The sequence below is a fragment of the Achroia grisella genome, unplaced genomic scaffold (genome assembly GCF_030625045.1).
Source record: "Achroia grisella isolate CSIRO2021 unplaced genomic scaffold, CSIRO_AGI_Agris_v1 utg3654, whole genome shotgun sequence".
Taxonomy (NCBI): domain Eukaryota; kingdom Metazoa; phylum Arthropoda; class Insecta; order Lepidoptera; family Pyralidae; genus Achroia; species Achroia grisella.
The window spans coordinates 145,073-250,651 of NW_026712822.1; the positions used below are offsets into that span (position 1 = coordinate 145,073).

General features: G+C 38.7%; 8 protein-coding genes across 8 annotated transcripts; 3 read left to right on the forward strand and 5 right to left on the reverse strand.

The window, feature by feature from the left end:
• Positions 1 to 20,318: 20,318 nt before the first annotated feature.
• Positions 20,319 to 22,026, reverse strand: LOC131844024 (uncharacterized). Its single transcript, XM_059192809.1, has 2 exons — positions 21,546 to 22,026; positions 20,319 to 20,624 (listed from the first exon to the last, which is right to left on the reverse strand). Exons 1-2 carry the CDS (start codon positions 21,831 to 21,833, stop codon positions 20,376 to 20,378), a joined length of 537 nt encoding a protein of 178 aa, XP_059048792.1. The 5' UTR covers positions 21,834 to 22,026; the 3' UTR covers positions 20,319 to 20,375.
• A 333-nt stretch (positions 22,027 to 22,359) lies between these two features.
• LOC131844023 (uroporphyrinogen-III synthase-like) lies at positions 22,360 to 23,460 on the forward strand. Its single transcript, XM_059192808.1, has 2 exons — positions 22,360 to 22,518; positions 22,619 to 23,460. Exon 2 carries the CDS (start codon positions 22,703 to 22,705, stop codon positions 23,447 to 23,449), a length of 747 nt encoding a protein of 248 aa, XP_059048791.1. The 5' UTR covers positions 22,360 to 22,518; positions 22,619 to 22,702; the 3' UTR covers positions 23,450 to 23,460.
• Positions 23,461 to 25,119: 1,659 nt separating this feature from the next.
• On the reverse strand, positions 25,120 to 30,476 carry LOC131844025 (uncharacterized). The gene is made up of 4 exons (XM_059192810.1): positions 30,345 to 30,476; positions 28,160 to 28,336; positions 27,594 to 27,695; positions 25,120 to 26,759 (listed from the first exon to the last, which is right to left on the reverse strand). The coding sequence occupies exons 1-4, from the start codon at positions 30,474 to 30,476 to the stop codon at positions 26,661 to 26,663; spliced, it is 510 nt and encodes a 169-aa protein (XP_059048793.1). The 3' UTR covers positions 25,120 to 26,660.
• A 3,664-nt stretch (positions 30,477 to 34,140) lies between these two features.
• On the reverse strand, positions 34,141 to 42,980 carry LOC131844020 (uncharacterized). Its single transcript, XM_059192805.1, has 5 exons — positions 42,832 to 42,980; positions 42,579 to 42,749; positions 36,550 to 36,777; positions 35,175 to 35,495; positions 34,141 to 34,356 (listed from the first exon to the last, which is right to left on the reverse strand). Exons 2-5 carry the CDS (start codon positions 42,699 to 42,701, stop codon positions 34,141 to 34,143), a joined length of 888 nt encoding a protein of 295 aa, XP_059048788.1. The 5' UTR covers positions 42,702 to 42,749; positions 42,832 to 42,980.
• A 1,080-nt stretch (positions 42,981 to 44,060) lies between these two features.
• On the reverse strand, positions 44,061 to 56,286 carry LOC131844028 (tudor domain-containing protein 5-like). Its single transcript, XM_059192812.1, has 11 exons — positions 56,122 to 56,286; positions 55,830 to 56,026; positions 54,808 to 54,914; positions 53,835 to 54,193; positions 53,493 to 53,604; positions 52,589 to 52,853; positions 51,462 to 51,652; positions 50,405 to 50,546; positions 49,224 to 49,445; positions 48,460 to 48,573; positions 44,061 to 45,315 (listed from the first exon to the last, which is right to left on the reverse strand). The coding sequence occupies exons 2-11, from the start codon at positions 56,016 to 56,018 to the stop codon at positions 44,722 to 44,724; spliced, it is 2,295 nt and encodes a 764-aa protein (XP_059048795.1). The 5' UTR covers positions 56,019 to 56,026; positions 56,122 to 56,286; the 3' UTR covers positions 44,061 to 44,721.
• A 413-nt stretch (positions 56,287 to 56,699) lies between these two features.
• Positions 56,700 to 57,906, forward strand: LOC131844022 (NADH dehydrogenase [ubiquinone] iron-sulfur protein 3, mitochondrial). The gene has a single exon (XM_059192807.1). The coding sequence runs from the start codon at positions 56,807 to 56,809 to the stop codon at positions 57,605 to 57,607; it is 801 nt and encodes a 266-aa protein (XP_059048790.1). The 5' UTR covers positions 56,700 to 56,806; the 3' UTR covers positions 57,608 to 57,906.
• A 1,449-nt stretch (positions 57,907 to 59,355) lies between these two features.
• Positions 59,356 to 70,379, reverse strand: LOC131844029 (splicing factor Cactin). The gene is made up of 12 exons (XM_059192813.1): positions 70,356 to 70,379; positions 69,888 to 70,244; positions 68,564 to 68,801; positions 67,748 to 67,922; positions 66,806 to 66,939; positions 65,592 to 65,744; positions 63,806 to 63,929; positions 63,200 to 63,329; positions 61,546 to 61,834; positions 61,144 to 61,322; positions 60,609 to 60,753; positions 59,356 to 59,581 (listed from the first exon to the last, which is right to left on the reverse strand). Coding segments are annotated over exons 1-12 (2,115 nt in total). The 5' UTR covers positions 70,358 to 70,379; the 3' UTR covers positions 59,356 to 59,392.
• Positions 70,380 to 70,802: 423 nt separating this feature from the next.
• LOC131844035 (inhibitor of nuclear factor kappa-B kinase subunit epsilon) lies at positions 70,803 to 95,648 on the forward strand. The gene is made up of 7 exons (XM_059192820.1): positions 70,803 to 71,602; positions 72,170 to 72,397; positions 91,389 to 91,524; positions 92,534 to 92,685; positions 94,186 to 94,757; positions 95,195 to 95,336; positions 95,421 to 95,648. Exons 1-7 carry the CDS (start codon positions 70,856 to 70,858, stop codon positions 95,646 to 95,648), a joined length of 2,205 nt encoding a protein of 734 aa, XP_059048803.1. The 5' UTR covers positions 70,803 to 70,855.
• The last annotated feature ends 9,931 nt before the right edge of the window (positions 95,649 to 105,579 follow it).

Sequence of the window (105,579 nt, forward strand, 5' to 3'; positions counted from 1 at the left end):
GAAGGATTTGGACTATTGTTATCACAGTGATTATATCAGGACTATTCAAATCTGATATCATAATGTAAAAAATAACTACTTAAGTCAGTTACATTACATAACGCCATCTAGTCTCTAAAGAGCGTACTATGTGTACTGGATTTTACTTTATGTTTTTAACACTAAACTTTACTACAGTTAGAAATTTATAAAAAAAACAATACCAGGTTAGTATGGTTGGTCTACCCAAAACCGAAAAATATGGCAAGAGGTCTACGACACAAAAAAATTTGGGAACCTCTGGTGTACATACAAAGCCCCACGGTGAGCAGAGCTTGTGTTATGGGCACTGGACAACTGATATAAATGCTTATATATTTTTTCTAAATAAATAATTTACATAGAAAACACCCAGACTGATAGAAACAATCATACTTGTGAATACAAAATGTTTGTACCGTGCGAGGAATCGAACCTGCGACCATCGAAAGTAAAGCGGTGTTTTAAACCGCTAGACCACAGAGGCTGTTAAATATAAGCCGAGTTACTAATTCATTTCGAAACACAAGTACATTTCCTAACTTGGTCCATTCGAGGATTTGAAGCCAAACAACATGCCCAACCACGGGCGGGGCGGCCGCGAAAATATCTTCCGTACAATAAAGTTTCAAGGTTCATTGTCGCGTACTCATGAAACTTTTAATTTGAACGGGTCCATTATAAGAGCCCCAACAATGAGGGCGCATTGTGAACTGCCTTGAAGCCGCACAAACAAAAAGTGAACATAAATTTTTACATTACCGTCAAGTTTCCACCTACTCGTGTAGCTGCCACAAATTTTATTCGCATTATAAACGCGAAAGATTGTGAGTATAGATGAATGTTTGTCTTTCACGCAAAAACTACTGAACAGATTTTGATGAAACTTTACTATAATATAGCTTATATATCAGAATAACATATAGGTTAGAAATTTTGCGGGCACAGCTTGTATAGATATACCAGCTGTCCCGGCAAACGTTGTTTTGTCATATAAATTAATAACACTATATAAAATAGGGGTTGGTGATAGAAGGGTGCAAATTTAGGGTTGTATGTATTTTTAATGACACAATAAAAAAATATAAATAAAAAATTTTGCCCTTGTCACTTAGGGGTATGAAAAATAGATAGTAGCCGATTCTCAGACCTACTGAATATGCATATAAAATTTCATAAAAATCGATCAAGCCGTTTGGGAGGAGTATGGTAACTAACATTGTGACACGAGAATTTTATATATAAGACTAGCTGTCCCGGAAAACGTTGTTTTGCCTTAAAATAAAAAAAAAATTAGGGATGGACTACCCCTAACATTTAGGGGGATAAAAAATATATATTGGCCGATTCTCAGACCTACTCAATACGCTCACAAAATTTCATGAGAATCGGTCAAGCCGTCTCGGAGGAGTATGGGAACGAAAACGGTGACACGAGAATTTTATATATAAGATTATTATATCGGTCAATTTTTTTTATGGACTAGTGCATATCAGATTTGAAGCATAATATATTGGCCACCTGACTTTCTTGTAATGTATATGCATGTAACCTCAATGGTTTATAATATTTTGACGTCGATCGTCACTCTACTTCTTGTATTACAATTTTACAATGTCTACCAATACGTTTTCTTTAATAATATTTTTCTCCAATAGACTTAACACCTAAACCTTAGAAATTTATGTCATTATCACAAACATATAAACATATCCGCCGTGGGATATATGTTATACCTATGGTATAACAAAGGTTGAGAAATTATATAGCTATATATAATCTAAATCAAATCAAATCAAAATATCTTTATTCTTATGTCTATTACACTATTATGATATGTCAAATCTACAAATAGTTTCCAAATTCAAATTCAGAATATCTTCATTCATGTAGGTCTATTACAGACTCTTATGATATGTCAAATCTACCGTCAGTTCGAAATGATCTCGAGATGAGAGGAACTGACAAGAAACTCAGCTCGTATTTTTTTTTAATGTTGTACATATTTACAATAATACTATTTCATTTAAATTCAAATTTGGGAGAATAGAGTGACCACCAGCATATGCTATATAAAAAAAAAACAAAAAATCTAATCAGTGTTCGCAACCTGAACAGACCAGTCCCCACAAGCAGCACCCGTTCACGAGTATGACGCATGAGCCAGCCATCATTGCACTCTACCATATTAGAGGAAGCACATCGACCCGGCCCACCACGCCGCCACAAGTTTGAACTTTATAGCGAGCATGACCGTTTCCGGTTACTCCACTACGTCAATTATATTATTTACAGCATAAACTGTACTACTAATAGTTTGGAGTACTTTAGAGCTGGGAACTGATGAGAAATTCAGCTCTTACTCTTTTCAAATGAGTTCAATAGTTCAATATTTTGCAATTGTACAAGACAATTACAAAAATACAGAATCATTTTCTTTTTCACTTTTGTTGTATTTTCTCTACCTAAAGGTTGTCTGGAAGAGATTGGCTTCTTGCAATAAGACCGCCTTTTGTACTTCCATATCTCTTTTTTGTATAATTCTTATTCATTCATTCTATTGCTGGATTAAGAGTTTATAAATAAAATATAAACAAATTCTATTGCATTTATATCAAAATGAAATAATTTAATCATTAGCTGTAAGGCGAATTTACCTTAGATATTATTAATGTTATTAATTTACATTCAAGGTAAACTGCCTTCAGCGTAACTATTTGCTGAGGGGCACAGAGCAATAACACAATATTGTAAGGTAATTAGAGAGTCGAGTGTGCTGTATTAGCTAATTAAAACAGAGGAGAGTATCACTACGTACAATCCGTAACATGATCCTATATTTTGTACTGAAATAACTTCATGACAACCATCTGAAATGGGGTCGATAGAAACTGTTGTCCATCGTATTGGACGCAATATTTGACATGCCCATATTTTGTGTTTTTTTTACGATTCGAATGCTGTAATACGTCGATGCAGCTTTACTTGATTTTTGTTCCTTTTTCAAATTACACTACACATATTATCGGGAAGTTTCAGAAATGGTATGTCGATGCAGCAGTACTTGTTTTTTATTCCTTTTTCAAATTACCATTATCGGGAAGTTTCAAAAATTATACGTCGATGCAGCTGTACTTGTTTTTTATTCCTTTTTCAAATTACCATTATCGGGAAGTTTCAGAAATGATACGTCGATGCAGCAGTACTTGATTTTATTCCTTTTTCAAAGTACACCCCGAATATTACTGGGAAGTTTCAGATGTGATAAGTCTATGCAGCAGTACTTGTTTTTATTCCTTTTTCAAAATCGACTCCACATATTATTGGGAAGTTTTAGAAATGGTATGTCGATGCAGCAGTACCAGTTTTTTATTCCTTTTTCAAATTACCATTTTCGGGAAGTTTCAGAAATTTCATACAAACTTTCATCCCCTATTTTATCCCCTTAGGGGTGGAATTTATAAAAATCCTTTCTTAGGGGATGCCTACGTCATAGTAGCTTTCAGCATGCAAAGTCTCAGCCCAATCGGTTTAAAAGTGTCAAAGTTTCATACAAACTTTCATCCCCTATTTTATGACCTTGGGGGTAGAATTAATCAAAATCCTTTCATAGCGGAAGCCTACGTCATAACATCTACCTGCATGCCAAATTTCAGTCCGATCCGTCCAGTGGTTTGGACTGTGCGTTGATAGATCACTACGTCTGTCACCTTTGAGTTATATATATTTAGATTTATATATAAAACAACAATAGATTGAAAATAATACAGTAACGATAGTCAGTTTGGGAGGGATCTCCCACCGCGCGCTGTCAACACCCAAATCACCAGAACATCACAACAACGCCACGTGACAACGGCCACGGTAACGTGACTGTCAGTGTACCATTGTGTATGTTAGGGAAACTACTCTGCTACCAAACTGTTAGGGAATTTACTCTCTGTATATATATAGGGGGAATTATGTGTGGAAGCGTCTGTCTAAATACCTGCCTGCTTCTGCGGATTTCTTGGGCTTCAGGGTCCCGAAGATATCTTCGCTAGCTTTCCAGTTTCACAGTAGGTTTAACACAGTTCTAATTTATTTTAATTCACAATACAATGCGCGCGCGTCTTGGCCGCCGTAAAGTCAGGTCAGTACTGAGTAAGGGAGGGGAAGGGAAGCCGCGGGAACACAAACTAACGGACTCTAATATAAGAATCTGTGGTTACGATGATACAGGGTATATTTTGAACAGTGTACATTTGTTATATCAGGTTGTTCGGAAAGTAATTTCGTTTTTTCCTGGCAGAGGATTTAATTATATTTTTTTTTGCACTCAGTTCATACTTAAGCCGTATAGTTTTTATATGGTTTGAGAGTTCATATAGCAAGGCTTGTGTGTGAAAAATATCAATTAATTCAACGTAGTGTTTGGTTGGTGCCCTTTTAAATATGGAGAGCGATAAGCAGCATTTTCGACATATCATACTGTTTTACTGCAGAAAGTGCAAAAATGCTGTTCAAGGCAGAAAGAAATTAAGCAATGTGTATGAAGAAGGTGTGTTAACAGTACGCCTGTACCAGAATTGGTTCGCCAATTTTCGATTCGGCAATTTAGATGTCGAAGATGCAGCACGCTCGGGAAGGCCGGTTGAAGCTGATAATGTCGCGATACACCGAACCGGTGAATAACAACACATAATAACATCCCAGGCCTTTCAATTTCTTCCGAATTCTTGTGTGCCCAAGGGCCCCAGCCTAGTTTAAGATGGCGGTGCATGTACAGAATTGACCTCTCTACAGATTTATTATAAGTATAGATATCACTTATCTGATAAAATATTGTTTTATATTAAACTGCAGGAAGTTTTAATTGACTTTATTTTTTATACAATAGAAACGTAGACAAATAAAAATTCCATCCGTTATATAGATATAAACAACACAGAATATCTTCATTAAATTAGGTAAAAATAAATAATTAATAGAGCATATTAAAAATAATAAATTTAAAAATCATGTTATTCATAAAATTACTACACGTATAGAAAATATTGTACCTAAGGTCCGTAATTATTACGGATCAAGAACTAGAAAATATTTATTTCCAAAATATTGTAATATGTTACCAAAAACATAAGATTATTAGATAATGTATCCAAAAAATTATTTAAAAAGAAATCATTAAACTTCTTTGTATCCAAATATTAGCGCATATTGTGTGGCATAAGATACCTGATTGTACAGTAATGTGTTTATGTGAATGTATGTGTGTGTATATATAGATTAGAAATAAGTATTAAGTTAAGCGCTTTTGCTGCAGACAAACTGCTGAGCAGTTTTGTGGCTCAATGTTTATATTTTATTCTGTATAAATTACACAAATTTATACAGAATAAAATATAAACCAATAAAACACATTTTAATAATAAATTTAAAAAAAAGGTTATTTCGTGACGCCTTTCAGAAACTTTTTAACATAAAGTTGTGTCTGAGTAACATAAGGTTTTCCTATGAAGGTGTTTATATTAAAAGAAAAGCACACGAATAACATCATCGAAATTTGGTTGCCTGTAAGATATTGTTTTATGCAATGAGGCCGCCTTTTTATATATAGGGGACAAACGAGCTTGCGGCTCACCTGATGGTAAGTAAGATGGCCGCAAACCGCAACCTTTTTAAGAAGGAATAAGCTAATTTTTTTAAGGTTTTTAAGTATTAAAGTTTCAGCTGATAATATCTAAATTTATTTTATATCTAAATTAAAAATAATTTCAAATAATATTAACTCTATATTGCGTCACAATTATATTACTTTGATTGCATTATCCTAAAAGCAATTACTTGTATTTCACTCAAGTTCTAAACTGAGATTTCAATTATATTTATGAAGCACTGGAAGACACTCGTCTGTGCTGTTATATTGCGATAGAGATCTTAGATTTTTTTATATAATTCTAATTATATTGTAGTAATATGGTATTAGTAATCTACCCGCTGATGTCCTGCAGTTCCCAAAATAGAAAATTATTAAAAAAAATTGTTTTCAAAGAAACAAACTTTCGAATATTCAGAACATATAATTATGTAATACTAGCTGTGCCCGCGGCTACTTTCGTGTAGAATAGTGACCTTAACCGAATAAAGAAAATACATATATATATTTTTTTTTAATTTATTCTTTATTGCACTTAAAAATTGTACAATTTGGTGAGCTTAATGCCATATGGAAAATAAACAACCTAAAAAAATCCAAATAAAAAGATATCATCGTTCTAGATTCTTAAAAATGATGAATTTCCATACAAACTTTCATTCCCTATTTTATTTTACCCCTTAAGGATAAAATTTGTCATATTTATTTATCAAATTTCAAGTTACTATTTAAAAAAAAGCCGATATTTTCAAAGAACCTTTCTGCTCCCCTTTCAACCCTTTAAGCAATTTTTTTGCTTAAATATCCTTTATCAGGTTCTAGACTACCTGTGTACAAAATTTCATATAAATCGGATCAGTAGTTTTGGCGTAAAAGAGCAACAAACAGATAGAGTTACATTCGCATTTATAATCGCATTATTACTAAACATGATCTCAGACAAGTGATAATGCTTGACTGGTGAGTGTGCGCAGTGAAATCAAATTGTATAAAAAAATACTGTATTCCGGTCAAAATCGACGGACCTAACTCGACGCAATATACAAAGTCGCAAATGTCCCCCATATCAATAATAATAGGGAATATCTCTCCAAGAAATGATACTTCAAAGATACCGTAACATTACGGATGAAATGGAACTCTATCGTGGAGACGTAGTGTTGATACTCGGGTAGGAATATCTGTTTTTACATTTCAAGGAAATGGCAGGTCTCTAGGGGCATTTCGCGTTCATCGCACTGTAATACTTTACAGTCTGTACACACGAGAAACTTTTCAGTTGACAGGATATATTTTTTGATAACATATTAAATATATTTATTGACTATGGTACTCTTCTGGTTGCTTAATAATTAATCTTAATCTGTAAATCATATTTACTGAGCAAAGCCTATTACTCACTAAACGATTACTTGAATGACGAGCGGGATCATGCACTGGATTTTCATTTAATGTTAGACATAGACACCTATATCAATATACATTGTAAATAAACTGGCTTTAAAAAAAAAAGTAATTCAATTGAGTTTCTTGCCAGTTCTTCTCAATTGGATCTATATACCGAACTAGACGGTAGGGAAAAAATTATAATATAAAAAACTTGACATTCATAAGTGGCTAAAATGCCACTTATGACACATGAATAAATGATTTGTGAATTTCAAATTGAATTTCAATAATAATAAATTATTAATTACATTTTGAACTGATTCGGCTTGATGATATGTATTATGATATGTGATCCTGTATCGTCGCCAGCATGGATTCTGCAAATGAAAGTTATTTTTGTTTATTTTCAAAACCAACAGCGAATTATAAATAACTAGCTTTTTTCCGCGCCTTCCCTCGCGTTAATTTAGGGGTGGAATTTATCAAAATCCTTTCTTAGGGGATGCCTACGTCATAGTAGCTTTATACATGTAAAGTCTCAGCCCGATCGGTTTAAAATTGACAAAGTTCCATACAAACTTTCATCCCCTATTTTATCCCCTTGGGGGTAGAATTAATCAAAATTCTTTCTTAGCGGATCCCTACGTCATAACATCTACCTGCATGCCAAATTTCAGCCCGATCCGTCTAGTGGTTTGGGCTGCGCGTTGATAGATCACTACGTCAGTCACCTTTGAGTTATATATATATATATATATATTAAGATAACTAATATTATGTTCTTAAATTTAAAGCTAATTAAGGGTTTTCGCACTATAACTACACTAAAGGTTCAGAATATTTAAAAAAAAAATATTAGTTAAAGTATTAACATATTATTGTTGTATGTATCCACAAGTCTAGTTAATACAATACTAGCTGTACCCGCGACTTCTTCCGCGTGGAGTATAACTTTATTTTTCTAAAATAATGGTAGTCTAAGTTACTACTACTCCGTATTACATCAGCTACCTGCCAAAAAAAGTCTCGTCAAAAATGGTCCAGCCATTTCAGAGATTAGCCGGATCAAACAGACAGACAGACAGACAAAAATTGTAAAAAAAATATATTTTGGTGTATGTACCGTATTTCTATTCACATGCATGTAGTAAAAGACGGTTATTTCTTAAACTATTACTATAATTATTTCTTAAACTTCTAACTACTCTATAGTCGCATATAAAAAAATGTAGCTGCTCTGTAGTTGAGTATATAGTCTGAATGACCTTGGTATTACCGACAACTATTAAAGTCAACTAAAAGTCGCTCGTGTGCACGTTTTCAGCGACAATCGCTACAACGAAGAGGCGACGCGTCACCGTGCGACGCGTGCTCCACCAGCCGGGTGGCCGGGTGCTCCCTATCCCTCACTGAGACGCACATTACTCTCTGTGAATGCACGACGAGGTAGTTACCCGCCCCAGGACAGCTCTGGCGCTGTTAAATTGCTATCTGGTTAAACTATATACGGGTTAACTATATGAGAAATATCGTTAATGAAAGAAGAGAGCTTGTTTTAAATGTAAAATATAATTATTCAAAATCTCTATGTAATTGTCCGTATTTTTCCTTGTCGTATCTCCTTTGTCAATTGTCTCGTCAGTCCTTGTCACGTCTTATCACAGGCCAGCAAGCAGTCCTGTCAAGGAGGCCGTAACACCATACAAATAAATAATATTGGAGTGTCTGTTTGTAATATTGAAATAAACGTTTTTTACTACATGCATATGAATATAAATACGGCACATAAACCAAAATAACATTTTTTACAATTTTTGTCCGTCTGTCTGTTTGTTCCGGCTAATCTCTGAAATGGAAAAACGGTTTATTCGATAGAAAAAACATCTTTTTGTGGTACTTGAGGATGTTGAAGCCTGTTGTTTGAAATATTGAAATAATAGTTTTTGACTACGAGCATATGAATATAAATACGGTACATATACTAAAATTTATTTTTTTACAATTTTTGTCTGTCTGTCTGTCTGTTTGTTCCGGCTAATCTCTGAAATGGCTGGATCGATTTTAACGGGACTTTTTGCCAGGTTGATGTAATAAGGAGTAACTTAGGCTACTTTTATTTTAGAAAAATAAAGATAAATTCCACGCGGACGAAGTCGCGAGTGCAGCTAGTCAACAACATGGTATAAAACAAAGTCGCTGTCGCTGTCTGTCCGTCCCTATGTATGGTTATATCTTTAAAACTACGCAACGGATTTTTAAGCGGTTTTAATAGATAGAGTGATTCAAGAGGAAGGTTTATATATATATATATATATATATATATATATAATACATATATATGTGTGTGAAGCCGGGCCAAGTACCTAGTAAATAAATAAATTAATGAGTGTGTATAAACATGATCAGTAATCTGCAGCAGTTTTTTTCTCTTCTTACATTCGTGGTGGAGAATAATCAATGGTTATCCACTGGTTAATTGATGGTCTGCTCCATATACGATGGATACTGTGGACCATTATCCATTAATATCAAATTAGGCTGTATCTGACACGACAAGTGCCCTCTGGGACGCAGGGTTGCCAACAGTACCTAGTATTTTATGATTTCTGTACGCGATCCGAATTATTCTCGTTAAATTTGTTCGAGATTTTGACATATGAAAATTTCATTCATTCATTCATAATTAAAGAGCTACTTCTTCGTTTCTTACTTTATCATTCCAGCTAATTCTTTCCTTCATGGAAATTTATGAACAAATTTTTAATTACACACAATTTTTTGTGTGTATATAATTTAATCGTAAACTAGCTACTCGCCCCGGCTTCGCGCGGGTGTACATGTATTATATATATTAACGTTTCTCGTGAAACACTCTGTCTATTAGAAAAACCGCTTAAAATCCGTTGCGTAGTTTTAAACATTTAAGCATACATAGGGACAGACAGCGACAGCAACTTTGTTTTATATATGTATGTACTATGTAATAATCTAATATATATAACTCATATACAGCCCAAACTACTGGACGGATCGGGCCGAAATTTGGCATGCAGGTAGATGTTATGACGTAGGCATTCGCTAAGAAAGGATTTTGATTAATTCTACCCCCAAGGGGATAAAATAGGGGATGAAAGTATGTATGAAGCTTTGTCAATTTTAAACCGATCGGGTTGAGACTTTGCATGCATAAAGCTACTTTGACGTAGGCATCCCCTAAGAATGAATTTTGATAAATTAACGCGAACAAAGCCGCGGGCAAAAGCTAGTAAAACAATAAAACGTAATTATTGAATAGGTTATTTTGATGAAGATATAAGATAATCTCGTATCAACTCAGTTTCACACGGCTGAAGTTATTTTAGGGATCTCTAATTATACTGAAATTAAAATAGAGCCTATGCTTTACCGATAACTATAGTTTTATATAAATTTGTTGTATATATATTAGGTGTGTGCACAGCCTTAATTACGTAAGATCGTTGCCCCTCCGCCCCTACACCATCTTCAAAAATATTACTACCTACGAGATAAAAGTCAACACGAGGTTACCTTCAGCCGCTGTGTACGAGAACAAAAAGTTATAAGGTTGGCAACCCTGGGTACACGCGCTCTTGTAGGTATCAAGTCAAGTCGAATTACTCAACTCCAACTACAGCGAGCGATAATGCTTTAAGTTTCCTCAAGGATACTTGAGAGACTCCTGAAAGTACCCCGAGTCACTCTCAGTCTGAAACAATTACGTTCTAGTCAGCACTGTGACGAAATACCATTATCATCATATTTAAGCGTTCCACTACTCAAATTATTGCGTGGAGTTTAAATTTTCTAACATAAGAGCTGAAATTGTACTGCAACTTAATAATGAATGAATAAAAGGAGTGATAGAAGATCGTGGAAGGTGGCGGGAGCTCCACCGACAAGAGCACAGCTCTTAAATTATGAATAATACTAAACTACTCGATGGATTTATATTCATCATCTGCTTCTTCCTTATCCCATTTATTTGGGGTCGGCGTAATATGTTTTTCTCTTCCATTCATCTTTGTTCGCAGTCATCTCTGTTCGCAGTCATTCCGTTATTTACTCCCTTTCTCACCATATCATCTTTCACACAGTCCATCCATCTCTTTTTCGGTCTTCCTCTACCCTTATAACCATCCACATTCATATGTAACACCGTCCTTAGGATATGATCTTCATTCCTACGCATTACATGCCCATACCACGATAGACGATTACTCTTTAACCTCTCTGACATCGGTGCCACTTTCATACTTCCCCTGATGTATTCATTCTTTATCTTGGCTATCCTCGTTACACCACACATCCATCGATGGATTTATATTATTTTGTTTAATTCCGCTACAATTAACATGTGTGAGACTACGAATATTCTGTGTGGAAATCTGACCAGCGCTACGACCTTCTCCAGTGGCGATCAAATTCCGACCGTTATTGAGTCTACACCCATATCGCGACACGTGTTTCGCCTCTGAACGAGGCATCATCAGGCGTTAATTAGAGTTCGGGTACAGCTCGGAAGCCTAGTGTTGACTCATCGGCGACCAAACCGCGACTATAAAAATATAATACTAAACTGAAAGATCATCATCGCAACCCGAAAGACGTCCACTGCTGGACATAGGCCTCCCAAAGATCTCCACGACGATCGGTCCTGCGCTACTCGCATCCAATGCCTTCCAGCGATCTTGACCAGATCGTCGGTCCACCTTGCTGGAGGCCTTCCCACGTTGCGTCTTCTGGTCGTGGTCGCCACTCGAGGACTTTATTGCCCCAACGCCCATCTATTCTACGAGCTATGTGCCTTGCCCATTGCCACTTCAGTGTCACAATTATTAGGGCTATGTCGGTCACTCTGGTTCTTCTGCGGATCTCCTAATTTCTGATTCGATCATGCAGAGAAACTCCGAGCATAGCCCTCTCCATTGCCCTCTGAGTGACTCTGAGCTTGTTCATGAGGTCCATAGTTAGCGACCAAACTGAAAGATATGGTGAAAATAATATCTCAGGACAATTCACACAGCGCCATCTAGTCCCAAACTAAGCAGAGCGTGTATACTAGACAACTGAAACTATATATACATAGATTTTTTAGTAGGTGTCGTATATTGCGAGGTAATAACGTATTATTACAACGTCGTAACGTTGTCGGTTGAGACTATGTATATTACAGACTAGTTGTTCCCGCGACTTCGTCCGCGTGGAATTTAACTTTATTTTTCTGAAATAAAAATAGCCTAAGTTACTCCTTATTACATCAGCTACCTGCCAGAAAGAGACCAGCCATTTCAGAGATTAGCCGGAACAAACAGACCGACAGACAGACAGACTGACAAAAATGATAAAAAATGTTATTTTGGTATATGTACCGTATATATATTCATATGCATGTAGTAAAAAACGGGTATTTCAATATTACACAGACACTCCAACTTTATTTACATGTATAGATGAGGGAATGTAATGTGGGCTCTATTCTCCATGAGTCGAGCGCAGTGATGGCTGGCTCATCCGTCATACTCGTGAACGGGTGCTGCTTGTAGGGACTGGTCTGCTCTAATCACTATGACTGATTTCCATTTATTAATTGTTTAACCAGTTGTTGTGTATTAAATATTTTTCTATTTGATTATTTAATTGAATTAGTGCTAATCGGTAGTTTGTATTCACACACTTAAACTTAAATTGTAAAGTAAGAATAAAATTATTTAACAGAGCAACACACAACTTGCTCGTTCTTCTTGTGATGAGACAGCTTTCCGAATGAGCGGTAGATTAAAAAAATGTGATAACTATTTAAAAGTGCTTCAATATAAGTTTATTTGAATAAATGATTTTCTATTCTATTCTATTCCGAACTGACTGTAGATTTGACATATCATAAGAGTCTGTAATAGACCTACATGAATTTTGATTGATTTGTTTTGACTAGCTGACCAGGCAAATTTTATTTTGCCATATAAATTAATATCAATATCGAAACATTCACCTTTCTTTGTAGCTGTGACGTGGTCGAGTGGAATGAGTAGTCATGCTCACTAAAATGTCCAGACATGTGGCGGCGTGGTGGGCCGGGTCATTGGGAAAATATGGTCGAGCGCAGTGATGGCTGGCTCATCCGTCATACTCGTGAACGAGTGCTGCATGTAGGGACTGGTCTGCTCTTATCAGTACGACTGATTTAATCTTATAGTGTTTTTATATTTGAGCCTAAATAGATTAGTGCTGGTTGGTAGTTTGTATTCACACGTTTCGACTTGTAAAATGTGAACTTACAAGGATTGTTTAAAAGAGCAATACACAAGTTTCTTGCTTATTCTTCTTGTGATGAGACAGCTTTTCGAATAAGCGGTTAAATTAAAAAAATGTTGACTATTCAAAAGTGCTTAAATTAAGTTTATTTGAATAGTCATAACAATTTGTTTTTTATCTACCACTCGTTCGGAAAGCTGTCTCATCACAAGAAGAACGAGCAAGAAACTTGTGTGTTGCTCTTTTAAATAATCCTTGTAAGTTTACATTTACAAGTCGAAACGTGTGAATACAAACTACCAACAAGCACTAATTTTTTTTTTTGGGTCAAATATAATCATGCAATAAGATTAAATCAGTCGTAGTGATAAGAGCAGACCAGTCCCTACAAGCAGCACTCGTTCACGAGTATGACGGATGAACCAGCCATCACTGCGCTCGACCATATTTTAGGGAGCCCATTGACCCGGCCCACCACGCCGCCACATGTCTGGACATTTTAGTGAGCATGACTACTCATTCCACACGACCACGTCACAGCTACAAAAATTACTATATGGTAGTTACAGTATTCGCACTTTACATAAGGATGCATGCGGCAATCAATACAAAAGCGGCTACGCTATCATATATCAAGAAAGCAGTATGAAAATTAAAATTATAACGTTGTCCGCAAATAAACTTATTCTTGCTATATATTGCTATCATCTATAAATTCATCTATCTTATAATAGGCTTTTTTACATAACATTTGTTTAATATAAGATTTGAATTGCCTCTCTGTAAGATTTAGCGTAGACTCTGGCAGTTTATTATAGAATCTTACGCAATTACCATAAAATGAATTACTAACTTTGTGTAGACGGCATCTATTCTATTCTATTCTTAGTTCACAAATTCGTGAGAGCAGCACAAGCGGCCCACGTGCTACCTTCGCGTGGCGTCAAACTCAATAACGACAGCTATCAGTTCCCGCCGGTAACGAAGGTAAGCCGATAGCGCGGGACACTTTTTCAATTCTCATACCGATAAGATCCACATCTGAGGGCCTCGTGGGCCGGGGAAGATAGGGGGGCACCTAAATCATAGTCCCACTGCGCGACCCTTTCCCTCTAATTTATATTCCGGGGTCCCCACTTGCCAGCTGCCGCGTAGGTACCTACGTGCGTCTTTTAACATTCATAATCCACTTTGACCTGTTACGTTTAATCAAACCTATATCCTATAGTATATATCGTAACGACCTCGGTGGTCTAGTGGTCTAGCACACCGCTTTACGATGGTCGCGGGTTCGATTCCTCGCACGGCACAAACATTTGTATTCATTAGTATGATTGTTTGTATCGGTCAGGGTGTTTTCTATATATAATGTGTAGGTATGTATTTACAAAAAAAAATGTCTATGTATATGTATCAGTTGTCTAGTACGCATAACACAAGCTTTAGCTAGCTTAACTTGGGTCTAGATGGCGCTGTGTGAGTTGTCCTGAGATTATTATTATTATCATTACTATAATTTCATTTCTTATTTATATTAGTGCACCGCAAACAATCATTCTCTGCGCCACCCATGGTTGCCTGGTAGATAACGTCGCAAGGTATTAAGTCCGCTATATGTACACATTGTTTTTATGTACATTAAAGTTAAATAAATAAATATATTGTTACATAGTATAAAGCAAAGTCGCTGTCGCTGGACACTGACTTTGTTTTATAGATTTAAGCATACATAGGGACAGATAGCTCTGTCCCTATGCTTAAATCTTTAAAACTACGCAACGGATTTTGAAGCGGTTTTTTTAATAGAAAGAGATTCTAAAGGAAAGTTTATATATATAATACATGTAACCCTTGCGAGTAGAATAGAATATATCTTTATTGCTAACTGTGTGGGTACATTTTTTTGTGGTATAACACTATATATAGTTATGTATCAACAGTTTCACCCTATCGGGCATGCAACAATTTACAACGAAAAGCTAGTAGGCATATAAAGTTTCATCAAAATCGTCAAGCCATTTCTGAGAAGCATGGTAACTAACATTGTGACACAATTTTATATATAACATAGATGTGTAGATAAACAGGGTGTTTCACTTTATATATAAGATAGATGATATACATCTATAAACAGGGTGTTTCACTAAGCACCCTGCAAGAGCCCGGGGCGCCGGGGGTACTGGGTGGCTCCTCTGTAAAGGGTTTCCTCCGTGCGGATATCCCTTCATTTGTCCTCGTTTCCAATGTAATTATAAAGATCCAACCAAATGATTGCGTATTTTAGTACATTATTGTCACGTACTGCAATTTATATTTCTGACAAATAAATCGCTTGATTGATTTATAATGAGGATTACAGAATTAATATTTGTACGCTGGAAACAGCAGAATATGATGAAACATATATAGTATATAATTACCACATGTACATGCCGTATTCTGACAAATAAATATATTATTATTATTATATGAAACTAACTGTACCCGCGACGTCGTCCGCGTGGAATTTAACTTTATTTTTCTAAAATAAAAGTAGCCTAAGTTACTCCTTATTACATCAGCTACCTGCCAAAAAAGGTCGCGTCAAAATTGGCCCAGCCATTTCAGAGATTAGCCGGAACAAACAGACTGACAGACAGATAGACAAAAATTGAAAAAAAATATAATTTGGTGTATGTACCATATTTATATTCATTTGCATGTAACAGAAAACGGTTATATCAATATTACAAAAACACACTCCAAATTTATTTATATGTATCGATGAAATGAAATGAAATGATATTTATTCGGTAGATGTTAAAAAAATTAAAACACACATTAAAGAAACAAAACAAAAACTCAAAACTTTGCAACAATTACAAAAATAAAACAGTGCTCAGCATAATGCTGCAGCGGCTGGAGCGCTGCAACGCTGTTTTTCAGCACAAAACCTGGGGTAGTGTATTACTATATAATACTATTGTATAACTATACTTTGTTTTCTCTATACTTACCAATCTATACATATAAATAAAATTGGAGCGTCTGTTTGTAATATTGAAATAGCCCTTTTTTACTACATGCATATGAATATAAATACAGTACATACACCAAATTAACATTTTTTACAAATTCGTTAACTTTATTTTTCTAAAATAAAACTAGCCTAAGTTACACCTTATTACATCAGCTACCTGCCAATAAAAGTCCCGTCAAAATCGGTCCATCCATTTCAGAGATTATCTGGAACAAACAGACAGACAAAAATTGTAAAAAATGTTATTTTATTATATGTACCGTATTTATATTCATATGCAAGTAGTAAAAAACGCTTATTTCAATATTACAAACAGACACTCCAATTTTATTTATATGTATATATTTAGGTTTCCTAACTATATAATATAATTATATCTCGCCTCTACTCTAGTTCAATGACATGAAAATTATTCAACCATACCGACTTAATAGGCAGGTAGTGGAAAGTTGGTTCATTACTAGTGACATTAGGTTTATGGTTACGCGCTCAAACTTTGTAATGAGCAGCCCTCCGTCCTCCAGCAGCCGAGAATGTTGGATCCAATCTCTTTATCTATTTACCAAACATGATAAAATACAGGCCCTTCCCCTCTGGGCACACTGGGCACGTGCCCAGGGCCCGGCGATGGATTGGGGCCCCCAAGCCCTTCGTTTTGACACAGATCTGTGCCCGCAAAACCGTGACTTCTTTTTAACCAATTTAGTCATTATTTAAACGAAATAAGATCGAAACGCATTTGAAAAAGTACAGCTGGCGCGCGCATACCGCCTCTTCACTTTCGGTCGCTGCGACAGACGACAGACATTCGAAAGGCTAGTCTAGTCTAGTCCCTACTCCATTAAATAAAAGAGAATAGAATAGGATAGGACAGGACAGGATAGGATAGGACAGAACAGAATAGAACAGAACAGAATAGAATAGAATAGAATTTGTTAACTCGTTTTATACAGTAATGACATAAGAAATACAAGAATAATTTACACATTAAAAAAACAGAGTCAATGTGGACCACAACTCAGCTTAATGCTGGAAACATAAGTTTCCAGCGCTGTTTTCAGTTGTGCCCACAGTACGGACTACTACGGACGCACATACATATGTATATTACAATAAAAAAATACGTATACGTAAACTTTATAAAACAGATATTATACAATAAAAAAAATAATAATATCTAAGAGAAAAAGTATATAAATAATAAAAAGGAAAATTATAATAATCGTAAAACATTATATACGTAACTAGTTTTTGCCCGCGGCTTCGCTCGCATTAAATTAGCCCCTTAGGGGTGGAATTTATCAAAATCCTTTCTTAGGGGATGCCTACATCATAGTAGCTTTATGCATGCAAAGTCTCAGCCCGATCGGTTTAATATTGACATAGTTTCATACAAACTTTCATCCCCTATTTTATCCCCATGTGGGTAGAATTAATCGAAATCCTATCTTAGCGGATGCCTACGTCATAACATCTACCTGCATGCCAAATCTCAGTCCGATCCGTCCAGTGGTTTGGGCTGTGCGTTGATAGATCACTATGTCAGCCACCTTTGAGTTATATATATTTAGATAGCCCTCAAATAAAAAAAAATAAAACTGTAAATGAAGAAAAGAAAAAATAAACAATAATAAAAAAAAATACCCACAGTGATGGGTACGGTGCATTTTACGTATTCTAATAACGGTATCGTAATATTAAAATAAAAATATCCATAACACTTGCTCTCTGGTACCAGCACATAGTTTGAGTCAAGGAAAATGTGTGTCATTACCAAACGAACAGTCCACGGAATAGTCTTAACAAATGCTTACCGATGTCTAACAAGATCTTGGACCCCTCAACACATAACAATTTTTTAAAAATATTTTTGCCTAGTGTTCAAAATCTACCCTATACCATCGTAAGCACAGATTATTATATTAGAGCCCGTTAGTTTTCTGTTCCCGCGTCTTTCATTCCCCTCCATTAACTAGTAACAAACTGACTGTACGGCGGCCATGACGCGCGCGCGCATTGTATTGTGAATTAAAATAAATTAGAACTGTAAAACCTACTGTGAAAGTGTGTGAAAGCTAGCGAAGATATCTTCGAGACCCTGAAGCCCAAGAAATCCGCAGAACCATACAGGTACGTGACCTACCGTTTTCCCTAACATTTTGGTAGCAGAGAGTAGTTTCCCAAACAACTAGTTCGTTTTGAAGGTAGACGTGTTAAAAAAACTAATTTGTTTAATTTAACAAAATAGTGCTTTATTACAATGGTCATAGGGGCCCCATTACCCTAATGTGACCAGGGCCTCTAATAGGTGAAAGACGGGCCTGATCAAATCAACTGAGAACCATAATTGAAAGAGGGAACTACAGGGCGCTGCCGGCGAATACAAACAGCTTCATTACGGGGATCATATTGTTGAAAGGCAGCGGATAACGGGCGAGCTGATGTTTATGCGAGTCAACTGGGACGTGAGCGATGAGGTAACCCGATCTATTGATATTGTATTGGTTATGAATGAATGAACGAAACTGTATGATATGAATGTATGGGACACAGCTACCTAGATACATCAAAATAATAATTGCATTTAATAATGTCTAGTAAGACAAATCCAATATTGTCTACTAAGCACTGCCGTGTCTAAACTGTGTCACCCCACCTTACATTTTCCTATTGTTATTTAGTATATAAGATCATTATTTCTATGTACATATTGTCAGTTTATTACCATCTGTAATATACATCGTCTCGACCAACACTTAGATAATTTCAACAAACTTAAAAACTGTACAAGTACAAACTTACGCTTACGTATAAAAATAAGCTAATTGTACCTAAATGCCGTCTACACAAAGTAATTCATTCTATGGTAATTGAGTAAGATTTTATAATAAACTGCCAGAATCTACTCTAGATCTTACAGAGAGGCATTCAAATTTTCTATTAAACAAATGTTATGTAAAAAAAGCCTATTATAGGATAGATGAATTTATAGATAACAGCAATATCTAGCAAGAATAAGTTTGTTTGCGGATAACGTTATAATTTATTAAGAAAAGATTTTGATTAATTCTACCCCTAAGGGGATAAATTAACGCGAGCGAAACCGCGGGCAAAAGCTAGTACTATATAATTCTCTTATAATAATGACCCACTGCGCCATCTAGTCCCGCGGTAAGCAAACCTTATGTTATAGTTACTAGACAACTGGTATAAATACTCAATTTTATAATATACAAACACCCAGACCGATTTAAATGCATACAGCTTTACCTCCGACGGTCGCTGGTTCGAGTCCTCGCGCGGTACAAACATTTGTATTCATGAGTATGATTGTTTGTATCGGTCTGTTTTTTATGTATAACATGTATGTATAATTACAAAAAAATATCTAAGTATTTATATCAGTTGTCTAGTATCCCTAACGCAACGCATTATTATATAGTGGGATATATGTATATATGTATATTATTATTTGTTTTATTTTTTGCCTTTTCAACTCACTGGGATAGGGGGCAAGGGGTTATCAATCCACATTGGATTGATAACCCCATTGCTAGCAATGTACCATGTCAGGTCGACCTCCACGCGGTTCCCCCTGGAAACCATCGTGTTAAATTCCTAGTGAATTTGTAACGATGGGCTAACTGACCTGACCTCATGCTCATCTTATCATCCTCCACTGGTGCCCCGCCAGCGTAAACCGTTAGGGCAGGTGGGTGCACCATTCCATTATCATCAAAAAAAACACTGGGATATAATATTCGTCTTCATGGGCTTGTCTTTATCCCATTATTTGGGGCTCTCTATAGGTCGTCATATCTGAGCATACTCTCCTTTTATTCATATCATCTTTCACACAATCCATCTTTTATTAGGGCGTCCTCTTCTTCTCCATCCATCCACGTTCATATTATACACTTTCCTTACAACATAATCCTCGATCACTGGGATATAATATTAAAGATACTAAAAACAATGCTATATAAGTATATTCAACAATCAAACACGAATCAGAAATATTAAATATAATACAGCTCGTCACAGCGCTGGCTGCTCGACCGTAGGGCTCCTTAAAAAAAGGTCATCCTCGAACTCCTTATCGAAGAAGCAGTTGGAGGGGGGACCTGTGTGCGCGGCCAAGCAGCGGTGCTTCCGCAGGAGTAAGTACATGAGTAGGTTGTACTCCGCGGTGGCGTTCTGGACCATCTTCAGAGTCGCTTCCAGCTGTTCGTGGCGGGCGTCCCACTCGCGGAGACGCTCCACGCTCGCAAACAAGTACTGGTTCAACTGCTTGATAGACAGATACATCTTTTATTTGCATTTAAGAGCACACACAGAAGGCACAGAAATATAAAGAACAAAAATCTCCAGATTTTGCCAAACTGAAGAGGAAACGCCACTACACAACTTATATGGTTGTAACCCACTCATGCATAAACGATATATCTTCTTTGGAAAGTTTACACTCTTTCATGAGGAGATAAAAACCATCGCTCTTAAGAATATCCTTGAATTCTTGTCCCTGACGGGTCTAGGTAGCGAACTCTAAAAAAGGGTGAGCACAGTAGATTCGTAGGTCGCAGTGCTACAGGTCCAAGCACCTAACAATGGCCTAAACAACCCAATAAATATATACATTATACATATATATATATATATATATATGTATAAAGAAACTGTAACAAGTATTTATTTTTACTCGTGACCGAGTGCTGCTTGTAGGACTGGTCTGCTCTGATAACATGGCTGATTTATTTTGTAACTAAACTCACTATTAATTTATTAATATCAACTTTGCTATTCGGCTTTTACACAATTCTAAAAAAAATAATTCCGAACAACACTAAAGAACACGCAAGTTTCTTGCTGGTTCTACTTGTGACTATGCGTTCCGGTATGAGCGGTAGAATAGTAAAAATATGACTATTCAAAAGTATTTAAATTAAGTTTATTTGAATAAATATTATTTATATTTCCAAGTAGAAATTATATTATCTTCATATTATATTATATTATATTAGTATGTTACTCTAGCAAAAGTTTTGAGGTTCATATATCTTTTATGTTAAAAAACAGTTACTGTGTAAACATAAAAAGGTTTTTACAGTACCTTCATCATATAATATAATTTTAATGTAGGTACTCATAATTCACAAGATTCATATACGTTAATAAATAACAGTTACAATGACGGAAATTATAAATCACCTTGACTATTCTTCTTTCCATTATTTTCCTTTGAATCCATTCGCATATATACGTAAGGAAGGCTGACATCAATAGTACGAGTGTAAAAAATATGTCTAGAGGGGGAAAATGAGTGAATGCAAGGTCGAACCAAGCGTTTGTTGGCGGGGAAACAGTGGGAGTCTGTGGTGTTTCGAATTCCTCCTCGGACTTGGAGTACAAGTCTGGTACGTAATACTGCGCTGGTAGAAAAAGCAGTGCCACCAGCGCTGTCACGATAAGCCCGCTTGAACATGTGCTCAACGGCATCGGGAGCCACAAACATCGACTCCCGCTTCACATCGCCAGTAAATTATGTCAAGTAAGGTAGATTCTGTATCGAACTTAAACTGGTTAGTTTTCTTTTGGAATCTTATCGAAATATGTAAATGTGAACTTTATCAAAATAAATTTATTTAATAAATACTTGACAGAGTAAACGTCGGATTTTTTTCTTCTAGATTTAAAAGCTATTGTCACTACCAAAACTTGCATTTTACTCTGTTTTTATACGTTGCATCCAGCGCCTTAAATTCTTATAAAGAAGCTAGGACTGACATTTGCACCACATATTGTCATTCAGTTTGTCGTCTCATCGTAAGTCAGTCCTTTGAAACTGACAAGATAATAAAATACAGAAATGATACCAAAGACAACGGCTGTATGGGCTTAGACTGTTTGCCTTTCCATTAAGGATAAATAAAACAAAAAAAAACTGACAAGATAAGTCAGATAAAACTGTCAACTTCAACAAGTTGTCATTGGAAAAAAACTTTATTCTAATTTCTAATAAACTTTCAATTCTTCATAATTTCTTTTCCTTAACATTATTTAAATATTTTTATATATTAAATACTTAGCTTTCTTAGTTTTTGTTACATTATTAATTTCATTTAAGACTAACTTCAGTTGTTTTACTTTTAATTGTGTCAATTGTCTATTCTGTAAACATCATGTAAGTGCTAAAGTGTTATGCATGGAAATTACCTGTTTAATCGAATGTGTTGACTCGTGAACGTCCAGCGTTTTACAATAATAACATCCTCCTTCCTCAGGGTCAACTAGCTCGCCGTTGAAATAAAGAATAAGGATTTGTTGAGTAGCTATCAGTAGGCCTACGGTTACGCATCGACATTAACATGAAGAAAGTTGTTTTATTCAAAAGTGCATCAGAAGATTACGAAAGAGCTTTCACTGAGAACAACTACCAAGTGGTGTTTGTGGAACCCTTACGATTCTCGTTCATAAACCTTGACGCTCTCAAAGATAAACTTGCACTTAACGAGTACGAGGGCCTAATACTGACCAGCCCTCGCGCCATAGACGCCGTGTCCAAATGTTGGGATCCCTCCAAGTTTGTAACATGGAATATGAAAAAAGTCTACACAGTAGGCCCTGTGAGCAGTCAAAAAATAACTCTTTCACTAGGCCTGGAACCGCTGGGAAGCACTGCAGGTAATGCCGAAAACCTAGCCAAATTAATCAGTAACGAGAATACAAAGACTTCAAAATTTTTATTTCCATGTGGCAACCTGAGATCGGAGACCCTTCCCAACATGTTGCAGATGCAGGAGATTACAATAGATTCCGTGACGGTGTATGAAACCAAGGAGAACGAGAGTCTTAAAGAAGATTTGATAGCACTGAACGAGGGGGACCAGGACCCGTGCTGCATGGTGTTCTTCAGCCCGTCGGGGTGCGAGTACATTCATCGTCAGCTGCAGACCTTCAACAACAAGCTCTCTACATTGCCACACTTTGCTATCGGCAACACAACAGCACACAAAATTGAAAATCTGGGCTTAGAAATAGCCGGTGTCGCAGCCAAACCTGTCCCAGAGAGTGTTGTGGAATCTGTTAACTCTTATTTCACACCCCACCAATAAATTTAATTAGAATTGAGTCTTGGTTTAGTTAATTGCAATGTGTACAAAAAAAGTGAAAATATAAATGTTAAATGTGATATCAACAAAATATACTGGTGTTGGTATTTGTCTCTAGCTAAACATAGGTATAACATTAGGCAAAATAATATGTAATATACCAAAATTTATAAGAATTTTGATAGGCAATATTACTGTGATAAATTTCTGTTGCATTTGTGATAAATTGTAGTAAAATTTAAAAATCTGTAACCAATGTATAGTATATATTGTTATAGAGGTGATGCCTGTAATTTTATACATAAAAGTTCAAAAATTAGTGTATGTGTACCAGGGATGTTATGGATATGAAATTTTAGATACGGATAGGTTTCGGATATAATAATGATTTTTATACCAGATATGGATATAAAATTATTTCAGATTATCCGTTAGATCCGGATAACATATATTAATTTTTTAAGAAATTTCAAAAGTAAAATACAAATAGCTAATAAAATTACTTACTATTACATAATGTGTCTCAATTAGGCTCCACCCCTATCCAGTATTATCCGAAACTTTTATTTCGGATTCGGTTACGGTTACTGATATTTTTTTTATATCGGATATCCGATAGTTTCGGTTACGGTTACGGAGCTTCTTAACATCCCTATGTACCTATAAGTTCATAGGTACACAGGGATGTTAAGGAGTTCATAACATAGGGATGTTAATGTGTTTAATAAATCTTTCGAATCATGTGTATAAGGGTAATAAAAATTTAAAACAGGCATACTGCTTGTACACAGGGAGTAATAGTTAAATTACAATAAAATATAGTTAACACATATTACTAATCATAGTATATATATATATACTTCAATCCTTGTCCCTGCGACTGTAGCGAACTTTAAAAAAGGGCGAGCACAATAGATCTTTGTAGGTCGCAGTGCTACAGGTGCTACAAACATCTGATAATGGCCCAAGCAACCCAATAAAAAAACATCATAGTGAAGAAATTGTCACTGTTTTTATTAACTTTTCTGTAATTTTTCATTCTCATTGATCAAACTTAAGTACAATTAGAATTTTATAAATACAAATATTGTTCAACATTGTGACTGAGGATGATGTGGCAGCCAATATTATTTAAGTAGTGTTAGTCAACTAACCTTGTCATTACAAATGTTTAATTAGTTCTAGATATAGATGTTTGGTGCTGGTTATAGATAACTTTTTATTATATACAACTCTGAATATAGGCATTGTACATTGTTAAATCTGAAATCACAATTATATATTTTGTTATCTAGATAAATAAAATAGCATAATTTATGGTCATAAAATAGATATAGTAACACTTAAAAAATTACTATTTTAAAATTAGTGTATTACCCACTATTTCGTTTTCATGTCTTCAATTTCTTTATTATCCAGAATATATTGTTCATTAAATAGATAAATTTAAATTTTCAAAATTAAAGCTAACATTGCCTCCTTTTATATAAGTCAATTAAATTAACCACGACGTCTTAATCATTATCTAAATACTTTTATAATGACATATAATACTTGTGTATATTTTTGTTAAAACTTTAAAGGAAAAAAAAAATTAATTAAATTTAAAACTTTCAATGCTTTACAAGACAAGCATATATGTACATTTTGCATAGTGCCATTATTCTATACCCCCCCCCCCCCCCCAACCGCGTGGTAACGGAAATCAACCCGTGTAGTGTCATATAAGTACAGCTATTTCTGTATACCTCAGCTCCATAAACCAAGTCCAGTGATTATCATTTATTTTTAACAATTCACTTAAAAGAGAAATAAATTACCCAAGCCATTGTTTAAAAAAAAATACTGTATACCCATGACCTGTATTGTTTTATTGTATGTAAATAAAAGGTAAATATATGTACATAGTATATAAAGATATAATTATTTTTATACTTTGATTTCGCAATAAACTATATTTTGTTTTAGCATTTTGTTTCATTGATTCTATTATTTTCCTGCGCAGAGTAGAAGTAGTTATTCTGCTAATTATGTGCTGGCAGATCTCCTAAACATCAAGACCAAATCAAACCCCCCCAGAGGTGAAGGTTGGGGCATCTACTCCGGGGCAACAACCCCCGGGTGGCTAGATCATAGCCCCTAGGGCATCTATACATAAGAAAAACTACGTAAACCTTACTACGCGTTGTGCCTTGCGTGGGGACCGATTATTTTTTTATTTTGTTTTTATTCCTCTTTTGATTGTTTTTTTTAAGTATCTTATATTATCTAAAAATAACTAAATTAATTATTATATATTCTTTATTGCACTTAAATACATTTTATAAGTATATTAATTAGAACTAACGTTAACAAAGGAGGACTTATCTCTAAAAGAGATCTCTTCCAGTCAACCCAATACAGCGTGGCATAGGAAGTGTTGAGTGGGTCAAATTGTGCAAATAATAATTATGTACATTATGTATTAATATTATAATTATTTCATTCATTCATAATTTAAGAGCTGCGCTCTTGTCGGTGCAACTCTTGCCACTTTCCGCCATCTTCCATCATGCTCTTTAATTCTTGATATGACACGACTCTCATTTTCTTCTTAATTCGTTTGATGTAGCTGTGCCTTGGTCTTCCCCTCCCCCTCTTTCCCTCTATTTTCCCCTCAATAATAATTTTCATAAAATCATCGTGCCGTATTAAGTATCCCAACATTTTTCCTCGTCGATTTTCTATTGTGTTCAATATTTGCCTTTTTTCTTTTACCCTGTGTAGTACTTCTTCGTTTCTTACTTTATTATAATTATAACATGAGGTAGGTATTTTGTTTAAATAAGTAAGTTAGGCACTAATGAACCCATTACTAGCAATGTACCATATCAGGTTGACCTCCACGCGGTTCCCCCTGGAAACCATCGTGTTAAATTCCTGGTGAATTTGTCACGATGGGCTAACTGACCTGACTTCATGCTCATATTATCACCCTCCACTGGTGCCCCGCCAGCGTAAACCGTTAGCGCAGGCGGATGCACCATTCCATTATCACATACAAAAAAAAAACATAACAATTAAGCTAGACAAAAACATGATACTAAAATAATGATGTATACAAATGTCCAAGAATGCAGTCGAGCAACTAAATTACTAAATAATTGTCTATGATTTACACTAAACGTAACGCCGCCCGTCACGCGTCATGCTCGCGGACGTCAGCCCGCGGCGGCTAGCGCCGGGACTGCAACCCGTGCTGGCGGCTCGACACTGCGCCGTACGTGACTGCTGCGCTGCCCACCAGCATGCTGGCGCTCACAATGGTCAGCGGCTATATAAAAAATTAACACCTGTATCTACCAAGGGCTGATCCAGCTTTGGCGCCAGGAGAGGGTCACATAGTCGTGGTCAAGTCAAGAACTTATAACTTAATTCTGATAACAATAGATACAAGTAAAAAGTTGGTACTTTAATAATGTACAAAGTTATTATATTAAATTAATTAAATATTGAAGGTAAGTAGTTACTTAAAATCTGTATGGTGTCAAAATATATAAATGAAATCATTATGTTCAATTAGTGGTCCACCTAAGTCCTGGAACCAGCTCAGGGAGGTCATGACCCCCATGACCCCCCTGGATCCGCCGTTGGTATCTACACAAAGACAAACTTGAGTTTTGTAACTTGGTCATGAACACGCAGTCCAAAGCACGAGCTATTATAACCCTGCGGCACTTATTCCATAGGAATTTTTTTTATGACCGTCCTCTGAGTGTAAATAAACAACGTGGTCACTTACTCAATTTAGATCAAACAGATAAAAAAGTTTATTGAGGCTTTTTTCTTGGAAAAGCTGTTCAGTTTCCTGAGTGTTCTGCATGCTTGTGTATTAATGAGCATGATTGTTTGTGTTCATCTGTGTTTTTACAAAAATAAATGTATTTATTTATTCCATGAGCTGTCTATCAAGCTCTGCTTAGCTTGGGACGAGATAGGACCGTATGAATTGCCCTGAACGATTACTTATTTCTATAGCTACCAAACTAGGGCTATACTATACTATATATATATATATATGTTGATACAATTTATAAAATACACTACGCCAGTGACAGGCTTTCCGAAATAACAGTGTTAAATTCAACATCAGTAATTACAAACTCACTCCGTGCATGTAGTCGACGGGCCGGGTCAGCTCGCACGTCGTCAAGCTCATTATGGCAGACACCAGTAACAGCACGCCGAGCACAGTCGATAATATTATATCCTGGAAACACACACTCATATACAACAGCCTCGGTGGCATAGTGGTTTAGCATACCGCTTTACGGGTTCGATTTCTCGCACGGTACAAACATTTGTATTTATGAATATGATTGTTTGTATCGGTCTGGATATTTTCTATATAGAATATGTATTTATTTACAAAAAAATGTATCCCATGTATTTATATCAGTTGTCTAGTACCCATAACACTAGCTCTGCTTACCGTGGTACTAAATGGCGCTGTGTTAATTGTCCAGGGCTATTTATTTATTTATATCAGTTGTCTAGTACCCATAACACTAGCTCTGCTTACCGTGGTACTAGATGACGCTGTGTTAATTGTCCAGGGTGATATATTTTTTTATTATCATTACCACGGAACTATGGGCTTAAACCCCCACAATCTTTGGTCCTTCGAGCCGGATTTGGAAGCAACTTATGAATGTTATGGTGAGGAGTACTGACAATGTAGAGCCAGAGTTGAGGCGCTCGCAACGGCAGTCGCAGCAGGGCGCCGCTGTAGAGAAGCGCTGAAAGCGCGGCCGCCGCCAGCGCCACGCTGGCTGCACTGGCCGCCAGCCCGGGCGCTGCGTCGCAGCCCCGGCTGTTCAACAACAGTGCTGTCGCCACTGCTGCCGTCACCTGCCGCCACGAGGACTTTAACACCACGCTCCATCCTGACACGACTACACGACACTACCAGAAATCGATCAATATTAACTACTTCTGCGTAAGATCCTGTATGGCCTAATTTGGAAGCTCTGTTCCGTTTAGAAGATTTAAATATAGCATTAATGCATTCGCTTTTTCTTAATAATTTATTAACGACCTTGGATACTAGTCTTTTAGTCTTCAAGTATTGCCATTCCTTTAACATTTTAGAGATGCCACCAATGTCAAAATGTATTTTTATGGCTTGGCACTACTGTATATTTGCCAGTGTACTAAATTTGAGAAAAATGATTTTTGTTTTTTTTTATGAATTGGCACGTTGATGCTTTTGCCAAAATCAAAGTTTGAAAAAGTAGCAGGTATAATTTAGTGTTAATATCTATTACACAGTAATTAAACATACATTCTATACCTCCTTAAATACAGTGATCTATGTATCGTAAAATCCAAACAATTTCCTCTTTTCCGTACAAATCGTTGCAAATCTACAGTCATCACTTTGTGACATTCGTTAAGCAATATCAGATACAAATTCAGAGCATAAAAAATATTCCAATTAAACATTGCACCAGCATTGGTACAACAATCCACATTCATTCTTGGTGCTACACTATTGTTAGAACCAGCGTACATTTAGACGCTACGACTATATCATCAAGATCCGTAACTGAATATTATACGAATATTCATAAACACAAAGGAATAATCGTAGTAGATACTTCAGCTCAATCATCTGAGTATAATAATCATCAAAATCGGTGCGTCACCGTACAGCCGTCAGCATTTTACACCTCTCCGCGTCCATATAACGCCCACACATACCATTTTTCCTTCAATACACCAAATACTCACAAGCAAGCATCCAGTCCACACTCGATCAGCGTGTACTCAGTATATCAATTTGGAAAACAGCCCAGACTTATCATTTATACATCATAGCATCCAGATTGTATGGGTCACAGACTCATATATATATTGTTACTTAGTCATTTTAGATTGTGATGCTTTAGGTATTTCCCTCTCTCCGAGAACTGTACTACACTCACTATTTAGTTAGTAGTTGTATAACTACTAACTAAACAGTGAGTGTGTACACACTACACACATACAGTCCTATGGAATGATAACATGAGTGGTATCACGGTTGTCACATGATAACGTGATGTCCGATGCTGTTCATGTATATAGGCGACAGATATTTCTAACTAACGAACCATCTTATCTTTCCTATATTTACTTATTACACTTTTCTATAACCGAAGAAACGGCCGCTCACGTAATGCTGGAGTGCTTGCAGTGGCCACACAACGAAAACAAATCCTCGGAACGGTGAGGTCGCTCCGTGAAGCCTGTGAAGACACCAGACTTCTGCGCTTTTGGGAGGAGCTTGGCTGGCTACTGTAGTAGTCTGGCTCTACACGCACAACGGCCCGAATGAGAGGCTAATTGCGGAGACTGGAGTCCAACATACATTACAATACAATACATATAATTATAATAATAATAATAATAATCTCAGGACAATTCACACAGCGCCATCTAGACCCGAGTTAAGCTATCTAAAGCTTGTGTTACGGGTACTAGATAACTGATACAAGTACATAGATATTTTTTTTTTTCGTAAATACATACATAATATACATAGAAAACACCCAGACCAATACAAACAGTCATACTCATGAATACAAATGTTTGTGCCGTGCGAGGAATCGAACCCGCGACCATCGGACGTAAAGCGGTGTGCTGGACCGCTAGACCACCGAGGTCGTCAAATTTGTTGAGTCATAACGGAAATAATTTAGCTGTAAATTCTAATTCAAAATTCAAAATATCTTTATTCATGTAGGTCTATTACAGACTCTTATGATATGTCAAATCTACCGTCAGTTCGGAATGATTTCGAGATGAGAAGAACTGACAAGAAACTCAGCTCGTATTTTTTTTTTACTTTGTATTTTTTTTACAATATAATACTTACAACAGAAGCAACTTTCAGCAGTCCACCAGGCGAGACCACGTAATTGCTGGCACTGTAGTAATCCCGAAGCACGTCCTTCTCAGATTTAGACAGATCGTCAACGGGAAGCGCTGGCTCCGCGCGGCCACCCATCCTCACTTGTGTTTACAAGTACACTCGATACACATATTTTTTTACAAATCGGTATAAAATAATTGTCTCTGTATAAACATATAGCTTTCCACTTTTTAGCAGACTGTACAATCATTATAGTTTTTAAAAATAAACATTAATTCGATATTCATTAAGATATCATGATAAAATTCTATCCACTCAAAACCTGTAAATAGACTATATTTCTGCCACCTATATGTCAAATAATTTGATATTATCTTTTTAATATATAAATTGATATAATCTGTGCCGACGAATATTAAAAATATTAGATATTACGTTATTATATTTATGTTTGTTACTGAGAAATAGAAAAAACAGAAATTTCACGACAATTTCTTGTCACACAAACAAGAAATATTAAATAATATTTAGGTCTTATATTTAGGTCATAAGACCTAAATAGCCATCAAGTCATAAACTAAGCAGAGCTTGTGTTGTACTATGCAACTGATAGTAAAATAGAATAGAATAGAAAATCATTTATTCAAATAAACTTAATTTAAGCACTTTTGAATAGTCATAACAATTTTTTTATCTACCACTCGTTCGGAAAGCTGTCATCACAAGAAGAACGAGCAAGAAACTTGTGTGTTACTCTTTTAAATAATCCTTGTAAGTTTACATTTACAAGTCGAAACGTGTGAATACAAACTACCAACCAGCACTATTTTTTTGGGTCAAATATAAATATACAATAAGATTAAATCAGTCGTAGTAATACTTAAATTTATTGTTTTAGATACATACATAATATACAAATACAAATGTTAACATTGTGCGCGGAATCGAACCTGCGACTTAAGTTTATTTGAATAAAGATAATTTCTATTTCTATTGTAAATACTTTGTATTGTCATGGAAATGTTTACTTCAATACAGGGGCGGATCGTGAATTTGTGGGGCCCTGGACTAAATCTACTTAGGGGCCTACCTAATGATATTATTCAACTAAAAAAATACACCAGAAATTCCCCGTTCCTTTCAATAGTCTCGCACTTGCATGGGTTATGATGGGTTTTTAACACTATATATTTTTTTATATTCTAAATATTGTTTCAATGGGGACTAGGAGCCCTTTGTATAATCGGGGCCATGAGCTGCAGCCCAAAAAGCCCTTAGGTAGATCTGCCTCTGCTTGAATAAGTTAGACAAGTTAAAGAATAACGTATTCAACAAATCGCCTGCAACTCAAATCCTAATTGTGACTGCTGTTTGTTGTTATCTACCAAAAAACAATTAAGAATTTTCAATCTTGATAGTATATCTCTAAGATGTACTGATTTCTGATAACGCCGATAAAGTATTTCAGTCGATCGCCCGCGGTTTATAAAATGGCACGGTGATATAAAAACAACATACTTGTATAAAACCATATATTATTATTAAAATTTTAAAGTAAAAATGACTCACCGTACACGGTCACTTATGGTAACTTACATTGTCCTCCTGAACATGAACATAATACGATCCTCACTTACAATATAAATAACACACAAAGCAATCCAAATCGCACGCAACTCAACTGAACACCCTCGCCAACACAGGTAAACTTACAAACATAATCCGCCGAGAATAAATTATACAAAACAAAAATTAATATATTATTTCATTGTGATATGTATGGTGTGTACAATAATAAAAGAAATGTGTTAAAGTTATACAATAATATGAATACAAGTAGACAAGCTGTATATATAGTGCAATAAATGCGAATAAATATTGGAATGAGTATAGTCCACACGGTCCGCGGTGAACATGAACAACTGTACCAAGTTCTAAGCTCGGGGAGCGTGTACGACAGACCAGACAGTATAAAATTATCTCCTATAACAATTCTTAATACAATCGAACTTTACTTACTACCTATATTTCGCTTATGAACATCATTATATATATCATGCAAACAATTTGATCCATTACAAGCGTCACGTCGAAATTAACTCGGACTACGAGCACGTGGCGACGCGCACGTGAGCGGCGACGCACTGTGACGTCACGGGAGCGTACGGCACGCACTTACGGGACGTAAATCATGACACAATTTAAGAACGCGGGTTGAACGTAAGGGATGAAAGAAGTGGGAAGGGGTCCTAAAAATCGTGATGTAACATTTCATCACCTAATAAAGCGCTGACAATATTATCTGATTGCACTAAGAATGAGTACGTAACGATTTCTATATTGATTATCGCATGTCTCTTACTTGTTATTGTGTAATTATTCATATATAAAAAAAGCATCTATTCAAAAGAGTAACACACAAGTTTCTTACTTATTCTTCTTGTGATGAGTGTGCGTTCCGAATGAATAGTATAATCAAAAATATGACTATTCAAAGGTGCTTATTCGGAGTTTATTTGAATAAAGATTATGTCTATTTCTAATATGTATTAAAATACGAAATTTTAACTCTTAACGAAGATCTAAAGTTCTAATTCAGCGGTATAAAAACATGTTTAATTTGTATTATTGTGAAATCAAATTGTGACTCTACACTAGGAGAGATTCACAACGTGAACACAGCTGGTGTTAAAACTGGGGAAGGGTGTCATTTCAGCCCGGAAGACGTCCACTGCTGAACGAAAGCCTACCCCAAAGATCTCCACGACGATCGGTCCTACGATTCTCCTGGTTCCCCAGGCTTGAAGATCATGATCATGTGCCATAATTTACGGATATCGCGTTACTACGTGCATATAGTAGATATAGACAGCGCGGCTCGTGTGCGCTAGCGCCACGCCTTCGAGTCCGTCCCTAGACAACAGTTATTACTTAACACCATTATATTCGTCTAACGTAGAAACGTACCCTTGACATTTGTATAATATACATTTCAATAGTAAATATCTAATAGTGTGTAAATATTCCTGAAACTTATACAAATTGGACGAATAGGAAAACGGGACAGAGAAACAAACGAACGGACGCGCACCGGCGGCTGCACGTGCAACGAACTATTCGAGAAATTGCGCGGAATTAAATATACGAACGAACGTTTATTAAATCTAATAAAAAGGACTAGCATCAAGATCAGACTCGCGTAAAGTTACGTCGCAAACTCACGACCGCTTCCCGCCGCGCGAGCGGAGACTACAGAACATATCTCATTCTACATAGAATGTTATTTACCGGCTACAAGTCCATATAATGAACGATATCGACAAGCCAATCATTGACGCAATCAAAACGAAATCCAAACGTGAATACTCTCCACATAATCGATTCGAAACGAGTGTGGGTGCATTAGTTGAAAATATATAGATAAACAAATAAAATACTTGGAAGAGTAAATATAATAGATGTGATCTACTACGTGTGATTTCGCTTCAATTTCAATACGATTGCGTTAACGGTCAGCTTTCACAATATTAACAATTTGGTCATAGCGCTCTCCGAAATAGACTCGCTTAGACATCATAGACATCGGTAACCCCGTACCGTCAGGCTTCGGAGCGAGCGACTATTTCGTACAACCACTCACATCTCGATCGTTCACTCGTACTCACGGCGCATCGGACTCGACCTCGCACTCGGACAGGCGACACGTCACGCGTCGAACGAGAGATCACAGTATGGGAACGCGGCGACGGGGCCTGCGGGGGCACGGGGGCGGCGGGGGCGGCGGGGGCGGCGGGGGCCACTATAACGGGTCGTCGCGCGACGTGGACGGCAGCGGCGCGGGCGCCGGCGGCACGGCGCGGTACGAGGCGCGCGGCGACGGCGACGCCCGCGACCCCCGCGACCCCCGCGCCCCCCGCGCGCCCCACGCCCCCCGCGCCCCCCGCGCGCCGCACATGGCGCGCGCGCCCGCAGCCACCAACGCACCCGACGCGCACGCGCCGCCCAGCCCCAGGCCCTGCGGACGCACACCACTCTCATCTCACTCGCAGGTAGTCTGTGCGATAGCTGCTGCTCTCCCGCCCGCACTCGGAGACGTGCCTTACATTACCTGCCTTTACACGGACGAGCTCATTCACGTGCGAATATGCTTAAAAATTAACATGTAAATGTACACTAAGAGAACGAGAGTGACCGCGCGCCACCGGTTCGCGCATTGCGGCGTCCAATTTTTTGTAATAATTAAATATTATTGCAAAATTGTTAACATCCGATTATGGAGTAAAGACATAGTTATGGACAATTTATAAATGTTAAACATGTCTTAAAATAAATATAAAGTTAATTAACACGAACCGTACAAAAATAGTAAAATGTAATCAATCAGTTAGGCCTAGCAAGCAGGTTAATATCACTTTGAATGAGCTCTAGATCGCGTATGAAAGAACGTGTCGTGTAAAAGCAATACTATTACTAATCAATCATTAACTGAAATCTTTAAAGTAATCATTAAAAGTCTCTGAGTGCGGCGGTATGTATTGATGTATATCTTAGACTACAATTCACGAGCGAGATCAATAAAATCCTGGACAATTCACATAGCGCCATCGAGACTCGAGCTAAGTAGAGCTTATGTTATAGGAACTAGAGAACCGATATAAATACTTCAATATATTTTTTTCTATAAATACATAGAAAATACCCAGACCGATACAAACGATCAGCAATTTTTTTCTATGTGCGTGGATTACGAGTCGCGACAGATTGAAAGTAATGCGGTGGGCTAAACGGTTAGACGGTCGAGGCCGTCAAGGAATAATAAAACGTATGACTCACGGAGGCGGAGAGCAGCAGCCGAGCGAGGTGCGCGGGCGCCCAGCGGTACTCGGGCGCGGCCAGCACGGCGTGCAGCACGAGCGCGGCGCCGGCGGCCAGCGCCGCGCCGCTGCAGGCGCTGGTCCACGCGCCCAGCCGCGCCCAGTCCAGCGGCAGCAGCGCCTGCAGCCCCGACACGTGCATGGCCAGCAGCACGCCGTGCAGCAGCAGCGACGACAGCGCCGCCAGCTGCAGCAGCTGCACGCGCGCCGCCAGCGGCAGCTGCGCCGCCCGCAGCCCCGCCGCGCCCCACACGCACCCGCACGAGCCCGCGCAGCACGCCTGCCGATGATAACGCCTGACCTAGTACACCTACCTCTAACACTACTTATTCACTCTTCACTTCAAAGATGCAATTTTGTAAGAGACTTTAAACACGGACATCGGGAGTGAGAGAGTGAGTACTATTTTTATTTGATCACATAAGAAAAGATGATGTAAATCGATCGGTACGAGCAGCGAGAACGTCAACTGTGTGTATGGAATAGTAGCCCGTGCTAACCATTCACCATTCCCTTAAAAATCCTCACCTCAACGGTTAATTCTTGGTGAACTTCTAACAATAACCTACCTGGTCTAACTTCATCGGGATCAACATCCTATCATTCGCGATCCGTGGCCTCCGTGCGGGCCGCGGCCGGTACTCACCACCAGCAGCAGCGTGCAGGCGCCGCGCAGCGAGCGCAGGTGTCGCAGGCGGCAGTAGAGCGGCGCGAGCGGGCGCGGGCGCGGCGGCGGCTGGCGGCGGTAGTGCGCGTGCGAGTCCCAGGACCGCTCCGTGGCCTCCGTGGCCTCCGTGCGGGCCGCGGCCGGTACTCACCACCAGCAGCAGCGTGCAGGCGCCGCGCAGCGAGCGCAGGTGTCGCAGGCGGCAGTAGAGCGGCGCGAGCGGGCGCGGGCGCGGCGGCGGCTGGCGGCGGTAGTGCGCGTGCGAGTCCCAGGACCGCTCCGTGGCCTCCGTGGCCTCCGTGCGGGCCGCGGCCGGTACTCACCACCAGCAGCAGCGTGCAGGCGCCGCGCAGCGAGCGCAGGTGTCGCAGGCGGCAGTAGAGCGGCGCGAGCGGGCGCGGGCGCGGCGGCGGCTGGCGGCGGTAGTGCGCGTGCGAGTCCCAGGACCGCTCCGTGGCCTCCGTGGCCTCCGTGCGGGCCGCGGCCGGTACTCACCACCAGCAGCAGCGTGCAGGCGCCGCGCAGCGAGCGCAGGTGTCGCAGGCGGCAGTAGAGCGGCGCGAGCGGGCGCGGGCGCGGCGGCGGCTGGCGGCGGTAGTGCGCGTGCGAGTCCCAGGACCGCTCCGTGGCCTCCGTGGCCTCCGTGCGGGCCGCGGCCGGTACTCACCACCAGCAGCAGCGTGCAGGCGCCGCGCAGCGAGCGCAGGTGTCGCAGGCGGCAGTAGAGCGGCGCGAGCGGGCGCGGGCGCGGCGGCGGCTGGCGGCGGTAGTGCGCGTGCGAGTCCCAGGACCGCTCCGTGGCCTCCGTGGCCTCCGTGCCGGCCGGCGACCGCCCCCCGCCCCCGCCCCCGCCCCCGGCCGCCGCGCCGCACCCGCTGCCCGCGATCTCGAAGTCCTGCGACCACACACACACCCCTCGTTAGTAAACTACCCATAGGAACAGTTCCAGTATGAACTGACGATGTCGAGTATAGCAGACATTATATTAAAGAATGATCAACAGACAAGTTTCTACATGGACGATTCAGCTATACATAATATGAAAAAAATCTACTATTATATTTAAAGTTATTTAAAGATTACATAAACTTATATTTTTAAGTTTATGTAATCTTTAAATTCAAATCAAGTATATTTACATTTATTATATTTAAATTAAACCTTTACATATCCCAACATATGTTTAAAAAAATGTATTTAAAAATACTTGCAAAATTATTATTCAATACATGTTTTGTAAATACTTAATTCAGACTCAAAGTTCCATTTGGTGACAGTAGTTATTAGAACGAACAATATATTTTTTAAAACAATATGGGGCTTTAATTGCTCATTCATTTTGATTCATGACCCTAAATAATGGGATAAATCCCATTATTTAGGGTCGTTTACAATTTAACAACTCAACAGAATATATGATAATATTGCAAAAAGGTTTAATGTGAATAACTATTTAATTAAATTAAAAATTATATATACAAAACAGTGTTGCATTTTAGACAAAGAAAAAGGTATTGAGTTCCAGAATAGCTATAAAATTAAATTAACCAAAACCTTGAACTGAAAATATTGAAACAAATCTCAAGAACACTTTATCATTCTAATTTTTTTAATGGAACATGTCCACCCTAGTAATGTGTTCTTAAACCATTCAACTTATCAAAGCATTTATAAAATTCTATGCTCAATACAAATGTTAACAAGTATGATGACTTCAGTGGTCTAGCTCACCGCTTTACGACCAATGGTTGCGGGTTAAATTCCTTGCACGGCACACACATTTGTATTCATGAGTATGATTGTTTGTATCGGTCTGGATGTTTTCTATGTATAATATGTATGTATTTACAAAAAAAACTATGTATCGGTTATCTAGTACCCATAACACAAGCTTTAGCTAGCTTAACTTGGGTCTAGATGGCGCTGTGTAAATTCTCCCGAGATTAATAAAAAAAAACCTATCTATTTTGTTCTCATATACACATGCAAACTGCAAGTTCATATCAAAGCAAAGATCATCAGTCTTGCACTTAAACCCTTATTAGATCAGTACTTTCCTTCTTTCACTTGTGTTTTTCTTCAGCTGCCATTCAAGTATGACAGCCTCAGTCGTCAAAAGGTTTAGTGCACTGCTTTACTTCACATGATCATGAGTTTGATTCCTCACATACACACACATTTGTATTCATGTTTATAATTGAATTGAAGATGTTGAAACATATAAAAAAACTAATAAAGATAGTAAGAGAAAAGGGTCTAATAGGACATACTTTCAATAGAAAGGAAGAAAGATGTTGCAGGATTGTAATAAAGAACCTACATCACACCACCCCACATACCGAAATCAAAGAAGCTGTAGAACTCAGTGGAAATACTGTTATCGGTGAAATAATTAATTCCAGATATGGACCTGATAAGAAACCAACTTCAACCTTCTCAAACCTGGACCACAAAATAAGGCTGCCAAAGAAATAAAACACATTTACCACCAATCTGTTATAATTGAGGATCCAAAAAAAAGAAGGTCGATGACACAATGTCAGAGATGCCAACAATATGGTCACACAAAAAATTATTGTATGAGGCCATTCAGATGCGTAAAATGTGGACAACAACACAAAACTTCCGAATGTACCAAAAAGGATCGAAATACACCCGCACTATGTGCTCTCTGCCAAGGACCACATCCTGCAAATTACAAGGGGTGTGAAGTATATAAGGAAATCCTTGCTAGAAAAACATTAAGAAGACAAGTAAGTGAAGGAGTGAAACAAAAAGCCACAACTGACCACAGAGACGACCACAAACTACCACAAGCTAATGTTGACTATACTAAACGAACTTATGCAGATACATTGAAGACTGATATCCAACATATAACTGAATCTTTTAGATCCTCTCCTCCAAAACACATAAATGATACTATACAGCAATTACTCGTAAAACAAGCCGAGCGATTTGAAATAATCTTACAACAAATGACTACCCTTATGGGGCTCATAGCCAAACTTGTCGAAAAACTCACAAAGTGACTGTCTTTCGATTAGCAACCTGGAACATCAATGGATTGACTCCAAACCAACACGACTTAGCTATACTGCTGAACGAATACAAGCTTGACATAATTCTGATCACTGAGACTCACTGCACAAACTTTAGCAATGTAAAATTTAAAGGCTACTGCACTTACTTGACTAACCACCCAGATGGTACCTCTCATGGTGGAACTGCAATTGTAATCCGAGAAACTATTAAACACCATGTAATGGCAAATTACGAAACTGAACATATTCAGGCAACTACAGTAGCAGTGGAAGACAAGCATGGCTTCTTTAACATCTCTTCTATATACTGCCCACCCAGACATAAAATAGATGAGGAGAGCTTCTCCCAATTCTACAGCACTCTTGGAGGAAGATTTATTGCAGGAGGTGATTATAATGCAAAACACACATACTGGGGCTCTCGATTAACTACCACAAGAGGTAGACAACTTAAATCAAGTGCAGAAAAAAATAACTTGACATCCATCTCTACCGGGGAACCAACATACTGGCCATCTGATCCACACAAAATGCCGGACTTGCTGGATTTTTTTATGATTAAAGGAATGTCTCAGCATTACTTTAAAGCGGAGACATGTCTGGACAGTTCATCTGATCACAGCCCTGTTATCTTAACTGTTAGTGTTAACATAATAGTTCGGGAAAGACCAGAAATCATCTGTAATAAAAATACAGACTGGGACTCATTCAGAGAACATATAGAGAAAAACTTAATGCTGAATATCTCATTAAAGACTATCAACGAAATCGAAGAAGGTACTAAATACATAACAACTATGATCCAGGAAGCTTGCTGGAGAAGTACCCCACATCTAAAATACCAGGAAGCATTTACAAACTGGCCACTCGAAATAAAAAATAAAATTCTCGAGAAACGTCGTTTACGTCGTACGTGGCATCGAAGCAGATGTGCTGAAGATAAAACTATTTTAAATAGAGCTATTGTGGAACTAAGAACAATGATACAGGAGCACAAAAACTACACATTACAGCGAAAATTAGAGGCACTGACGCCTACTGTTTCTACAGATTACTCATTATGGAAATATACGAAATCATTTAAAAGACCACAACAAACCAAGCCTCCCATAAGAACAGAAAACAATATCTGGGCTAGAACAAGTAAAGAAAAGGCCAATATTTTTGCCAAACACCTATCTGAGGTATTCATCCCGAATCACGTACCTAATGAGGGATTTGAGAACAATGTGAATTCAGTCCTAAACCAAGATCTACAATTAGACCTCCCACCAATGCCTGTAACAGTACGAGAGCTTTGGAGGACCATAAAGTCTCTTAAAGATAAAAAGGCTCCTGGTTTTGATCTTCTCACCAAAGAAGTGCTATGCCAATTGCCAAAAAAAGCTGTAATTTTCCTAACCATTCTGTTTAATGGTATTATAAGAGTTCAGCACTTTCCAGAGCTATGGAAGGTCTCAACCATCACCATGATACACAAACCTGGAAAACCTTCTCAGGAAGCCGCATCCTATAGACCCATTAGCCTCCTTCCAATCTTGTCCAAGCTTTTTGAGAAGATACTTCTGCGAAGAATCCATTCTCAACTTGCCCTTAAAAAAAATTATTCCTGATCACCAGTTCGGTTTCCGGCATCAACACTCAACTGTGGAACAGGTTCACAGGGTCTGTGATAGAATTCGAATGACTCTCGAAAACAAAGAATACTGTTCGGCTGCTTTTATTGACATACAGCAAGCGTTCGATCGGGTATGGCATGAGGGACTACTATATAAAATCAGGAATAACCTGTCACACAGTTATTACCTCCTACTAAGATCTTATCTGCTACAAAGACTCTTTCAGGTAAGGGAATCTGGAGAAACATCATCATTCTATGAGATCAAAGCTGGAGTGCCACAGGGGTCAATTCTCGGTCCTATGTTATACCTCATATATACAGCGGACATTCCGGAAGTGAGAGGTGTCACTATAGCCACCTTTGCGGATGACACTGCATTGCTAGCTAGTAATAAAACACCTGACATGGCTTCAACCATTCTCCAGAATGGCCTGGATCACATCTATGGGTGGTTGCAAAGATGGAAAGTCAAGACCAGCATTACAAAATCTGTCCAAGTCACCTTTACTCTAAAACGTGGAAATTGTCCACCAGTACGATTGGGAGATTATGCTCTACCACATAAGGACAATGTTAAGTATCTTGGAGTACACCTTGACCGCCGTTTGAATTGGAGGGAACATATTAAAACCAAGAGAGAATGCTTAATGATTCGCTTTAAAAACCTTTACTGGCTTATGGGTCGAAATACAAAACTGTCTATTGACAATAAACTACTGATTTATAAGTCCATTCTAAAACCTGTATGGACATACGGCTTACAACTTTGGGGAAGTGCGTCAAAGTCAAATATCAACATCATTCAAAGGGCCCAAAATATTATATTGAGAACAGTATCGGGTGTCCCTTGGTACATCACCAACAACGAAATTCACAAGGAACTTGGCGTACTGACAGTAAAGGAGGAGATCCTCAATTGTAAAGAAAAATATAAAAAGCGACTATGTGACCACACGAATCAACTGGCTGCTCAATTACTACAAATACTTTACCCCAAGCGACTAAAAAGAAGCGACATTGTGTAATGTTTGCAGTATGCTTAAGGAGTAGATGCACTGCCCGCTGGGGTGGACACTCCATTCTTAGATCCCACACCCAAAAAATCTGCTCATAGTTCCGGGACTGATTGCAGATAAGAAAAGAGAAAAAAAAAAAAAAAAAAATGTTTATAATTGTATATATTGGTTTGGGTGTTTCCTATATATATTATATATGTATTTATAAAATCTAAGTATTTATATCAATAATTTAATACACATAACACTAGCTCTGCTTACCATGGGACTACATGACACTATTCAAATTTTTAAGGGATATTATAAAATTAGTGGCTTGTAAATTAATCATATCATTACATGGTATAAAACAAAGTCACAGTCGCTGTTTGTCCCTATGTATACTTATATCTTTAAACTACACAACAGATTTTCATGAGGTTTTTTTAATACATAGTGATTCAAGGGAAAGGTTTATATATATAATACATGTACACCCGTGCAAAGCCGGGGTGGGTAGCCAGTATTATTATAAATGCAAAACATTGTGAGTATGGATGGATGTTTGTTACTCTTTCACATAAACACTAAATGCAAAAACTACTTATGGATCTTGATGAAACTTTACAGTAATATAGCTTATGCATCAGAATAAAATATATTCTATAAATTTCATGCATGTGAAACCGCAGGGCGAGCTAGTATAGTAAATAGCAGTTACAAAATAAGAATATTACTCATTGCAATTCAACAAACTTGTAAGGACCATAGCAATATTGTAACAGTTGAGTGTTGCATAGAATTTTGTGGAGAAGCTGAATTTCTCTATTAGTTAAACACCTTTCCTGGTTAAAAGGGGGTTGTTAGTGAAATTAAATAGTGCCCCCAAGGCTGGCAATATATCAAATATATCATGTAAAACTGACTACATGCTTATTCTATGATCTTCCTGTGGTGCTCCGCCAACATGTATGTTAAAGAAGGCGATTTTTTTACACCATTCCACATATATATAAAAAGATCATGGTCGTCTCACCTGCACGTCTTCGCCGCGGCAGCTGGTGGGCTCCAGTTCGCGAATCTCGTCTAAAAGCAGCTCCACCTCGTCGGTCGAATACAGCTCGCTCACTGACACGTAGCGCGCCGGCGCCGCTTGCATATCACCCGCACACTGGTCTACCGCCGAGCGCCTTCGCCCCGGCACCTCCTGTCATCACCACATCACATCCAGTACCAAGAGGGTAAGCTTTCCCATCATCAAACTATAACACTATTTTACGGAACGTTACCTTTTCCGTACGTTAACATGGAGATTTCGCCCTCTGGTATGTGACGACATAATCCGCCAAGACGAATATCTTATAAAGATACGTTGACCTAATAAACAAATTATACGAAGACGCTTCTATCACGCCATGTTTGTTATCATATTTTTTTTATGCCTGTGTAACAGTGTTACAAGATAAAAATTCATAATTGTTCTAAATAAATAACCTTAACCAGAAAGTGCTAAATTGATCTTTTAAAAAATATAAAAGCTAAATTACATTATCAGAAGCTTGTATATAACTGAACATCTTAATATAAACTACTATTAAAGAATTAATGAATACTATAGACATGAAAATGTAATTAAGTGACGAATTCAAAATTAAATACGGAAACATCGTACTCGTATATTAATGAATTATTACTGAAATTGTAAAATTGTACTGTCTAAGCGCATATAATAGTTTATTCCTTATGTTTTAATTTTTATGTTATGTATTCAATTCATTATAAAAATGTATTCGACTGAAGGACTTGTATCCATGGTCATGAATAAAGCATTATTAAAAAAAATTACGTGGAAATAAATGGCGCCCTCTTTTAAATAAGTTGTTATAGTTGTAACAGAAACCCCGCGAGATTTAATTTTACTTTTCATATTTGTACTACATATCTTTCTTTTTAGCATTCTAATGTGGGAACTCTGCTTTATTTACTTTTAAATTGATAGTGTCAAAATTTCATTAATTATTCGCTATGAAGTGCTATTTATGAAAGTGGAACTAACATTACTGTATTATAAACAATACAAAAAAAAAGACACTAATTAGGATTACACGTTCAAAATTCACGATCATTCGGTCTGAGAAACTTTTGGAAATAAAACTCAATATATATCTGTCTTTTTTATTAATCTTTCGTGTCAACTAATTCTTCTTTTATCACAGAATCATATATCATAGTCACAACAGTTTGAGGTAATCAGTTACTGTACAGGCCTACACTAGATCGATAGCTAAATCACACACAAGTAACTTATAACTAACAGTTTTGATAAACTCGTTTTATCGACATAAACGTAGAATCCACTATTTACCAAATAATATTTCTTACATACTAACAATATAATTATAGAATAGAAAACTATTACAGTTTATAAAAATACATTTGTTTATAGACGCTTGCCACCTGGCAAAGGAAATACATAGTCTCCGTTCATACAATTTTTGTTCTAGTTTTCATAATCGACTAGGATAAAAAGTATTGTTTTTTACTAATGCAATATGTGAAATTCTTATTACAGACTTATAATAGTTCGTGGCTAACGTTTCCCGTGTCGGCGAGTATTCCTACAAATTATAGTCGTTACAAAAATAAACGTGTGGCCGTGTACAGTGTTTATATCTATATTTTATTGACGAAATCAATGATTACAAACTTCAACATACTATGACTAAAAAGACAAGTTTTCAATAACAAATAAAAAGAAAATTAAACAGTCAATTAAAAAATTTTTTGATGCTCCGTGAGATTCAAGGAATGATCTTTATATAAACTTATAATACAAAGAGTAGAATAGAAAATGTAATGAATACATAAAATGTAACAAATTTTAAAAACAAAAGCCCAACTCTGCGGGTGTTATAAAGTCTGATCTGTCGATCTAATAAACTCCTTAAACAGAAAATAGTCAAATATTGAACAATTTTATATTTAGAATGATTTCGTTCCTGTTTTGCGAACAGTCGTTCTCTTTCAAAAAACAGCAACGAAACAATTTACAATTAATATAGGAATTAAGAGTGTCATTTATTTTTATAATTAAGGTACAACATAACGTTACGTAGGATGCGATGTGAATCTATAATTAGGCGGACGAGCATAGACAAATGAGGCGGTGACATCGCTCGTCAATTTCTGTGGGGGAACTCGAACCCGGGCGGCGGGGACAGCTGGTACGACCACGGCTGCGACGCCGCCCCCCACGCCCCGGACGGGGGCGCCGGGGGCGGCGGGGGGGCGGGGGACGCGCGCGGCCGGAACTCGGGCGCCGTCACGTCCAGCGTGGAGGCGGAGTGCGCGCGGCCCAGCCTGCTCAGCATGAACCAGTGCGCGGCGGCCGGGTCCACGCAGCTCAGCAGCTGGAACGTGTCGCACTCCGCCGCCGACAGCGTGACGCCGCCCGCGGCCGGGCCGGGGGCGGCGAGGGCGGCGGGGGAGGCGGGGGCGGGAGGGGGCGACGTCTGCGTGGCGGCCGGCACGGCGGGGGGCGAGGGGGGCGCGCGCAGCAGCGGCACGCGGGTCGCCACCGCCACGGGCGGCGCGGGGGACGCGGGCGGCGCGGGGGGCGAGGGGGGCGGCGGGCTCGCGCACACGTGGCGCCGGTAGTCGTCCACGAACTCGAGCGCGATGCCGTCGCGCAGGTAGGCGGAGATGTCTGCGTAGTTGGGCGTGGCGCCGGCCTCGAGCGCGGCGAAGCTGGGCCGCAGGTAGGGCTCGTGCGCCTGCAACCAGTCCCGCGGTTACGTCTCGTGCTCTGGCCTCGTTGCGTCCCGTGCTCCGCCCCCATTACCTCTCGTGCTCCGCCCCCATTACCTCCCGTGCTCCGCCCCCATTACCTCCCGTGCTCCGCCCCCGTTACGTTCAGTGCGTACCGACACAAACGACGCGGATCGCGACCCACGACCGACGCGTGCTCGTCCGCCTAATTATTTACAGCGTTCTATGCCGTCAGGGTTGCCAACTTTCAAATATTTATCCACAAATGAAGAAGTAAAAGATGTTTATTTTTAAATTACAGCGTTAAAGCAGCATAAGTATAAAATAACTTTATAGCAACTGAAAATATTTTTAAAAGAAATCAGGTTAGCATCCCATGTAGCATCTACATGTAAATCTCCATAGATTCATAATATTATTCCTTAAAATTGTTGTTTAAGGAATCTCAGTACAATATTCATAATGTATGGAAGTCATATCGCACTACCGAATTCTAACATAAACACCAAAGTCATTTAATAACATTACATGAACTTAAATATGTTTACATTTTATTTATATATTCGAAAACAAACAAATATACATAATAATTTTCATTCCAAATATACATATTACTTGGTAGAAAAAACAGTATATACATCAATAACAGAAAGAAAGTTATTTCATTTATAACATATCAATATGTTGTTTTAATTTATTTGTTTTACTATATGTATAAATTGAAGTACGAATATCACCATTAAAAATTGAGGGGTGGAAAAGAGGGTTGATGGCCGAAAATTTAGGGTTGTATATATTTATTAATGGCGAATCATAAAGACATTAAAATTAAAAAAATGAGGGTGAACCACTTAGGGGTATGAAAAATAGTTTACGTTCTATTCTCAGAGCTACTGTATATACACAAAAAATATCATAAGAATCTGTCAAGCCGTTTCGGAGAAGATTTGTTACAAACATTGTGACATTGAATTTTATATCGATCCCCATTCCAATACAAATGGGGATCGAAATTACGACGGCCTATGCCGAGGTTCCAACCCCTAGCGGTGCCCTCAGACTAAAGGCGTACCCGTCAGGCGGGAGTTGGCCTTCAGCCGCTCCATAAGTAAGGACTTATGGAGCGGCTGAAGGCAACTTGGTTTGGAGTGCCACCTGCAGTCGCCCCCTATCGTCCGGTGAAGCTGTAAATATATTAGAAATACCGAGGTAAAACTATATGCCATGCTGCATATTGTAAACTGTCTTTCAATGCAAGAGAAAATGACTGCAATAATATTCATCAAGTGGGACCTTAGTTTTAACAGGCGATTCTATCACCGGAAGGTTAAATATAAATTAACTTGGCACAAAAATGGCACAAAAATATTGAACTAGTAACCCGTTAGAGACCCATATGGAACTACAAAGATGACGACCTCGGTGGTCTAGCGGTCAAGCACACCACTTTACGTCTGATGGTCGCGGGTTCGATTTCTCGCAGCAAACATTTGTATTCATGAGTATGATTGTTTGTATCTGTCTGGGTATTTTCTATGTATAATACGTATGTATTTACGAAAAATAATTATCTATGTTTTTGTATCAGTTATCTAGTACTCGTAACACAAGCTTTAGCTAGCTAAACTTGGGTCTAGATGGCGCTGTGTGAATTGTTCTGAGATTATTATTATTATTATACATACTAAAGTATTATAATTCTTATTTGAACTTGTATTATTGGCTCAACTTATGTACAAGATGATGGTGTCACAGCATTATAATGTAATAGGCCTTGCCTAAAAATTACAATTTTTGGTGAGTTCCCGATATTTCGGTAGTCTTTCAACCACAATAATCACGGGTCGCAATAAAAAGAAAAAAAAAAGTGGTAAGATCTCGTGATTTTTCCTAATTGTGCGTATAAACTACAAACAAGTTTATTATGTTAAGTTTCCTGTAAATTTACTTAGGTAATATTAATGACTTAGGTTTATTCTTAAGAGTAAATACACATTATTTTAGTTCCCCGTTGTATTTTGGGAATATTATGCGCTACTTTATAAAACAACTAGCTGTGCCCGTGACTTCGTATGCGTGTTATAGTGACCTTGACCAAATGAGGAAAAAAGATCCCATAAACTAATCCTAATTGTAACGATACATGTGTCCTTCTTTGTTATATTGTTTGTGCTTCTTCTTTACTGTACGTTGCAAATAAAGTATATTCTATCTTCTATCTATCTATCTATCTAAATCGCCTAAAGAAATTTTTCATCGTTCTAGATTAAAAAATAACGATTTTGCATACAAACTATTTATTATTTTACCCTTTTTAAGGTTAATGTTTTTACAAAATTTGTATGTCATATATATTTATATATATATGATAATAAATATAACACTCTTTCCCGAGTTTAAGTCGATTCGTGCGCGACAGAGCATGCGGGTACAGGCATTCCTTATTGCCTACAGTTCTAATCAAATATATCACAAGTTAATACCGGTAGGCCGGTGTGAAGGCTATCTTTCGAGTTGGACAAAATTGCACGCAATGTTCAAATCAAATTTGCAATCGGTTCAGTAGTTCAGGAGTCCATCGCGCACGTTTGACGCGTAACTTTTATTTACAAAGATTATATGTTATGCGAGACGGGTCGGCGCGTCGGTCGCGGTACAGAGTCAAGCGAAGACGGGGCGGCCACGTGGAGCTTCCTAGCGAGCGCGAGCCGCCGCCGCAGCGCGCGGCTCGTGATACACTCCGCGCTGGAGGGGGGCGGGGGCGGGGGCGACAGGGGCGGGGCAGGGGGCGACGGGGGCGGACCGCCGGGGGCGCAGTGCAGCGCGCGCAGCCGCGCCAGTCGCCCGCTCGGTGCCGGGGCCGCCGCCCGCGGCGACAGGCGGCGCGGCGCCGGGGCCTCGGGGTCCCAGGCGGACGTGCGACGAGAGTCCGAGGCCTCGGGGCTCCACGTAATGTCACTAGACGCCGAGTCCTCTGAGTCCCAGGTGGACAAGTGGTGCGGGGCCGGGTCCTCGGGGTCCCAGGTGGGCATGCGGTGCGGGGCCGGGTCCCAGGGGGGCATGCGGCCCGCCTGCGACGCGGACGCGGACAGCTCGCCCACGGCCGCCACCAGCGCGCGGAGGTCGGCCGCGCGCGGCCCGCTACTCACCCTCACGGCGGAGTCCGCGCGGGGGTCGGCGTGTCCGGCCCGGATCAGCTCGTCGCCAATGCACACGTCCTCCTCGCCGCGCGTGTCCACCAGGAACAGCTCCAGGATGTCTTCCTGTGTAAAGGACACTAAATATCATTTTTGTATACGATATCGCTCAGTATATACGTTTTTTAATTCCAAATAGAATAGCTTTAGTACACGTTTTTTAATTCATAAGTGTGATTTTCGTCCAGTAGATAAGTATTAAAATTAAATAATAGTAAAATTGACTTAGGAATTAATAAATTATTCTTCACCGCACTTTACACTAAGTTGTAGATTTAACGGTTCATACCTTATGACGAGCGAATGGAAGTAGTCACTGCGAGTGATGGTCAGTTGGGGGATGATTGATATCTACGCGTGTAGTCAGCAGCGCTCGCCGACGAGCCGCATACCGCTCGTACCTGCGAGCTGCACGAGATCGTATCTGCGGGCCGCACGTGACTGTACCTGCGAGTCGCGCGTAGTCATGGGCGTGGGCCGCACGTGGTCGTGCCGGGCCCGCACGGCTGCTCGTACCTGCTGGCCGCACGTGGTACCTGCTGGCCGCACGTGGTAGCTGCGGGTCGCACGTGGTAGCTGCGGGTCGCACGTGGTAGCTGCGGGTCGCACGTGGTAGCTGCGGGCCGCACGTGGTAGCTGCGGGTCGCACGTGGTAGCTGCGGGTCGCACGTGGTAGCTGCGGGTCGCACGTGGTAGCTGCGGGCCGCACGCGGTACCTGCGGGTCGACGGCGACCAGGTTCCCGACGAGCGGCGCGTCCCGCACGCGGCGCAGGAAGGCGGCGGCGGCGGCCCGCGGCCAGCGGCGCCCGCCCGCGGGCCGCACGGCCGCGAGCCGGGCCCGCACGGCCTGCGCGGGCAGCGCCGCCCAGCGCCGCACCAGGGGCCGCAGGCTGCTCACCGCCACGGTCTCCACCGTGCCGTAGTCCACGTGCCGCACCTGACACGCACACGCTCCGGTCGCTACCAGCTCTCCGCCGGGCGGACGCTATCGAGGAAACGAGCCTCTCGCTCGGTCACTATGCGTCCTTCGATAACGATATCGGTTATAGAAAGCACGGGACCGAGATGTGAGCCCTATGTGACTCCTAACATACAACCAAATAGAAGTATAAATTATCTTTATTCGAGTAAACTCATTACAATCACTTTTGAATAGTCATATTTTGATTCTATCACTCATTCGGAATGCAGATTCATCACAAAAAGAACAAGTTCTCGACTTGTGTGTTGCTCTTTTAAATAGATGTTTCTTTTATATAATATAAATTACAGTATAACAAGTAACAGGCATGCGATAATCTATACAGAACTCGCTAAGCACTGACTATTACTGTAATGAGATAATATTGTCAGTGCTATGGATTTTAAGTTTTTCTATAAAAACATTATTATCGTTAACAAATTCTTCAATTTTATACTAAGCTTTTTGGTAAAGGAACTGTTTTATATGACATTTAAATCTTTTTTCAGGCAGATTTATAACAGACTCTGGTATTTTGTTGTAAAACCTACGAAATTGCCATAAAATGAATTACTAACTTTAGTTAAACAACATTTAGGTAAAATCAGTTTGTTATTGTTAAAAACAATAATCACCAATGTTTAAAATAGTTCCAAATATATAATAATAGTTCACTCCGTGCAAACTAGATGGCGCTACACGTAAATGTAGATGGCGCTATTAAGATTTTTTTGTTTTAACCTCCCTATTGTATTTTCTTTAATAAATTCCTATCATCCCTATTGAATGGTAGTTTCAATTGGAACCCTGAATAGTAGCTTTTCGACCTCACGGTACCTAGTTATTCAACCAAAGTAACAGTAACCGCAGTAGTTCAGTTAATTTGAATGAATAGCACTTGTATACGAGTAGCGGGGTCGTGTGCGGGGCGGTACCTTGACGGTGTCGCTGTCGAGGACGGTGAGTATGAGGGCGCGGTGCCAGTCTCCGTCGTAGAGGCTGGCGGCGTACTGCCCCGCGCGCGCCGCCGCCGCCGCCAGCCGCCGGCCGCGACCGGAGCCCGAGCTGTAGTACTCCCTGCCACCACGGGACTACCTTTTACCACTCACACTACGGAACTAGTGTTATGAAAATTATTTTAGAACAACAGTTTAGACGGCCTCGGTGGTCTAGCGGTCCAGCACACCGCTTTACGTCCGATGGTCGCGGGTTCGATTCCTCACACGGCACAAACATTTGTATTCATGAGTATGATTGTTTCTATCGGTCTGGGTGTTTTCTATGTATAATATGTATGTATTTACAATAAAATAAAAATATATGTATTTGTATCAGTTATCTAGTACCCATAACACAAGCTTTAGCTAGTTTAACTTGGATCTAGATGGCGCTGTGTGAATTGTCCTGAGATTATTATTATAGTTTAGAAAGAACAAATTTTTCTAACTAAAGCTATCACCTAGACTGGACATTATTACAAAGTTGGTTTTTGTAATAAATGCTATTATCGTGCGTTTTTGGTGATTTTATATTGTAATAGCTGTTCCCGCGACTTCGTCCACGTAGAATTTAATATTCTTTTTCTAAAATAAAAATATCCTAAGTTACTTCTTATTATCATCAGCTACCAAACAAACTGCCAAAAAAAAGTCCCATTTAATTCGGTCCAGCCATTTTTGAGATTAGCCGGAACAACCAGGTCGGTCTGTTCCGGAACAAACAGGCAGACAGACAGACAGACAAAAATTATAAAAAATGTTATTTTGGTGTATGTACCATATATATATATTCATATGCATGTAGTAAAAAATGGTTATTTCAATATTACAAACCGACACTCCAATTTACTTATTTATATGTATAGATGTATAGATTAACATGCAGGATACTTTTTATTATGAACTTATTATCCATACGGAAAAGATTCAATTCGCATTGCGCATCAATTGATCGAACGTCACAGACGGTGATAAACTAGCGAGCGATACTGACGTCATCTCGTCCATGAGTCGGTCGAGCGCGCCGTAGTGGTGGTCCCCGAGGCGCAGCACCCAGAAGTGCGAGGGCGAGTACACCTCCCCCACCACCAGCTCCAGCATGGCGCCCGGCTGCAGCCCCGACAGCGGCGCCGCCGGTATGCTCTCCAGGTAGTGCATGCAGTCCTCCGGGAACACGTCCGGGTCCTGACACAACATATCATTATTTAAACTTCTCCGCTCGAAACGGCACTATAGCGCCACAAACGCTACAGCAATATGCTGAGCACACGCCTATTTGGTGAACAGTGTCGGATTTATATATTTAACTAGTCGTTCCCGCGAATTCGTCCGCGAATTTAACTTTAATTTTCTAAAATAAAAGTAGCCTAAGTTACTCCTTATTACGCCAGCTACCTGCCAAAAAAAGTCCCGTTAAAATCGGTCCAGCCATTTCAGAGATTAGCCGGAATAAACAGACCGACAGAGAGACAGACAAAAATTGTAAAAAATGTTATTTTGATGTATGTACCGTATTTGTATTCATATGCATGTAGTAAAAAAAGGTTATTTCAATATTACAAACAGACACTCCAATTTTATTTATAAGTAGAGATGACCGTAGACCACGTCCCATAGAGATATATTTTCTAAAATAATAATTTTCTCTAATCTAATTGTTTGACTTTAAACCTCTAAAATCGAATGACCGTTCTTCCTCTGAAATCTGTCGTCCCCAGGCTGCGGCCTATATGGCCTATTTATAAATTCAGGACTCCCAGTCCTCATCACCCACCATACACCAATACCATACACCATACACCAATGAATACTGCCATTAATCACGAGATGGCCTATTTTATTCAGATTTACGTAACACTTATTCATATATTTTGGCCAATTTTCTCAATAATTATATAAATCCTAGCTTTACATATGTATAGTACGCTGACATAATATATGAGTTATATATTTTTTCCTTAAACAATACAGTAGTTTTAGCGTCAAACAGTAACAAACACACATCCATACAAACCTTCATGTATATAATATATCAGCAGGGCTAAACCGAAACGAACCCGTGACTCCTATATGTTAAATTAGAGGGTGTCAAATAAGATAAGACAGTAGAAAGGGTCGTACGAAGTCAACGCCGGGCAGCGCGTCGTCGGGGTCGACGGGGGCGGCGGGGCGGGGCGGCGGCGCGGGGCGGGGCCTGGCGCGCGGGCGGGGGCGGGGCCGGGGGCGGGGCTCGGCGCGGGGGGCGTGGCGCGCCAGCTGCAGCAGCCAATCGCCGGGCTCGTCGCTGGACTGCGTCGCCGCAACCGCCGGCGCCAGCGAGAACGCCACGCTCACGATGCTCGTGTACCCGAACCGGGAGAAGTTCAGCTCGCGCCCCTGACGCTCCCTGCCACCCACACACGGTCAATACTCACCACTGTTCTCAAACATAGGGAGGTACTAAATTATTTAGAAATAATAAATTTAAAAAGATATTAAAAATTAGTACACAAAACCAAAGTTAAGTTTAAATTAATTACATTTCTTAGTCTTGTAAGTAATATCCCTAGCTAAAAGTGAGCCACCCTTAGAGGCTTAATCTAGCTATCCAGTTGTAATTGCCAAGGCGAAGGCAGTTTGTCCCGAGCACCAACCTTTTTCGTCAGTTCCCAGACAAAATTAATAATAATAATAATAATAATCTCAGAACAATTCACACAGCGCCATCTAGACCCAAGTTAAGCTAACTAAAGCTTGTGTTATGGGTACTAGATAACTGATACAAATACATAGATAATTTTTTTTTTTCGTAAATACTTACATATTATACATAGAAAATACCCAGACCGATACAAACAATCATACTCATGAATACAAATGTTTGTGCCGTGCGAGGAATCGAACCCGCGACCATCGGACGTAAAGCGGTGTGCTAGACCGCTAGACCACCGAGGCCGTCAAAAATTAAAAGTAAAACCTTTCATTGGTACATAAGAATGTAAACTTATTTGACCCCCATCCTTTTAGTATTATATATATTCCTTACCGATATAATCTTATAAGATCGGTACACCAAACTCCTTCTGGATAGTCCACTAACAAATCTTGTATCTCTTGCTTTAACTCTTCAAACTGAGCTGCTTTGGAAATGCTGCCACCTGTTTTATAAAAATTATAATGAAAGAATAATAAACATTTGTTATCTGTTTCTATATATGTATATTGTACTTTGTAAAATATGGATGCGAAACATGGTCTTTGACTGAGAGTCATAGGGACCGACTGGCAAAATGTCAAAGGGCAAAGGAGATTCCAAGAATGTGTCCGACTTTATAAAATTACACAGCCTGTTAAAAGCAGGTATATATATATATATAAGAAGACTCACTGGATGATGTTTGTCTGCCAGAATCTTTTGATGATGTCTTATCACTGGCTATTTTATCCGTGTTCAAATCTTGTGACTTGTTCAGTGCTCGTTTCTTCATAAAACTTTTTAGTTCATTCGTAGGACTGTCATTCTGTTCTTTACTGCGGTCTATACTTTTTATATCTATTTTACTAGTTTCAGCCTTTGGTTCATGTTTCTCTGATGGACTATCTACATCTACAGTGGTAGTCTCTTTAATAGTGCAACATGTAGTGCTATTATTGGTTTGCTTTCTGAATGTTCTTACAATATTATTGTTAGGTTTTTGTTCAATTGGTTTTACAATGGCCTCTGGTATACTTCTCCTTTTGCCCTTGCTAAAAGTACAATAACAATCACTATCAGATTGTATAGTAGGTACTTGTCTAAGTTTTTATCAGCTTTAAAATAATAAATGGAACACACATAAAAGGTAACCTTCTCACTATGAATGAATATGAAGACAAAAATTGTAAAAAATTTAATTTTGGTGTGTGTACCGTATTTATATTCATATGCATGTAGTAAAAAATGGTTATTTCAATTATACAAACAGGTACTCCAATTATACTTATTTATATGTATAGACGGCATAATGATTCTGTGTACTTCTCTAAAAGTAAAAAACTACTTTATCACAGAAATAATAAATCTTTTACAGTGATACTGTAAGAGTTCTTTTATAGCATCTAACTACAAAATTCAAATTCAAAATATTTGTATATAAGATATGATGATATGTACATAAGAGTCTGTAATTTTTATGGAAGACTAACTCTGCCACAGTTCTATAGATAAACTTACATCAGTTCCAGTTTATCTGTATTCAGGAAAGTCTATGACAGACTTTTATGATATGTCAAATCTACCGTAATGATTTCGAGATGAAATGACATATCAAATGTTGGATAAGTTGATAATATTAATAATTTAACACATCATTATAACTTACCATTTGCCACTTTGATTGCTCCTCTGTTTCTGTACAAATTTGTCAATGTGTTGTAAGGTTTTTGGTACAATCAATGTCAATATAGGATTACTAAGGGGGCCCTGAAACTGAGAGTGAAAAATTGATATTAACCTGTTAACTGGGGAATTCCTTTTATATTTTTGAAGGATATAACGGGCACTGTCTCTCACTAGTATGTGTCAGTATGTCAGCACAATATAATTAAATGTATATATTTTTGATATGAAATATTCCACCCGCTCTAGGTTCCAGGGTGCAGTAGAAATTAAAAAATGTAGGTATACATATGTCCTACACATACAAAAATGATGTTTGATGTTGGACATATTTATATGTCCCGCTCGATTAACAGGTTAAAATCAAGACTATTCTTCATGTTTCTCATCCATCCTCCACTGAAGCTATATTAAAAGTTTTTCAATTCAATTTATTTACTGGAAAATGTGTACATAATGGTCTTAAGATTATAATAATTCCAAACATGCCCTGCCATTGCAGGCGTATAAAAAAATTACAATGATATTAATATTAGATTATTATTATATTAATTTTTTTTCTCATCTCAGTTTCGCCGGTTATTTTGGTATGTACGGTCCTAAGCCAAGTACATAACAATGTTATATTTTGAGGTGAATATATGTACATATATTACTATAAACATTGGTCTAATCTGTTTTTAGAAAATTTCTGACGATGCAGCATATGTTTAGAATTACAGCCTTCTGTAGTTGGCAGTATATATTAGGGGACAAGTTCAGGGTATTTAATATTATTACAATCCATTATTGTCATTTAAAGAATCATTTCTGGAATAATAACATTTTTATTTAATAATTCTTTAAATACTTAATCTATTTAAATTGTTTATTGTTCAAATTTTTAAAATTGTCTGGAAGATGATTTAAAATTTTATGGCCATACAATACACATTATTTGACAAAAGTGCCAATCTTTGATTAGGAACATATAGCTTGTATTTATGTCTATTAAATTCTACCTACCAGAAAACAGTCATCACAACGTTCTTTAAGGAACGTGAGCGCATCTTTATATCCATATTTGGCAAGTGGAATAGGCCCTCCCATCATATTCCTGTAATCACGTAACAATGTTCGAAGATCCACTTCGCTGGGGCTGGACACCACCAGTGAACGCAGGACCTTTTTCAAATCGGCCACCTCCGAATCCATTGTGTCTACTAAAATTAACATCGAAATATTAAGTCACAATAATCGACAATTATCAAAAAATGAAACCGGCTTATAAAGCTCACGTGGTATTATTTAAACAAACCTAAATTTTAATACGCTTTTATATATATCAATCCATAACAATTAAGTATAAATTCTATAATATTGCCACCACATAAAGAATACTTATAAATTTGTTTATGTTGTAGAATTCAAATAAACATTCAATTTAAGAAAGTTTTACAAACAAAAAATTATCTAAGTAACAAACAATACAATAGAAAACAGAATACAGATTATACAGAATAATATAGGATGGATTGAATGAAAGAATGACATTAAATTGAAAGAAAATACGAAAGTCGTGTAATGATTGACAGATTTCATGGTCACACAAATGTACTCTACATTTGTAGCATCTGTATTATATTGTGCTCTGTAATATTATGTTATCTGTGATTGTGCAGAGTACCTTCAGAGATTTCTTTAAGTTTTACCGTAGTTGACTCATAGTTCGATTTTATCCTTTATTCCAAAATTATTTTACGCAGATAGATGAATTATTTGCGTACAAATATAATATTGGATTTTTCGATTTATTTTAATTAGATAACCTTTAATGCATATTTTAGACTGACATCTTGAAATTGACATGTGAAATGTTGACAGTAATCGATTGACAGATTTCTGTTTTTATGCTGCACCAGCTTCAAAAGAAACACTGAATTGATCATATTTCGTTCTGTACTTTTATCGAATTACGTAAGGATATATTTGTTTTTAATACAATGTCCTTTTTCTTAAAACGCACCGCTGGTGCGGCTAGCAGTATGGGACGAGTTATGTTAAATAACGCTAGGTCTCCTATCGTTCAGCGCGTAGCCTGTAAATCGGACCAAACCACACCACAAGTTGAAACTCGGCCCACTGTTGCTAAATTAGATCCTCTACAGAAAGCTCAACTTGTTGACTTTGGAAAATATGTGGCCGAATGTTTACCTAAATACGTGCAGAAAGTGCAACTGACAGCAGGAAACGAACTAGAAGTGCTGATTCCTTTAGATGGTGTGATACCAGTGCTACAGTTCCTCAAAGACCACCACAGTGCACAATTCGCCAATCTCGTTGATATAGCGGGCATGGATGTGCCTTCCCGACCAAATAGGTTCGAGATTATATACAATCTCCTATCCTTACGGTACAATGCTCGAATCAGAGTCAAAACTTACACAGACGAGTTGACTCCGGTGGACTCTGCGTGCGACATCTTCAAAGCCGCAAACTGGTATGAGAGAGAAATATGGGATATGTATGGTGTGTTCTTTGCTAACCATCCAGATTTGAGGAGGATTCTGACAGATTACGGATTTGAGGGCCATCCGTTCAGGAAGGACTTCCCGCTGAGTGGTTATGTGGAGGTGCGCTATGATGATGAACAGAAGCGCGTGGTGGTGGAGCCTTTAGAGTTGGCGCAAGAGTTCAGGCGCTTTGAACTGAGTGCACCCTGGGAACAGTTCCCGAGCTTCAGAAGCAATCCCGCTACAGAAGAAGTTGCCAACCCAGCGGGAGACAAACCCAAGCAAGAATAACTTATTATATATGTAAATAATTAATAAATCAATTAGATACAATGCTGAGACTTTAATTATTATTTATTTATCAGACATATCTTTCTGTCTGCGCTCCATACAGAGAGTTTATATATGTAGTAATATTTATTGCCACCATACAAATTCGATGCAGAGATATATATATGTACATAAGATATTAAAGTGTATGAATTTAAACATCTATTTTCAATAATCCCACATGCTCTATTTGACTCCACATGTAGTAATAGAAGAATAAAAATTGTTTATCGCTGGCAATCAAATTACATAAAAGAAAATACATTTAAAGAATACTTAATTAAAAGCAGCAAAAGGACCCATTTCAGTGTATGCCCCCGTGGTTCATCTCAAATATAAAATAGTCGAGCACAAATGCTTATTTAGTTGAGTTCTTGTATGTACATTTTTGGTAGTTTTGCAATTATTATTAATTATAATAACTATAGATTAATTCTTCTATGTAAACTTTTTCTTGACTGTAATAATACTGGACAATTCTAATAATAATAGTAAGTCTACTTCCTCACATTGCATTATCTCATCCACACTTAGCTAAGGCCCATGTGTTTGATTATTACCTTCTTTTATATCAAACGAGACTAGCTACTCGCCCCGGCTTCGGAGGTGTCACGGGTTTTCTACTGGACATTTTCTACCAAATTTGAGTATAATATAAACAATAGAAAATTCTATATCCAAATAAATAGCCTAGAACCCATGACGGCCAGATATTCGTCTTATTAGTATATGTGAAAGTTCTTGTATGTGTCCCCAACACAGGTTCTTACCTGTGTTGGGGACACAGGGAACCAGGGATGTTAAGGAGATCCGTAACCGTAACCGAAACTATCGGATATCCAATATAAAAAATATCCGTAATCGTAACCGAATCCGAAATAAAAGTTTCGGATAATACCGGATAGGGGCGGAGCCTAATTAAGACACGTTATGCAACCATATTATTAATTATTTGTATTTTACTTTTGAAATTCCTTAAAAAAATATTATCCGGAACTAACAGATAATCCGAAATAATTTCATATCCGCATCCGTATCCGTATCCAGTATAATAATCATTCCTATATCCGAAATTTCATATCCATAACACAGGTAACATAATATTACATATCCATAACATCCCTGATAAGAACAATCCCCAAACATGAATCCTGGCTAGTGGTTCCTTTGACAGGTAACAAAGATGTAAAAATTATCATATCAAATTCGTTAATTTCTGCACATATTGTTCGTAACAGTATTATAACTTACGCTGCTCATTGCCAGACACTTAGTATGGTTCCAACCCTCTACCGAATTCAAATGGAAGGCAATATATACATATAATTAGAAAACTTATGCCAAGCCGAGGTGTGTTGCTAGTAATAGTATATTTTCTATTTGTATTGTATTCTATGTTGGACTCCAGTCTCCGCAATTAGCCTCTCCTTCGGGCCGTTGTGCGTGCAGAGCCAGACTACTATAGTAGCCAGCCAAACTCCTCCCAAAAGCGCAAAAGACTCCTGGTATCTTCACAGGCTTCACGGAGCGACCTCACCGTTCCGAGGATTTGTTTTCGTTGTGAGGCCACTATATTACATTTTTGATGATGAATTTCATTAATAAATAACTATATTGAGGTGAATTTGTATTACAAATTAGTAAAGTATACAATTATGTATTGCACAGTAAGCAGGCATGTGCGGTGCCCAATAAAATAAAAAAATATATATTCTGACACATGTTTATTGGTTCTATATGAAACATTCAGCGACGGTATCGGTATCTCTTGAAATGGAACCACAGTTGGAAAATGTTATTGTGGAAGTGACATCTAAACCCTCGCTTGTACGAGTACTCCCACTCTCGGTTCACAATTTTAAAGGCAATGTCTTCATATGGAGGCCCGGCGTGAAACCGGAGTACCGCAAAGTCTGCATTCTCGGGGCACGGTTTCTGTAATATACAAGATTATGTATTTAAAAGTGCAATAGATTACCTTATATATAAAACTGTGCACTATTAAGTATATGTATGTTTATGTAGATATGTATTAATATGTATATATCAGGGATGTTAGGGAGCTCCATAACCGTAACCGAATCCGAGATATAAGTTTCGGACAATATCGGATAGGGGCGGAGCCTAATTGAGACACGTTATGTTGGTTACATAACGTGTCTCAATTAGGCTCCGCCCCTTTTAATTAGTTATTTGTATTTTACTTTTGGAATTCCTTAAAAATTAATATAGAGGGTAATATAAAATAGGAGATGTAAGTTTAAGGAACATTTTTGTAGACTTTGAAAATCAAATTTATGTATATTCAATCAAGTTTAACAACTAAGCGCATAAAATAATAAAAAAAAGCAGCAATATAACAGTATAAAAAACGTTTAAGCTTTAAAAATGATATTTCTATATAAAAATTCATATTCTCTTTCAAATCCTTTGAACCCTTTTTTTACATTAAAAAATAGCCTATATCCTTTCTTAAGGTCTAGACTATCTGTGTATCAAATTTCATTTAAATCGGTTCAGTGGTTATGGCGTGAAAGCGAGACTATGCGAGTTACTTTTGCATTTATAATATTACAGAATATTTGTTTTTTTTTATTATTCTACGACGTTGGCAAACAAGTACACGATCTATCTAATGGTAAACGGTTACCATAGCTGTACGGTGCGTCATCGTACAGCCGTCAGCATTTTACACCGCTCCGCGTCCATATAACGCCCACACATACCATTTCCCCTCAGTACACCAAATACTCACAAGCTAGCATCAGTCCACACTCGATCATCGTGTACTCAATATATCAAGTTGGAAAGCAGCCTGGACTTATCATTTATATATCATAGCATCCAGATTGTGTGGGTCACAGTAGACTCATACATCGTTATGGTCCTTTGAGCCGGATATGAACCAGTAGCCTATGGACGATTGAATGCATCAAAAGTAAATTCAAGTGAATGTAGTCACCAGTGAGAACTCAGGGGTGGCATTCTTGTCAATGAGGTCCGGATAGAAGATGTTGAACTTGTAGCCCTGCACGATCTTGGGCGGGGGGTTGTCCATGTCGTAGTGGGTCTGGTTGTATTTGTTCCACTCAAACCCTGTATGCACTCTGAAATTACACGGGAAATATTTTTATTTAATCATGGAAGATTAGCTGTACCCGCGAATTCACACGCGTTAAATTTCAATATAAAATATAGCCTATGTGCTATGTTACTGTAAAGTTTCATCAAAATTCGCTCAGCAGTTTTTGTATGAAAAAACTTATATAAATACTACACCGGTTACAAGTTGCTGAGGCTAAGGCTAGTTCTTGAATAAAATAATATTGCGACTATAAATTGTGATGTAAGCTATTCTATCTTTCAAGTTGGATCAAATCGCACACAATGTGCAAATCAAATTTGCAACCAGTCATCGCGGACAAACAACGTGACGCGTAATTTTTTGTATGTAAAGATTTGTATCAGTTTTGCTCAGGTCGGGCCCGGATGGGTACCTGTTGAAGTAGCGCGGCTTGCGCGGGCGGTACTTGTCGGCCCACAGGCAGGGCTGCTCGGGCAGCGGGTGCTCCACACTGAAGGCGGCGGCGTGGTCCCCGGGCGCGGGGGCTCCGCCCGCGGACATGGCGCGCGCCGCCTGCTGCTCCAGCGACCGGGAGTCCGGGGCCTCCGCGCGCTGCACACACTTACTTATTTAATAAAGGAAAATCGACGCTCTCGACGATAAAAACAAATCGTGTTCAATTAGATATCAGTACAAATCGAGATTACGATACTATAAGAAATGTTTTCATAGATGCGATACGACCGTAAAACTGGTCCTTCGAGCCGGGTCTGAACCGGCGACTTATGGAGCGTTGCTTATGAAATGATGAATACGGGCAGGTGTGGTAGCTGACCTGTTGCGGTGCGAGCGCGGCGCGGAGGTAGGCGAGGCGCTGCAGGTCGTCTGCGGGCTCGGTGAGCATGGTGCCGGGCTCCAGCGACGCCGCACACAGCAGCGCCGGGGAGTACCGCCCGGCCGAGTACCACGCCTCCGCCGCCTCCGCCTCGGAGGTCTCCGAGGCCGCTTCCTTCGAGGGCCCGGCCGCCTCCTCCGCCTCCTCCGAGGACCCGGCCTCGTCCTCGGCCTCCGCCTTCGCTACGGCCTCGGATTTCACTGGGCGCTCGCGCTCCGGAGATCCTGACCTATAAACAAAGTGAATACGTCGTATGAGCGAGTTTCTCTGCTTAAATTATTTTTATCGTCAATCAGCCACTTTATTGTTGGATGTATTTTATGTACATTATGTATGTATTTAAAAAAAATCTAAATATCAATTGTCCAGTAGCCATAATAAAAATTCTGCTTACCGTGGAACTAGATGGTGCTAAGGTGGTGATGGTGCGAGTTTGTAAAATCGAATGAGATTACATGTTTGTTTTAATTCCTAAGTGTACCACTAGATGGCGCTGTTTAGTTTTATACTTTTTTCTACATCACGCTAATTAGATTTTTTTTGGAACGCATATAGTCTTTTAATAATTATTAATTACATAATATAACAACCACTGTGGAAAGGTTTCCGTAGTTTAATTTATTTAACTACCCTAATCAAAGTACACCCTTGGGGATCCGTGGAAAAGAGTATTAGTAGTAGTCCTAAAAATGAGTATTAAGAAAAACATCACAGAAGTTACCTAACAACGTGATGTACACGCTACTTCATATATACAATTAACTTAATAGTCTACCTTGACCAAATAAAGAAATATTTAATAATCTAACCAAAAAAAAATCATTACTCTAGCTTTTAAAATGAAGATTTTCCATTTAAACTTTCATCTCCTATTTTATTTTACAAAAAATAGGGGGTAAAATAAAATAGGGGATGAAAGTTTAAGGAACATTTTTGTAAACTTTGAAAATGAAATTTATGTATATTCAATCAACAGTTTAAAAACTAAGCGTACATACAACATAACAAAAAAATTATAAAAATCGTTTTCAAAATGATGATATTTCTATGCCACATTTCGACGCCACTTTCCATCATGTAGCTCATCAGCACGTCGGCCATTTCAGTTACATAAAGAAACAGGTGATTACCATCTAAGATTAGTGGAGATACTGAGGGTGATGACGGTATAGATACTAAGGGTAGTGGTAATACTGATGGTGGTGGTGATACTGAGGGTGATGACGGTATAGATACTAAGGGTAGTGGTAATACTGATGGTGGTGGTGATACTGAGGGTGATGGCGGTACTGATACTAAGGGTAGTGGTAATAGTGATGGTGGTGGTGATACTGAGGGTGATGGCGGTACTGATACTAAGGGTGGTGGTAATAGTGATGATGGTGGTGATACTGAGGGTGATGGCGGTACTGATACTAAGGGTGGTGGTAATAGTGATGATGGTGGTGATACTGAGGGTGATGGCGGTACTGATACTAAGGGTAGTGGTAATACTGATGGTGGTGATGATACTGAGGGTGATGGCGGTACTGATACTAAGAGTGGTGGTAATAGTGATGATGGCGGTAGTGACAGTGAGGGCTGTGGTACGGACCGTGCGGGGGGCGAGGGCGGCGAGGGCGGCGAGGGCGGAGGCCGGACGCCCTGCTCCTGCTTGAGGAGGTGGAGCTTGCGGCGCAGGTTGTGCTGGTGGCGGTCCCGCAGTCGTGCGCGGGACATGTGCGCTGCAACACACATACGTTGTTTTATTTTCATTCATTTTAACATTTTCTACTGCTCTATCAATACCTTCTATATAAGTAATTACATACATATACTTTTATATGTTCTGTCACCAAATTTAACGTGAGTGCTTATCTACTCATTTTACTCACTACCTACAACTCGAATTACCAAAATGCCAATACTTTATATTTGACTCTGAAATCTTCTGACTTTTCAATTATTATTGTATTAAATTAAATATGCAGAGTGACAAAATCGTACATCGAAATGATCTTATAAATTGAAATAGTCCTTCGAGCTGGACGTAAAAATTTACAATTAAAGAAATAAATTAGGATAAATACTTATGTCTTTTGTTACTTATGTTCCTTGTTTTTTTAAATCAGTTCATTATAAACACACACACACTGCTAACAATAAAGAAGGCAATACTATATAAACTTGTAAATATAATCAGATGTAAAAAAATTCAAACCCTTGAGCTGGCTGAGTAAGCTCTCCCAGTATCCGATGTCGACTCCGTCGTGCCGTCCGCTGATCTTCTGTTCTATCTGTGTCTGCAGCGCCTCCAGCTGGCTACCGGTCTTGCCCTTGAAGATCTGTTCAACGTGATAGTAAATATATAAGTTTGAGTAAGCATTGTAACCGGAATAGTTTTTACCAGTCGATGGTAAGGGCACCGCCGGCTATGTATGACAGCCTCGGTGGTCTAGCAGTATACCGTTACTTCCGATGGACACGGGTTCGATTCCTTAAATAGTACTGTTACGTCCTGGATAGCCAATGAAACTAGTGGACTGTGTTAATAGGTATAATATAAAAACTGTTATGAGCTACAGACAGATGCACATTAAATTTAGAATGGTGGGATTATTTGTAAGCCGGTAAGTGTCGATGCCGGTCGGACAAGACGTGCCGGTGTCCGCCGCCGCCCGCAGTGCCGATGCGCAGACCCGCCCCGCCCCCCGCCCCGGCCCCGGCCCCTCCCCCTGCCACCGCCCCCCTGCCCTCGCCCCCGTCCCCTGCCACCTGCCCCCGACCCCTGCCCCGCCCCCTGCCACCGCCCCCCTGCCCTCGCCTCCGTCCCCTGCCACCTGCCCCGCCCCCTGCCCTCACCCCCGCCCCCTGCCCTCGCCGCCGTCCCCTGCCACCTGCCCCGCCCCCTGCCCTCACCCCCGCCCCCTGCCCTCGCCGCCGTCCCCTGCCACCTGCCCCGCCCCCTGCCCTCACCCCCGCCCCCTGCCCTCGCCGCCGTCCCCTGCCACCTGCCCCGCCCCCTGCCCTCACCCCCGCCCCCTGCCCTCGCCGCCGTCCCCTGCCACCTGCCCCGCCCCCTGCCACCGCCCCCCTGCCCTCGCCTCCGTCCCCTGCCACCTGCCCCGCCCCCTGCCCTCACCCCCGCCCCCTGCCCTCGCCGCCGTCCCCTGCCACCTGCCCCGCCCCCTGCCCTCACCCCCGCCCCCTGCCCTCGCCGCCGTCCCCTGCCACCTGCCCCGCCCCCTGCCACCACCCCCCTGCCCTCGCCTCCGTCCTCTGCCACCTGCTCCTTGCCCCCGCCCCACCCCCCGCCCCCGCCCCCGCAGCCCGCGGAGCGGTGCGTTGAGTGCGTAGACACATACAAACGTTGGTGTTCATGATTTGTTTCATCACAAGAAGAATAAGCAACAAACTTGTGTTGTGCCCTTTTAAACAATCCTTGTAAGTTCACATTTTACAAGTCGAAACGTGTGAATATAAACTATCAACCAGCACTAATTTATTTAGGTTAAATATAAATACACAATAAGATTAAATCAGTCGTAGTGATAAGAGCAGCTAGATCAGTCCCTACAAGCAGCACTCGTTCACGAGTATGACGGATGAGCCAGCCATCACTGTGCTCGACCATATTTTAGGGAGCCCAATGAAAGGATGAATGAGAGTTAGTCATTAGTAAGAGTGGCGGGATGGTGCGAGACAGGTAGCTGCGGAGCGTGTCCTGCCATTAGGCCTGGTTCTCCTGTGGAGACCTGCGTGACGTTGGCGAAGGCTTGGTGTTCGTCGTCGACCACGGTTCCTGTCGCAGTTTCGCGAACTCATCCACCATGATCATCTGCACGACCTCCTATTACACCTGCTGCTCCAGCTCCTCGTTGACCTGCGTAACGTCATCGGCGACGGCACGCCGTCGGGCGCGGCTACCGCTGCAGCTTGTCCAGCTCGTCCACCATGATCGTCAACACGACCTTCCAGTACATCTGCAGTTCCAGCTCCTCGTTTACCTGCGTGACGTCGTCAGCGACGGCCTGGTGCACACCGTCACGACGCGCGTCAGGCGCAGCCAGCCGCCGCAGCTTCCCCAGCTCGTCGACCACGATCGTCTGCACGTCCTCCCAGTACGCCTGGTTCGCCTGCTGCTCCAGTTCCTTGTACACCTGCGCACCAGTCCATACGATCACATTATATAGTGCACCAAATTTGGTAGAAAACCACAAAATTTAGTCCTTCGGGCCGGATACTACTGCCGTTCTATATTAGATATATATACACCATTACACAGACATTCACATTTTAACAATCCAATTGTTACTTTTTATAATAGAGCAAGAGCCCACGACGGCCAGACACGTCATATTAGTAAACGTGAAAGTTCTTGTATGTGTGTCCCCAACACAGGTAAGAACGATCCCCAAACATGAAACCTGGATCGTGGTTCCTTTGGCAGGTAACAAAGGTGTAAAAAATTTCATATCAAATTCGTTATTTTAAGAAACTCCATATTTTCATATATTATTCGTAGGATGAAGAACCAAAAAAACTGTGTGGCAATTTAGGAAACTCAGTTTAATAGTTCTCTCAATAATATATATAAAGTTCAGCTTTATTAAAATGACGTAAGTTTATTTATAAAATAGTATAGTGTAGGGGGGTCCGGCGAGGGGTTGGAACCACACTAAGTGTCTGGCAATGAGCAGCGCAAGTTATAATAATGCTACGAACAATATATGAAAATATGGAGTTTCTTAAAATAACGAATTTGATATGAAATTTTTTACACCTTTGTTACCTGTTACCTGCCAAAGGAACCATGATCCAGATTTCATGTTTGGGGATCGTTCTTACCTGTGTTGGGCACACACACACAAGAACTTTCACGTTTATTAATATGACGTATGTCTGGCCGTCGTGGGCTCTTGGGCTATAACCTATAGCTAATTATTGAGTTTGAGAATTACAATTAAAGTATGTTTAGATATTTGTGTTTAAAAACGTCGGAATCACAATCTTCAATATTAATAAGCCTTTCATTGGCTTATACAAACCTAATCCTATCATGAGGAGTTCTCTCCATCACAAGAAAAAAAACAATTACTCAATAAAAGATTTAAAAATATGATACATACAAATTGATAATTATAAATTAGCCTAAAGACATTTGTGCAATGCATGCAGTGGTATCCTTATGAAATATAATGACATAGTATTAGACACTTGCTTTTATATCTTCCAGAAGATCTTCGAGGTCCTGTGTTTGTAACCCATTGAGGTATGTGTATGGCTCGTGCATTTCCAACGCGTCCACACACTCCTCGGAGCTAACATACCACGCTAGCAGATCTATAGGTTTAGCTGTGAAACATAAATAATTATATATTATTTACATGTAGAATAGGTGCTGAATTAGGTTATAAAAAAATGTTTGCGTGGACCTCACCTCAAGCGGCATCGTGCCAAGCAAATTAAAACATAATTTATTCAGTGCGGCCTCGTAAAGTGTAAGTAACGTAAGATGGAGACCTCTGCCGTCGCGGATGCGTATCTGCGACCGCAGCCGCGCCTGGTGCAGGTGGAAGGCGTCCTCCTGCCGCGCCCAGCTGCTGAACTGTGCGGCCTCGTAAAGTGTAAGTAACGTAAGATGGAGACCTCTGCCGTCGCGGATGCGTATCTGCGACCGCAGCCGCGCCTGGTGCAGGTGGAAGGCGTCCTCCTGCCGCGCCCAGCTGCTGAACTGTGCGGCCTCGTAAAGTGTAAGTAACGTAAGATGGAGACCTCTGCCGTCGCGGATGCGTATCTGCGACCGCAGCCGCGCCTGGTGCAGGTGGAAGGCGTCCTCCTGCCGCGCCCAGCTGCTGAACTGTGCTGAACTGTGCGGCCTCGTAAAGTGTAAGTAACGTAAGATGGAGACCTCTGCCGTCGCGGATGCGTATCTGCGACCGCAGCCGCGCCTGGTGCAGGTGGAAGGCGTCCTCCTGCCGCGCCCAGCTGCTGAACTGTGCGGCCTCGTAAAGTGTAAGTAACGTAAGATGGAGACCTCTGCCGTCGCGGATGCGTATCTGCGACCGCAGCCGCGCCTGGTGCAGGTGGAAGGCGTCCTCCTGCCGCGCCCAGCTGCTGAACTGTGCGGCCTCGTAAAGTGTAAGTAACGTAAGATGGAGACCTCTGCCGTCGCGGATGCGTATCTGCGACCGCAGCCGCGCCTGGTGCAGGTGGAAGGCGTCCTCCTGCCGCGCCCAGCTGCTGAACTGTGCGGCCTCCCGGGCGCGCGCCCCGGCCGCCGCTTCGGCCTCCCGCGCCGCTCGCTCCGCCTCGCGCTCCAGTCGCCGCTGCTTCACCTGCACACGCGACCACATCTCCGTACAATCTCGACGATCTCTGCCACTCGATATCATCAAATCAAATCCAACTTTATAGGAAACATTTCTGTCTCAAAATTATTAAACACTATTGATCAGCTAACTTATCTATATTTTTATTTAGTTTTCGATATTATAGGCCAAACATAAGATAGTTAGATAAAGTAAATATACATACCTAAGTCATAACTGTTTTTGCAACATGTTCTCGTGAACATAATTTGAACATTAATAAAATACTAACACTGAAATGTAGCTTACTTAGCACTATAAACAAAAATTTCTATGAAGTAATCGTAAATTCGAAGGTCCATTCTTCTAAACTTCATCATAATGTGGAACATAGCATCAATCTCAAACCAAACAAATGACCAAGTATACAAGTGACTATACTTATAAGCAGACAATTAGAACAAAGTTTGTAATTTTGAGATGCCATATTGTATTTTCAACCCAGATCAGGAACTATTCAAATAACTTTTCATAATTTAATACTGTAGACCACTTTTGAGTCAAAAACATGTTTTAATTGTATTGAAAGATTTACAAATAATTGTTCAAATCTTTGAAGAGTCCATTGAAAATGTGGTTCAATCAATCTAAACTAAAATTAAACTGACCTTCTCAAGTTCTATTTTGTTTTCCATCTGCTTCTGTCTATTCAAAGCCTCCAGTTCATCTCTCGATACTGTCTTCACACCTTCTTTGGCGAGCTTCTTGTTCCACACGAAGGTGTTGGTGAGTGCAGAGTCCCCGAACGGATTGTCCTGATTTGTATAACACTGGTACTCGTTGTCCCAACCCATCCGTTCGCGGCGACGTCGCTCCTTTTCTTGTTTCTCTTTGAGCCGTCGAGCTCTATAAACAAAGTCGTAGACAATACTTGTTAAAGCGAGGGAAAAGGCGATTGTTAGGAATGGGGGCTAGGACCCAATTCTAGCAATAGGCTAGCAAATGTCAGGTCGACCAGTTAGTATTTATTATGTTGGGAGGAATGGGCATTGTTGGTAATAGGGGCCAGGACCCCATTGCTTGCAATGTACCAATTTAGGATGACCTCCACGATATTGGTAACCATCTAGGTTAATTCCATGTGATTTCATCACAATAGGCTAACTGACTTGACCACATGAGAATGAGTCCCAACTCATGACCTCTCATTCTCTACTCAGTTCTCCAATCACATCCTCCAATTAATAGTGTGGAGTTTTGCTATATTTACTTATGTACATGAAGATCAATGTGAATATTATCAAATTATGACACTTGTGGTCCACTAATACACTGCCCTTCAAAAGAATTAGACTGTCACATGATACCCTATAATTTTACTTCCAGATCTCACCCTTAAATTAAAACACAGTATACCAAGTTAAGCATTTCTAATAAATGAGATAGTACAAAGTATTACATAATATGATGTAATTTTGATGTTTATAAAATTGCTTACTACATAATAGAATAGAAAACAAAATTTTTCTGTTCATTCTTCATTCTACTTGTGAAGAGTCAGTATTCAGAATAAGTGGTAGAATAAAAAAATATGATTATTCACAAGTGCTTATTTGCATAGTGAATATTTCCATTCTATTCTATTCTACTGTAACATTATATATATTCAGATGTATTAGACATCACATTACCTATTTAAAATTTGCTTTTTGTACATGGCAGATCATTAGGATTATTGAAAACAAATAATAAAATGTTGTATATGTAATAATGTACTATGAAATTATGAACATTACATTTAAAGGAAATAAGAGAAGGGTTAGATGAAAACATATTGTTTTTTATCAAGCCGATTAAGTAATAAGTTGGAGACAATTCATATCTATCAATATTAAAAGGTAAAGGAAGGAATTATAGTAAATATCAAGAGCTGGAACTCATCGGAATGCCAATTATCTAGTTCTTAAATTATGAACATGTCAAAGATCTAACCTCTTTTCTTCCGGTGTCTCATTGGCTTTAAGCAACTCCTTTTCCTTTTTTTTCTCATCTTTTAAGCGCAATCTCTCCGCTTCGAGTCTTTGCAGTAATTTCAACTCCTCTTCATCACTATCTGTTGAACTACTACTCGAAGATGATTGTTTTCTCTTTTTTTTCTTACTCTTCTTATGTTTCTCTTTGTGCTCTTTATGTTTCTTCTTGTCTCTGGAAGACGATTTATGTCTGGATTCCGTTGGAGAGTGGGATCTTGATCTTCTACTCCTACTTGAAGTTTTATAATCATTGTTACGGTCTAAAGAATGGCTTTTAATATTATCCTTATGTTTATTGACGTCGTGACGAGATGACCTAGGAATAAAAATAAAAAAAACTACGATTAAATATTTTTTTTAAAGATTTTTTTTTATAGGTACTGAAATGTAAATTTTTAAAATAGAACAACATAATATTAATACTTACATTTTATTTATTTTTGTCACTGTACAAAAATAAAGATTAAACTTAATTTGTTAGGTATTTAATAAAATTTAGCATGAAATAGTTTACTTAATTTATAACTAAATTAATGAAACTAAATTATTGTTTATCCCAAATTAATATGTCACAAAATATCAATGACGGAGTGTCTGACTGACATATGTACATACATCAAATGTAATTTGATTGTCAAAATTGTATGAAATTTGAATGGCGATTTGACAGAAGCATACAGATGCAATGTCGTGTATCTATTTCTCTATGATCCATTAATCTGTGTTTTAATTTATAATTAATCTTGTTGTTGATCATCAAACAATAAAATTTATTTTCACTTTGTATTGCTCGCTCGATGTTTAATTATTGATCGGAATTTGAAAATATATTAAATTTAAATAAAAATTATAACCAGACAATATTCCATAATGATAAAAAGCTAAAGAAATTTGTACATTTAAATTGATCATATGTTTTGAAACAAAATGTCTTTTTTGAGGGGTTCTGAAAATTATGTTTGGTGTACGACGAGCGTGCTGGGGAAAGGCGCTACTGGTGCAGTATTCCAAGGTGTCAATAAGAATAATGGTGAACCGGTAGCTGTGAAAACGTTCAACCAACTAAGTCACATGAGACCCCATGATGTGCAAATGCGAGAGTTCGAAGTACTGAAGAAGGTGAAGCATGAGAATATTGTGAAACTGCTGTCCATTGAGGAGGAGCAGGAGGGCCGCGGTAAAGTCATAGTTATGGAGTTATGTACAGGCGGAAGTTTATTCAACATATTGGATGACCCTGAGAACACATATGGTCTTCAGGAGCATGAATTCCTACTGGTGTTAGAGCACTTAACAGCTGGTATGAAGCACCTTCGTGACAATAATTTGGTGCACCGAGACCTGAAGCCAGGTAATATCATGAAATATATTAATGAAGATGGTACAACAACTTATAAGTTGACAGACTTTGGAGCTGCCAGAGAGTTGCAGGAAGAGGAGCAGTTTGTATCACTGTATGGCACTGAGGAGTACCTACATCCAGATATGTATGAGAGAGCAGTCTTGAGGAAGCCAGTGGGGAAGAGTTTCGGGGCTACAGTGGATCTGTGGTCAATAGGAGTGACTCTGTACCATGTTGCTACAGGACAATTACCCTTCAGGCCCTATGGTGGTAGAAGAAATAAGGAGACTATGTTTTATATCACCACAAAGAAGTCATCGGGGGTTATTGCAGTAAGTTTGTAGCTTTTTATTATTAATACTATCTCCATCTCAATTTTTTTTTATGTATGACTAGCTGTTCCGCTACTTCGTCCATGTGGATTTTTTTTTTCCGTTCCTTGTATAACAGCAATCAGTAAGTGGACTATAATCAGATTGGTTGGTAAATTACTATGCAAAATAAAAGATATTTCCAAATAAAAGTAGCCTAAGTTACTCCTTATTACATCAGCTACTTGCCAAAAAAAGTCCCGTTAAAATCGGTCCAGCTATTTCAAAGATTAGTCGGAACAAACAGACTAACAGATAGACAGACAAAAATCGTAAAAAGTGGTTTTTTGGTGTATGTACAATATTTATATTAATATGCTGTATTGTATGTATGTAGTAAAAAATGCTTATTTGAATATTAGAAACAGACACTCCACTTTTATTTATATGTATATGTATTTGTGGTTTATCCATCTGCGATATTTAGTCCTAGATATTTTTTTTATTATACATTATTTTTTTCTTTAGTACAAGTATTGTGGACTATGTAATCATACCAAAAAACTATACACATATGTTATGTTAAAGGGAACACAAACAACAGAAAATGGACCAATAGAGTGGGCCCGAGAACTGCCCTCGCATTGCCAATTAAGTCAAGGACTGAGAAAGTTGGTGACACCATTATTGGCGGGGCTGCTGGAAGTGGATCCTCACAGAATTTGGACCTTTGAGAGGTTTTTCTCCGAGGTGCAAACTGTGACGTCTACAACACCTGTGCACATATTTCATGTTAACAAAGTGGCTAGTATAAAGGTATGTATAGTTTTACTTTCATTAAGGATTAATTATATGTCTATATAATTATTAATTAATAATAATCTCAGGACAATTCACACACCGTCATCCAGCCACAACTTAAGCTAGCTAAAGCTTGTGTTATGGGTACTAGATAACTGATACATATACATAGATATTTTTTTTTGTAAATACATACATTTTATACATAGAAAACACCCACACCGATACAAACAATCATACTCGTGAATACAAATGTTTGTGCCGTGCGAGGAATCGAACCCGCGACCATCGGGCGTAAAGCGGTGTGCTAGACCGCTAGACCACCGAGGTCGTCGAAATTATATATATATCCATATAAAGAAGGTGACTACACTAATAAAAGCTTACAACAAACTCAAACTAGTTTTACCTAAGTGCCGTTTGACATAAGTTAGTAATTCGTTTTATAGAAATTGCGTAACGTTTTACAACAAACTCCCAGAATCTACTCAATTTGCCAGAAAAAAATCCAAATGTCTTATAAAATATATGCTTTGTAAAAATAGTAAAAATTTAAGAATTTATAAATGATAATAATGTTTTTATAGAAAATATGTAACTTAAAATTCATAGCGCTGACAATGTTATCTGATTGAACAGAGATTAAGTGCGTAGCGGTTTCTATACTGATTGTCGCATGCCTAATCCTTGTTCTTAATTAAATATAAGTAAATCAATATTTATTTAAAAGAGCAACACACAAGTTTCTTGCTTATTCTTCTTGTGATTCTTCTTCTTGAAAAACCCCATGCTGTAGTCTCGTGAAAAAACCTCGGCATTCCTGTCTGTCAAGTCAAGTCTGTGCTTGTACATCTCACTCAGTGTACTAATTTCCTCTTAATAGTTGGGATTTCTCGACATTGACATGAAAATTGACAAAGTGTCATACAAACTTTCATCCCCTATTTTATCCCCTTAGGGGTGGAATTTATCAAAATCCTTTCTTACGGGATGCTTACATCATAGTAGCTTTATGCATGCAAAGTCTCAGCCCGATCGGTTTAAAATTGACAAAGTTTCATACAAACTTTCATCCCCTATTTTATCCCCTTGGGGGTAGAATTAATCAAAATCCTTTCTTAGCGGATGTCTACGTCATAACATCTACCTGCATGCCAAATTTCAGCCCGATCCGTCCAGTGGTTTGGGCTGTGCGTTGACAGATCACTACGTCAGTCACCTTTGAGTTATATATATTTAGTACTTAGTACATTAATAGTACATTTATTTAACAAATATTATTGACATTATCATGCCTTACAAATAGCATCTTTACATAGTATAAAATGAAGTTGCTTCTGTTGTCTGATCACTTTGACCTTTTAAACTGCACAACGGATTATAATGCAGTTTTTAGCAATAGATTTTTAAAATCACTAGTATCCTGACGACTTAGGCGTAATACCGGTTAGTCAGGGAGAGAAACACCTCAATGCCTACAATATTCACAATTACCTATCTCTTATTTGTTTTTATAATAATATAAACACTTCAACTTTTTCGCTCCAAAACTCCCGCTGCTTACGTTCAATCATCCGTCATCCACTTGTCAATGTCACATAGATTACTTTGGCTCTGGCCTCTGACGTTCCGTTTCAGGTTACATGATTATTGACTTTACCATTTTTAATTAATGGTGCGTCACACGATAGTTAACAGTCGGCCATCCTGCAATAGTGTCTGGCCCAGACACATAGGTAACTGATGAGCGTAGTCATGCTTATCAAAGGATATAGTGTCTACAGGATCATATAACAAATACTAAATTAAATAAACTAAAGATATACATTACTTTCATAACATTGACTATCTTAGTATACTGTCAAAGGTTTACAATCTAAAATCAATACTAACAGAGCTAAGTTTCGGCATGCATTCAGAAATGCACAAAATATAACATAACATATATTAATTTACATAATCCAAATCACCCAAAAACATGAACAACCTTTTAGAGTAACAAACAATTATTTGGCGGTGATTGACTTCTATGAGTCAGACTGTAACATATCACCATCACAATGTAAGTTTCCGATCTTATGAACATTGCATTTTTTTATACCTCCAAAATAGAACTTGACATTTCACGTCATGAATATTTTAACGGATAAATTTAACATATCACGTTACAAAAGGTAAAACTTAATTACCTACATATATAGAGAAAAAAATATAAAGGGAAAGTAATATTCTCGTGACATAAAATTAGAACAAAATCGCTGCCTGCCTTCACCTAACCAATAGAAAATAACAGGTCAATATTATTCAAGTGGTTCTAATACCTTCAATACTACTACTACTATTTTACTTCGACGATACTCTTGATTTACCAGAGAATTATTTTAATATAACATAATTCATTGAATTTCAGTTATGATTTACTTAATAATACCATCAGCTCACTGGTCAAGTAATCTATTGCACCCTTTGAACCCTGTACATTTAGGGGACTATAAATGATTGTAGATACTGATCTCAATTTTCTTTACAACACCAGTTTAACATAAACCAAAACCCACTGTTCCAGATTAATGTGAAATAGAAATAATCTTTATTCAAACAAACTCAACACAAGCACCCTTGAGTAGTCAAGTTCCTTGAATCTATCGCTCATTCGGAACGCAGTCTCATCACAAGAAGAATAAACGAGAAACCTGTGTGTTGCTCCTTTAAATAAATATTGATTTACTTATATTTAATTAACAACAAGGATTAGGCATGCGGCAATCAACATAAAAACCGCCACGCACCCAATCTCCGCTCAATCAGACAACATTGACAGCGCTATGAATTTCAAGTTAGATATTTTCTAAAAAAAACACTCATTTATAAATGATGACATTTATAAATTCTTCAATTTTATAATAAGCCTTTTTTTTTTTTTACAAAGAAAATACTTTATGACACATTTGATTTCTTTTTCTGGCAAATTGAGTACAGACTCCGGGAGTCCGTTGCAAAACCCTGCGCAATCTCCATAAAACGAATTACCAACTTTCGTTAAACGAACGTGAGTTTAGTAAGCCTACTATTCACTTTATATTTAATCGATGGTATTCGTAGCCACTTCGGCCATCCAACGTTATCGAAGGGCCTCATTCGATATTATCATAACAGTTAACATCGGGTAATATAATGAAATTAAAATCATATAAAATTTAGTTTGAGATAATTTACATACTTAAAATATGAAAGTTGCCACTGACAACTACACATTACATTTCAACATCATGAATTCAGTCTTTGTTATATTTTCCCGCCTTAAGTTGTATCACTTAATTGTTCACACCAGGTACTAGTCAGCATCTCTGCAAACACGGCTGCCTAGCTAATTAGTGAAATACCTGTTAAAACAAAACATTAAAAAAATGCCACCGCTTGCGCACTATGAGCTACGGTCTCAACAGATCTGGATTTTATTAGACTCAGCCACCGCTTGCCCGCACAAGGAGCTACGGCCTCAAACTGGTCACATTCTCATTAGACTCAGCCACCGCTTGCCCACACAAGGAGCTACGGCCTCAAACTGGTCAGATTCTCATTAGTCTCAGCCACCGCTTGCCGCCACAAGGAATTACGGCCTCCAACTGAAACACATCAAATATTTAACAACTGGTCATTTTCTCAATGAGCCATTCACCGCTTGCGCACGCAAGGAGTTACGGCCTCCAACTAGTCATATTCTTTATGGTACTATGCTAGTTTTACTTCAGCCTCAAGTGCTCTACATTGCAACTCAACTATGGGTTATATGCACTCCCATCAAATTTTACTATTACTTTTTATTCTATTACATTTCTTTAAGAACTGGATTTCCTGGTTCCATTTTACTATTTCTCCAACGCTTTAAAGGACTTTATAACATTTAATCATAAGTTAATTCAATTTAATTATGTACCAAATTCGAATTATATATCTGGTTGATATATATCTATCAATTTCTGAACGAACTTGCAATATATTACTACCACATACCCTACTCCTTATTATCTACCAAATCTTGAGTAGCATCAACAAAAAGCGAGTCGTTTGTTGTACGTCGCATTGAGCACACGCGGATCCCCATTTTCTCCGTGAACTAACGTATACGGAACCATCAGCAGCGATCTCAGCGCAATCATCTCATCAGTATATCATCAAATCTAAATCACCATCATTTACCTTAAAATCCATAAATCGTATTCCTAGTCATATGATTATTATATTAATCTCATAATTTCATCGAAGTATTGCAAATCATTTTTCATTGTCATATCAACCGCCCGTTCTATTAGCCATTTTGCTCATCATTCTGCTTGTCATCGATTGTAACTCATCATTGTATCACTAGCATTCCTTAATCTTTCAGATCTATTCGTTCATGTACAACTCTTCACCGCGTATATTTACCGACTATTTTCCATCGAGGTGTATCAAATTTTACCTTGTGATCGTCCTTACTACAATCTTGCAGTGTAACTATCTTGTACACCTCGAGCGCTTTATTCATAATATTTCTAAAGTGTCTGTATACGGTGTCTGGGTTCTATAAATTAGCACCTCTTCTAATTTCCCATTAATTACAACACATTTTCTAAAATATTCTGCGTATTCGGCTGTAACTTTCTGCTTACTAGCAGACCATGTTCTCAAGCCATTAGTTATATTTAAATTCCAGACACATAAAATCAGTTCTGAAAGGATTAATTTCAATTTAAACTATTTAGTTAGTACAATAGTCAATCCGATTTCTCCAAAGGGCGTTCAGCCACACATACAAGTGCATATAGGTGCTCAGACTAATCTATGGAATCAAATGCCCAGCATTTGATTGCGTTGATCATTACTTATAAAAATTTTAACTTCCGTCGTCGTCAAAGACAACGCTTTAAATTTAATTCAATCTTATTATCTGATGAATATCAACCAAATATTTGAAAACAACATCACCGTTATTATTATAAACTTCCAATATCTCTACACCTGTAATTTTGTACAATTCAACATTAAAACACCCTCACTTATTTAATACATCCGTTCTCGTATGCTATGCAAGTGACAACATCAATTCTTATATGTTGATGAGTTCACTATTAAAAGCCTTAGCCTTACAATGGTCTAAATACAACACATCCAATCTCATATTCAAGTCAATTGAGTCAACATGTATACCAACAATTCTTACATGCTCGTTAATTTAGCATTATACGCTTCGATTATTCTCTTTTTTTTTTTTAATCAATTAAAATCTTAATAGATACAATATCTCAAGATTTAACAAAGATTAACTAGAAATTAATAAAATTGGCAAAACCATCTACAACAGTAATTTATAACTGTAAACTGTAATCCTTAACAATATTTAACTTTCTTATATCTTAACTTTCATTTATATCCTCTAGTAACTTTTCTTATATATTCCTGGGATTAAATTGACAGATATAGCCTTACTTCCACAACTTATATTCTCTCTCATTTTATTTGCATTGGATATAAAGGTCTCTTAAAACAGTTATAGGTTCAATAGGATCCTTTCAACTTAAATCTAGGATACCCATGTACACTTTTCAAAACTTTAATGCTCATACATTTAACAACAATCAATTGTCCTTTTGTTTTTTTTTTTTTCTTTTAACTACCTGTGCTTCTTAAATTTGTATTCACTATAATACCATTATAATTAAAGAACAATGGCTCAGCTCGCAAACATTTTCTCAACGAATACTTCTCTATAACATGTAAAACTTACAACTTAGACCATGCAGTATTTATTTTTCATTCCATCCATCAGTAAACCATATAAAAATCTCATAAATTGCGCCAGTATCCATATTCATAAACCAGCTCGTCCATACTGACTATCCACGTCTCTCCCTATGGAAGTTTGCATCCAGTCTTTTCCTGCTGTTTCCTTTTTTTTTCTTATGTCATCTGCTTATCTTTTTTTCTGCTGTCCTACTTTTCTTTTGTCTGTCGTCTCTGCCATTTTCTTATATATATATATATATATATATATATTCTTTGGCTATCACTGGTCTCTTGGCTTATAAATTTTTCATTTCATTATATGGCGTCATACAATCCAATCAATCACAATACTATTTAAATGTTAAATAGGCATTACTATATGTATTTATACCTGTACATATGATACAATCTTCTTTTGAATCATTGCTATTTATATATATTTTTTTTTCTATAAATTATACTGATACTGTGCTTGTGAATCACTGTTCATCCCAACAGATACCAACATCTCACTTTCAATCTAAGTTACATTTGCAGTGATTAACTTGTGTTCACAAGATATTGAGGATTTTTCCTATTCTTCTTTTTTTTTTGTACTTATATATTCCTGTCATAGCTATACCGAAATCGCCATGCACTGTCCTCTACAGTACAGTAGATTCACAGAAGATAATTGGAAGTGTGGCACAGTATAGGAGTGCTATCTTCATAAAACTGACTAACTTCAGTCTCATCCTATTTGGTAACAAAGTTATATTAAATAAAACAAACCACATGCTTATAAAGGCCTAGCATAAAACACCAACAATCAGGAATTCTCATAAATATATAACGGTTGTATAGAATGGGAACGAATTTCCATGCATGGAAAGTTATGCAGCCTATTAATAACCACATTACCAAGGTCATCAGCAAAGTTTTCTAGAATATCCATATCTCTTTACTTTCCTAACAATCTTGTCTGTCTGTGTCTCATAATTTTCTTCTATAATAATTTTAAAGCTTATGTATTTTGAATATCTTAACATTGCCTCCCACAGAGACTATTTAATAATAACTAATTAATATACAGAAACTTCATTAGTCAAATCATAAAATATTTTATAATCCTGTAGTATACAAATACATAAAAGGTAAGTTACATAAACCATTTAAAAATAGTATCCAATTTTCCTTTCTCCTCTATTTCACCATATCACAGTTTACATGTATTCTCTTAATTCTCTCCCATCTGTCCATACCTATATACAACAAAAGAGTGCTATGCACTCATTTATTTCCATCTTCCTGCCATAATATCTGAATTATAAAGTTTATTATCCAAATTTCACAATTCTAGACCACACTGTTTGACACAATCCATGTGCTAACTTCAAGATGAGTTCATTATTAACTCATGAATGCTTTAAATCAGTTATTTTCATCTTCTGATATACATTTATTTATATTAATATTCAATAATATATTCTATATATTCTACTTTTTTTTTTATTATCTGTACTTCACAAATATATAATACAATTTGAATTTAAACAATTATGGTTTCCTCCTTGGTTGACATTTCAATTCCAATACAGATTTAACAATGAATCTGTCCACTTTATAGTTTCTTAGTACTGTCATTCTACAAATGACACTAAATAATAAAACTCAATGGATAACTTAAGCTCAGATACTTGCAGCAAATCTTCAGTTCATTAGCTTATGCAGTACACAAGATTGGACAATATAGCAATACATTGCAATATATTACAATAGTCTATTTTCATTATTGTGATAACAATTGTCTTATGTTGTACATATTCATATTATAAAATCATGACATTTTGTGCAATTTACTGTATGGAGAGTTATAACTCATCAAAAGGCAAATACTCTCACTGTTACAACTCAATATATATATCCAAACATTCTGTATGTACACAAATATTAACTTATTTCCAAAAACTTTTATTCATATTCATAACACTAATAGTAAATTTAAAGACAAACTTGTTGCTCAAGTATTGTTTAGAAAATTCAACAGGTTTCTTGTATAATCAATAATACAATCAAGAGCCAACAACATTCATTTCTGGCTTTACCAAAAGCTTTTCTTTAGGTTAAAAGACAACTTCATAAATTATAAAACTAAACTAAAGTCAACAGGTCTTTTGTACAATCAAGACCCAACAACATCCATTTCTGGCTTTACCAAAAGCCTTTCTTTAGGTTAAAAGACAACTTCATAGAACTTTACAAAACTGAACCATGTAAGAATAGTAATACTTACCTGTAATCTATCACTTTCTAACATGTCACATATTAATTGGGTGCTTATAAATTCCAACAATCACTTACTAAACATTGTCTCCAATGACAAATGTACATAGCTACAGGTACCTGTACAGGACCTTTAAGTACCTTTATTGATCAACAATGGCTGCTAAGGGCCATTCTAATGAATTTCAAGAGAAGCATCAAAGAAGTGAACCAATTGCTCAAACATATAATACATTAAATATGAGCATACATATAATATATAATTCCAGCATAATATGACACCTTTGAGGAATTGGATATCATCTCTAGGTGCTTTTTCAACACATTAATAATCACTATCATATGATTATGATAACCTTGAGGATCCTAATAGATCTCAATTGGATTTTATACTAATTAATAATTAAATAAGGAACTATTAATAATAATAGTTTACAGTTATTCGGTTTTTAACATTGGAGTTTACTACCAATTGTTAGCCATTGCTATATATATATACATTATATAAAATTCAAAACACAGCAAGAAATAAATATAATAATTGTACTATCAGAGTTAAGTACTATTTTCACTGAGCTTCACAGCTAATCATGAGATAGCATCTAAAATGTCTTTAATATGTAATATTATGAAATATAACATGTTATGTAGCTTGTATCAGTTTATGTCAACAATATACTGTGTCTATCTATATTAATATGCTTTATTAATTCATTAATAAACACATATCAAAGTATCAACCAATATAATATATATATGACAGTATCTCAATTTGGGACTATAACCACAATCAAGACATATACCTGGACTATGCCTGTGATTGTCATTTATCTGAAATGGGATCATCAAACATATATATGTACCTATGTAAAGACATAATAACAATTCTTCAATTCAATTCACGTAGAACAAACACACAAAACTGAGCAGTAAGTTTGACTAATTTACTGTGAATTAGCAACAAACTCAGCATACCATTACACTGTTTATATGTATAACATGGTATGTGTTCTCATGTTCAACCTGTATGTCAACATAGTTAATGTAACTGTTTCTAATCTGTTGATATCCTATCATACTCTATCATAGGCATTAATAACATAACAATAGTTACTCTGTATTTTAAACTAATTAGATATCCATGTTGTTTTATACTTAATGTATTCATAATACTTCTTTCTTAGGTATATTGTATATCTCAATATCGTGCTACATGTCATGTCATTACTCTCGCAAGTTATCGTACATACTAAATCTATTTAATATGTAGAAAGCAATTCATCCAAAAGTTCAATAAAACAAGTGAGATACTGCGTTTAATGGTATGCGTGTTATTAACGTAAACTCACTTACCACAACTTCTAGTCAGAATTACCTTACGGTCGAATTTGTAGGCGGAATTGGTACCGCTTCTGAACTTTTAAAATCACTAGTATCCTGACGACTTAGGCGTAATACCGGTTAGTCAGGGAGAGAAACACCTCAATGCCTACAATATTCACAATTACCTATCTCTTATTTGTTTTTATAATAATATAAACACTTCAACTTTTTCGCTCCAAAACTCCCGCTGCTTACGTTCAATCATCCGTCATCCACTTGTCAATGTCACATAGATTACTTTGGCTCTGGCCTCTGACGTTCCGTTTCAGGTTACATGATTATTGACTTTACCATTTTTAATTAATGGTGCGTCACACGATAGTTAACAAGATAGAGTGATTAAAGAAGAAGGTTTATATGTATAATACATGTTCCGTGAAGCCAGGATGGGTAGCTAGTAAATTATATTAAATTGGTAGCATATGTACAATGTACATATACACAGGTATAGGTAGGCATTATATATATTATACATTATATATATAGGTAGGCATATACATACACACAGCTACAACAACATAATGTAATAAAACAATTAGAAACCAATATACTACTGTAAGATATTATATTTGCTAAAAAGGATTCTGCTCGGCATATAGTTGCGGCCGAAACTATAGCCTTTATTAACAGCGGAGGCCTTGAGGTAATAGCACATAAAACAAATTGTACAAAAAAACTAGGTGACCCCACAAACTTTGGTGTTGGTGATGGAATATTGAAAATTTAGGGTTGTATGTATTTAAAAATATATATTTTGTACAAATAATAAAAATAATATTAGGGGTGTACAACCCTTATCACTTGCGGGTATGAAAAATAGATAGTAGCCGATTCTCAGACCTACTGAATATGCATGCAAAAATGAGTCAAGTTGTCTTAAAGGAGTCTGATAACTAACATTGTGATACGAGAATCTTATTCTTATTAATATTATAAACGGGAAAGTTTGTGAGTATGGATGTTTGTTACTCTCTCACGCAAAATCTACTAAACGGATTTTGATGAAACTTTACAGTAATATAGTTTATACATCAGAATAATATCTTTATATATAAAAATTACGTATCACGTTGTTTGTCGCGACGGACTCGCTACTGAACCGATTGCAAATATGATTTGCACATTGTGTGCAATTTGATCCAACTTGAAACATAGGATAGCTTACATCTCAATTTATAGTCGCAATATTATTTTATTCAAGAACCTTAGCCACAGCAACCCGTGCTCGGGTCTAGGCTATAAATTTAATGCGAGTTTCACAGCTCGTTTTATATATAAGAAGATAATTGTGAATAGACTTATAAACAATATAATCGTTCTACTTTCATAAACCAAATTAATGTATAGAAAATGAAAGTACTCCATGTAGCAAGCAAGCATGGATATTAAACGAGTCTAATTACGGATGTTGCGGTTCTCCGGCGCAGCCAACGCAACCTTGGTACCGTGGCGACCTACTTATAGCAACAATACGCCGCTGAATTGCATTGTCTAACGCGCCGCTGTTTAATTCTAGAGATGTGCCCGTAATAAACATGAATCGAGTTAACTCGAGTTGTGCTGAATTCGAGTTAACTCGAGTGGGGAAAATTCTACTGGTAAATAAAGGAATTAAGTGAAAAACCGAGCGTCGTTCGTTCGGTTCGTGCCTTAGTAGGTACTCCCGCCATTGGATCCACCGAATTAAATCGACAATGACATAAACTTTTCCGATCATACCATATCATTAATTGCCACCATCGTATTATAAAAAAAACATACTATTTTCGGATCAACAGTGAGTGAACGTGTAAAATTTAAAAAAATGCTCGGAATAATTTAAATGTGTAGGAAATAACAGCTTGTTATCGAATAATATTAAAAAAAACACTCAAATAGGATGAGTTGATCTGCGACCATGAATGCACTCCATAAGTCCATCCGCGGGTTTGGAGTGCCATTTCCACTCGTCCCCTCGTTCGTTGAAGCTGTCAAGGCCAGCTGCAACCAACAACATTACAATAGTACGTTTGTAGTAGTTTATTTAAAACTCGAGTTACCTGAATTTTAACTCGACTTAACTCGAGTTATGTACCTATATTAGAGAGTTAGCACATCACTAGTTTAATTTGCTTAATCCGCGGAGTGGACGCGGCAGTGGATGAACATTACGAACGTTCCGTGGTCGTATACCATGAGTTGCGCTAGATTTCGCCAGCTATTCAAATATATATATTTTTATAGTTAAAATATATTTGAATAAATAATCAGATACCTACGTGTCTGTAAGAGATTGCTTTAAACGACACGGCCGCTTATTGTTAACATATTTATATAAATATTTTACTGCGCACAATAAAAAGTTATATTATTATTACTTTTATTTCATTCAAATATAATTACACAATGAATGAATAAAAAACCATTTTAGATACTGCTGCTGATCGCTGAGCTTGATGTTGACAGGACTATGTACTAGGATCCCCTGGTCGTATGGTCGGGCGGCGAAATAAAAATGCTCGGTTGTTATCTTGTACTTAGTAGGAAGGCACCTATCGGGTCGCTGTCTCGCCGGTGAATGCGGACCGCTGCGCGGCCGCGCTCTTTATATAGACGCCCGACGGGTGGCCTTCCCTACTGCAACTGTACGTTGCGTGATTTATTTTTATTAACAAAAATGATCTTACAAATTTTGCTTATACTAATTATATCTAATTGATTCCGTCGTGTACATTTCTCCCGCCGTCGCTATCCTGCGATTCTACTGGTAGCACGACGATTCGTTTTGTTGGTCTTCTCAGGGTGCGCCCGTTGCTCGTTGTGATGTCTACCACTCGCACCGTGTTGGGGTTATCTTTCCCGGGGTAGGTCTTCACAACGCGTCCCCGTGGCCATGTATTTCGGGGTAGGTTGGGGTCGCATATGATGACTATGTCGCCAACCTTGGGGGGAACACCGGTACCTCGGGGCTCCCGCCGGTGTTGAAGTAAGGGTAGGTATTCCACCACCCAGCGCCTCCAGAACTCATCTGCTAACGCTTGTGCTCGTCGCCAATGATGTCGTGCGTTCATATCTCCTTTGTTGAACACTCCGGGATTAGGCACGTGTGAGTTGGGGCCGATCAGGATATGGTTCGGTGTTAATGCCTCCGGATCGCTCGGTGTGACGGACACGTGAGTGAGAGGTCGGGAGTTGACTGTATTCTCCACCTCGGCTAGCAGGGTCACCAATGTCTCGTCTGTGGGATAACGCTCGTGCAGCGTAACTCGTAGGGCTTCCTTTACTGACCGCACCATGCGTTCCCATACCCCGCCCATGAAGGGAGCAGCGGGTGGGATGTACCTCCACGCGATGCTGCGGTTGGTGGCCTCCTCTTCTAGTGCTGCCATAGCCGCCTTGAGTTCCTTTTCAGCTGCCTTGAAACACGTAGCGTTGTCGCTCCATATTTCCGTTGGACAACCTCGCCGAGCCATGAACCTCCTTAGGGCGGCGATGGCTGAATGAGTGCCGAGGGTATGTACCACTTCAATGTGTATGGCTCGTGATGTCATACACGTGAAGAGGGCGCCGTACCGTTTTTCTCGGTGCCGTCCGACTGTGGTTTCAATGGGGCCGAAGTAGTCCAGCCCTGTGTAGGTAAAGGGGCGAGCGTGATGCGCCAGACGGGCGGCAGGCAGGTCACCGGTCGGTGGGCTTGCTGGCTTCTTTCTTCTTATCTGGCAGACCAGACACCCCTTGATGACGTTCCGTACTGTGGGTCTTATTTTTACAACCCACAGCCGCTGCCGTAGCTCATTCACTACCGCTTCTATACCGCCGTGGTGCATTGTTTCATGTATATGTTGTATATACAGACGTGTATATCTGTGTTTCCCGTCTAACACGGGTGGGTTGAGTACATCTTTTTCTACGTTCGATGTTGCTGTAATTCGTCCTCTTAATCGCAGCATTCCGGTTGTGTCGATGTAGGTACTTAGCGCTGTCAGTCTGTCTTGTTTATTCAATGGACTTCCCTTTTTTATTCGCAATATTTCATTCCCGAAACTATCTTCCTGGCAGGCTCGCATCCACATTCTCTCGGCTTCAAGTAGGTACTGCGCTGGCACCGGGATGCTGGGCGTCGTTATTTTCGTTCTTCCATTTCTTGTTATGATTTTTTCATTATTCTTTTTTCTCCAGTCAACATCGCCCTTTTCATTCTTCTTGGTTCGTTTCTTCGTGGCGGCTACAATATTTCTTTGAGGTCGACAGAGATCGACAAATTGTAGCACGCGCGCAGTCGATTTGATGAGCGGCAGCCACCGCGAGAATCGGTCGATGTCAGGTAAGTGTGCGTGAGCCGTACTTGTAACGGTCACATGGCATCTCTCTCGCTCTTCGCCCGTGACTGATATCGCTGTCCTTGTTTCTCGCGGCCACTCGTTTTCTGGCTGATGTAAAAATGATGGCCCGTTGAACCATCTGTGCTGTGGTCCGAATTCGCTTGGTATACCTCGGGTGGCATCATCAGCTACATTTTCATGTGTAGGGACCCACCGCCATTCATTTTTTTTTGTTGTGTCTTCTATTTCAGCCAGGCGGTGAGCCACAAAGGTCTTAAAGGCCCTTGGTTCTGACCTTATCCATGCTAGGACTGTCCGAGAGTCGCTCCAGTATGTTTTACTCGCTATTTCGTAGTCGTGCTCCTCCGCCACGGTATGTGTGAGGCGCGCACCCATTAACGCAGCTTGAAGTTCAAGTCTCGGGATTGAGACGGGCTTGAGCGGTGCGACGCGACTTTTAGCGGCGGCCAAGGTGACATGTGTGGTACCGTCGGCTCTTTGTGACAGCCAGTACACTGCCGCGGCGTACGCCTCTTCACTGGCATCCACGAAGGTATGCAGATGATGGGTGACCACTGGTGTGACATCATAGCATCGTGGTATGCGTATCTTGTGTACAGTTCGCAATGATGTCAACCAAGTACTCCATGCTGGCTGCAGTTCTTCTGGTAGCGATTCGTCCCAGCCTGTTTTATAGCGCCATGTATCTTGCAGTAATCTTTTCGCTGGCGTTGTGATGGGTGATATGAGGCCAAGGGGGTCGAAGAGTGCCATGATGATGCTGAGCGCTTCTCTTTTCGTTGGTATCCGTTTGTTTTCTAATATATCTTGCGGCGTTTTTATTTTGTTAACTTGAAATCCAATTATGTCTTCATTTATATCCCATAACAAGCCGAGAGCTCGCTCAGTATCGCTCCCGCCAATCAGAACCGCTGTACTATTTGTCCCGCTCTCTGAAGTGTTGTCTCGCTCGCTTGCTATAAACTCGTCGATAGTATTGCGATTGTTTGATGCCCATCCGCTGAGTACGAAGCCGGTTTGTTTATGTATATAATCGACTTCTCTTGTTATTTTTCTGGCTTCTGAGATTGATGAGAAGCTTTGTAGATAGTCGTCCATATAATGATTTCTTCGTATAGCGATTGCAGCGTCGGGATATATATGCGCGTAGTCTTCTGCGTTGCGGTTTTTTATATACAGAGCTGTGCAGGGTGATGACGTCGCTCCGAATATTAATGACGTCATGCGGTACTCGTCTGGGTCGCCCTCCCGCCGGTCACCTCTCCACAGGAAACGGAGCGCGTCGCGGTCTTCCTTCTTAATTTTTACTTGCATAAACATCTCTTTGATATCAGCAGAGACTCCGTAGGCGTACTGTCTGAACCTCATCACCACCCCAGGCAGTGATTGCAACAGGTCAGGTCCAGAAAGCAGCAGGTCGTTTAGGCTGAGACCTGCAGTCTTAGCGGAGGCGTCATGCACCAGTCGCGGCGGCTTGTGTGGCTTCGCTGGGTTCGCAACCGGGAAGTGTGGCAGGTACCATGTTCTGTCTTCAGCTGGCGGTGTCTTGGCGTGCTCTGCATACCCCGACGTGAGTAGGTTATTGATTCGTTCGTTGTATTTAATTTTCAGGTCTTCATCTCTGTCTAATCTCTTTTCGAGGTTATGCAGGCGTTTTCTTGCTTCGGTGTAATTGTTCGGTATTTTCATGCTGTCTTCTCGCCAGAGTAGCCCAGTTTCATATCTTCCATTCGGAAGACGGCGACTTTCTCGTTCTAGTATTTTCAAAGCTCGCTGCTCTGGATCATTTTTTGGTTTTCTGGGTTCGATGCATAGTGACTCCAGCTTGAAGTAATTTTTCATCATTTCTTCTATGTTGACGTCATCTTTCTTCTCCACCAGGTGCCCGCAGAAAGTCACCGGGTTGCTGAGAGACGTCTTGCAACCATGCAGAACCCAACCTAGTAGCGTGTAGGATGCTACCGGTTGGTCACGACGTCCCGCCCGTACATCTCTTGACACGATGAGATCCCAGTTATCTTGTCCTATTAATAACTTGGGGGAGGCACGGTGGTAGACGAGTTCTTCTTGTATTTCTTTCAGGTGACCACACTCCTTTATGTCGCTGTCGACGACCGACTGGGTAGTGATATCCAGTCGATCCACTGTGCGGACTTGATCTAGCTTGAAGATGGTTGAAGAGTGTTTGCCCTTGATTTTCACGCTGGTTGTCTTGCTGTGTTCATGCTTGACCATGGCGCCGACGCCCTGTATCCACATCGTGTTTGCCGGACCATCAATACCCAGGATGTCAGCCACCGATGTATCGATGAGTGTCACTGTGCTGCCTTCGTCGAGAAGAGCGTATGTTTCTATCTTGCTCTTCGGCCCTTGCAATATGACAGGTACTATTTTCAGATAGGCGCGACGTCGGAGACATTCTTCATTGCCTTCCATCGTAGAAGTTACCACCCCATGCTCTTCTGGTGGTTGTTGAAGCTGGTCCTCTTCTTTTCTGTCATGATGCAACAAGTGATGGTGTTTCATGTGGCATCCAGATTTGCCACACCATGGAGCTCTGCAGACGGCGCGTCGATGTTTACTTCTCAGGCACTTGTAGCATATGTTATTCTTCTTTGCAGTTTCCCATCTTGAATTAACGTCGATGTTATTGAATTGCTCGCAGTCAGGCAGCTGATGGTTGCGTTTGCACAGCGGACATACATTTTCATTGTTTTGCTTCATATTAGTAGCAAATGAATGTTCGATCTTCCGTCTCGCTCTCTCCCTTGTTGCCGTCTCGCTCTCAACGAGACGTTCCGGCGCGGCGTACGCTGCACATTTGTCTGCCTCTTCGTTTAGGAAGACAGACATTTTCTTCAATTCCGGGATGTCTTCCTTTTTCAGCGCGTAGTCGTACCATTTATTTTTTATTATAGGTGTGAGCTTCTCTATGATGAGACGTGTCATTTCTGGGCTGTGTAGATATTGTGTTTTCTTCAGTGCTTCAATCGTAGCGACTGTGTTCGCTATTTTGCCGGCGAACACGCAGAGATCCCGTGGGTTATCGGTGATCTTGCTCAGTGACTTGATTCTATCCATCTCGATGAGTATGAGTGCTTCTGGTCTTCCGAATCTTCTTTCCAGTGCTTCTATGATGACATTTGGTTCATGTTGACTCAGGAGTAGGCTGCTCACGGCGTCTAGTGCTGGTCCCTTTATACATTTTCGCAGGCGTGCTACGTTTTCTATCTTCGAGAAGTATTGCTGTGTATCTTCGTAGCTTGCCTTGAATGATAACCATTCATAAGAGAGGCCCCTGAACATAGGCAACTCTTGTATATATGCAGGCGGCTCCCTTGGTCGTCTTCTTGATGCTTGCAGTAGTGCTGTCGTTAATGTCGAAACGTCGATGGTTTGCTGCGGTTGCTTGAATTTCCTCTCCGCGGCTGCCTCATCTTGTTTCTCCTCCCGTGGCATAGGAACTTCTTTTTCGCGTGGCTGTTGATCAAACCACGCATCCACCCACGTGGAGTCTTCATTTTCTTCTTCAGAATATTCTTCCTCGGAGTCTTTTTCTGCCCGTAAACGTTGTAATCGCGCTATCTCCATATCTGCCTCTGCTTGCAGCTGTTTGATTTTTAACTTGGCCAGTCGTTCTTTAATCTCCAATTCTTCCAGTTTTTTCCTTGAGACCGTGGAACGGTGTGACCTCGCCTTCACTGTTTTCTGGGAGGTGTCTTCTCTATTCGGTGAGTCCTCCACTTGACTTGACTGCATAGAGGATTCGGCGCTTGTTTCGTTTTCGGTGGATTCATGCGAGTTTTTCGTTTTAGTGCCTTCTTCATTCATGCTTCGCGTCACGACCATCTTGATTTTCTTCCTGGTGCAGGGATCCGGCTTCTCGAAGGACCACAATGATGTTGACAGGACTATGTACTAGGATCCCCTGGTCGTATGGTCGGGCGGCGAAATAAAAATGCTCGGTTGTTATCTTGTACTTAGTAGGAAGGCACCTATCGGGTCGCTGTCTCGCCGGTGAATGCGGACCGCTGCGCGGCCGCGCTCTTTATATAGACGCCCGACGGGTGGCCTTCCCTACTGCAACTGTACGTTGCGTGATTTATTTTTATTAACAAAAATGATCTTACAAATTTTGCTTATACTAATTATATCTAATTGATTCCGTCGTGTACAGAGCTGATCTGCACGACTTCATCTGCATCACTGCATTCTTGATGTATCATTATATTTCGGCCAATTTACATATTTTTATAAATTACTAGCTGTCCCGGCAAACGTTGTTTTGCCTTAAAATAAAATAAAAAATAGGGGTGGACTACCCCTAACATTTAGAGGGATGAAAAATAGATGTTGGCCGATTCTCAGACTTCTCATGATATTTTGTGAGCGTATTGAGTAAATACGCTCACAAAATATCATTAGAATCGGTCAAGCTGTTTCGGAGGAGTATGGGAACGAAAACTGTGACACGAGAATTTTATATATAAGATAACGTATGTGTTTTTCTGATGTATAAGCTATGTTACTGTAAAGTTTCATCTGATTCCGTTCAATAGTTTTTGCGTGAAAGAGTAACAAACATGCAACCATACTCACAAACCATAGCGTTTAAAATATTAATAAAAACTAAGATATTTATTTATTTATTTATTCTTTTGCACATAAAATTGTAAACGTGGCGGACTTAATGCCTGATAACATTCTTTACCAGTCAATCGTCACGTTGATCAAAAAGATATTTCGATTCATGTTTGTAACGGATATTCTCGATATTGGCTGTATTTTTAAGTAACTTTACATGTAGAAAACTATGTTGCAGCGTGTGATGACGCTGCATTTAATTCCACGGCCTCGGTGGTCTAGCGGTTTACCACAAGACCTTACTTCCGATGCGGGTTCGATTCCTCACACGGTACAAACATTATATTCATGAGTATGATTGTTTGTATCCGTCTGGGTGTTTTCTATGTACATTATGTATGTATTTGCAAAAAAATATTTATAGGTATTTGTATCAGTTGTTCAGTAGCTATGACACAAGCTCTGCTTATCTTGGAAGTATGTGGGACTGTGTGAATTATCCAGGATTATTAAAATAATTTTAAAAATATAGGGTAATGTCAGAAAATTCTTGTTATCATAAAAAGTTGCTTGGCCGCTGAAATAGGCGAGACAGACGTAATCACGCAAATAACTTTGTATTTATCTTTGTAATGATGAAAGGAAGCGGTTCAAAAGCATATGCCATAATGAGAGAACACATGTTGCAGGTGTTCCTGAAACCGGAGGAGAAGTATGAACACCTGCAGACGTACATCTGCGAGCAGACGAGTGTGGTCGCAGAGTCCCAAATACTGCTCTACAAGGATACGCTGCTCATGTCAGAGATTGATGACAATACACTTGGTATGTAGACATCAATACATATGTAGCTGATTTATGCTATGCGTCTGTAATTGGTGATTAAGAATTTATCTATCATATAGATTTTTTTATTATCTATGGCTCCACCATATCCAAGTTTGTTACTTCTTCTTGTGATGAGTCTGCGTTCCGAATGAGTTGTAACAATTTTAGCATGAAGTGTGTTAATAATAAAAAATATGGGGCCCAGTACTGAACCTTGGGGCACACCTCTTCGTATTTCGATGATATTGCTTGTATTATAATCTGTAGCTGCGGTATTTTTAATAGTCAGTAATTGTTGAAAATCGAAAACAAAGGAAACGCAAACATTGAATATGTCACAAAAATATATAATACTCTATTAGCTGCATCCAACGCTGCATAATGCAACGTAGGGTTAAAACATAGCGAATTTAATATAGAACCTGAAAGTGCTTAATAACACGATAATTATGTGCATACAGTGAACTTTGTAGAAAATCTTCTACCAATAAAAAATAGAATAGAATAGAATAGAAAATCATTTATTCAAATAAACTTACATTGAAGCACTTTTGAATAGTCATTACATTTTTTAATCTACCGCTCGTTCGGAAAGCTGTCTCATCACAAGAAGAACGAGCAAGAAACTTGCGTGTTGCTCTTTTAAATAATTTTATTATTACTTTACATTTTTAAGTTTAAGTGTGTGAATACAAACCACCAATTAGCACTAATTCTATTAAATACTCAAATAGAAAAAATATTGAATATATAACCAACTGGTTAAACAATTAATAAGAGGAAATCAGTCATAGTGATTAGAGCAGACCAGTCCCTACAAGCAGCACCCGTTCACGAGTATGACGGATGAGCCAGCCATCACTGCGCTCGACCATATTTTAGGGAGCCCAATGACCCGGCCCACCACGCCGCCACAAGTCTGGACATTTTAGTGAGCATGACTATTAGTACTACTAGACTAAAGTTATTAGTATTTTTGATTAGGAACAATATAATGTTGTCGCAGGTAAAAACTACCCGGAGACGACGGCGGAGGAGCCGCTGTTGCTGTTTAATAAAAACAACAATAACGTGAGCATGGCGCCGGAGCCCGAGGTGCCCAAGTTTCCCGTGTTCCCCAACATCGTGTCCGTTGAGAACGACGCCAGTCAAGCCAAGGTATATAGAGTTAGATACAGTACTTACGTTGTATTCATTAGATATGTTATTAATTTGTTTTAAGGGTAAAGACTGTGATAAAATCAAACTTGTGACCTCTTCTTCTTCTTCAACAACAATTGTATTTTGAAATTACATAGGTGTGGAGTATCCACCCTTTTGATTGGTGATGAAACTTGTTGCTTGATGAGCGACGCTTCTTAGTTCTTAACAGGTTGATAGTGTGATGTCGTCATCAACGCGTTTGACGTCAACCAGTAGTTGTTGAGGATGGCCCCTGTGTTATTGGTAGTTATTATTGCTTATGTGTTCGCGGAAATCTAGTTTTTGTCTAGTATCACTCCCAATTTATGCAGATGAGATACTTCTTTAAGCTGAACGTTATTAATGTTATAAAAAGCGTCTATTGGTGTCCTTTTTCGCGAAAATTTGACGTGTGTACATTTAGATACATTGAGAACCATATCTGCGAGCACACCAATTAGAGATATCATTAATATCGTTTTGTAGGCATTTGATATCGTCCATCGATTTGATGACTTTATAGAGTTTACAATATTCAGCGTAAAGTTTATATTGTGACGTAATGTCTAATGAAATTAAGATGGAATGCCTGAAGGCACTACTCTCGATTTGGATTTAAATCCGAGTAGCATAACGAGTTACGAACGGGTTCTTAGGTAGGAATCGTACCACATTAACAAAGATCCACGGAACGATCTAATTTATTAATGAGTATATCGTGGTTCACAACTTCATAAGCTTTGCTAAAATCAGTGTATATCGCATGTATCTCACACCTACTTGTTTGCAAATTATCAATAATATGTTGCGGTTGATAAGATTTCCTCGAGGCATGCTGATTCGAACGATACGGACACGAGCGTAATCGTCGGACAAAAATATTTAACTGTAGTGGAGTCGGCAACGATTGGAGTGCTAGCGTAGTCGCACGTGCTGCGAGAGAGGATTTCTGCGTTTTGTGAGAGGACGTAGACGGTTGTATGTATAAGAGTGTACTTTATACGGGTGCGTTCTTATACGGGTACGTGGACGATATAAAGTACGTTTTTATACGGGTACGTCGGCGTGCGGCGGGTGAGTTGTGGTTATATAGTTGTGGTGCTTTCGCCCAGAGATGGGAAAACTATTCCATATGCGGCTGGATCTGTGCTTTGTATAATTGTAAGTGATGGGCCGCTGTAAAATACTGTCTCACTCTACTGAGCACACGTAACTTTTTTAGGCTATTTTAGACTTGTCCTCCAAATGATCGTAAAACTGAACGTCTCTAGATATATCAACGCCAAGGACCTCGAATCCTCGATATTTGGTTTCACATCAGGAGAGTCTCTCGAAATTGAAGAGACACGATAAATGCATTCGATAAAGGTCGTCGGCGGTCGCACGTTTAGGAGCGTGCTTCGTATGAGTGCGTTCTTACACGGGTACGTCGGCGGGCGGGCGAGTCGCGGATTTAGAGGCGCGTGTGGTGCGCAGACGGCGTGCAGCGTGGGGCACGCGATCCGGCGGCGCGTGGAGGCGCTGTGCGCGGCGTCGGCGCTGATGGGCGGCACCGTGCGGCGCTGGGGCGCGCTGCTGGCCGGCCGCCTGCAGCGCACCGCCGCCCGCGCCGCCGCCGCCGCCGCGCACGCCGACCGCCTGCACGACGCGGCGCGCGCGCTGCGGCTGGCCGGCGCGCCGCCCGCGCCCGCCGCCGCCGCCGCCGCGCTCGCGGCCGACGCGGCCGCGCTGCGGGCCGCCGCCGCCGGGCTGACGGCGCGCCACGCCGCCGGCGCCGCGCCCGCCGCCGAGTGGCGCGCGGCGGCGGCGGCGGCGCCCTGCCCGGCCGCGCTGCGCCTGCACGCGCGCGCGCGCACGCTGGCCGACCGCCTGCGCGACTCCTGGCAGCACCTGGTGCGCGACCGCGCCACGCGCTCCCTCACCTACAACGACGAGCAGTTCCACGTGCTCGAGCGCATCACCGTCGCGGAGACGGGACGACGCGCGCGCGCCCTGCTGCACCGCGCCGCGCCACTCGCACGCGCACGCGCTGACGCCATCGCAGACTGGTAACTTACACACGCACACACACACACATACAAATTTCATGTCCAATATCTATTACACACATGCATAATATATTATGCTGTGCAATATAATGTTACATTGTTCCCTGGTACCCAAACTAAATAGAAATATGTATTTTAAGTACCAATGTCTTACTCATACAATTTAAAATTACCAAAATTATGATTAATCGAAAACGTCATCATCATCATCATCGCAGCCCGGAAGACGTCCACTGCTGGACATAGGCCTCCCCCAAAGATCTCCACGACGATCGGTCCTGCGCTGCTCGCATCCAATGCCTTCCCAATCGAAAACGTAACAAAAAGAAAATCAAAATGGATATAACATAAAATTTAAACCTAACAGATTATCAGTTACTTCTAGTGTACGTGTGTGTTGTATATATGATGATTATATACAATCGATTCGCTTACAGGTACAAGGTGGCTCAAACAGTCTACTTACAAACTCAGATCTTAGACAAGGACATCGCCAGCGCTGAAATGAAGCTAGTCGCGTTGACGGCTCGCCTGCAGGACGCCGAGCAAGTCATCCGGTCCAGTAAGGTATACGAAACTGCTCTGTACTTATACTTACTCAATGATGAGTGATGCGCCGGGTTGCGTATAGATTTTCAAGTAAGTAACATGTTGCAATGTCAGCAGACGGAGGGGGGCGCGCGAGCGGAGGAGGCGGGGCCCGCGGCGGGCGCGGCGGGGTGCCGGCGGTGCGGGGGCGGGGGCGGGGGCGGGGCGGCGGCGGGGGTGGGGGCGGGCGGCGCGGGGGTGCGCGCGCTGCTGGCCGCGCAGGACGAAGTGGCGACGGCGGTGGCCGCCAACTCCGCGCTGGTGGCGCGCCTCGCGGCCTCCGTGCGCGACGTGCAGCTCTAGCGCCTAGTACTAGTCGCTCATACCCACACTACAGTATGATACGAGCCATCAGTACCGACCGTACACTGTGATACTAGTCGCTAGTACCGACAGTACAGTGTTAGTAGTCGTCAGTACCGATAATACACTGTGTTAGTAGTCGCCAGTACCGACAATACAGTGTTAGTAGTCGTCAGTACCGATAATACACTGTGTTAGTAGTCGTCAGTACCGATAATACACTGTGTTAGTAGTCGCCAGTACCGACAATACAGTGTTAGTAAAATTCAAAAATTCAAAATTCAAAAATCATTTATTCATGTAGGACATTTTAGCCGCTTATGAACGTCAAATTTTTACATTATAATTTTATTTTTTTCCCTACCGTCCAGTTCGGTATATAGATCCAATTGAGAAGAACTGGCAAGAAACTCAATTGAATTACTTTTTTTTTTTTAAAGCCAGTTTATTTACAATGTATATTTATATAGGTGTCTATGTCTAACATTAAATGAAAATTCAGTGCATGAACAACTATTGCCATGCACACTCGTCATTCAAGTAATCGTTTAGTGAGTAATAGGCTTTGCTCAGTAAATATGATTTAACAGATGTTTTGAATTTATTTAAGGGTAATTCCAACATATCCTTTGGTATCTTATTGTAAATTTTTATACCTATTCCCATAAAAGACCTATTAACTTTTTCTAAACGATACTTGGGGACAGCAAGTTTGTCTTTAAATCTAGTATTAATATTATGAATATTGCTGTTTTTTGGAAATAAGTCAAGATTTTTATGAACATATAGGATATTTGAATATATAAATTGAGAAGCAACGGTGAGAATATTTGCTTCTTTGAATTTCTCTCTTAATGAGTCACGACTCTTCATACAGTAGATCGCTCGAACGGCACGTTTTTGTAATATGAATATATTTTTAATATCTGCCGCTTTTCCCCATAGTAATATTCCATAAGAGAGTAAACTATGAAAATAACTAAAATAGACTAATCTAGCAGTATCAGTATCAGTGTACTGTCTAACCTTACGCACGGCAAAAGCTGCTGAACTTAGTTTCGCTGCAAGGCTTTGAATTTGTGCACCCCATTGTGTTTTATTATCTAGTGTGATTCCTAGAAAGACAGTAGATTCTATAAATTCGAGAGATTCGTCATTTAATTTAATATTGCAATTGGTATTAAAACTTTTAGACAGAGAGAAATTAACACATTTTGTTTTTTTAGCGTTTAACATAAGATTGTTAGTTGTAAACCAGTGCAGGAGACGCCGCAAAGCACTATTTACATCGTCATAATTATTAGTCATTCTATTAACTTTAAAAATCAATGAAGTATCGTCTGCAAATAATACTATGCCGCATCTATCCTGCATGGCATATGGGAGATCATTAATGTAAACTAGGAATAAAAATGGACCGAGAATAGATCCTTGAGGTACACCCATTTGCACAAGTGACCCGTCAGACGTAGCGTTGCTAACCTTCACTTTCTGTATTCTATCAGATAGATAAGATTTTATTAAATTTAAAGCATTGTCTTTGACGCCATAAAAAGCAAGTTTTTTTAGCAAGGTATTATGATCAACGCAATCAAAAGCCTTAGAAAGGTCACAAAAAACACCTATCGCATCCATTTTAGTTTCCCATGCAGCAAATACGTGTCTAAGCAACTCTGCACCTGCGTCTGTAGTTGAACGACCTTTGGAAAAACCGAATTGACTATTGTGGATTAAATTATTTAAATTGAAATAACTGACAAGTTGCATAAGGATTATTTTTTCAAAAATTTTACTGAGTGCTGGGAGTATAGATATAGGTCTATAATTTATTGGGTCACTCCTATCTCCAGATTTAAAAAGCGGTATGATTTTACTAATTTTCATTATGTTAGGAAATTTACCTTCATCTATACATTTATTGAAAATAAAAGCAAGAGAGGGCGCAATAATTTCCATTATACTATCCAGTATTTTAACAGATATACCCCATAGATCCTCTGTTTTTTTATTATTAAGCTGTTTGAATATTTTCATTATTTCTACTGATGATGTATGTCTAAAGATAAATACAGCTGATGACTTGCTAACATTGTCTGTTAGTAAAGTTTCAGCAGCAGACGGGGAAGATTTTAGAGCCTGTGTCGTAATTAATGGAATATTAGTAAAATAAGATTCGAATGTATGCGCGACCTCTGTGTCGGAATTTACCAATTTGTTATTAATATTTAAAGCTATTTTGCTATTTTGAAAATTAACTTTTCCAGTTTCGCTATTTATTACTTTCCAAGTGGCTTTTATTTTATCTTTAGATTTAGTTATTATTTTACCTAAATAGAGAGACTTAGCTGTATGACAAACCTTTTTAAATATTTTCGAATAAGATTTTACATGTTCATGAAATAAGGGATCGGATATATAGCTTCGTTTTTCGTAAAGTTCGTAAAGATTAGCCCTAGACTTATAAATACCAAACGTGGCCCAGTCACAAAACTTTGATTTTACACTAGTTGAAAATGTTTTTGTTTTAAATTCACTGCTAGCTTCATGTTCAATTAAATTAAAAATATGTTCACATACAATGTCCGGGTCATATTGAGGTACTATGACACTAGATATTTTATGTTCAATTTTATTTTTAAAACGTGCCAAATTCTTTTGTGTTATTTGTCTGCATGTAATTGTTTGAGTCCCTTTGGATCCCTTAGTTTCAATTATAACTTTTTGTCCGTAATGATCAGATCCAAGACAGTCGAAATTCATTTTCACCTTTACTTCACAATTACAAAAAACATTATCTATACAAGTGGCAGAATTTCCTGCGACCCTAGTGGGTTCTAAAAAAAGATTGTGCAAATTAAATGATTTAAATAAGTTAATCAATCTTAAGCTTATTGAGCATTCCGATAATAAATCAACATTAAAATCGCCACATACAAATAATGTTTTATTCCTCCGTGCGACTCGTCTCAATGCTTCCTCCATAGCCAGTTCAAAAGAATCAAAACAAGCCGATGGCGGACGATAAACGCAAATTATTATACAAGTAACTAATTCTACGCAAGATAGTTCAATTGTTTGCTCAATAGAAATATTTACAATGTCTTGACGGTTTTTATATTCTACATCATTTTTTAAAATAATAATTGACCCGCCATGAATGGCATTGTTCCTAGTAGCAGTTGTAGTCGCCAGTACCGACAATACAGTGTTAGTAGTCGTCAGTACCGATAATACACTGTGTTAGTAGTCGTCAGTACCGATAATACACTGTGTTAGTAGTCGGCAGTACCGACAATACAGTGTTAGTAGTCGCCAGTACCGACAATACAGTGTTAGTAGTCGCCAGTACCGACAATACAGTGTTAGTAGTCGCCAGTACCGATAATACACTGTGTTAGTAGTCGCCAGTACCGATAATACACTGTGTTAGTAGTCGCCAGTACCGACAATACAGTGTTAGTAGTCGTCAGTACCGATAATACACTGTGTTAGTAGTCGTCAGTACCGATAATACACTGTGTTAGTAGTCGCCAGTACCGACAATACAGTGTTAGTAGTCGTCAGTACCGATAATACACTGTGTTAGTAGTCGCCAGTACCGACAATACAGTGTTAGTAGTCGCCAGTACCGACAATACAGTGTTAGTAGTCGCCAGTACCGATAATACACTGTGTTAGTAGTCGCCAGTACCGACAATACAGTTATAGTAGTCGCCAGTACCGACAATACAGTGTTAGTAGTCGCCAGTACCGACAATACAGTGTTAGTAGTCGTCAGTACCGATAATACACTGTGTTAGTAGTCGCCAGTACCGACAATACAGTGTTAGTAGTCGCCAGTACCGACAATACAGTGTTAGTAGTCGCCAGTACCGACAATACAGTGTTAGTAGTCGCCAGTACCGACAATACAGTGTTAGTAGTCGCCAGTACCGATAATACACTGTGTTAGTAGTCACCAGTAACGAAAATACACTATTATAATACATTTACCAACATATTTATTGATATATTTTGTCAAGGATTTTTATTTAAATATATACATTTCGACCGTAAGTTCTAATTGAGTAAGCACAAGTATTGTCAATTGCTCACATCGTGATAAATGAAACTAGACTTCTCCATATTTCCCAGAACATATTTTGAATAAAACGTGGCAAATGACAGCTCTGCCTAACTCAATACTTACCAGTGTTTCCATTACCAAAAATTTTAAATATAAATTAAAACATTAACAGATTGGAAGTCACTTATCCACCAAGCCAAGAAATACCGTGCTACCTCTTTTATGAAATGCAAGATGTATTTATAGCGGCCAAAATGAAAACCAAAATTAAGATTTTCTTCACTGACTACGCATTATTCTCTTCAAATCTGTACCATTTCGTAATATTAATTGCAATGGTGTCACAGATAAGTTACAGAATAATTTCATAAGCACTGAAATTGTAAACACCAATTTCATTGTAAAGAATAAATAAATAAATCAATCAATTCACATTTCTAATCACTACGACTGATTTCTTCTCATTTAGTTGTTTAACCAGTTGGTTGTATATTTAATATTTTTTCTATTTGAGTATTTAATTGAATTAGTGCTAATTGGTAGTTTGTATTCACACACTTCAACTTAAAAATGTAAAGTAATAATAAAATTATTTAAAAGAGCAACACGCAAGTTTCTCGCTCGTTCTTCTTGTGATGAGACAGCTTTCCGAATGAGCGGTAGATTAAAAAAAATGTGATGACTATTCAAAAGTGCGTCAACGTAAATTTATTTGAATAAATGATTTTCTATTCTATTCTATTTAAAAATATATTTTTAATAATTAAATAAATTCGGAGATATTTACAAAATTAAATAGAATTAGTTTCACATAGTTATATCAATGTATGTACGTGTAACACCACCTTTAACAGAGTAGGTCATATCAAAATGTACTTGTAACACTACATTTAGATGTTAGTATAAGGGGCCATCCACATGGACTGTGTGAAAGATATGGTAAGGAAGGAGAGATGACGAGATGACTGCGAACAGGTATGAATGGAGGAGGAAAACCGACAATTACGTGATAATTTCGTTCCACATTATTCCTATTATTTTTATTCCAATGTATAAATATATTTAGTTTTAAGTAGAATAATTATTATATAGTATAAGTTGGGAAGGTTCATGACATAGCAACTTGGTGGCATTTTTAGACACTATCAAATTATATTTTAAGACTAGGTGTATTTCGCAGCGACGCCCGAGTGTTGTAGCCTATATTACTCGCAGATAACGTACCTATCTGCAGTAGAATGTATTTTCAAAAACTGAAATAAGTTCCTTACTTGTTATGAACAAAAACTATGAATTTATATAAATACTTTCTTACCAAACCAGTATATTATTACCTATTGTTACATAATATATAATAAAATCGCTGTCGCTGTCTGTCCCTGGGTATGCTTAAATCTTTAAAACTACGCAACGTAAGGTTTTTTTAATAGATGGAGTGATTCTAGAGGAAGGTTTATATATATAATACAAGGACACCCGTGCGAAGCCGGGGCGAGTAGCTGGTATATTATAAAGAGAGCGGTGATTTGTTATGAGGAGTGCAAACTCTGGAATCACTGCTGAAAAAATTTTTTTTTTTTATTGGTATTTCCCGCCAACGGCAAAGGGATTAAGTCCATACAGCTATTGCCAAGAAATGCATTGTTTGAAAGGTACATTATTCTATAGTGGCTACATTTAATATTAAAATACATCTACAAAACTCAGTTATTAGTACTCGGGAGAATCCGGGGCAAGACACTAGTACAACAATGTTTGTAGTTGTAAACACCAAAGGTGCTCACATGTATATAACGATGTTATACAATTTTATATTTTAATAAAACTGCAATAAAGTTTAAGATAAGTTATTTATTCCAATTGTATGTAAATTTTACATGTAATATAAAGATTGTTAGTAAAAGCAATGCGGTTGAATGATTTTAGTCACACACTTTGTTTTAAATAGTTGTATATAATTATTTATATATGTATATGCTCTTCGTTTTAACTAAATGCTTATGGAGTCCCCTCAATTTCTACTTACAAATAGATCTTATATTTAAGTTCAAAAAGCACTGTTATATTAAATAAATTTATGTCTTGATGCGTATATAAACCCCCTTCTTATATTGAATGTATTGTGTTTATTTCCAAAGAAGAATTGTTAAAGTTTAAATAGATTGTAATCAGCGAAACTATAGTGTTTGCATTCAACGCCAATAGATGGCGCTGTAACAAAATTGAAACTCGCTAATGTTTCGTTTTATTGATTTCTCTTAAGTTATTTGTAATATTAAAGTAAATGTTCCTGTATTTGAAACCGACCAATAAAACCTTATATACACTAGTGTAGTGTTTTGGTCTATAGTACCCTTAGGAACTTGTGCTTTTAACAAGAATATTCATTTGTTTTCACATTCTGTCATGGAGTAATAAGAGAGTAACATAATAAGTCATGCGAAACAATTCTAATTGACATATGTTGGACTTTTACTTTAATTTTTATAATTTGTATTTTAAAACTTCCGAATGTACTTGTTAAGTTGGGCTAAAAAGAACTTGTATCCAGAGCCGTAAAAAATATTAATAAAAAAAAATGTTTTAATTAATATATATTATGTATATTCAACTGTATTTGTGTACATGTATTCACAAGAAAAGATTAATAAGAAATGTTCCTAATAAAATAACTAGGATGTTATCGTTCAACCGATTGCAATAACTAATTGTATAATTCGGAATGTATAAAACAACACATTATATTATATGTTTATACAATCTGTGTTTTATTAATATTTATACTTATATACTAATTCATAAACAATGCATAAGATTGTGCGTAATGACAAAATTATTATTACTACTTGACTCAACGGTCGGAATTTGATCGCCGTTAGAGAAGGTTGTAACTAGCGTTGCCAGACGTCCCATACTTCCCGGGACGTCCCGTCCTTTAGGCTTAGTTTAAAATGTCCTTTTTTTTATTATTAAATCGATCGATCTATGCTAGACAACTTGTATTTTTATAATTTGTCCCGGGTAAAAAACTAAATTCCCATATTTTTTGCCTATTTAAACGTTTGCCCCTTATAGGCTGAAATCTGGCAACTCTAGTCGTAACAGCAGGCAAATTCCACACCGAATATTTGTGGTCTCACACATGCTGATTGTAGCAGAATTAAACAAAATAATGTAAATCCATCAAGTGATGAAATGGACTTCCGCAAAATAACGCCTAATTCGAATAAATTTACGATTAAAAATAATTATTCTTACTTCTGTCTTTGGAAAGAAAATGAAGACTCCATAAAAAATACTTTTTAATAAACTATTATGTATAATATAATAAAAAAAAATAACAATTAGAGAAATGGAGATCATATAACGCAATGCAACAAACACAAACTTGTAATTTTTAAAATCACTAGTATCCTGACGACTTAGGCGTAATGCCGGTTAGTCAGGGAGAGAAACACCTCAATGCCTACAATATTCACAATTACCTATCTCTTATTTGTTTTTATAATAATATAAACACTTTCGCTCCAAAACTCCCGCTGCCTACGTTCAATCATCCGTCATCCACTTGTCAATGTCACATAGATTACTTTGGCTCTGGCCTCTGACGTTCCGTTTCAGGTTACATGATTATTGACTTTACCATTTTTAATTAATGGTGCATCACACGATAGTTAACATAATATACAAACATCTACTTAAACATAAATTTTACAATATTTCATAAGTTTTTAGAAATTATTCTTATAGAAGAATCTAGATTATATGATAAAAAAAATATAACATAACATAGTACATCAGTTGAGATATACGAGTATATTTTTTTAAAGAAGTTTAACAAATAAAAATCCTATATTTCTGATTTGTGACCGAACAAACTAATGAACTAAATAGCATTTCTAAGCAAAACAAAATATTGATTAAATTGAATCTTAAATTTCTATACTAATATAATTAAGCTATGGTCTTTGTTAGGTTGTACGTGCTAATATCAGGAATGAATAGTCCGAATTAAAAAATTCAGCACGTCGCGTTACCTTCGATGATCGCGGGTTCGATTCCTCGCACGGTGCAAACATACATTTGTATTCATGATTATAATTTTTTGTATCGATCTGTATGTTTTCTATGTATATTTCACATATAAAGTATATAAGTATTTTTATCAGTTGTCCCATAACACAAGTTCAGCTTAACTTGAGCCTTTTTTTTATAAAAAAAAAAACCGTAGTATACTAAGATTGTGGCAAAGAAGCATACTGCCCATCTGATGGGAATCGGTTATCGTAGCGTATGGACGCCTGAAACATCTGGAGTGTCACGTGCGCATGGCCAACCAAAGATGACGCTGTGTGAATTGTACCGAGTTATTATTCTTTCAGTATTTGAAATAAATATCTTTATTCATGTAGGTCTATTACAGACTCTTATGATATGTCAAATCTACCGTCAGTTCTTGTCTTTAGGATCATCAATAGAAAAAGAAATATGATTCTTTTGAAAGCAATTGACGTTGAGTGAGCCAGTAATATAAAATCTTTAATTATGTGATTCTATTCTTATGTGCCTTAGATAGACCAGAAGTACATAAATGTATTTTTATTTCCAGTCTTTGTCCCTTAAGGAGGAAAGGTAAATGATTATAACATTTTTTATATCTCAATTCAATTAGACGACCTCGGTGGTCTAGCGGTCTAGCACACCGCTTTACGACCGATGGTCGCGGGTTCGATTCCTCGCACGGCACAAACATTTGTATTCGTGAGCATGATTGTTTTATCGGTCTGGCTGTTTTCTATGTATAATATGTATGTATTTAAATATATATATATCAATGTATATGTATTAGTTATCTAGTACCCATAACACAATTTAGCTAGCTTAACTTGGGTCTAGATGGCGCTGTGTGAATTGTCCTGAGATTATTATTATTATATTGCAATATGCAAGTAAAATAAAAAACTTACTAATATAATTATATTCAGTTATAAATTTATTTCTATTAATTATAAACAACTATACAGTACTGTATGTACAAGTTTGTTCAGTTACAGATAATTCAAGCTAAGCGAGTCGACTCGATCGCCAACTTCAGTCCTATTTTGTAAAAGATAACTTATATAAATCTATATATAATATAGGAGTGTCTGTTTGTAATTTCATATCATTGCATAGTATAAAACAAAGTCGCAGTCGCTGTCTGTCCGTCCATATGTATGCTTAAATCTTTAAAACTACGCAACGGATTTTAAATCGATTTTTTAATAAATAGAGTGATTCAAGAGGAAGGTTTATACATATATAATACATGTACACCCGTGCGAAGTCGGGGCGCGTAGCTAGTGAAAGTATATATGGTACTTATGGTACGGTGCATCAGTAATATATAGAAAACTGAATTCGCGGTTTCAACGGTGTAGAAAGTAACTTTTTTAACAAAACAAATTAATATTTTAATAATAAAGTGGTTTAATTTACTCCTTATAAAATTAGTCATCTGCGAGTGAAAATGTTGCCATAATCGGTCCAGCCGCTTCAGAGAATAGTAGGAACAAATATATATTTTTTTATTGTTTTTTTTTATATAATTATTGTAGGATGGATGGAAAGGATATCTGAACACGTTTACGTATGGTATTTGTTATTTTATTTGATACTAACTGTTATCAGCGATTTCAACCGCGTGGAAAGTAACGTTTTTAATAAAATAAAAATATATTTTAAAAATAAAGTAGCTCAAGTTACTCCTTATAAAATCAGTTATCTGCGAGTGAAAATATCCATCACAATCGGTCCACTGTTTCAAAGATTAGCAGGAACAAATAGACAATTTTAATGTTTTTATTATGTAAGTACCTAATATAC

Excerpts from the sequence above, each read along its gene's own strand:
- LOC131844029 (XM_059192813.1), bottom strand. Across the intron at positions 61,835-63,199 it reads CCGCCCTCGCCCCCCGCACG|GTCAGGATCTCCGGAGCGCG; the intron begins GTCCGTACCACA and ends CTTTGTTTATAG. Across the intron at positions 59,582-60,608 it reads CCACCCCTGAGTTCTCACTG|AAACCGTGCCCCGAGAATGC; the intron begins GTGACTACATTC and ends TGTATATTACAG.
- LOC131844028 (XM_059192812.1), bottom strand. The coding sequence starts at position 56,018 with ATGGATTCGGAGGTGGCCGATTTGAAAAAGGTCCTGCGTTCACTGGTG. Across the intron at positions 49,446-50,404 it reads TCGACAGCGACACCGTCAAG|GTGCGGCACGTGGACTACGG; the intron begins GTACCGCCCCGC and ends TGTGCGTGTCAG. Across the intron at positions 45,316-48,459 it reads GCGCGGACTCCGCCGTGAGG|GCGCACGAGCCCTACCTGCG; the intron begins GTGAGTAGCGGG and ends GACTGGTTGCAG.
- LOC131844024 (XM_059192809.1), bottom strand. The coding sequence starts at position 21,833 with ATGCCGTTGAGCACATGTTCAAGCGGGCTTATCGTGACAGCGCTGGTG. Across the intron at positions 20,625-21,545 it reads TGGAAAGAAGAATAGTCAAG|TTGAACCAGTACTTGTTTGC; the intron begins GTGATTTATAAT and ends TCTATCAAGCAG.
- LOC131844025 (XM_059192810.1), bottom strand. The coding sequence starts at position 30,476 with ATGGGTGGCCGCGCGGAGCCAGCGCTTCCCGTTGACGATCTGTCTAAA. Across the intron at positions 28,337-30,344 it reads TGCTGAAAGTTGCTTCTGTT|GTGACGGCAGCAGTGGCGAC; the intron begins GTAAGTATTATA and ends TCGTGGCGGCAG. Across the intron at positions 26,760-27,593 it reads CCGTCGACTACATGCACGGA|CCGCTGACCATTGTGAGCGC; the intron begins GTGAGTTTGTAA and ends TTTTTTATATAG.
- LOC131844022 (XM_059192807.1), top strand. The coding sequence starts at position 56,807 with ATGTCCTTTTTCTTAAAACGCACCGCTGGTGCGGCTAGCAGTATGGGA.
- LOC131844023 (XM_059192808.1), top strand. The coding sequence starts at position 22,703 with ATGAAGAAAGTTGTTTTATTCAAAAGTGCATCAGAAGATTACGAAAGA.
- LOC131844035 (XM_059192820.1), top strand. The coding sequence starts at position 70,856 with ATGTCTTTTTTGAGGGGTTCTGAAAATTATGTTTGGTGTACGACGAGC. Across the intron at positions 91,525-92,533 it reads GATTGATGACAATACACTTG|GTAAAAACTACCCGGAGACG; the intron begins GTATGTAGACAT and ends ATGTTGTCGCAG. Across the intron at positions 94,758-95,194 it reads GCTGACGCCATCGCAGACTG|GTACAAGGTGGCTCAAACAG; the intron begins GTAACTTACACA and ends ATTCGCTTACAG.
- LOC131844020 (XM_059192805.1), bottom strand. The coding sequence starts at position 42,701 with ATGCAAGCGGCGCCGGCGCGCTACGTGTCAGTGAGCGAGCTGTATTCG. Across the intron at positions 36,778-42,578 it reads GCCGCGGCGAAGACGTGCAG|GACTTCGAGATCGCGGGCAG; the intron begins GTGAGACGACCA and ends GTGTGGTCGCAG. Across the intron at positions 34,357-35,174 it reads GGCTGCTGCTCTCCGCCTCC|GGCCTGGGGCTGGGCGGCGC; the intron begins GTGAGTCATACG and ends GTGCGTCCGCAG.